Source organism: Chenopodium quinoa, unplaced genomic scaffold (genome assembly GCF_001683475.1).
Source record: "Chenopodium quinoa cultivar QQ74 unplaced genomic scaffold, ASM168347v1, whole genome shotgun sequence".
Taxonomy (NCBI): domain Eukaryota; kingdom Viridiplantae; phylum Streptophyta; class Magnoliopsida; order Caryophyllales; family Amaranthaceae; genus Chenopodium; species Chenopodium quinoa.
In genome coordinates this window covers 353,770-497,948 of record NW_018743331.1, presented here as the reverse complement: position 1 = coordinate 497,948, position 144,179 = coordinate 353,770, and the positions used below count along the sequence as shown (strand labels likewise).

The following is a 144,179-nucleotide window of genomic DNA, read 5'->3' as shown; positions in this document are numbered from 1 at the left end:
TAATCCAACGATGTCAAAATGCCATCCTTTTGTAATTTCTGGATGCGTTTTAAGTTGATGTGTCCTAAATGACAGTGCCATAAGTAAGTAGGGTTTGAATCACTTGATTTTTTTTCTTGCAATCTATGTTATAAACGTGTTTATCAAAATCTAACACATACAAACCATTTATTAATTTAACACTGGCATAAAACATCTCTTTAAAATAAACTAGACAATTGTTGTTCTTTATTTCAAACTTTAAACCTTCGCCGTCTAACACCGATACAAAAATGATGTTTTTAGTAATAGCAAGAACGTAATAACAATCAATCAATTCTAAAACTAAACCAGAAGGTTAAGGTAGACTATATGTTCCAACTACTAAAGCGGCAACTCTTGCTCCATTTCCGACGCGCAGTTCTACCTCTCCCTTAGCTAGCTTTCTACTTCTTTTTAGTCTCTGCACATTCGAAACAACGTGAGTACCACAATCGGTATCAAATACACAAGAAGTAGAAGTTGATAAATTTACTTCTATAACATAGATACTTGAAGAAGAAAAGTTTTTCTTCTTATCCTCCAAGTACTTTGTGCAGTTTCTCTTCCAATGGCATATGCCATCACAATAGAAACACTTAGCTTTGGCTTTTACATCACCTTTGGGTTTTTCAGGGGCTTTGGATTGAGAAACTTTATTACCCTTACCTTTTCCCTTTTGTTTACCCTTTCCATTCTTCTTGAACCCTTTTCCTTTATAAACCATAAGAACTTCTTTCTTTGGTTTTGGAAAGTGTAGCTCAACAGTGACAAGCACTCCATGTAGTCTTCTAAGGTATTCACTTTATCTTGCATGTTAAAGTTTTGTCTGTATTGTTGGAACCCATCATGCAGAGATATCATGATAATGTCAGTAGCCATCTCTTGGCTATAGGTAAGACCTAATCTAGACATTCTTTATAATAAATCCATCATCTTAAGAACATGGTCTCCAACTGGTTCATGGACCTTTTTACGACATTCGAGAAGCTCTGTATGAATCTCGTATCTCTCTATCCTATCTTGTTTCTGAAACAACTTTTTCAGTTGCTGGATAATGTTATAAGCATCCATACCATCAAACTTCTTTTGAAGGTTTGGTTCCACGAAAGCTAGCATGAGACATGTGACAAAAGCTGACTTATCTTGAATAACCTTTTAAGCAGCCTTTTCAACATTTGATGTTGTTGCTGCCAAAATTTGGATAAGGGTGTCAAGGACATCCTCTCTTCCTTCGGCCCCAAGAACAATTCTCATATTCCTTTCCCAATTAAGGAAGTTTGTGTTGTTCAATTTGTCCTTCTCAAGGTATGAACGTAAGTTGTGATTATTGTTGTTGTTACCAGACATGATATCTACAATAGAAATATAGCAAAGTTCAAATTACATTTATCATAGTAGCATACAAATATTTTAACATATAAGCTACTAATCACGTCATTTAATTTATGTTGTCCCTTTTAAACAATGTGAAATCCAAGACCCTTAAACACAAGATTCTAAGCGAACTTGGCCCTATCATCATTAAATCTAGTCTCTATGGTAAGTAACAACCTTTACTAATTATATCTCATATAACTCTTGGTCTATAGGTGACAACTCTTGTTCCTATCTCAATGTTTAAAAACCAAAAACTTTATCTTTTGATAGTTTTAATTTGTTGAGCAAAACCAAACTTTAACATGTAAACTTCATAAGTTCACCCTAATATCCTACGATTACATGCAACACCCCGCTTTGGCGGAACCTATTACTTATGTAGTTCAGAAAAACATTTACCTCAATATCACTTTTAGGGACCTAAGTTTACTATGCTGGTTTATTTATTAGGGAACTCATAACATAAATAAAAACAACATGCGTAAACTTAAAATAAAGCATAATATAATGCAAAAATAAAATTGTGATCCTAGTATGGCCCCTTATCCTATGGAAAATCTAGTCTTCATAGGCTCCATCCTTGATTCGTCGTGGATCTCCATCCTCGATTCACCTTTGGATCATCTTTTGATAGTCTTTTGCTTGCATTTGTATTTTAAATTTAAATAAACAATAAATAAATTACAAAAATACAAACGGTACGCAGACCGTATTTAATTACAAAAATACATTAACGATACGCATATCGTATTTACTATCCTAATTTGGGCCATATTAGTCACCTTAGGTAACAATAATAAAATCATATATTCAAAATTGCCATCCAAAATATTAATCATGTTTAGTCAATTATTCTCTTTAATTTAGTCAACTAATAATCCTAGAAAAAACATTTTTAATCCTAGTATTTTGATGGTCTAATCAATTAAAAAACATTTTTAATCATGCAAATTAATCCATATAAAATCCCTCCATTAATTGAATCAAAATAATAAATATTGCATCAAAGTTAATTGTATTAACAAGATCATATTAACATATGCAAGAGGCTAAATGAAACCACTGTAGGAACTTATTAGATGCGATAGCGGAATTTTAGGAACGCTTCCTAAATACCTAAACGAGATCTCATGCATATAATCAATATGAATCTCACAATTGGAGTTAGATATACCTTTGATGCGTGTACTCCCTTTTAGCCTTTGATAGCCCTCCTTCGGAGATCAAGAACCCCAATTGTGATTCCTCTATGTTGTCCATAAACTCGAGAAAGATCCCCACGTATGCTTGTACGGAAGAAGGAGGAAGAAACTCTTACTCTCTCTTACTTTTATGGGAAGCCTTGATAGTAGTGGTCTTAGGAATTCTTCTTATGAATTATATTGCATGTCATAACACTAGTCAATCCTTGTTTATCATATAAATAAGATCATAATAAAATGATTCCCAAAACCCTAATACTACTACATAAGCCGGCCACCATGCCCTATTTTAGGCCTAGTGTATATATGACCCAACCCGAGTTTATATGTGTGACATTATAGGATTCGGTTATAATTAGTAGCAAGCCCGTTACGCAATAAGCTTACAGACCGTTGTTGGTTTCTAGCAAAAACTACGACCCCTAAAATAACCAAATTAATAATCTCCTTAATTAATCCTATTTTATATTTAGTAATTGCAATGCTTGATCGAGGACACTTCCTTCAGGTATATGCCATTAGGTGATCTTATGGGTTGTTGGTGCCATCATAGAAACCAACCAAGAGATTCTTAACCTTGGCCGGCTGTGCCACCTTGGTTATTTCCTTAGAGAACGCAAAAGGTTGTTCTCCAAGCTTGAGCAGACAGAGCTGCTAGTCCAAGGGTTGGACCTGATAGGTCGCCTGACCCCCGTAGAGAGCAGGCTGCTGGAATGGTTGTGTGTACGGGCCGTATGATTAATGGGGCACATATGGCGCCGAGCTTATCACATGAGGACTCGTTCGACCGGATGAGTCGACTGACAGATGTTGTCTGGCATAGTCGGCGTTGATGCCATATCAGAAAATTGTTGGCTTCTTCTATGCTCGATTAATTGCCAAGCATCAGTATAGATCTTTTTACTGCCATTTGGTTCATGGTGTCGGATGGGCTTCCTTTTGGACGTCTTTGGATTGGGAGACATACACTTGTCCTGTCAATGAGGGGTTTAGAACCAACCTTCTGCTTAGGATGGGGAATGGGTTCCCTATCCTTGACGGTCTTTGGCCTCTTAGAGTGAGGAGGCTTCTTGGCCGACTGACCCTTCCTAGGACCAGCCGTGTGAGTTTTGATGAGGTTTTTAATCTCTCCCTTGAAGTCAGTCATGAAGTTCAAGAATTCAGAACGGGAGATGTGAGCAGTCGGCTCTTCAGCTTGAGGCTTGCCGGCTGACTTGCTCGCACCAGCCTTGTTAGCATTACGCTCATTGTTGTTTCTAGAGTGGATGCGTTTTGTGTTGAGGGAACCATCTGCGACCGTATGTACTTTGACTTTTAATTTCGACTCAATATAGTGGTCTGAATAGACTTCTGCCCCATCCGGAAGTTTATCCTCTAGAGGCGGTTGTAACAACCTAGAAATTCCTTCCTTTTAAAATATCTGTTTTCACCCTTTTAAAATACGAAATGGAAAATTTTAAGACATTACCGCAACCGTGGTAACAGCCAAGGAAATTATCAAAGACACACAGCGGAAGTCTCACTTGAAAAAAAACCAATTAAAACAAACCAACTTTATAAGTCAAACCAAACGGAGGTAAAATCAAACCAAAGTCAAACGAAGTCAACCTACAACTTGGAACCATTGTGGGCCCTTTTCAACCCAAAACCAAATAATTAAAAATAATTGCGTTAGTCACAAAAGCATATATATAATAATTAAAGCAAATAAAACACATCATATTCTCATAGAAACTATACAAGAATCGCTCTTCACTCATGCCCATCATGAATATGCTTCATCACCTAAAAAACTTCTCTTTACTTTGTCCCCAATACTCGTCATTAAAAATGGGTCGTCGTAGAGCCAAGATAAAGACAAGGCCAAACAAACATTCAAACACATAATCAGCAATGCTGAGTACATAAGCATAAACAAATCACACTAACATGCTTACATCCGATCATCACATAACTTACCTTGTTGCACCTGTTTACAAGAATACAACATACAACACAATCAATATATAATTAAATTACTTATTTAATTTGATTACGCATCAAACAGGTTTCCCACCAAAATCCCGCCCCAAATAAATTGAGGTAAACTGCACCGGGAGCTAACCGATTAGGCAAAAATGTCACTTATGAGTGACAGACGACCTGCGCATAAAATAAAAAGGAAAATAAAGTGTTTTGTACTTCCAATAGAAGTTATGATCAAATATAAAGTCACATAACTTCCCCCATACGATCATACTCGAGTTATATACATTGCAAGAGTTTTGGTGCGCAATCTCTTTCACATAACGTTATTTACATAATTTAGACTTGGTGATTACTCTCAATCCACAACACAATCAATCAACATAAATCATTCAAGTAATCAAACATTCTAATTCAATTCTTGAATTATTAGTGATCATAAATGATTTAATGTTGAATCCTTTTAAATTACCTCGGCGTTAAATAACACCTTAAGCGCATAATGCACCGCAAATCCTATCCCTCGGTGTTTAAAACACCTTAAGTGCACTTAGGCGCCACATTTCTTTTTATTCCTGTGTACTAAGACACTTACTAGCTCAATTCCCATGCTTATAGCATCAATAGAAATTATATGAACCATAATAATATTCTCTTTTCATATTCTAAACCAAATTAAACATTTAGTTTAATCAAATAATCCTTTAAACATGCCAATAATAAAAGTATGGTTCAATCACAATATTCCAATATCGCCTATTCCAATAAATAACTTATTCCAACCAATCATACTTCACAGATAGTTCACCAAAACCATTTCAATCCAATCAATCCAATTCAAATCATCAATTCCAACAAGTTTCTAATACGATACTAATTTAGAATAGCCAAATAAATCGTAGCATGCTTCTACACCCTTAAATAATATCGAGTACGCGTACGTACCTCGAATATGATCTCAAAATCGGCACGACTACACGAAATCACTCACTTAGAAGTCTCCTACAACCCACAATTACAAAGAGACATTAATACCAATTCATATTAAATTTCCATCTTAATATACACTCTTTAAAAAACTTTTAAACCTTCTAAAACATGCTAAAAATTAATTAAAACCACATACTTTTATTCCCAATTAATGGGTAATTAAAATTCTTTCAAGAAAACTTTATTCTAGCCTCTACATTTAAATTCCAGCAATATAAAAACTATTAAACTTTCTATAATTTAGTTAAAAAATATAAATTTCAATAGTTTTAATCAACCACCATTAAATTCCATCAATAAACATCAATTTAGAAACCTAGGGTTTAACAATTTGGGACTTTTCCATATAAAAGCCAAATCTGAAAATTATATAAGTTAAACATCATCAAAAACCTCATAAAATCATCACACATATGCAAAACAATAATTAAACCAAGCTAGATTAAAATTGAAATAGGAAGAATAAGTTTAATTTTCTTGCTTGCGCACGCACACCCACACAAGGGTTGATGCCGCGCCGCCCGCCGATGTTGTTGCTTCCAACGCTCGCTGGTGGCCCCTAGCGGCCAATGGGTGGCTGTGGTGGTGGCCGGCCACGTGTGTGTGGTGTGTGTGTGTGTGGCGTGGAGGTGAGAAAACAAAAGGGAGAAGGGAAAATTAAGGAGAGAGAAAATAAGAGGTGAGAGAGAGAGTTTACCTTTGGGTATTTCCACATTGGGCAAAGTCTCAATTTGCTCATACATGGGTTTAACCCCCTCTAAAAACCCTCCTAACTTAACTTTCCCTTTTTACCCTTAATGATTCCCACTCTTATTCCAAACGGTATTTTGACTTCAATAAAAATCCTTTTGACTTTCTTTAAAATTCCATTGACTTTAAAATTCTCTTATAAATTAAATATGCCCCAAAGTTTCTAAATATTAAAATAGAATATTTCCAAAACCTAATAACTAAATAGAAATAGGTTTTTAACTAAAATAAACCTTTTAACTTTTTAAAATACCATAAATAATTCATTTTAAATTATTTAAATACATCATAAAATAATACTTTAAATTAATATGCATATAAAAATACGGGGTATTACAGCGATACGGGTTCTTGAGAAGCCATCTTAGAAGAACTAATCTCCCCACAGACGGCGCCAAATGTTTTGGGGTCTTATGAGGTGTCAAGCGGGAGAGCTATAACTCTAAGACTGGATCCTTGAATGCATGTACCTGCAGCAAACGGAAACTCCGGGTGTTCGAAATTCCTCCTCTGACGATCAAGTCAGTATGTGTCGAAGTTTAGTAATGCGGAAAGTAAAGTAGATCTTCTCAGATATCCTGAGATCAAGTGATTTCTCTGTTGTAAGAGAATAAGGTAATAATTGCAAGATGTAAAAAGTGTCCTCCCAAGGTAATAAATGTCCCTATATATAGGGTATGGGAGTGTGTGCCCTTACCTTAGGTCATTTAACCAAGGTAATTGGGTTGCGTCGTTTTTACGGCACCTCGAGATTTGAGCCCATTGATGGGCGTTAGAACGGTCGCACATTCCACACTCAATCAAATAAATTTATAAATCCTAAAACTAACCCCCAAACAAGTCTAGTGGTAAGTTCGGAGTCGAACCACAAGGAACGGTAATGCTAGATTGTTCTTAATCTAATGCCTAAGCTATGCTGAAGTCGATTTACGGATAAAGGACACTACAACTACACTAAAACACATATAAAGAACAGGGTATGATAAAGTCTACTAGGGGAAAAGATCCACTTTGAACAATTAACAAGTTAATAGGAATCGATTTGATAATCAATCATGCAAAGAAAGAATTAAAATGGGAATTAATTACCATCAAGAGCAATCTCTCAAATTCCTAGCCTAGATCCCTCATTGACTAGGTGCATAGAAGAAATTTACCCAAAATGAAATCAAATATATAAATTCTAATTCACAATCCCTTGTCAAACTAGAACTAACATGCAATTAAGTTTGCTATCTTGGGAGATCAATCCAATCTAAAACAAACAGCATGCCATCATCAATTCAATCAATTTAATCACACAATTATCATCAAATTTATCTCAAATAACTCAATTAACCATAACAAAGCTTCACTCAACACCTAGTAGAAGGAAATCTACTCAAACATGATTAACAAAGCAATTAATAAAGCATAAAGAGAGAAGAGAGTAAGAAATGCTCATTGATATAAAATGGAGATCTTCAAATCATCAAATTCCTCCTTTGATTATCCAAAATCCATGAAAACCATTGTGCTCCTCACTTTCTCTCTCCAAAATTTGAGAGTTTCTCTCTCTAAAAACCTAAAACTAACCTAAAAACTATTCTAAACTGAAAAAATCTCTTTTCTTTAATGAGCAAAAAAAAACTATTTATACCCCTTACAAAATTGCTTAGGAAGCTCCGCAAAAAGTCAGCTGAAACGGGAAAAGGTCCGACCGAACTCTGTGTAGGTTCGGTCGGACTCAGGGTAGGTTCGGCCGAACTCAGGGTAGGTTCGGCCGAACTCAGGGTAGGTTCGGTCGAACCTCCCTGATCCTTGTTTGGTCGAACTTTCCTGGTTCGACCCCTCCTGTAAACATGCTGAAAACTTGGTTGAAACTGCCTTGGAGGTTCGGTCGAACTTTTCAAAAGTTTGACCACACCTTGGTTCGACCGAACCTCTTAAAGGTTCGGCCACACCTCCTCTTGAACTTCCTCTTCTTGCTTCCTCTTCTTCCCTTTTGCTCCTCTAGTCTTTGTCCATGCCTCCATACTTGGCCAAGGGGCCTCCTACCGTGCTTAGGACCGTCATGGAACCTGCAAAAGATAGCAAAGATCACGAGAGCATGGGGATGATAAAATTATGCATAAAGATTATCAAAACAAGCGCAAATAAGCATACTTTTCATCCATAAAAGAAAAGGAAGCCATAAGAGGAGAAAAGAGGTAGAAAACCTAAGAAAAACAGGAGAAAAGAGACCAATACACTACCCCTAAGGGTAACATAAATGTCACTCATCAAACACCCCCAAGCTTAACTTTTGCTCATCCTCGAGCAAAACAAAACAAACACAACGGAAAACGATGTATATTTTTTTTTAAAAAAAAACAATAAAATAAAATAAAACTAGAAGAGAAAGAATATACACTAACTCACTTTCGTAGGAATCACGAATGCATTTAGCGCATGCATCAAGCACTTTAAACCCCATAGATCGCTCTAGAGGACGAGTAAGCTCTCGTAAGGGTGTCCTAAGAGTTTAACCCATAACTCTTGACAAAAATCAAGGCAAGGCAATAAATATATAAAATAAAATAAATCGAAGTAAGAGAAAAGTTACAAGCGTTCTAGAGTGGACTTTTATGATGGAACAAACACTAATGAATGTCAATATTTCTAAAATAATAAAGGTATGCACGTTCTAAGATGTCCAAGGTTGATTGAAACATAACATATGCTAAGCATAGAGAACTAAAGGAAACACATTCCACCTTTTGTTTCAACCAATCAAACCACGTTCTCTCTACTAGTTTCAAATCCACTTTCAAGTTAGCTTCTCATGATTCCACGAAGAAACCGGAAAATAAATAAGAAATTAAAAACATTGAGAAGGTTACCCGACATCTTGGCTATGCAAACTCGCTCTATAGGCTTGATTCCTATTTCCCGCCATCATTGAATGACTTAACCCTCTAGGATCAAAAGGACTTTCAAGGTATTAACATATAAGCTAGGAGAGTAAAGGTGTGGAGAACTCTTGAAATTGGTGGTAAACCTATGTGAAGCACGGGTGGAACTTCTTCCACAAGATCCAAACGATTCCAAAACAAAAGTGCCAAGTATGCTTATTAAATAACTTTCCCCCAAGCTTATTTAACACAAAATAACAAAAACAGGGAGAACAACAATAACAAAACCCCCCTTTTTTTTGTGCTTTACATTCTTCTTTACCTTTTTTTTTTTCAATAATTCCTTTTTCCAAGCTTTTTTTTTTTTTTTTTTTTAAATGTCCTTGCCTCTTTTAACTTTGGACGGCTTTTTTCTCAAAATGTATTTGGTTTTATGCAAAAAATTATATACAACACATACTTGCTTTGCAAATGAACTTATAATTCTAAACTTGCACCATAAACAATAAAACAAGCTCCAAAACAAAATTGCTTCACAAACTAAAGGTAGGATTTAAAGTGAAACCAAGGCTTCAAGGCTTGTATTGTGGCTAGAGAAAAGAAGGTATATGGCTCAAAAGGGCTAGCAAGAGGGGCAAATATAAACTAAACTCAAAAATAGAAAATCTATCCTATAAAAAGAGAAATTCCTTTGTCATCCCCTAAAGTGGCACGGTCGCGATCTTGGGAGCTAAAAGTCAAGTTCTAGATATGAGAATGCAATAGCCAAGGATCCAAATATGCCGCTCAACAAAGTATGATGAAGACTAGAACAATTATACATCACTAGGGATAGCAATAACTAACTCTTGATTTCATATTCACTATAGAGAGCAACTCCATCTTACCACAAGCAAGTGAACTAGAGCTTCATGGTCCCAAAGTTCTTAGCCAACTACCTTAGCATACCATATCCTAGAGTCAACCTAACACATTCTCAAACCGTGCACACCTCTAAAATTTAGGAAGAAAGGCTTTCAAGAATACAAGTCCAAAAGTATTATGTCCAAAGCAAGAACAAAAGAAAATACATTGCAAATTGCCTTGATAGAAACAAAAATCTTTTTGTGATTTTCAAGACATAGAAAATGGAAAAACATATACAAATGTGCATGGCATATATGAATCAAAATTACACCAAACATGATAGAATACCCTCCCCCAAGCTTGAATGAGGCAACATGCTCAAACTTTAAACCAAAGAATCCATGGGAGGAGAAAAGAAAGAAAGTCATCCAACCAACCAACATATGTCCAACAAGTCACAAATCATTAGAGGAAGAGCAAGGAAGGATATTACCAGATATTAGGTGGGTATAGTACTCGCAAATGACCCAATTAAACCTTCTTGAAGCCGACTACCTCTAAAATTGAATCTTGTTTTCCATGTGCTAGCAAAAGTGGAGTCAAACTTCCTTGATTCTTGATCCAAACCAATGCATAAGAGTATATTAAGTTATGTACCTAGCACCAAGCACACAAACATTTCCATGAGGCCAAAAACTATTCTAAAAAGAAAAGAAAATGAAAGCAATAAAACACGGGTTACTTCCCGAGAAAGGCTTGCTTAAGGTCCAAGCTTGACCGCTCTAGTAAATAATATTGCAACGATCGCAAGAGCTTGTCAAATGCACTACTACACATCTCATAAGATAACAAGTAAGCAAATGATATAAGAAGGGCATGCACCAAGATTAGTGCACGCAAAAGAAGGTGAAGAGGGAGTTTCCAAGAAGAAGAAGAATCAAAAGAAAATTCAAGAAAATAAGAAGAAGAATAGAAAGGCAAACTCTCTTCACAAAAATCTTTTTGGGTGGAAAAATCACCCTTTTCCTCAATTGAAGACGAATGAGGGACATAAAAATCTTCATAGGCAAGGGGGTCCCCAATAGGCTCATTAACAAAGGAAGGAAGGGATATAGGAGTGTAGGGGATATGGTTGAAATTCCTTGAAAAAGGGACATGAGAGAAGGGGATAGGAGCAATGGTCTTACAAATGGTCTCTTCTTCACCACCATTCCTCAAATCACCAATTTGAGCATGAAAATCAATCATAGAATCCTCAAAAGAAGAACACTCATGATCATGATCTCCCTCAAACATCCAACTTCCAAGAGGAACTACATAATCCCCTTCACTACAATCATGAACAACAACTCCCTTAACTTCCTTAAAGCCTAAAATCTCAAAGCCATGCATGAATGGATGCAAATTCATTTCAAAATGGTCTCTCTCCCATGAAGCATTCCTAATGAACTCACTCAAAAGGCTATGGGTTTTCATTTGACACTCAATAAACACATTAGACATAACCTTAAATGAATCCAAATACTCATGGATAAAAGGATCACAATCATGCACTTGAGACTCATCAAGATGGGAAAAAGGGTTAGGATTTTCAAAATCAACACTCTCTTCATTCTCAAATCCTTCACCATCACTCATATGCTCACCAATGGGATCCTCACACTCTCTTGGTTGCTCAAAATCATCATCATCATCCTCAACACACACATTAAATTGGGATTTTTCACAAACAAGCATCAAGGGTGACAATTGGCTTTCTAACTCTTCTTTTCTTCTCCTTCCCTCCTCAAGACGCTCCTGATTCTTTTTCATTATCTCTAATTGACCTCTCATAGAATTAAGAATCATTTCCTTACTAGGCCCAAGCTCATTATCAAGCTCAATGCACCTAATTTGAGATTCAAAAGTAGCAATAAGGGATTCAAAAGGTGTTGAAGGTTGAGGCTCAACAAGAGAAGAAGAAGTACAACCAAGATTGGAAAAATCAACATTAAGATCATGAGCATATACATCACATTGGGGAGTGGGGGCACAATCAAACACATGAGATTCATCATTAAGGGAACGAAGCACATCACAAGAAGGCATGGTAAATAATGAAGAATATTGAAACACACCATTAGCATCAACTTGAGCATGTACCTCATCATCATGAACAAAAGAGGAAATAGAGTTGAAATCATGTGTTTTAGGTTCACTTAATGGATCATGTAACAAATCATGGGAATTCATGCTAATATTAGAAGTATCAACACATTGCATATCAATAATAGAATCATGATTACCCTTATTATAGACATCCCAAGCAAACCAAACATAAAAATCCCAACCATCATCAATTGATAATGCTCTAAATTCACCATTATGCATGCATTCAACTTCATCCCTAGTTTTCTCATTCAAACCAAAATAACTAATCTCACAAGCCTCCCAAAGACTACAACAATCAAAATCCAAATATCCCACAAGTCTATTGAAATATTCACAAAAAGGCTCATTGTCATATTGAGGAAACGAGTTACTTGCCATTTTTTTTTTTACAAAAACAAGCAAAAATTAAAAAAAAATAAAATAAAAAGAAAAGTATACACAAAGACCTAGACTCAAGCAATCAAAAACAATCAAGCATTGACACCGCTCCCCGGCAACGGCGCCATTTTGATGGGCGTTAGAACGGTCGCACATTCCACACTCAATCAAATAAATTTATAAATCCTAAAACTAACCCCCAAACAAGTCTAGTGGTAAGTTCGGAGTCGAACCACAAGGAACGGTAATGCTAGATTGTTCTTAATCTAATGCCTAAGCTATGCTGAAGTCGATTTACGGATAAAGGACACTACAACTACACTAAAACACATATAAAGAACAGGGTATGATAAAGTCTACTAGGGGAAAAGATCCACTTTGAACAATTAACAAGTTAATGGGAATCGATTTGATAATCAATCATGCAAAGAAAGAATTAAAATGGGAATTAATTACCATCAAGAGCAATCTCTCAAATTCCTAGCCTAGATCCCTCATTGACTAGGTGCATAGAAGAAATTTACCCAAAATGAAATCAAATATATAAATTCTAATTCACAATCCCTTGTCAAACTAGAACTAACATGCAATTAAGTTTGCTATCTTGGGAGATCAATCCAATCTAAAACAAACAGCATGCCATCATCAATTCAATCAATTTAATCACACAATTATCATCAAATTTATCTCAAATAACTCAATTAACCATAACAAAGCTTCACTCAACACCTAGTAGAAGGAAATCTACTCAAACATGATTAACAAAGCAATTAATAAAGCATAAAGAGAGAAGAGAGTAAGAAATGCTCATTGATATAAAATGGAGATCTTCAAATCATCAAATTCCTCCTTTGATTATCCAAAATCCATGAAAACCATTGTGCTCCTCACTTTCTCTCTCCAAAATTTGAGAGTTTCTCTCTCTAAAAACCTAAAACTAACCTAAAAACTATTCTAAACTGAAAAATCTCTTTTCTTTAATGAGCAAAAAAAACTATTTATACCCCTTACAAAATTGCTTAGGAAGCTCCGCAAAAAGTCAGCTGAAACGGGAAAAGGTCCGACCGAACTCTGTGTAGGTTCGGTCGGACTCAGGGTAGGTTCGGCCGAACTCAGGGTAGGTTCGGCCGAACTCAGGGTAGGTTCGGTCGAACCTCCCTGATCCTTGTTTGGTCGAACTTTCCTGGTTCGACCCCTCCTGTAAACATGCTGAAAACTTGGTTGAAACTGCCTTGGAGGTTCGGTCGAACTTTTCAAAAGTTTGACCACACCTTGGTTCGACCGAACCTCTTAAAGGTTAGGCCACACCTCCTCTTGAACTTCCTCTTCTTGCTTCCTCTTCTTCCCTTTTGCTCCTCTAGTCTTTGTCCATGCCTCCATACTTGGCCAAGGGGCCTCCTACCGTGCTTAGGACCGTCATGGAACCTGCAAAAGATAGCAAAGATCACGAGAGCATGGGGATGATAAAATTATGCATAAAGATTATCAAAACAAGCGCAAATAAGCATACTTTTCATCCATAAAAGTAAAGGAAGCCATAAGAGGAGAAAAGAGGTAGAAAACCTAAGAAAAACAGGAGAAAAGAGACCAATACACTACCCCTAAGGGTAACATAAATGTCACTCATCACCCATGAAGGCCGCCATTTCCCTAATGATGGACATGACACGTGTCTTATCTTGGTTGGCCCATGTTGGGCGCCTCCTAAGGTGACACGTGTCACGACCTGATTGGTTCACATTTCTAGGGTATTTTTACCCTAAATATTGTGTGCAGTGTGTCACTTGTATATAGTATACATTTTAGTGTTAAAATATAGTATGTATTTGTTGTATGGTCAAAGGAGATAATTATTAGCTTCCTAAATTATAGGCTATAGTTCCATAGTATATTGCCGTATATATTGTTATATAATCAAAGGAGATAATTAGCTTGATAATTATTTATGCGGTTATTCTCTTAATGATAAGCAAGGAAAATTTTCCCTCAATCTTTCATTAAGAGCCAAATTATATTGACATAACAGTATAAGCTTGTCTATTATCAGTCTAAAATCAATTATAGCCATAGACGTAGTCTTTTTGGGTCTAATTCTAATAATAACTTAGAATATTATTTGCGCTCCTTTAATTTTCTCGACTAATTTCCTTAATTTTTTTCTAATCATTTTGACCTTGCTCGATTTGGAAGAGATAATAACTTGAGCAATAAATCAATTATACCCAATAATTAGGATTGAATCATTTTAACTAGCTAAATAATAATTTGAGCAAATAATAACTTAGGCTAATGCCTTGAAATTTATTGGCTTTGTGCACTTAAAAAATCTACAAGCCAATAACAATTTGATTAGTTAACCAGCTTCCAAGTGAATCCAACTATAATTCGGGCATACGAAGGATTAATTTGTAATTCAGTAACTGGGCATAGGAAGAATTAATTAGTAAATGTCCTTGTTTCGCATGTATTTTGTAGTAGATAGTTGTTACCATGAATAGCACTTATACGGTGTGCATAGTTACTGATTATTACCTAGATTAAACCAATATTTGAGAACCGAACCCGAACATGACCCGACTTGGAAATGACCCGACCTGATTATATCCCGCAAATTATTGATTTGAACCGAACCCGACTCAAACCCGAGAATGACCCTAACTCGTTTTAACCCATTAAAATCCGAATTAAACCCCACCAATTATTCACCCGACCCTGTAAGCGTCATTCGAAGCACGCCTACATTAAGCAAGTTGTGAATATGCTTGGCACTCTTAGGAAGTGGGAATTGACATACGATTGGGGACACGATTAGGGACAAAGAAAAGTAGGGAGCTGCCATCAAGTTTTTAAGGAACTTGTAAACCGTTCACAGATCATTATAAGGCAACCACAATAAGGGGCAACGAAAGGCAACAACGATTGACCTGTGAAGGTTACACCCCTTTCATAATCCATGAGATTACTAACTCCATATGGTTTGGAACCACGAAAGGAGGATTGGGGATGATGGTACGAAGTGAGTCATGGAGTCACATTCACCCGTATTGGCCTCTACTCGATTCTTATTGTGAAAAGTGATTCCTGCGATCTCAAAGACATAAAAACAAAGATTCAATTTGCTCCAAACTAGTATTAGGATTAATTGGTTGAATGTTAATGCAACATATAATTCTAAAATATTGTGATCACTTGATTAAACAACAAGATTAAAAAGGAACCTAAACCGGTTATCCAAATTATCTTATTAGTCGTTATACTCAGTTACATATTCCCTTTAAACATGCAATATGGTGATCAATACAATAATAAAATGATCATTAACATTAGAAGCAGTTTAGCCACAATAACGTTAGTCAAATTAAAGCATAATAACCCTAAACATGATACTATCAATATAAATTAAAATAAGTAATTAAGTTAATTAATTACTCACGTTCTACGCGCTTCTTTAAATTGCTACATCATCAATAAATTATTAGTAACTTCAAAGAATAATAAATTAAAATTGAAATTAAATTAAATAAAAGTAGAGTTGATTTGGTCCAAACCCTCAATCGATTCTACCTTTCACGCCTTGGTTTAAGTATGGAACTTTGGGTGTTGTATGGACTCCGGGGAGTTCTTAGGGGAGGAATGATGTAATTAGGAGAATAGGTTTAAGGCTTAGAATATTAGAGAGAGAGAGAGACAGAAGAGAATATGTGTTGGTGCATAAGAGAGGAAGAGAGAAAGATTTGGTGCCCCGAAACTAAGTTTGTTAGCCTCGTATTTATAGAGGAAATGAGCAGGGTGATGCACAAAACCCTAGAAAATGAAATGCACCGCGGAGGGAAACCTAGAAATTGCCGCATCACGGCAGGATTTGCCGCAACACGGCGCAGTTTGCCGTGACACGGCAAAAACTGCCGTTGCGCGGCATTTTTGTCGTGACATGGCAAATCTGCTTTCCAGATTTCCGTCCAAATTCATTTTAACCTTATTTCTTAATCATTAAGTACATGATATTTAGGTGTCGTTTCAGCTGTTCCAGGCTTATTTCAGGTTTAGGGATTTGTTATTTTATTAATCGGGCTCTATTAATAAACAACACGAAATGAATTAAAAAAGGTTTGGGCTAAAATGTAAGTTGGACTGAGTTTGCATAAACATTAGGACTGATCTATTGACTTTTTTGCAGGCTATGTTTGACTAAATGTGGGTTTTAAGCACTCTCAAGATCAAATACTTGACCCGACCAATAATGGCCGTGAAAGGTTGTTCATCATCGGGTTTGGTTTTGGGGAGACATTTTTAGGTGTCTACAGAAGCCCCCACTTTAACTAAGTTTGCAGAAACGTATGTTTCAAAAACGATAGTCAAAGTAGTCGATTGGGACAGAGAATGATTTAAGAAGTTCTGCGATCCTAAATCACTTTGTATACGCCGATACCTGCAGAAAAGCGTTAGTTCCATAAATAAAAGAATAAAGGGATAGAATGCGTATCTGACACCAATGGGCTAGCAGCAAATATGTTTGGTAGGTTTCTGCGCCTCGAGAAATCTACCGAATGAGAGTCTTCTGCGCCTTGGGAATTCTATTGTGAACCACTGCGCCTCGAGCGATCCACTAAATAAAAGGTGACCAGCTTCCACGCCTTGGGAAACATGTCGTAGACTCCTGCGCCTCGAGCAGCCTACTGAATGACGATCTTCCGCACCTCGGGATGATCACTGAGTGTTTGATGAATGATGATGGTTCGTTAGTCACCGAACGTGGGCTGTAGATGTTGATGGTTCGATTTTCCCCGAACGTGGGTTGTAGATGTTGATGGTTCAATTGTCCCCGAACGTGGGTTATAGATGTTGATGGTTCGATTGTTCTCGAACGTGGGTTGTAGATGGTTCAATTGTCCCCGAACGTGGGTTGTAGATAGTTCGATTGTCCCCGAACGTGGGTTGTAGATGGTTCAATTGTCCCCGAATGTGGGCTGAACCTGAGACCTGCAAAACGGGATTTGCCAAAGGACTCGTATGGACTGTGATTGACTTAACCAACTGACTTGACCAAGCTTGACCTGACACGACATGACATTTGTACGACATGTGACTGTGTGTATATGTATAGTTTGAGTGTGTGCACAGACACAAAGAACTGAAAAATGCAAAAAATTCCATCTTTTTTTGTCATGAGTGGAGGGTACCGACTTTCTCCCGAAAAAGAAAGAAGTGAAAAATGAAGTAAGAGTTTTTGAATTTCCCTCGATAAAAATTTTGAAAAAGTTTTTTAACTTCTTCAAAAGAAAAAAGATGAAAAAATAGAAGAAGTGTTATACTTCCTCGCCAAGAAAATTTTGAAAAAGTTTTTGAACTTCCCCAAAAGAAAAGACATGAAAAAAGGAAGAAATTTGAACTTCCTCGATGAGTAAAGCGAGATGAATCGCAAGGATTTTCTTCTTATCAAATTGAATTTCTCGTCTTTGAAAATAATGTATGCATGACAAATGTTCGTAGGACAGGAGGCTAAGTACAATTACATCATGTGACACGATCAATCAATGAACTTAGGTCATGAAGCTAAGCACTGTATAATCGTAGTATATTGTCGACGTATGTTGCTTAGGTTAGGGAGCTAAGCATCATATATAGTGTTTGAAAAAACAATCTTGAACGTCGCTTAGGTCTGGAAGCTAAGCACGTATCCCTAGTGGAGTCGCCAAATTGTAGGCGTCATTCGAAACGCGCCTACGTTAGCATGGTGTGAATATGCTTGGCACTCATAGAAAGTGGGAATTGACATACGATTAGGGACACGATTAGGGACAAAGCAAAGTAGGCAGCTACCAACAAGTTTTTAAGGAACTTGTAAACCGTTCGCGGATCATTTAAGGAAACCACGATAAGGGACAACGAAAGGCAACAACGATTGACCCATGAAGGTTACAACCCATTCATAATCCATGATATTACTAACTCCATATGGTTCGGAACCACGAAAGGAGGATCGTGGATGATGGTATGAAGTGATTCATGGAGTCACATTCACCCGTATTGGCCTCTACTTGAATCTTATTGTGAAAAGGATTCCTGCGATCTCAAAGATTCAATTTGCTCCAAACTAGTATTAGGCTTAATTGGTTGAATGTTAATGCAACATATAATTCTAAAATATTGTGATCACTTGATTAAACAATAAGATTAAAAAGGAACCTAAACAGGTCCTCCAAATTATCTTATTAGTCGTGATATTCAGTTACATATTCCCTTTAAATATGCAATATGGTGATCAATACAATAAAAAAATGATCATTAACATTGGAAGCAGTTTAGCCATAATAACGTTAGTCAAATCAAAGCATAATAACCCTAATCATGATACTAGCAATATAAAATTTATTAAGTAGTTAAGTTAATTAATTACTATCAATAGAGAGAGAGAAGAGAACGTGTGTTGGTGCAAAAGAGAGGAAGAGAGAATGATTGTGTGCCCCGAAACTGATAAATCAGCCTCGTATTTATAGAGGAAATGAGCAGGTTGATGCACGAAACCCTAGAAAATGAAATGCGCAGTGGAGGGAAACCTAGTAATTGTCGCGTCACGACAGGATTTACCGCAAAACGACGCAGTTTGCCGTAACATGGCAAGAATTGCCGTTGCGCGACATTTTTGTCGTGACACGACAAATCTGCTTTCCAGATTTTTGTCCAAATTCATTTGAACCCTATTTCTTAATCATTAAGTACGCAATATTTAGGCGTCGTTTCAGCTATTCTAGGCTTATTTCAGGTTTAGGGATTTGTTATTTTATTAATCGGGCTCAATTAATAAACAACACAAAATGAATTAAAAAGGGTTTGGGCTAAAATGTGAGTTGGACTGAGTTTGCATAAACATTAGGACTGGTCTGTTGACTGATTTGCAGGCTATGTTTGACTGAATGTGGGTTTTAAGCACTCCCAAGATTAAATACTTGACTCGACCAATAATGGCGGTGAAAGGTTGTTCATCATCGGGTTTGGTTTTGGGGAGACATTTTTAGGTGACTGCGGACCCGAATGTAACTTGACCCGTTATTGACCCGACCTTAAGCCAACCCAAACCCGATAAGATGTATTACCCGACGTGACCCGACTCAAGCATGACCCAACCCGAACTGTATAGGTTACAACATTTACCCGAATTAACCTGACCCGAGTTGACCTAACCCATACTTACCCGACCCAAACCCAACCCGTTTACCCGAATTGACATCTCTAGATAAATCAACATCTATAATATTATTAAAACACAAAGGGACAACATGATAACGCCATGTGTCACTAATGCATCAATATGATTTGGCGCCACATCATCGCTATGTGTCACCCTTACGTGTCACCTTATATATGTCATCACTCTAAAACTTTTCATATGTGTAACTTTCATATTTAATTTTTCTATAGAATGTAACTTCTAAGTAATTATTGTAAAATAATAAACTACAAATTAATTTGTAAGAATTTAATCACATATTAATAGTTGTTGATTCCATGATAGTACGAGCAATTTTCTACATTAAATACCAATTAAGCAATTGCACAGAATAATATTAAGCAATTGCACAAATTAACTTCCTTTTCAGCATCTGATGTTGTTATTGCCAAAACTGGGATAAGGGTGTCAAGGACATCCTCTCTTCCTTCGGCCCTAAGAACAATTCTCAGGTTCCTTTCCCAATCAAGGAAGTTTGTGTTGTTCAATTTGTCCTTCTCAAGGTATGAACGTAAGTTATGATTGCTGTTGTTATTACCAGACAAGATATCTACAATAGAAATATAGCAAAGTTCAAATTACGTTTATCATAGTAGCATACAAATATTTTAACATAAAAGCTACTAATCATGTCATTTAATTTATGTTGTCCCTTTTAAACAATGTGAAATCCAAGATTCTAAGCGGACTTGGCCCTATCATTAAAATCTAGTCTCTATGGTAAGTAACAACCTTTACTAATTATATCTCATATAACTCTTGGTCGATAGGTGACAACTCTTGTTCCTATCTCAATGTTTCAAAACCCAAAACTTTATCTTTTGATAGTTTTGTTGAGCAAAACCAAACTTTAACATGTAAACTTCATAAGTTCACCCTAACATCCCACGATAACATGCAACACCCCGCTTTGGTGGAACCTATTACTTATGATCGAGAGCTTTATAGGTGTGTTTAGAAAAACATTTATCTCAATATTACTTTTAGGGACCTAAGTTTAGTATGTAGGTTTATATATTTATTAAGGAACTCATACCATAAATAAAAGCAACATGCATAAAGTTAAAGTAAAGCAAAATATAATGCAAAAATAAAATTGTGATCCTAGTATGGCCCCTAATCCTATGGAAAAACTAGTCTTCATAGACTCCATCCTTGATTCGTCGTGCATCTCCATCCCTCGTTTCACCTTTGGATCATCTTTTGATAGTCTTTTGCTTGCATTTATATTTTAAATTTAAATAAACAATAAATAAATTACAAAAATACACGGTACGCATATCGTATTTAATTACAAAAATACATTAATGATATGCAGATCGTATTTAATTTCCTAATTTGGGTCATACTAGTCACCTTGGGTAATAATAATAATATCATATATTCAAAATTGTCATCCAAAATATATGCCATATAAATAAATATCACATAAAATATTTAAGGCAAATATTAAACATGTTTAGTCAATTGTTCTCTTTAATTTAGTTAACTAATAATCCTAGAAAAAGGAGTAAAGCTTACTAAAATAGCCACCTTCCATTATAATGATTCAATTAGAATTAAATGGATTAAGTATAATTAAATACTAATTTGCAAATTTGGAATATAGTGAATCAAATCATCCATCTAATAACGCTTGCCATAATTGACAAACGATAACGACAACCACATAAGCTTCATTACTCACGTGCAGCTACCTCCCATGATCGTACTCCCTGCCTGCAACATTGCCCTCCTTAACCAGCCGCATCTCAGTACCACCGACGTGGCCCGCCAATTGATGGTAAAGCCACCCAGCCATGGTGGTTTCCTCCCCTTAAAGTTTTTTTTTTTTTTTTTTTGTTGAGTTAATTAAAACAACTCTTGTTCTTATTTGTAGGAGATTATGATTAGCATGATGAAATTTAGCACAACTCTCTTATGCTTAACCATCAAATTTAGGCAGGAACAACTATAATCTTGCAAAACAGTTTTACTCATATAGTTGTGAGGTTTTACGTAGTACCTAGAATTACTTAAGATCTTATCTTAAGAATAAATCAAAGTTATCTTTTAATTTTATATACTTATTTACCTTTGGGAGAAATAATTAGAATGTTTATTTATCATATAAAATCTGAAAAATTTTAACCAAATTTGGACGTGAATTCGGAATATTTATAAACAGTTTATATACCCATACAAAAAATCTAATTATCTGTATTATCCGAAATTCATGATATTAAGCATAAAATCATAATTTAAAGCTTAAACAAAAAAAAAGGAAAACAAACAGACCTTCTAGATGGAGGGCATGTTATGTGCTAGTATTTTGATGGTCCAACCAATCAAAAGACATTTTTAATCATGCAAATTAATCCATATAAAATCCCTCCCTTAATTGAATGAAAATAATCAATACTGCATCAAAGTTTATCATATTAACAAGATCATATTAACATATGCAAGAGGCTAACTGATACCACTATAGGAAATTAATGATGCGATAGCGGAATTTCAGGAACGCTTCCTAAATATCTAAACGGGATTTCATGCATATAATCAATATGAATCACATAATAGGAGTTAGATGTACCTTTGATGCGTGTACTCCATGTTAGCCTTTGATAGCCCTCCTTCGGAGATCAAGAACCCTAATTATGATTCCTCTATGTGGTCCACAAACCCGAGAAAAATCCCGACGTATGCTAGTACGGAAGAAGGAGGAAGAAACTCTTACTCTTTCTTACTTTTATGAGAATCCTTGATAGTATTGGTCTTAGGAATTCTTCTTATGAATTATATTGCATGTCATAACACTAGTCAATCTTTGTTTATCATATAAATAAGGTCATAAGAAGATGGTTCCCAACCCTAATACTACTACATAAGCTGGCACCATGCCCCATTTTGGGCCTAGTGTATATATGACCCAACCCAAGTTTATATGTGTGACCTTATAGGATTCGGTTATAATTAGTAGCGCCCATTACACAATAAGCTTACAGACCGTTGTTGGTTTCTATCAAAACACTACGACCCCTAAAATAACCAAATTAATAATCTCCTTAATTGATCTAATTTATATTTAGTAATTGCAATGCTAGATCGAGGACACTTCCTTCAGGTATATGCCATTAGGTGATCTTATGGGTTGGTGGTGCCATCATAGGCACCAACCAAGACATTCTTAACCTTGGTCGGCTGTGCCGCCTCGGTTATTTCCTTAGAGAACGCAGAAGGTTGTTCTCCAAGCTTGAGCAGACGGAGCTGCTAGTCCAAGGGTTGGACCTGATAGGCCGTCTGACCCCCGTAGAGAGCAGGCTACTGGAATGGTTGTGTGTACGGGTCCTATGATTAATGGGGCACATACGGAACTGAGCTTATCACATGAGGACTCGTTTGACCGGATGGGTCGACTGACTGATGTTGTCTGGCATAGTCGGCGTTGATTCCGTGTTAGACAATTATTGACTCTTTCTATGCTCGATTAACTTCCGAGCATCAGTATAGGTCTTTTTGTTGTCATCCGGTTCATGGTACCGGATGGTCTTCCTCTTGGACGTCTTTGGGAGACGTATCCTTGTCCAGTCAATAAGGGGTTTAGAACCCACCTAATGCTTAGGAAGGGGAGTGGGTTCCCTATCCTTAACGATCTTTGGCCTCTCAAAGTGAGGAAGCTTCTTGGCAACTGACCCTTGCTAGAACCAGCCATATGAGTTTTGATGAGGTTTTTCAGCTCTCCCTTGAAGTCAGTCATGAACTTCAAGAATTCTGAACAGGAGATGTGAGTAGTCAGCTCTTCAGCCTGAGGCTTGCCGGCTGACTTGCTCGCACCAGCCTTGTTAGCGTTCTGCTCCTTTTTGTCTCTGTAGTGGATGCGTTTTGTGATGAGGGAACCATCTACGGTTGCATGCACTTCGACCTCTGATTTCGACTCAGTATCGTGGTCCGAATGGACCTCTTCCCCATCCGGACGTTTATCCTCTGGAGGCGGTTGTAACACCCCAGAAATTCCTTCCTTTTAAAATACCTGTTTTGACCCTTTTAAAATACGAAATAGAAAATTCTAAGACATTACCGCCACCGTGATAACGGCCAAGGCAATTATCAAAGACACACGGCGGATGTCTCACTTAAAAAAAAAAAGAACCAATTAAAACAAACAAACTTTATAAGTCAAACCAAACGGAAGTAAAATCAAACCAATGTCAAACGAAGTCAACCTACAACTTGGAACCATTGTAGGCCCTTTCCAACCCAAAACCAAATATTTAAAAATGATTATGTCAGTCACACAAGCAAATATGTAATAATTAAAGCAAATAAAACACATCATATTCTCATAGAAACTAAACAAGAATCGCTCTTCACTCATGCCCATCATGAATATGCTTCATCACCTGAAAAGCTTCTCTTTACTTTGTCCCCACTACTCGCCATTAAAAATGGGTCGTCGCAGGGCCAAGATAAAGACAAGGCCAAATAAAGATGCAAACACACAATCGGCAATGTTGAGTACATAAGCATAAACGAATCACGCTAACATGCTTACATCCTATCATAACATAACCTACCTTGTTGCACCTGTTTACAAGCATACAAACATACAACACAATAAATAAATAATTAAATTACTTATTTAATTTGATTACGCACCGAACGGGTTTTCCACCAAATTCCTGCCCCAAATAAATTGAGGTAAAATACACCGGGAGCTAACCGAGTAGGCAAAAATGTCACTTATGAGTCACGGACGTCCTAGCACATAAAATAAAAAGGAAAATACAGCGTCATGTACTTCAAGTAGAAGTTATGATCAAATATAAAGTCACATAACTTCCCCCATATGTTCATACTCGAGGTATATACGTTCCAAGAGTTTTGGTGCGCAATCTATTTCACTTTACGTTATTTACATATTTTGGACTTGGTGATGACTCTCAATCCACAACATAATTAATCAACATAAATCATTCAAGTAATCAAATATTCCAATTTAATTCTTGAATTATTAGTGATCATAAATGATTTAATGTTGAATCATTTTAAACTACTTCGACGTTAAATAACGTCTTAAGCGCACAATGTACCGCAAATCCTATCCCTCGGTGTTTAAAACACCTTAAGTGCACTTAGGCACCGCATTTCCTTTTATTCTTGTGTACTAAGACACTTACTAGCTAAATTCCCATGCTTATAGCATCAATAAAAATTATATGAACTATAATAAAATTCCTTTTTCATATTCCAAACCAAATTAAACATTTAGTTTAATCAAATAAGCCTTTAAACATGCCAATAATAAAAGTATGGTTCAATCACAATATTCCAATATCACCAATTCCAATAAACAATTTATTCCAACCAATCATACTTCACAAATAGTTCACCAAAACCATTTCAATCCAATCAATCCAATTCAAATCACCAATTCCAACAAGTTCCTAATATGATACTAATTTAGAATCACCAAAATAAATCGTAGCATGCTTTTACACGCTTAAATAATATCGAGTACGCGTACGTACCTCAAATATGATCTCAAAATCGTCACGATTACACGAAATCACTCACTTGGAAATCTCCTACAACCCACAATTACAAAGAGACATTAATACCAATTCATATTAAATTTCCAGCAATATATACATTCTTTAAAAAACTTTTAAACCTTCTAAAACATGCGATAAATTATTTAAAATCACATACTTTTATTCCCAATTAATGGGTAATTAAAATTCTTTCAAGAAAACTTTATTCTAGCCTCTACATAAAAATTCCAGCAATATTAAAACTCTTAAACTTTTTGTAATTTATTTTAAAAATATAAATTTCAATAGTTTTAATCAACCACCATTAAATTCCATCAATAAACATCAATTTAGAATTCTAGGGTTTACTAATTTGGGGCTTTTTCATATAAAAGCCAAATCTGAAAATTATATAAGTTAAACATCATCAAAAACCTCATAAAATCATCACACATACCCAAAACAATAATTAAACCAAGCTAGATTAAAATTGAAATAGGAAGAATAAGTTTTTTTTCTTGCTTGCGCATGCACACCCACACACGGGCTGCTGCTGCACCGCCCGCCGGTGCTGCTGCTGCAAGAGCTCACTGGTGGCCTCGGGGCGGCCAATGGGTGGTTGTGGTGGTGGCCGGCCACGTGTGTGTGGTGTGTGTGTGTGTGTGTGGCGTGGAGGTGAGAAAACAAAAGTGAGAGGGGAAAATTAAGGAGAGAGAAAATAAGAGGTGAGAGAGAGAGAGTTTACCTTTGGGTATTTCCACCTTGGGCAAAGTCTCAATTTGCTCATACATGGGTATAACCCCCTCTCAAAGCCCTCCTAACTTAACTTTTCCTTTTTACCCTTAATGATTCCCACTCCTATTCCAAATGGTATTTTTACTTTAATAAAAATCCTTTTTTGACTTTCTTTAAAATTCTCTTATAAATTAAATATGCCCCAAACTTTCTAAATAATAAAATAGAATATTTCCATAACCAAATAAATAATAGAAATAGGTTTTTAACTTAAATAAACCTTTTAAATTATTAAAATACCATAAATAATTCATTTCAAATTATTTAAATACATCATAAAATAATACTATAAATTAATATACATATAAAAATACGGGGTATTACAGTGGTACAGGTTCTTGAGAAGCCATCTTAGAAGAAGTACTTTCCCCAAAGACGGCGCCAAATGTTTCGGGATCTTATGAGGTGTCATACGGGAGAGTTACAACTCTAAGGCCCTGTTCTTTTGAGCTGCTCTGCTCTTACCCTGCTCTGCTTTACTCTGCCCTGCTCTGCTAAAATCTGCTATGCTCTGCTGAAATCTGCTCTGCTCTGCTCTACTCTGCTTTACCGAGAAGCTCAAAAGAACAGGGCCTAAGACTAGATCCTTGAATGTCTGTACCTATAACAAACGAAAGCTCCGGATGTTCGGAGTTCCGCCTCCGACGATCAAGTCAGTATGTGTCGAAGTTGAATAATACGGAAAGTAAAGTAGATCTTCTCGGATCCCGAGATCAAGTGATTTCTCTGTCGTAAGAGAATAAGGTAATAATTGTAAGATGTAAAAAGTGTCCTCCCAAGGTAATAAATGTCCCTATATATAGGGTATGGGAGTGCGTGCCCTTACCTTAGGTCATTTAACCAAGGTAATTGGGATGTGTCGTTTTTACGGCACCTCGAGATTTGAGCCCATGAAGGCTGCCATTTCCCTAATGATGGATGTGACACGTGTCTTATCCTGGTTGGCCCATGTTGGGCGCCTCCTAAGGTGACATGTGTCACGACCTGATTGGTCCACGTGTCTAGGGTGTTTTTACCCTAAATATTGTGTGTGTCACTTGTATATAGTATATATTTAAGTGTTAAAATATAGTATATATTTGTTGTATGGTCAAAGGAGATAATTATTCGCTTCCTAAATTATAGGCTATAGTTCCATAGTATATTGTTGTACATATTGTTATATAATCAAAGGAGATAATTAGCTTGATAATTATATATGCGGTTATTCTCTTAATGATAAGCAAGGAAAATTTTCCCTCAATCTTTCATTAAGAGCCAGATTATATTGGCATAACAGTATAAGCTTGTCTATTATCAGTCTAAAATCAATTATAGCCATAGATGTAGTCTTTTTGGGTCTAATTCTAATAATAACTTAGAATATTATTTGCTCTCCCTTAATTTGCTCGACTATTTCTTTAATTTTTTTCTAATCATTTTGACCTTGCTCGATTTGGATGAGATAATAACTTGAGCAATAAATCAATTATACCCAAGAATCAGGATCGAATCATTTTTACTAGCTAAATAATAATTTGAGCAAATAATAACTTAGGCTAATGCCTTACATTTTATTGGCTTTGTGCATTAAAAAATCTACAAGCCAGTAGCAATTTGAATAGTTAACCAACTTCCAAGTGAATCCAACTATAATTCGAGCATACGAAGAATTAATTTGTAATTAAATAACTGGGCATACAAAGGATTAATTAGTAAACGTCCTCGTTTCACATGTATTTTGTAGTAGATAGTTGTTACCATGAATAGCACTTATACGGCGTGCATAGTTACTGATTATTACCTAGATTAACCCAATATTTGAGAACCGAACCCAAATATGACCCGACATGAAAATGACCCGATCTGATTATAATCCGCAAATTATTGATTTGAACCGAACCCGACTCGAACCCGAGAACGACCATAACTCGTTTTATCCCGTTAAAACCCGAATTAAACCCGAACTATTATTCACCCGACCTGAATGTAACCCGACCTAAACCCGACCCAAACCCGATAAGATGTATGACCCGATGTGGCCCGACTTAATCATGACCCAACCCGAACCGTGTAAGTTACAGCATTACTTGAATTGACCTGACCCACACTAACCCAACCCAAACCCAACCCATTTACCCGAATTGACAACTCTAGATAAATCAACATCTATAATATTATTAAAACACAAAGGGACAACATGACAACGCCAATGTGTCACTGCTGCATCAATATGATTTGGCGCCACATCATCGGTATGTGTCACCTTATATGTGTCATCACTCTAAAACTTTTCATATGTGTAACTTTCATATTTAATTTTTCTCTAAAATGTAATTTTTAAGTAATTATTGTAAAATAATAAACTACAAATTAATTTGTAAGAAATTAATCACATGCTAATGGTTGTTGATTCCATGATGGTACGAGTAATTTTCTAGATTAAATATCAATTAAGCAATTGCACAGAATAATATTTACATGTATACTACTACATCTCTCTTTCAATTCCCATATATATTTTTCCATTTTTTGAATTAATTTTAAACTTAAGATAATGTTTTCAATTATTCAAAGTTAAGATAATTTTTTCATTTTTGTATTTAAACAAAACTCGGGGCATTGCCCGAGCCACAAACTAGTTACGGTTTAAAAAATCTCCCTTGAAAGAAATACAAGTTTCATATTTTTCCTTTTTTTTTTCTTTTCCTACGAGTTCCTCCCAAGTCCCAACTAAAAAGTACCGTAGCGACGGGCGAACTACTGCAGTGTTCTAGGCATGGTGGCAAAATCATCATCTCTCAGTCAACATCTCACATTTTTGCGACCAATTGATTTGATTACTAGCTTAAATTCTTTGTTATTTGATCAAATTTTGTTGAGATTGCTGATGGGTTTTTGTCACTTTGGCATTGAATTTTGAGTACTACAAATTATTCTATAATCTGCCAAACTTAATTGAGATTGAATTTGGAAATTTTCATTGGAACTGGTATATATTTGTAAAATTCTTCATATGCCTTTCAATTTTTACTAGAATTATTACTCATTATTATTATTGAATTGAAAGTTTATTTTTTTATTTTTTTTTTAATTGTCACTTGATTGTATTGCTTTAGGAATTGTAGTTTGAACATAGAGCTATGATTTGCAAAACATAATTAGAAGAGACTCATCTTTAATAGAGTGACTAATTTGGGTTGTGAAAGAATTGTAGGTTTTATGAGATTGTTTGATTTTATATCTTTATCGATGTTGAGTTGAATGTATATGAATATTACTTATTCAAAATGGGTTAATGTTAAATTTTTTCTTAGATATTTTAAATGTTTAGGCCTAATTTAGTTCGACTAATTTCGAGAAAAATAAGTTTAGATAAGGACAGAGCCGTTTTTGACGTTTTGGAAGCCCAGGGCAAAATGATAGTTAAAATAATCATTTATTTATATAATTTTTAAATAGTTCTGTAATTTGTTAATTCGTAAATAACTTTATATAATTTGTTAAATACTTTCTCCCTTTCTTTTATTGCACCATTTGGACATTTTCATTCACACTTCTCTTTTAACCTTCTTTTGTGATTTATTCGTTAGAAAAAAAATATAATTAAATATCATATTTTTATATTTACTTAAATAAATAACTAGTAATCATCAATAAATAATAACCAATCAATTATCCATAAATATATATTTCAATAACTATATAACTAATGACACACTAAAAAAATTTGTGTTGATTCTTGGTGTGATAATGCACCATTCTTTTTTTTCTTTTTTTGTCATTCTCGTATGGAAAATATTTGTGTAAAATAGAAATGCATATACAAATGATTAGTAAAAGGAAAGTCTAATATAATAAAATATTGAAAAAAATAACCACAATAAGTCAAACTTTAGGTGATCTTCCAATATTAAGTCAACTTTAATAAATTAAAAAATAAGTCTAACATTGATGTCTATATTCCATAAATAATTTAAGTACTAGATCTGACTTGTGACCGGTCAAACAAGTCATCAATTGACTTATACTATAATTAACTCTCAATTAAATAAGAATTGACTTAATTAAAAACAAAATATAGCTTAATATTAATTTAAATAGAAAAAAATATTTTTAATTTTAATTATAATAAATAATTTTTTTAAAAGATTGGGGTGTCGGGTTTGGTTTGGAGGGTTGGGTGGTCATAGGTTTGTGCCGGCTAGGGTGGGTGGGAGTTGTGTGGGTTCGATCGATCGGGTAGGTTGAGGCTAGGTGGGAGTTCACCGCATAAGTGTGGTTTGAGAGTAAGGGTTGGGGTTTGGGTGGGAGTTCGCTAAATAAGTGGGGTTCGAGAGTTAGAGTTAGGGCTTGGGTGGGTGTTCGCTAAACTGGTTCGGACACTAGGGTGTAAAGTCAAAATGTATCTAATAAAAGGAACAGATGGAGTATTAGAACAACTCCAATGGTAAGCTAATTAGCAAATTAGCTTTTTAGGCTACATAAGAATTTAAAGCTAATTTTTTTGTAGCTAGTTTGTGCCTAGCTACTAGCTTGTGGTGTTTTCCATAGAGAAGAAGAATCTTTCATGCATGCGTTAAAAGATTGCAGTTTAGCCCGAGCAATTTGGAGTAAGTGCAATTATTCTATGGTTTTGTCTCACTCTCTTTGTAGTATGGGTGACTAGTGGTAGCACTGTTTTGGTAATTTTGGAGAGGATATGGTAAGTTTAATTACTATGTGTTGGGCTATGTGGGGCGCAAGGAACAAATGAATGAGTGAGGGTGAAAATCCGAATGTTGAGCAAATTGTTACCTATGCTTTGAAGATTAATACGAAGGGGCATGAGGTGGGAAAGTTGAATAACATGGGGCATGGAGGGGTGGAAAGAGTGTCTCTGTAGGCGGGTCTCCTCTAGCATTTGGTGTGGTTAAAATTATTGTTGATGCTGGTGTTTTGGGGAAGGTGGGGACGGGGTAAAGTGCAGTCTGCAGGAATAGTGAGAGGGTGGTGCTTTGGAGAGCTACGGTGTAGTCGAGTGAAAAATGAGAGACTAAGATTGCAGAGGTGAAAGCGATATTTTGGGGCATGGATATTGTGAGACACAAGGGTATTGAGTTGCATTGGGATCGAGAGTGATAATTTGGTGGTGATTGAGGCAATGAGGAAGCGTTTGTATGGCTCCAGTTCCTTTCATCTGATTATAAAGGATATTCTAGATTTTTTTTTCTTCTAATTTTACTAGTGATTCATGATCTTTTGTAAAGCGAGGGGGTAATAATGTAGCTCACAAATTGATTTACTTTCAACCATGGGAGTTTGGCCAATGGGTGTGGAGTGATGTAATCCCTCCTCACATTTTGGAAATTTCTTCGGTTGATCTAGATGGGTTTTTTTTCCAAAAAAAAAGTATTAAAGTTGTCACTTCTAAAGTTATTCACTAATAATTTTCTGTTTTACACAGATCACTAACCAACTCATACAATTAACTAACTCATACAATTCTACACTTGCTAGTATGCAACTGCATTTAGAATAAAATGTAGGTGATCGTCAGCTGATGTTAAAACTGCAAAGGTAATACTACCTATACAATTGCATAGTTCACACTTCACATGACAATTAATTTAAGACATATTTTTTTGAGGAAAACTCATCCTAACCACATTTAAGACATGATAACTTGTTGACTTATGTTACCCTACTTTCCTTTCGTTTGTTGTAAACTCAGTTTAATTAATATAATTTCAGCCGTTTTCAAGATTTAAAAAAAAAAGTTAAAAAAACTTACAAACAAATTATACAAGCTTTGGTATGTGAAGATAATATTTGAGAAATGGAAGTCTAAAGATAAACTAATACTCCGTACTTATTAAAACAGGTTTACACTAAACCCTTAAAAGGTCTGTTCCACCCTATAATTGGACGATCGTATAAAGACTCAGTCCATTTATTTATTAGACGGATCTAACCCATTAATAACTGTGGCAGTCATGGTTCACGGCTTTTAATAGGGATCAAAGGCATCCGACCCATTGAATTGCTCTATTGAAGCGCATTCAACGTTCTCCATTGAAGCGAAGTTGCCGTTCTCCGTTGAATCTAGTTCTTGTATCCCCCATTGAAGCAGCTTCTGAGGTAAGTTGTTTGTATTTGTTATCATCATATCAAATATCCCAAAAATTATGAGATAATTGAATCAAATATCCCTAAAATTATGAGATAATTGAATCAAATATCCCTAAAATTATGAGATAATTGAATCAAATTTGGTTGCTAATGTATTGCACAATACTTTAATGTTAGGATTCAACTATGAAATCAGAGCTCTTTTCCCTGGGCCCAGGGCTGCCGCCCCTCCTGCCCTTCCTCAGGGACGGGCCTGGATAAGGATTAATAAGTTTAGAAGTTGAGATAAGCTTTGGTAAGATTTTTGTAAGGGTTACTCAAGTTCAATGAATAACTAAAATAAGTTATAATAAGGTCAAAAAAAGTTCAGAGAAATTCAAATAAGTTTAAGTGAAATGAGGCAAATATATTATTGTAATTTGAAGATGGATACCATTTTTGTGTCTTGCATAGTATGTAACTATGAATACCGTAGTTGAAAATTGTGAACAACATATGGTTTGTACTTCTAATTTCAAATTCAAATGTTTTGTGGTACAACAATAACGATACCAAAGCCTTATTCTGTAAAGGATGGGGTCGACTGCTGAGAAACTAGAAACCAATGTGGTAAATTAGGAAGTTTGTCTCTACACGTCGTACTTGATTACTCATAGATGCCAACTGCTAGCTACTATTATGCCTTCAGTTGTTGGCTTTGATGGGTTTAGTACTGATATGGAGTTTCATTATTCATTTCCTTCCCTTTTATTATATTTTGGAGTGCATCTATATGTAATTGTCTATTTGTTTGCGTTGATATTTTAATACTGATATGTAGACAATGGTTAATTCTTATAATTGAGAAAGTGAATGCTTATGTTTTCTCATGCAGAATTAAAAGCTTTACAAGCTTCTCATGATCGGCAAGATGTCAATAGCTAATCCTGTTAAGAAAACAGTTTCTTCTGTGATCCTTGATTTGGATGGCACACTTCTTAATACAGGTGTGCTTTCCATAGGTGTTTAGTGTCTGTTTGTTATTTGAGGGTTTGCTAGCTTTGATCTTTTTTATGAATTTGTATGAACATTTTGAGTGAGATTAATATGCTTTTGTGCTCATGCAACTAATAGTATGTGATTAACATGGGAGTTCTTTAGGAGGAAAAAATATTTTATGATCCCCCAAAAATGTCATATTCGGATATAGAAGGGGAAAATTAAGTTTCATGATATATTTGAGTGGTATAAATTATGTTATGCTTTTGAAGCTTGGTGCTGAAGCATACATTTGTTTACTACCATAGACTAATGGAATATTATGTGCTCTTTTTGGATTTGCTTTTGTAACAATGTAGGGAAACACGGGTGATTGCTCATGCATTATAGGGTGGTGAGGATAACCCATTTTAAAGTTGCTTTCTTGCTGCTGCTATTGTAGTGTTTAGGAGATTGTTGGCTAAAGCTCACATTTAAGCAATTTGGAGAAGATTTGCATTAAACAAGATACTAGGAGACTCTTGGCTTCATATCCATGAAAATTGTGGACCTCTCCCCCGCGGGTGGTGTTGTAGTTAAAGATTCATGGAAGAGTATTTCTTCTATGTTTTTCTAACAATTTGCAAGTTGCAAGACTTGAATTAAAGCCTCTTTATCTTGAGTGTGCTTAGGTTCTTCAAATAACAGTGACCACAAAAAAGTAGGAGAAATATCTGAAACCAATATAGAGATTTGCATTGTTGGGCTATTAGTTTATTTATTTTTATTGTTTTGACTTAGGGAGTATCACGAGGAGAGAGAATGGAAAAGAAAGATTGGAGAGCTGAATTGGAGATACTTTGCATTGCTATTGGTGGGAATGTGGGATTGTTTTGGTTGTTCATCAATTAAATTACGTGGAATAAGAGAAATACTATTCAGTATCAGTTGCTCTTGAAAAATCAGCTTAAGCCTTTTTCATTAACGAAGACATCTTATGCCTGGGCTCTAGGACCTCTATTGTATTAATATCCATCATGCCTTTTGAAAACTGCTAGGTGCTAATGATAATTTATCAATTCTATGGCAGATCAATTAGTAACTGATGTCCTGAAGAGTTTCTTGGTTAAGTATGGAAAGCAGTGGGATGGGAGAGAGGCTCATAGGATAGTTGGAAAAACCCCTTCGGAAGCATCTTCTGCTGTTGTTGAAGCTTATGAACTACCTTGCACTGCAGAGGAATTCGTAAAAGCATTCACCCCAATGTTCTCTGATCAGTAATGAAACTTTTACTTGGTTCTCTTCTTCAATATATACAAGGATCAATATTCAAGATTTTGATGTTTCCAATTTTCCATACTTTTGTGTTTATTTGTTCTTTGTGTGTTATCATTGCAAGTATTAAGTTATATCTAAAGCATGTACATTTCTTATTTTGTTAGCTTCTTGGTATTTATTCACGAGTTCTTAAGTTTAATTTTTGTGTTTTCTACCATTCAAATGATTATTGATCTCATGTCAATGACTGAGTTTTTTTAGATAATTTTTGGCTCCACTTTGTCATTTTTCATATTTATGTATGGAGTTCATGATCTAACTTTTGTTTATGTTCTTGTTGAATGGTTTTTCCTCTTCTGTCTGAATGTTTGTTTCTTTTTTTCAACCACCCTGATGACGGTTGGCATATTAGGCAATTTCGATTTAGGATGAGGCCAAACATGGTAAAATTTGTTCAATTCAGAGCTGAAACCTGTTCTATTTCAACCTTCACATTCTTCAGAAATTGGGATTTTGATTGTTCTGTGGTCGTGTACTTAATTGTTTACTCAGTTATTTCGTTCCTTTTTACATGGAGCAGAGTGTGTGCACTTGCCACTTGAATACATTTGAAAAAGCAAAGTCGTTGATTTTTTGGGTAGATTAAGCATATCCGTCTGAAACTCTGCAATCCCTAAATAAGTTTACATTTGTGAGTGCTTGAACATGTTATTGCAATTTGACTGTAGTTTGAGCAACATCAAACCTCTTCCAGGCGCCAACCGGTTAATTAATCATTTGCATGGCCATGGAATACCGATGGCCTTGGCTTCAAACTCTCCCAGACCTTTCATAGAGAAGAAACTATCTTATAATCAGGGTACGTATTAGAGCTTTTCTCTTTCCTTGAACTTTGATATTTTTACTTCTCCATTCATCACCATATTCTTACTCATATGTCATTTGGTAGGCTGGAAAGAATCATTTTCCGTAGTAATTGGTGGAGATGAAGTAAAGTCTGGGAAGCCATCTCCTGATTTGTGAGTAAGGATTGTATAGATAGATTATTTATTACATGTAAATATATAATATTATTTCTCTTCTTTTTCCTCTTGCATCATAAATGAAGGGAGTAATTCTTTTGCATTCATGTTAGGATTGTTGTGGTTTTGGTAAAAGAAGAGGAACTAGACAGTATCTTGTGTTTGATCTAGTTAAGCAATGCATTTGTCTAATGTGCTTGCTGCATATTTTCATGTGAAAAGGTTCCTCGAAGCAGCCAATAGGCTCAACGTCCAACTTTCCAGTTGCCTTGTAATTGAAGATTCTTTGTAAGTATCCTATGACTCCTTCAAAAGTATCTAGTAAAGGTTGTCTGAGATGCTCAACTTAAAGTTTATTTTAGCAAATAGCGCTTCAAAAGTCCGAAATTACTTTTGGACTTAAGAGACAAAAAGGTTGAGGTAGTGTTATAATTATCAGGGAACATCTCGAGATGTAGAGTTGTAGACTATAATGATTTAATGATCTGTGTTTAATTTCTAAAATAATGTAGCTTGTTGTGACTTTGGGTGTCTGGATGTTTAAGAGTGGCTGTCTATTGCATTCTTTGCAAGTTAATTTACAATTTAGTTCTGTAGATATAAGTGGATGTTTCATTCTCAAAAGCATCAGCAACTTGTAAATAGATATTTGACATATTTTGCTAGTTACTACATGGATATTTCAATCCTCATTTTGATTTCAACTTCTTTATATGGTGATCTTTGACATATTTTGCTATTTAGTACATTGATATTTCAATCCTTATCTTGATTTTCTCAGTAGATATCTCTGAATTTTTAATTATTACTCATGTGGAACACTCTATAACCTTGCTACTAGTGTACACAGTTATCACAAGTTTCCCCTTCTTTCTCTGCATGCTTTCTTTTTCTAAGTCTGGCATTAGCCTTGAGTCTTACAGACACCCAAATTGGTTCTGCAAAGAGGTTCATGATTTTTGCAAAAAGGTGTGTGAAACCTAATTTTAACCTTCGTAAACCAACTTGAACATTTTTTTTCAGCATTGATATTCAATGGGATTCCCCTATTTTCTTGGGTGATTGTTTTTACTTGGCTTTGTATTCAATGTTGTATGTATCATACTTGACACTTGGAATAATCGGTTTTTTTTTTTTTTTTTTTTTCCTGGCTGATTTAGGCCTGGTGTTACTGCGGGCAAGGCTGCTGGAATGGAAGTGATTGCTGTACCATCACTGCCTAAACAATCACATCTCTACACAATGGCGGACAAAGTCATTAATTCTCTTTTTGATTTACGTCCTGAGCAATGGAGCTTACCTCCATTTGAAGATTGTAAATTTCCATGAATTAAAATTCTATGACTATATGAGAGATGGAACCCTACTTTGCATCATATGTCTGAAATTTTCACTGAATTTGTCCAGGGATTGAAGAAACCCTTCCTATAGAACCTTGGCACATTGGTGGTCCTGTTATTAAGGGTTTTGGCCGTGGGTCAAAGGTTCTTGGAATCCCCACAGGTGTGTTTTTAATATATTTGTATTTTCCTTGTTAGATAAAATTTTTGCAATATATATATATATATATATATATATATATATATATATATATATATATATATCTCTATTGTAACCATTATAGGTCCATCATAATGTATTTGGCATCCTAGCTCGACTCTTGTATAATATGTTAGATAAATCCGCAATTTTTATCAGAGTAACAAGGGATTGGATAATTCATGTGATTTTTAACCTGAAACTAGTAAAGGGAGGCCAAGGAGGATATTGAAACAATTAATTTGGGGATTTGTGAGCCATATTTATGATTTCACGTCATTTATCTTAATTTATGTGGTTACTTTCTTTTAGCAGCTCTGATTAACTGTTTCATCATATGACTGTATGAACAAAAAGTAATGTGTGAGAAGAATTAATTAATTAATTATAATTAAACATGAGAATTATTTAACTAAAATAGATTTGTTATTCTGGCATGTCATGCCCTGTGTTCATATTCCTTTGAAAATATCAGATCATATGTTCTGATCATTTCTTCTATCTTCTGTAGCTAATTTGTCCACAGAGAGCTTTTTAAATCTTCTCTCTGAATATCCATCTGGTGTATACTTTGGTTGGGCGGGAGTTTCCAAACGAGGAATTTACAAGATGGTAATGAGCATTGGCTGGAATCCGTACTTCAACAATCCAGAGAAGACAATAGTAAGTTGAACATGAAAATTTTGCTTTATTTCTACTACATAAGATTTATCTTTAACAACTTTTTTCATTTTTTTGAAGGAACCTTGGCTGCTTCATGAGTTTGAGGACGACTTTTATGGAGAAGAATTACGCCTTGTTGTTGTTGGTTATATTCGACCCGAGGTATTCTGTTATTTGTAAACTTCCAATATCCTCTTTCCATCCTATAATGTATACCATGATCTGGATGTTTTTTGACTTCGAATTTTACAGGCCAATTTTCCTTCTTTGGAAAGTCTTGTAGCAAAGATTTACGAGGACCGGAGAATAGCAGAGAGCGCACTTGAGCTTCCCATTTACTCAAAATACAAAGATGACCCTTATCTTAAAAGCTTATTGGAGACCACTCATAAGTCACAATTTATTGCAGACTAATTGCATATGAAGAGACATTTCACTTGGAAACTCTATTGCAATGGACCTCTGGAAACAGAAATTTATGCGAATCCTGTTGTTATGGAATATGTACTCGTTTTTATCAAATTACAATAATGATAATTCACGTTCTTTAGGTTCAAGCTTTGGACTGGTTATAAGCTGGTTTGGCTTCTCCTTTCAATTTCCATAACATGTTCGATTCTTGTACATCTATATACAGTGTGGATCTAGATTCAAGTCGGCAAAATACTATATACAGTGTGCACCAATGGTGTGTAAAATCGTTGAGTTATTTCCGAGAAGTTTTGGAGCATTTCAAGAAGATTAGTCTTTCTTTCTACATGGAAAAAGCTTAGTCTCAAATGTTGTGTTAAATAGCCTGTTTGGATGAGTTATTTCCTAATAACCTAGTGAGATCATATCACAAGAAAAAAATGCTCTTCAGAAAATACTAGGGATTTCAACGCGCGCGATGCGTGCGATGCGTGCGGTATAGCACAGCTCTTTGAGAAGAATTATTACCAATGTTCTTTATGCCTTATGCTTGTTTGTGTAATATTTTATTAAAGCTATTTGCATATAGGCTATAAATGTGTTAGATATTGTGTAGTTGTGTAATGTTTTGAATTTTAGTTGAGCTACTTTGATTTAGTGATTAAACGGTAAAAAGATATTGAATTCGATGTAGAAATATAAATGTCTAATAAAACAAAAAAAAAAAAAAAAGAAAAAAAAGAGAAGAGTAAAAGATGGATTTAAATTAGGCCCGTATAAAACTATCCGAAAATCCGATTCGCAACTGATTCGAATTTTTGGATATCCGATCCGAGTTTTCATTTCGGATCTAATATTCGATCCGAAAAAAACGGATATCGGATGCGGATTTGGATATTGATTTTCAAAATTTCGGATATCCGATATCTGAAATATAAAGGCTGAAATAGTGAAATATATATAAAATCTTTAAATTGTTCATATAAAACTGATCCTGTTTTATTAACTGATTATAATATTCTTAATATATTTGATGATAATTTTTATTGTAAAAACTCTACTATTTTGTTAAAATATGTTGTACAACTTAACTATAAAAAAACGATAAAATTAGTGAAATTTAAAAAGTAATCATAATCAATTTTACTTAATATTGGATAATGGATACCCGAAGCATCCGATTCGAAAATTTTGGATATTCGAATATCGAATATCCGAAATTTTCGGATCGGATTAGGATATCAGTTTAATTTGACTCCACACCTGCTTAGAAAATTTCTGATATCCGATCCGAAATCACATTTCGAATCGGATATCCGATATGTGAACAGGCCCAATTTAAATATAGAAATAAACATAACTTTTCAAATCAATTTAGGGAATTCAAGAGACAATTATAACTTTAAAAAGGCTTTTGAAATCAAATGGGGGTAAATATCTAAAAGAATATTTTTAGGGATATAAATGTCCATGCACTATTCATAAGAGTTTTAGGGATATAAATGTCCATGCAATATTCATAAGAGTTTTAAACTTTTTATAAGGTAGGGATAAATGCACACATTGAAAAATATCTTGCATATTATTCTATTTATCCCTACCTTTTTAAAAGTATGAGTAAACTCTTATAAATAGTGTTGAGACTATTATGCCCCTAAAAATGTTTATTTACGTATTTACCCCTTTTAAAAGTATGACCACACTTTATAAATAGAATTGAAATGATTATGTCCCTAAAATGTTTATTTACATATTTTCCTTCATTAATATTAATTATTTTTTTAATACTTAAAAATAGCATGTGGACATTTATACCCTTAAAAATATTTGTTCACATTTCCTAATTAACACTACTAACAACGCCAAACCAAAAGAAATTCTTGACATGACTAGCTTGAGCGATAGCCGCCCTAGTATGAATAGAAGCATAATGGTTTCTCAAGATATTATACGTATAATAATTCATCTCCTAAATATCACAAACGCAATCTCTTAGCCATCGAATATGTTCTTTAATAATAATAAAACATAAGGAAGTTATTAACATTTCTTTGTACTCCTAAAATTTTGAGATCTCTATAACCTTTTCTCTCTTCTCTCTCTTGCCCCAACAACCAGTAACCCTAGGAACTCACTGAAGTTCCGGCGCCGCAATCGTACTCCGGCGAGTCTCCTCTTTCATTTCTTCTCTGTTTTTCTCCTTTATTTTTGCTTCTTCTCTCACAAACAAATCTTTGGCCTCTAGCCTTCCATTTCTAAGAGTTTAATTTCTTCTTAGATTTGTTTTAAAGGTGTGTTTGTAGGTTTTTATTCCGATTAAGAAGAAGGGGGAGTGCTTTTGATCCACAAGTTCGTGTCAAAGAAAGGTTTCCACCGGCGAAACAAAGACAAAGGGCTAGGCCTAACGCCGCTGTTAGTGGTCATTGGTGGTTTTGATCGTGACAGAAACGGTGAAGTTAGGGTAAGGGTTAGGGTTTTGGGTTCCTTACGTTGGATGGCTAGGCCTAACGCCGCCGTTAAGAGTGTTTTGTGACGGAATCGGTGGAGTTAAGGTTAGGGTTTTGGGGGTCTTTGCTTTGGGTAATGGTCGTTGGGCTGCTCCTCTAGTTCGTTTATCTTAACTTTCTCTTTGGTTTAAGCTTTGTAACTACTCCTCTTGTGATGTGGGAGTTTCTTTTCTAGGTTTTGTTGTTCTTCTTTGCTAGTTGTATTTTCCTTGTTAGTAATACTTTATTTGGAAGTTTGGTGTCTTTATGGGTTGGTTGAAGTAGACCCGTTGTGCTTTTCTCACTTTAAGGTGGAATGGTCATGCCTTGTTTGGAGGTTTCTTTTGGTAGTTGGTTTTCTAAAGGATAAAGGAGTATTGTTGTGGGAGCTATGGTTTGTGTTAGTCTTCGCCAAAAGGATTATAAGGTATTTTAATGCCTTTGTTGGTTCTAGGTTGTTGGTTGTAGTTTTCGGTAAAGAGGTGGTTGAGGTTTTGTGGTCTTTGTTCGTGTTCACTTCCGATTTCATTGGTCAGAAGTTATTTGGAGAATTGACTTTGTCTAATTCTCATTTAAAATTTGCAATGATTTCTCTGATCATTGCCTTGAAGGCGGCTCCCCAGATACAAAGTTTGGGGGTTCATAGCATGTCATTTGTTGTCCCTCTTCTTGAGAAGGGACAAAAAGTAGTACCTAGTTATGGTACTAAGTCACAAGTTGTGACTATTCTCACCTAGTGTGACCTTGACACTTTCTTTTTACCAAGTATTTTGCCTATAGGTGGTTTGCTCTTCAACAACAAAAATTACTCCGTCCTTATCTCAACTGCTGTGCTAGTTCTTGTGACGACTATTAAGAAGTGCGATCCAAGAACCGTGGTTATGATTTCAAGCAACCGAGTTCCTACAAACAAGATGTTTTTAAGTATTTGCTATTGTTTATGTTGGTTTGTAAGAGCTAGTTTAGCTCATTTTAGTGTTTTGTTGATCGTTTGTAGTCTGTAATAGATAGGATTTTGCTGTTGTAAAAAAAAATATATTAATAATAATAATAATAATAATAATAATAATAATATCCTTTGATTTTGGAGAACCAAATGTCCACCATCTAATGAGACACGTTCGACTTAGCACACTTTTTGTTGTGCCTATTGATCCGGTAGTGTTTTGAACATCAGCTAGTCCTGATCACTGGCCGGTATAGCATCTTAGAAATTCCTTTCCTTTAAAATCCCCCACTTTACGATTAATTAATGGAAAATTTGACTTTTGAACAAAAAAAAAAAAAAAAAATCACGAAATTGTTTTTAACCACCAAAACTTCTCAAAATTTTATTTTACTACCAAAAAAGATTCTAAAAATTGTTTTTCACCACCTACCATAAAAAAAATGATTATTTATTCATATTAAAATATTAAAAAAAAATCATCTTCAATATTAACAAAAAAAAAAAAACTACATACAATAGGTCCTCGATTTATTCTTTCGTCCTTGGGTCTCCGAAATCTCATAAACGATCCTGATCACAGGGCCAAAGCTTACAAACACAAACAAAGCACACATCAGCAAAGCCGAGTACATAAACGCTTAAGAAAACACTAACATGATTCATCCTATTTAATGCAACATTCTTACATGTGGTCAAACCAATCCATAAATCAATCAAGTAGGGAGAAAGGCAGATGGGAGGCAAACCGACAAATCCTGCCAGTCGGCCACCGTTGTTGTTGCCAGGTGTAGTGGTGGTGGTGCTTGGCATGGTGGTAGTTGCCGGCCACCATGATATAAGGGGAGGGGGAATTGAAAAAATATGAGGAAAAGAGAGAGAGAGAGAAGGAAATTTACCTCTTTGGAAAAACACCTTTGGGCAATTAAAAATTTGCTCATGAAAAAGTATTTATAAAGAGCTTAAAACCATATTAAAAGTGATTTGCAAGACTACCCTTAATGACTTATTAATGCACAGATAAAGTACCTACTTCTTTCTTGACCTTTATATAGTGGGATGACACTTCAATAATCAGAATGACTTAATAATGCACAGATAAACAACTAAATAGAACACATCAATCAATTTAGATTCTTGTCATCACTTCAAAACCTTAGGAACCTAGCACCATATACATTTACACCCTACACGCACTAAGAAAGGCTAGACTTAATTATTTGGTAAGAGCCTTATCTTAGTTACTAAATCTTACAGAGTGGGGGTACTTGGAGGTGAATTTCTTCTTACCTCTCCCCATACTTCAAAGTATTTGACCTACATCGGACCAAAAAACCACAAGGGTTCAGATTTGATTCAGAATCTTCTCCTAACCTTTAAAAAAATGTACATGTACATAGACAATGTATATGCTTTTTGTTGGATAATAATACATACATTCCCCATTTAATTTTCATGTTTGTCTCATTTAAATTTTTAAGATTCTCATGCATGACAAATGAAATCAAACAATTTAATAATTTCTCATACTTCAAAAATTGGCCATGTGGGATGTTGTTAAATTCATCTTGATTGTTAGTTTTCAAATATGTAATTTTCATACTTCCCTTGTTCTCCTAATATTACAACTTGGGTAGGGGACACGGATTTTAAGAACGGGAGAGAGATAATGAGGAATAAATATATGGACCCATGTGATCGATGAGGAGAGAGAAGGAGGGAAAACATGTGCAAATAAGGAAATATTGTAATATTTGTGAAACTTTCTAAAAATGGTAATTATTGCAATATTTGTGAAATGGAGAAAGTGTATATGTTTATTTTATTTACAATATTGTGGGCGTCAATTGAAATGCGCCTACCTTAACACGTGTGAATATGCTTGGCAATAATCATAGGAAGTTGGATTTGTCATTATATATAATGATATATTAGGGATGAAAAAGTAGTGAGCTGAGCCGACAAGTAATTAAGGAACGTGCAAATCGTTCATGGATCATTTAAGGTAACCACGAAAAAGGACAAACCGAAAGATAACAACAATTTGATCCATGAAGGTTACACCCCATTCATAATCCATGAGATTACTAACTCTATATTGTTCCTAAACCATAACTGGATATTCGAGAATGATAGTACAAAATTGAGTTAGTAAATCAATTCCACCCATATTGGTCTCTAGTCCATTCTTATAACGACATGTATTAATTTGCAACCCAAAAAACATATAAATAATATTCAATTCGCTCCAAATAATCTAAGTTGAATTGGTTGAACATTACTGCACACATAAATCTAATTATTGTGATCACTTGAAAATAGCAACAAGATTACTACGAACCTAAACCGGTTGTCCAAATTATCTTATAAAGCATGACTTTTAATTATAGGTCTTAATTAAAACAAGCAATATTGTGTTCAAAATAAATAGAATAAACATGCATAAAATATTGGAAGTTATTACTTGATAATAATTAAAGAATGAATTAACACATCCTATGATGATACTAATTTAAGCAATTATAATACATCCTAGGCATGATACTAACATAATTAATATAACACCTAAACATGATACTAATAATTGAAATCAATCCTAAACATGATGCTAATAGAAATAAATATTGTAGAATTAATTAAGCTAAACGAATAATTAAAATCTGCTTATGTTGATTGCGGACCTTTCCAACTACATCATAATAGAACGTTAGTAAACTTCAATAAAATAATTAATCAAAGCAAATGAATTAAAAAAAATGTTTAGATTATAAACCCTCATTTTTTTACCTTTCACATCATGGACTGTCAACAGAGTTTCGAGTAAAGTTTGAATGTTTAGGAACACTTAGAGGAGTAACTGTAGAAGATTATATTAGAAAAGATGAAAGCTTAGGAGAAAGAGAATGCGAGAGCATAAAACGGTGTCCGTAACCTTGAAAAGGCCACCATAATTATAGAGTTAAGTGTTGCAAAAAAGATAAGTGCGTCATGTACGACAACAGTGGCATGTTGCGCTGCAACGTGGCGTACATTGGCGCGATGCACCAGACTTTAGGAATTTGAGAATATTCCTTTTTTATGCTTTACACGTTTTTCGATGAAATTATCTGTTTGCTTGTTTTTTTTTTTTTTTTTTGTGCTTTAAACATCCTCAAACTTCCTAATGAGGTTGGATTAATTTGTAGGCTAAATAATTATGAATCGGGCTTGAAAAATAAAAGAAAAGGATAACTGTTATAAAATATCTAAATGTGGATGACTATTATCCCATGTATTATCTAGAACATTCTAGGGTTGGGTATTTGATTTTATCCGATGATGGAACCCTAGATAATATACATGTATATATATCCCCACTCTATGGAATAATAAACTGATCTATTCTCTCTCCATCTCTCATATTTTTCTCCTTATTTTTATAACACGTTATCAGCACCATTGCTCTAGATTGATTTCAATATCAATTGAAGCATCTCAAACGACAATCAAAGTAACTCCCAACATACTCTCAAATTTTCCCCAATACTGCTACCTCTTGATTTCACGAACACCAACCAGAAAAGTAATTTCCCAAACCCCTCTGCCGAAACCACCGTTGCTCTACCGATACCACCGATTCTTGTTCGTTGGGCTTGTTTGTACTCGTGCTTGCACTCTAATTTTAAGGTAACTAGTGCTATCCCTTAGATTAGATTTCACCTAGTTTAGAATGCATGATTTAGGCTTAGAACAATTAAGAAAGTCGTATAAAAAAAATAAAATTTAGTAAAATCGTTAAAATCGGTTTTTAATTTGACGAAATTATGGACTGTTTCCCCCTACCGATTTTACGCGACTTGTGTGCATCATGAGCCTGCTATCTTCTAGTTTCTTCTCTAATTTTCAAGAATCAAAATCCATGTATAAATTATGATCATTGTAGTAGATAGTTATTTGTGCATTTCGGTTTCGTGGTGTATTTCTCCATAGGTTTGGTGCGTTATATCACTTGGATTTGATGATTTCATGGGGTTTATGTGAAACATGGAGTTGACTTTCATAGCTTATAATGATTAAATTAGTTGCTTGAATCTTAGTTTAATTGGGTCATGGTTTTAATTGATATAATTGGTGTTTTGTGAAGTATAGAACGGTTTCGAGGAGTAATATAGAGTGAGTTGTTGCCTGCAATTTACACTACAAGAAAACAGCTAAATTCCGACGGAAAAATTCCGTCAAAAACATAGGAAATTATGTCGGAATCAGGCTTTCCGACGGAATTCCGTCGGAGACAATCTGTCGTAACAGCCCTTGTCGGAAATTCGACCTTTTCCGGCGGAAATTCCGTCGGAAGGCGTTATTCCGATGGAATTTCCGACGGATCTAATTCTGTCGGCGCTGTTTTTGACTTTATTTGGAATTCCGTCGCAAATTTCCGACGGAAATTTCCGTCGGATGTGGGTAGGTTTCCGACGGAATTTTCCGTCGGAAGTGGTATATTCCGATGGAAAATTCCGTCGGAAAAGTCAATAAAAAAAAAATGCAGACCCACCCCCACCCACACCCACACCCATCGCCACCCCCTACAACCCCATCCCCTGCCCCCTTCCCCCTGCCCACGCCACCACCAGCCCACCCCCTCCCCCATCCCCTGCCCCCTACCCCTTACCCCCACCCCACCCACAACCCATCGCCACCCCCTACAACCCCATCCCCTGCCCCCTACCCAGCCCAACCCACCCCCTTCCCCCCTAGACCACCCACCAACCCACACCACCCCACAACCCGAAACCTTCCAAAAATACCACCACCACCGCACCTCACCTAGACCCATTTAACCCACACCCACCAAACCCTAACCCCTAACCCGAAACCACCCATCATACCCACCAAAAAACCACCCACAATCGCCCAAAAACTACCCACAACTGCCCAAAACCACAACCTCAATCGCAACGAACAATGTTTAAAATAAATAAAAAAAAAAAAACATACCTTTAAATCGAGTTTGGCTTGAATGTCACCTCAAATTTGGTTTAATATGGCCAAATTCGACCATGAAACCTCTAGATCTAGAGGTTTCATGGTCGAATTTGACCACAAAAACCATGAAAAACCAAAAAATCTAAAAGAATGAAGGAGGAAAGAAGAGAAAAACCAAAAAAAAACCATGAAAAGGGAAGAAGAGAAGAAGAAAGAGAGAGGAAGGAGAAGAAGGAGGATGGAAAAAGGGAAGAGAAGAAGAAGAAACAATGAGGAAGGAGAAGAGGACGAAGAGGAGAAGAGGAAGGAGAGAGAAGGGGAAAGAGGAGAGGAGAGAGAAAGAGAGGCGTCGAAATGATCAAAAATCCGATTTAGGGTTTTTTTTTTTAAATATCAAAAATCCGTCGGAAAATTTCCGACGGAAAAAATTCCGTCGAAACTATAGTTAGGGTTTGGTTTTTTGTTTATTTTTTTATTTATTCCGACGGAATTTTTCCCTCGGAATTTACGGCTTCCAACGAGATATTCCGTCGGAAGCTGTTTTTTTTCGAGGGAAAAACATCCGTCGGAATATTTCCGAGGGATTTTCCGTCGTAACTTACCTTTTACGACGGAATTTTCTGACAAACCCAAATTCCGTCGGAAATCTTGAAATTTCTGACGGAATTTAAGTCCGTCGGAACGTTTCCATCGGAATCCGGCCTATTTCTTGTAGTGTTATGTGAAAATAGCATGGGATTATTACTCTGATTATCACTTTTAAAATCATGCTAGGAGTTCATGTCATGTAATGTATTTTCAAGTATTTATTTTGAACTATGAGTAGTGATTAAAATATATAAAAAAATAAATAAATAAATAAAATAAATAAATAAATTTAATGGAGAATGGAGTAATTAAGTTTTGTAAATGGAGTAATTTTAAAGTAGTGTGTATAGACTGACACACCGAGCAAGGCAACAACTAGTGTTGCTTGATTCTTTCTCTTTTTTGTTTTTAATAATATGGACTGCCAATATTTATATATATGTTATAATTTCATCTTAGTTCCTAATTTATAATATTGTTTTATATATCAGTGAATCATGTCAAACCTTGCAAAACTCGAATTTGTTGCTCTTGACATTACTGGAAACAATTATATGTCTTGGGTGTTAGATGCTGAAATACACTTAGATGCAAAGGGACTTGGTGATACTATTAAAGAAAACAATACTGCAACAAGCCAAGATAAGGCTAAAGTTATGATATTCCTTCGCCATCACCTTCATGAAGGCCTTAAGACTGAGTACTTGACTGTTAAAGACCCACAAGTCCTTTGGAGTAATCTAAAGGAAAGGTATGACCACCAGAAAACTGTGATATTACCAAAGGCTCGTTATGACTGGTTACATTTAAGATTACAAGACTTTAAGTCTGTGAGTGAATATAACTCAGCCATGTTTAGAATTACATCACAATTGAAATTATGTGGAGAGAAAATCACGGATGCAGAAATGTTAGAAAAAACATATTCTACTTTTCATGCAAACAATGTTGTCCTGCAGACACATTACCGTGAAAAGGAATTTACAAAATATTCTGATTTGATATCTTGTCTCCTTGTGGCTGAGCAAAATAATGAGATATTAATGAAAAATCATGAATCACGCCCAATTGGCTCTACTCCATTCCCTGAAGCGAATGCGACATCCCATAGTGGGAAAGGGCAAAAGGCTAGAGATCACGCCAGCAGTCGTGGTCGAGGTGGTCATTTTAGGAACTCATACTCTCACCAGAATTGGGACAATAAAGATGGAAATAAGAATGAGAAGGATAAATATGAAAATATATGCTACCGTTATGGAGGAAAAGGCCATTGGTCTCGTGTGTGTCGTACACCAAAACATCTAGTAGACCTTTATCAACAATCAATCAATCAAACAGAAAGGAAAGAAAGTGGAAACAAATTTGGTGTACGAGGATGGAGAATGTGATTTTGATTACGGTGATACAACTCACCTGGAAGCGGCTGATTTCTTTCCTAATCCTGAAGAAAATAATTGAATAAATTATGTCCCATTGGCGAATAAACTCTGGTAATTAGTTTGCATTTATTATAGAATTTTATCGTAGTACTATGACTTTATGCTTTATGGAACATTTGTTTTTAGACAATTTTATGTTTTTGGACATTTTATGTTTCGCATATTTCATTATTTAATTTAAGTTATTTGATTTAGTGAATCTTATTTTAGTTCCTTTAATTCTATTAGAATATGAATCCCTTTGGAGCTCAATCATCGACCAATGGTGAAGATTTATGTCTAGTTGATAGTGCTACCACTCACACCATACTTAAAGATAAGAAATATTTTTCACAATTGGTGATGAAAGAGATTAGTGTGAGTACTATATCAGGTAGTACAAGAATTATAGAAGGCTCCGGAAGAGAAAATGTATTATTTCCAGGGGGAACAAAATTGGAAATTATTGATGCATTATACTCCCCTAAGTCTCAAAGATTTTTACTAAGTTTTAAAGATATTCGAAAAAATGGATATCATATTGAGACAATTAGTGAAGGAAATAATGAATTCCTTCAAATCACAACTATAACTCAAGGCAATAAACTTATTATGGAGTAATTACCTAAATTCTCCACTGGTTTGTACTATACAAAAATTGATACAATTGAATCACATGCTACAGTAAACCAGAAGTTTACTGATGACTTCAAAGTTTAGCATGACCGGTTAGGCCATCCCGGTTCAATAATGATGCGAAAAATAATCAAAAATTCATGTGGATACTCATTGAAGAGCAAGCAGATTCTTCATAATAATTTTTCATGTGCTTCTTGCTCAATAGGCAAGTTAATACTCCGGCCATCACCAGCTAAAATAAATTCCGAATCAATTACTTTTCTAGAACGTATACAAGGGGATATATGTGGACCAATTCATCCCCCATGTGGGCCATTTAGATATTTCTTGGTTTTAATAGATGCATCAACTAGATGGTCACACGTATCATTGTTATCAACTCGCAACATGGCGTTTGCGAGACTACTTGCTCAGTTGATCAGATTACGAGCACATTTTCCAGACTTTCCTATTAAAGCTATTCGTCTTGATAACGTTGGTGAATTCACATCCCAGACCTTTGATGAATATTGCATGTCAATCAGGATTAGTGTTGAACATCCTGTATCACATGTTCACACACAAAATGGTCTTGCGGAATCGTTAATTAAGCGTTTACAATTGATTGCTAGACCATTACTTATGAAATCTAAGCTCCCAATTTCTGCTTGGGGGCATGCTATATTACATGCAGCAGCACTAATTCGCATCAGGTCGACAAGTCATCATAAGTTCTCCCCATCACAATTGGTTTTTGGTCAGGAACCAAATGTATCCCATTTGAGAATATTTGGATGTGCAGTATATGTTCCAATTGCTCCACCACAACGCACTAAAATGGGCCCTCAAAGAAGACTAGGGATATATGTTGGATATGAATCTCCATCGATAATTAAGTACCTAGAGCCAACGACAGGAGATTTATTTACGGCTCGTTTTGCAGATCGTCGTTTTGATGAATCAGTTTTACCAACATTAGGGGGAGAAAATAAACAGCTGCAAAAGGAAATTAGTTGGAATGAATTATCATTATCTCATCTAGATCCTCGTACTAAACAATGTGAATTGGAAGTCCAAAAGATAATTCATTTACAAAACTTAGCAAATCAATTGCCAGACTCATTTACTGACCCAAAGAAAGTGACAAAGTCACGTATACCAGCTAAAAATGCTCCGATTAAAATTGATGTCCCAAAAGGACAAGCCCAAGTTGCAAATGATTTTAAAACACGCCTGAAGTGTGGTAGACCCATCGGTTCCAAAGATAAAAACCCTCGGAAGAGAAAAGGACGGAGCAACCATTGACAATGGCCAGACCGAGGAAGCTATAAATTTTGAAGGATCTCCAGAAGAGACCTTAGACATGATGGAAAAGGATATTCAGGTACTTGAAAATGAAGAAATTTCAACAACTTTTCTCATGTCTGGAATTACATGGAACCAAAACCAAATCGACGTCGATGACGTTTTTGCATGCAATGTAGCATTAGATGTCATAAATGATGATGAGGATCATGATCCAAAATCCATTGATGAATGTAGACAAAGAAGTGATTGACAAAAATGGAAAGAAGCAATTGAAACTGAATTGAAATCTCTCGAAAAAATAGTAGTATTCGGACCTGTAGTCCGTACACCTGAAGGTGTAATACCAGTGGGATATAAATGGGTCTTTGTACGAAAAAGAAATGAAAATGGTGATATTGTAAGATACAAGGCCCGATTAGTTGCACAAGGATTCTCACAAAGACTCGGTATTGATTATGAGGAGACATACTCTCCCGTGGTGGATGCAACTACTTTTAGATTTCTAATCAGTCTGGTAATAAGAGAAGGACTTGATTTACGCTTGATGGATGTAGTCACAGCTTACTTATATGGCCACTGGATAATGACATATACATGAAACTCCCAGAAGGATTTAAAATGCCAGAAGCAGCAAATGGAAGTTCTCGAGAACAGTACTCAATAAAATTGAATAGATCTCTATATGGATTGAAACAATCAGGGCGCATGTGGTATAATCGACTAAGTGAGTACTTGTTGAAAGAAGGGTATAAGAATGACCCTATATGCCCATGCATTTTTATAAAGAGATTTGTATCAGGATATGTCATAATTGCAGTATATGTTGATGATTTAAATATAATTGGAACTCCTGAAGAGATTTCAATAACAATGGAGTGCTTAAAGAAAGAATTTGAAATGAAAGATCTTGGAAAAACTAAATTTTGCTTAGGGTTACAAATTGAACATCTAAAGAATGGAATCCTTGTGCACCAGTCAACATACATAGAAAAGGTTTTTAAAAGATTTTCTATGGATACAGCACATCCACTGAGTAGCCCTATGGTTGTTAGAGCACTTGATGTAGAAAAAGATCCCTTCCGATCTCGAGAGAATGATGAAGAAATTCTTGATCCTGAAGTACCATATTTAAGTGCAATAGGGGCATTAATGTATCTTGCTAGTCATACACGACTCGACATATCATTTTCAGTAAATTTGTTAGCAAGATTTAGCTCATGCCCCACCCGAAGGCATTGGAATGGGGTTAAGCATGTATTTCGTTACCTTCAAGGTACGAAAGATATGGGTTTATTTTTCTCTATCCTATCCAAAGAAGGTTTGATTGGTTTTGCTGTTGCAGGGTATATGTCTGATCCTCATAATGCTAGATCACAAACTGGATATGTGTTTATGTGTGGAGGTACTTCTATTTCTTGGCGTTTGATGAAACAAACAATTGCAGCTACTTCTTCTAACCATGCAGAAATTTTGGCAATCCATGAGGCTAGTCGTGAATGTGTATGGTTAAGGTATGTAATTCAACATATACAAACAGATTGTGTCATAAACTCCGATAAAGAAGTTCCAACAACTTTATATGAGGATAATGCAGCATGCATCGCCCAGCTTAAGGAAGGGTATATCAAAGGTGATCGAACAAAGCACATTTTACCAAAATTCTTCTACACTCATGATCTATAGAAGAATGGTGATATAAAAGTCCTTAAGATTCGCTCGAGTGAAAACTTGGCAGATTTGTTTACTAAGGCGCTCCCAACCGCCACATTCAAAAAGTTAGCTTACGGCATTGGATTGCGTCGTCTTAAAGATCTCAAGTGATGTAGTCATGAGGGGGAGTTAATGCGCGCTGCACTCTTTTTTCCTTAACCATGGTTTTTTCCACTAGGTTTTCCTGGTAAGGTTTTTAGCGAGGCAGCACCTTATGCGCATTACAAATTATTTTGTACGGGTTTTCTAGTAAATTTTAGTTATCGTTTTATAGTCATCCAAGGGGGAGTGTTATAAAATATCTAAATGTGGATGACTATTATCCCATGCATTATCTAGAACATTCTAGAGTTGGGTATTTGATTTTATTTGATGATGGAACCCTAGATAATATACATGTATATATATCCCCACTCTATGGAATAATAAATTGGTCTATTCTCTCTCCATCTCTCATATTTTTCTCCTTATTTTTATAACAGTAACATAAAAGTTTTGGGCTAATGAAAAGGATAATGAATGAATTTGGGTTTCTAAAAAAAAAACTCAAGTATTTCTTTAGTCCAATACGCTATGCCGCTATGGTAGTCAAGGGTTTTTACTCATAATTGGGTTTTGGTCAAAGAGACATTTCTATGTGTCTACAAATATTGCGTTGAAAACTGTGCAAAAAAGCAAATGCGACCCTAAGAAAGAACATATAAATAAATAAATTAATTAATTAATTAAAAAGAGGGAGTAACTTCTTCTAAAGGTCTTAAATGAGTGTCCAACTTATTTTCCATTTGTTATGAAAAGAAAGGATTTTATACCTTATCAAGAAATGATTTTATGGTACAAAATAAATAGTTTTCACACTTCTCTAATGGTCTAAAATGTGAAACAAATCAAGGTTTATTTTGTTCCTTATTAGAAGATAACAATAATTTTGAATACATGCATAAATGAAGTGGTAGAAGTTTATATATCATCATAAAACATATACAAGTTGGGATTTTTCTCTCCTCACCTTTTTTATATTTTGATCAATGGAGAGCAATTCGAGTAAAGATGAAGAGAACCCATCCAAAAAACAGCTTAAAATCATGTGTGATGTTATAGATCAAGGTCAAAACACTAATCCATCGGCCACCCTCGCCGATGATGTTGTTGAATACATCATATCTTTTTTACCCATCAAAGAAGCAAGCCAAACATCAATCCTCGCTAAGAGGTTTGAGAAGTCATGGCAACATTCCAAGCACTTGTGTTTTGATTTTTTATTATCAAGAAATTATTATCAATTTCAACTTGTTAACATTGTTCATCGTGTCATCATGCATCACTGTAGTAAGAAAATTGAAACATTTAAGCTATGTCTTAATTCAAACAATATTGAGTATTTGATTAATTTATGGCTTGTTACAGTTTTGCATAAAGAGCCTAAAGAAGTAGACTTGGATTTTTTAATGGGAAAGCCTTATGCAAGTCCTTTACAAATTCCTTTTGAAATTCTTGATATTAAATCTATACAAATACTAAGAATTTCATATTGTGTGGTAAATTTACCGTCCAAGTTTAAGGGTTTACATTTTTTGCACTCTCTTATCCTAAGGCATATCAACCTAAAACGGTCTTTTTATCAAGACTATAATTGATAATTGTTCTCTCTTAGAACATTTAGAAATTGTACAATGTCATGAAATCCGTCAAATAAAGGTTGATGCAAGTGCCTTAAAATTTTTTAAGGTACTAAAAATACTCGATTGTTATCAACTTGGTTCAGTCTTTGTAGATGCTCGGACTATGAGCAATTTCCACATCGATGGAAACCCTCGACATGTGACTTTTGGAGAAAAAATAATGTTTGAACTAAGAGATGTAATGCTCAATTGCGGACGTGCGTCGCTTGCTCTCAATGTGCCAAAATTGAAGAAACATATGATAGACATCGCACATGTTAGAGTTCTGACTATCACTAGCACATTAATTGAGGTACGCATCATTTAACCTGCTTTTTTTTTAATTGTACCGTTTTAGTTTCACGCTTGCAATGTATATTTTATGTCTTAAATAACTTAAATTATACTTTAGTAAAAATTATAAAAATTTAATATTTTGAAAATTTAAATCGGGACTAATCTTAAAATACAACACATGAGTTTAAAGTTGTCAATTTGGGTATTCGGATCAGGTTTGAGTCGGACCACTATGGGTCGGGTCAAGTCGGGTTGGGTTATTTCCTATCGAGTTTGAGTCGGGTTCAGGTTAGGTCAATAACATGTCAGGTTAAATTTGGGTCGGATTAATAACATGTCGAGTTAAATTCGGGTTTCAATAGGTTATAACGGGTTAAGGGCATTCTTAGGTTGTCGGGTTAAATTCGGGTTTCAATAGGTTATAACGGAGTATGTAATTATACATGAATAAGGTGGTCATAAATAAATTTAATGTGATTTGAAATCGGGTTAAATTAGGTCAAAAACAGGTCAGGTTGAGTTTAAGATGGGTCGTGAAAAGGTAGGGTTGAATTTAGGTCGAGTCAATAACAAGTCGAGTTGAATTTGGGTTGGGTTAGTTACAAGCCAGGTTGAATTCGGGTCGGGTTAGTAACATGTCGGGTTAAATTTGGGTTTCAATGGGTTAAAATAGGTTTGGGTCAATCTCGATTCAGGTTAATAATTTACTGGTTATATCGAGTCAGGTCATCTCAATTTCTGGTTCGGGTCGTGTTCGGGTTTGGGTCTCAAATACTCAGGCTAACTCGGATCTAGGTTTGGTTTTAGATTCGGGTCACCATTTTCTCGTGTTCAAATAGGTCGGGTCATAATCGGATTCGGGTAAAATTTTCAATTCGAGTCATCTTTTGACAGCTCAACACGTGACTATGCTTTTCTAACTTATAAATCACAAAAGACGCTTGAATGAAGGATTGTATGTGAATAATGTATATCTTAAACATTGAGATGATAAAAAAAAATGGAAGAAGTACTTGTTAGATCATAAATAAAAAAAATAAATAATAATTTAAAAAAAAATAAATAAATAAAATAAAAAATTGCAAAGTGGTCGAGATCTTAATTCATAGAACTTTTACACCGATGAGTCTAAGAAATCATTTGTACGGTAACAGAATTGGAATTTAACCCCGATTGGAAACTTAACAACAATTAAGGGTGGTGCTAGAGCTAGGCAAGAATCCAGACGACCGCTATAAGTATATGCTTTGGAAACTTATTAATTAAGGGTCATGTCATGCTTATAATATGGTTGTGACATATTGGAAAAGTTTGTATTGGCCTGACCATACCCAGGCCAGTACTAAGTAGGTTCAATGGAATCAACCCATCCTTTACCTTATTAACTCGTTACATCTTATTTATATTAATGATGGAGTTGTTTGTCATGCTAGGATCTTTGTGCGGCCTTTGAAATTGGAAAGATGAAGGAACTAAAACATGGTCTCTGGCATGTAAAGGAACTCCAAGTGCTTATGAAGGCCACAAGCATTTGCAATCCATATGACATTATTGATTTTGTTCATAGATGCCCAATTCTTGAGAGACTTTTCATTGATGTGAGTATCTCTTAAACTTTGCTTTATATATACATATATGGTGATAGTAAGCTAGTTGTTGAATTGATGTATTCTTTATCACAAACGAAAAAAATTGTACACCTTATTCATCTCCGAGACCGGCAATTAGGTTGTGCAAACAACAGTACACAGCATCACACGGCCTCTTGGTTCTTAAGCCCCCAAATTCTAGAAAATTCAATTGAGTATAAAAATTATATATTGAGTAGTTACAGCAATTGACGTGCTGGTTGAGTTGGATATATTTAGAATTTTTTGTGAATATAACTCTACTATTCACTGTAAGTTCAATTCCCATCCCCCCTTAATTAATTAGGGGGGAGGGGTTCAATTTATTTCAAAATGTTCAAGACGGCCTTATTTATCTCTTATCTTTAGGGTCTGATATAGAGGTAGAAAAATAGATTAGAATTGTGCAAATACCAATTCTTTGTAACCATAGGTCCATATCCACCTAATAGTTTTAATATCAATCATATATGGTAAATATATATTCGTTTATCTATCCCCGTTCAAGTAGGTATCAACATATACGTAGTATAAATTTACACCAACATTACCACTTAAGCGAAAATTCACTACCCACCTATACCAACCTTGCCACAGATTACCATCTATTACTTGCATATACCCAGTTGGTATTATAATATTCAATAAAAGTTTCTACATTTATATATATATATTTATTTACCATCTTTAATTTTATTTGTTTTATTTTTTCACATTTTACTATTTTTTTTTTTAGTATTCCACCTATTGCTTTCCATATATTTCATGCTTACTATCAAATAAAGAATTTTCATTCAAATTCTCGACTATGCCTACCAACAAATTATTTTTCTGCCTTCAATTCTCATGTTCAATTGCATGTTAGGTAACAAAAAATAAATTAGGATGAAGAAAAGAATTTAGAAATAGGTTCGATAATTGCAGCTAGCTCACACAAAGAAAATCAATTCACTAAACATGAATCTATTATAACATGTTCTTTTCTAAGGGTTTATCCCAAATTTGGGGAAATTTTAAATTGATTATATTTTCAAATTTAGCGTTAATTACATTGATTAACATCAAGTTAATCTAATATATATGCTCAATTATAACTCGTAAGTTATAAAGAACAATCTAATTTAAGAAAACTCAAAACTACATATAAACCTTAATTCTACAATTCATAATAATAATAATAATGATAATGACAATAATAATAATGATAATAAAACGATAAACAATAACTAATAACGATAATGATATTTGATCATTATTATCCTTTACAATATATAAGAAGTATAGTCAAATTGTTCTCTTTTGTTAATGTGTACATTCTTGACGATTTGGTTTAAAGCCATTTCATTTTGTATAGTTTATCTATTCGCGAGGTTATGAACTTATGGTTATGACTTGTGAGAGTCATGTTAACCTTTTTCATTTTGTTGTTGAAGAATAAAAGTTACTTCAGACTGCATCCTACATTACATTTAGGCGTTTTAAAGTTTAAACATTGTTTCCTTTTCTTTGTTAATCGACCTATTTCGCTAGGTTATGAACTTGTGGTCATGACTTGTGAGAGTCATGTAAACCTTTTTCATTTTGTTGACTGCAGTTACTGCATACTGTATCCTACATTGCATGTAGGCATTTTCAAGTTTGAACATTGTATCTTTTTCGTTGTTAGACAAAACAAGTTTGTTTTCGATATTAGACCATTTGTTGCTTTGTCGTATGATATGATTTTTTCTTTGTTTTGGTTTGAAAATTTTTCAGGTCTAGTTCAATTGATAAGATATGTTTTCAACAAAGAATGTCTTATAGGCTACAGTTGATTGATATAACTAGTTTGACTAGCTGGTTATATTAAATGTTTTGACTAACTCTTTAAAATCATTTATTTTACCAAACACCAAAAGAACTTATTGCAAGTATTTCCAAAACAATTGTTTCAAAAAGCTGAGTTGAATAGCTTTTTCAAAATCAATTTATTGAACTCCTACAAGCAAACACATCTATTTACAAAACGCAAAAAATAGCTGATTTTGTGGTCAACCCATCTAATTACTCCCAAAAATCTTAAGTATCTTCAATATCTCTTTGACAAATAAGTAATTTAAAATTAGAGGTAACTCTGCACATAAAATTTTCCATTAAATAGTGCTTCGCGAAAAAGATCAAATTTTGAAGTGGTTCTAGCTAAAGTTTTCCTATCTAATTGATCCAGAATTATGAAAGTTATACAAATTTCTCAAGGGAAAATACTCATTCTATACAAGAGCAAATCACTGAAATCTTACAGGCAGTAAATCACCCAGGGGACAGCCACAAAGCAGTGGCATTGAAACTTTACTAATAGCACAACAAATATTACAGTTGATTTCCAATTAACAATAGCAACAGCAACATCAACCTGATTTTTGTTGGAAATGCAACAGCTGCTTTTAAGAGCAATACCGGAACTTTTTACAAGTGCAAAATGTAGCTCGATCAGAGTGTCCTAGCAACACTCTTAAACTCATTCAAGCAAGATTGAAGAACCTTTTGTCGTTTCTGAAGAGATTGCCTTTCATTTTGAAGGATATCAATTGCCCCGGGTGCAACAAACATCTCCATGAATTTCTCATCATTTACAGCAAACAAATCCATCCCAAGTGATACCATAAGCCTTTCTTGACTGCATTAATTAGAAACCAAGCAAGATTATAGTATATTCCATCAAACATCTATCACGAGTATGCCATTTACGTAGTATAAGAAAGCTATTTACGTAGTATAAGAAAGCCACTTCCTGTCAAAAAATCAAAAAAAAAAAAAAAAAAAAAAAAAGGAAAAGCCACTTACCATGGAGTTAAAAATCCAGAATTTAGTGCAGTTGTCACACTTTTCTCAACTAGAATCTCACGTATCCGAGCAAAATGCTGAGCAGCTGATGAGCATATGTCAGCATATGCAGAACCTGATCTAAAACCATTATCTCCATTTCCAAAATAAAGACTGGCATTATTTCTATTGCCCAAAATTCTAGGATGCCTTTTCCTCGCTCCAACTTCCATATAATTTCCTGCCTCTTTCTTCACCAAACCATAAACTAACTCACATGGCTGATCAGGTGATGGGGTCTCAGGCACCGTCATCTGATTATCACGAAGAGCTTCTCTATCTTCTGGACCTTTGCCTGGCGTGGTTTCCCGTACATTTTTCTCAGGTGGTATATTCTCTTGGTTTGTGGTTGCTTCATTTTGCAAACCTCGAGCACCATCTGACAAATCTAGGTAAAGTGATGCAGGAGAAACTTGTCTGTAACCGGAAGTTATAAGGCTACCTTGGACATCACTTTCATAACAGGCAAGAGAATATGGACTTGTCACTGAATCAAGGTGGTGTCGAACTAGCTGTTTACACTGTTTAGCAAGATCTTTAATGAACCTATTGAATGAGTGCCTCAAAGCAGCATGGAAACCAACGTAGCCATCCATGTCTCCTATTTTCTTCCCATCTAAAAAGACAACAAAATCCCTGCTCAGTTAATGCCTCATCATCATGTCAAATACCCTTCTAAAAACACATTAGTGTCCTAATCATAATAGGCTGAATTTGGCTATCTCATTATGATAGATTAAGTTCTATACATAGAAAGTTGTATTTTTCCCCATTAACTTAAATAAAACAATTAACTAGTAATTCCACATATTGATGTAGTGTAGAGATATAAAGTTGTATAGTGAAGGAAAGTTATCTTTTTTTTCATTAAAATGACTTCGAACCAATTTAACCTACAGTAGTAATGGATACAACAAAAAACACAAGTCAAGATGTTTAAAAAACAGAATTGTACAAGAAAAGAAGACCCATCATCAAATCCATGAAACAAATTTCCAGGAAAATTACAAAAAGATCCCAAAAAAAATTCATAGTTTGGTCTCTTACATTCTGAGTTCTGGCATTGATTTTGCTCATTGGCAAGTTCAAACAGATTCGTTAAAACAAATGCAAGTCGATCACATGCAGTGTCAAGCAGAGGTGCTAGCCATGACCTGGCAGCAGTACGTGCAATCTCAGCAGCTGCCTCAGTTATACCTCTATTCCCACCACGGCCAGCATGAGCAAGCAAAATATTGGCCACCTGTTGGAGGATACATGTGATATTCATACATCAGAAGACGCCAGATTGCCAGACCAGCCAAACTAAATTACTGTAATAATACAACTACCTTTTCTCTGGATACTTGAGGACAATCAATGGAATATGCAGCACAGCGAAACTCATGCATGACTCGTTCAAAAGCAGCCCCTCCGTAAAGCCGCAGGGTAGAATTTGGGGGTTTAATGTCGGCAGTTACACCAGGCCAGCCCCCAGTACCACTGTGCAAACGCTCCTCCTCAGTTGTTTTCCCCCATTGCTCTGGAGGTGGATCAGCTGCTCCACCAATCAATGATACCTTTAAAAATCAACGGGAAAAAAAAGGTCCATTCAAGTTAAGTTTGGATGGGGAAAAGATTCATGCCCTAAATCTTCAATTATAATATGGCTGAAAGGAAAACTTGAAACACTATAAAATATTCAGTTTTCAGAAACCAAACTCAAACTAGAACTCGATTAATAGGATTTTCCAAGAAAGGGATATAAAGAATATAATAAAGCAAGTTAAATGTATGCTAGATACACACCACATGACTGCTTATGGAAGCTGTGTGTAACATTGCTGATCTTCGGAGATGAGAAACATCAGAAGTTGCCTGTATCTTTGATTCCATATTAGCCAGCTCAGAGGTAACCTCACCACAACGCTGCTCAAGCAATGCTAGTGTTGCTGGGGCAGCTTCCTTGTAACGTTTCTGAAGCTCAGACTCCAGAAACTCCCTAACAGAGCTAAAACCAATGAAGGGGCGAAACTTTTCTTCATCAAAACCTCCCTTAACACCTTCACGCAGATGACGCAGAACTTCTGTGTCAACTTGAGATATTTGACGTCGAAACTCATCATTAGAAATTGTATTCCTCTCCTTGGGAAGGGCCACATAAAAAGGCCGAATATTCTCTCCTAGGTAACCACTTGCACTCAAATACCGATCAACCTCCCAGCGGTCACCAAATTCCTAAAGACATGAGGCCTGTTAGTCAAACTATTTCATCATTGAGAAGATATCTTAGTTAAGGATGAAACGTTGATCACTCTCCACTTCTCTCACATTTCACCATAGTGACTAACTAGCAATTTTTTTCATTCAAGCCAATACAAAAGCGAAATTACTATTATATCAACAGGTCTAACACTATGCAGCTGATATAGTGATATGTTTTCCAATCTTTTATGAAGGACATGCAAGCACATTATAATTCAGAAACATACCTTAAGGCGGTTATCAAATTTCGAAACAACGATTATTGTCCGTCTAAAAGTTGGATCAATATCACGAATAGCATCCAGCCACAATGATGAGCACCATTCGACACTACTCTGTTGAAGAAACAAGAGAATTCGATGGGGTGGACTTGCTAATGACTTCACCATTGATAAAATTTCATCAGGTGTACTGTCTGGCTCTCCCTTTTTAGCCTGTCAACCAAAATTCCAATCTGTCATCTCCATCTCACAACAACAACATACAAAAAAAATATTTTGGCATTGGCATCATATCACTGCAAACTAAGAATCTACCTTTAGAACGAAACCCGGGGTATCAATGATAGTCAAATTTGGACAATAAGCATATTCAGCCCTCATAACAATTGGCTTGGAAGAAACTGCTGTATTAGTCTTCTTCAAAAGCACCTCAGTACGCGATTTTATTGTATCGGCAATAGTAGATGCCAGCGAAATCGAACTACCATATTCTTCAGAATCCTCATCCTGTCATAGCAATAGCAAGCCACAGTTCAATTAACAAAAATGACTACCAATGTCATGAATAACTTAATTACTTATACCAAATAATCTAACCTATGTTTTTTTATTTTCTCCAACAACATTAAGCTATAGTTTTAATAAATGATTGCAATTAAAATTATTATTACTAAAATGGGAAAAAAATTAATCATTTCAAATGCTACAAAAATAACCCACCCCAAAAAAAAATCAAATATTTCATCATGCATATCCCTTTCTAATTAGGGGATCGAGACGATATTGTTCCCAAATTTACAACTTAATGAATAAAAAAGGGTAAAATCTGAGCAAAAATCCAGGAAAAATTGCTAAATTTGATTCATTTAATCATACAAAACCCAGAAGCAAAATCAAAGGAACAAAAATGTTGAAAATGTGAAATTAAAGAAGAAGAATACGAACTTGAAATCGGCATCGGGGCTCCAAAGCGGTAGAATCATGAACCATTTGAAGAATCAAAGGTCTACGAGTACCCATTTCAACTTCACGAACATTAAATCGAAACCCAAGAAGTGCTTCAAGGAGAGAACTCTTGCCATCAGATTGTCCACCAATTGCAACAATTTCAGGTATTGGAAGCTTTTCGCCGAAAGCAACAGCAGCAGCTTGTAATCGATTGTATGCTTCGAATCTTGATTTGAATTCACTGGAAGATGACATTGAGGAATTAGGGTTAGGGTTAGGGTTTTGGGTTTGGGCGATTTGGTGGTGGTGTCTTTTAGAGGATGAAGTTTTTGATGGGGTTTTAGTGGGGGTGTTGAGGAATGTACTTGGAGTCGCCATTGTTGAAGAGGAGAGAGAAATTGGGGGGAAGAGTGGATTTGAATTTGAATATGGAAAGGAAGCCGTTGGAGCGGAGGAGGGAAGAAGAGAGAGATTGATTTATGTGGGCTTTTCGTTTGGTAGTAATCTTGGCTCACTTGTTTCGATAATACACAACGTAAATTCATTTGGATTACTAGACACAGAGAGTTATGGATTCGAGTGTGTGGTTCGGGTTTGAATTGGTTATGGACGTATCGGTCGTATCAAATTCGAGTACTCTGTAATGAGCTATTATCAAGCCTCTGCGCTATTTAAATTTGAATTGAATTAGTTCTGGTCGCTTTAATTCTAGAAGAAGATCATGGGTTGATTTCAGTTCGAGTCATGTTTGGTTTTGGTAAATCGGAGGTTTGATTTGAGTCGTTTCATGTTATGGGCATATTTGTATTGATTTATTTCGTGTTTAAGTCAGTCATAAATCATGTGAGTATAGATTGGGGTAGCTTCTAACCAGAATGCTAAGAGTTGAAATCAAATTCAAATTAGATAAGCCTTCGAGTATGGTTTAAGGTTGGATCATATGATATTCTGGTGAGGCAAATTCAGATTGGATGAGCCTCGTGTTTGAGTCAAGTTGGATCGAACCAACCTCAGTGTAAATTAGTATAGTCTTAAATTCAAGTATAGTTTGGTTTGAGTGGGTTCCGAATTTAGGTCAAGTTCAAATCATGGTATTTAAGACTTAAGGAGACTATAACTTGATTAGATTATCAACAATTTTAGTTTTTTTTTTTTTTTCTTTCCAATAATTTTAACTATTATAGTCCTCCTTTTTATGACATTCCCTCGTAGCAATGTATCATTGATTTAATAACTCTCTGTATATTGTAAATACATACCACTTCACTATATAGGTAAACAACACGAATAAAACAATACATTTTAGTTCACTTAAACTTCATTAAGCTTAGTTCAATTTAGTTTCATATGGTTCGGTTTCATTCAGTTAATCATTTTTACAAATATACTTTTATGACAATTTTACCTTTTGGCTATAACCAGAGACACTACAACCCTATTCACTTAGCTAAGTTATCTTGAATTATTGAAAGACGATTCAATTATTTCAAATTGAAAAATCGAGTATGAATCAATCTTGTCTCGCTTTACTTTGTCTTGGTCTATGCCATTGACTTCCTGTTGATCGGGGTTGATGCCCCCAAACGTACACGTTCCATCCTCCCAAGTATATATGGGCCTTGTGTAATTGTGTTAGCTTAGTCAACTGTTGAAATGCAACAATTAGAATGATGATATGAGGGGTGCATCGGATCATGCGCGGTTTAGGGGGCGTGCGGATCCACCCATTATATCAAAAGGACATTAACGTGCTTATCAGATGCTACATACCACATACCTACTCTAGCTCTGTAGCTATAGTATCCAAGGACATTAATTTTTTATTTTTTTATGAGCATTTATTTTCTCCATTTTTATTTACTTGCAACACAGTCTTATGACATGCACTTTGAAGTCGAGATTGTCAAACGTAAACGGAAAAATATCTTTTACACATAATAATTAACCCTACTCTAATCCTCGTGTTAATTTTTTTTTTCAATAGAATTGCTCGTTTACATTCATTAATCATCTCCAAAATTGTATGCCTAAATGATGTGTTACAAATAAAAAACGGAGGAAATATTTATTATGTCTGTTTTTTTAATTATTCATTTTTTATACTCCGTAGTTATTTGATCATTAACTCTAAGATTGAATCACTTGCTATCAGCCTATTGGATATTCTTACAAAACTAACATGATCAATTATATTTTTCTTTTATTATACTCTTTATGTATTAAGAATAATTTTAATTAAAATAATTGTCAAAGTACTTTATCTTAATTCAAATCAAATATTCTAAATGGGACAAATAAATATGGTTGAAGAAAAATACAATGATTTTTAAACTCTTTGAGGAAAAAAAAAAAAAAAACATAAAACAAAAAACTTATGGAGTATTTTAGGAATTAATTTATGTTATTCTTATTCTTTTTCTTTTTTTTTTTTCTTTTTCTTTTTTTTTTTTCTTTTTCTTTTTTTTGAATAAATTATCCAAGGGTTGATGTAATATTGTTTTTAAGTTCATGGAATAATACATCGACACTTTGGATAGGCGATCCTAACAATATAATTCAATTGATTTTGACTAACAAAACATCTAACATTCACAATATAACTTTTGACAACAATTGCATTTATTTTTGTCTGGTGTATTATAGATTATTGTATTTATTACATTTTATCATGATATTTTTCATGAGAGTTATGTAGTAATATTATTATTAACACTAACAAAGACAAACCAAACATTTTTTTTATTTTTTTTTATTTTTAAGCGTTATAAATTAAATTTATACAATAATAATAATAATAGCTACGACCATAACAAAAAAGAAAGTGTTCAAATTATTACAAGAGTGATGAAAATAAAAACTGCTTACACTCTTAAACGGAGTAAGAGGGATTTAATAACTTACTTGTATTATTTAATAAAGTAGTAGGGTAAGATAAAAGTACAACTAATAGAGTAAATAGTGGGCAAAAAGTGATGAAAACTTTAACATTTTGGAAATGAAAAATTGGACTATGATATTGAATGTCGATGGATCACTTCAATAATTATAACTCAATAACAATTCAAATCTAACGGACGAACACCATGAGCATGTCTTAAAAGTAAGAATAAATTATACAAAGGCAAATTGCTCATTTGTTTTTGTTATTTTCCTTATTAGTGAGTACCATGGTTTGATCTTATGATGATTGATGAGTACCAAAACTAAAGAAATTGGTAATAGCTTGCTCCCAACATAAACGTTCAAATTTTTTTTAAAGCAAACTGTTAGTACGGGTTTGGGCCGCACCAGCAATTAAGAGAGAGACGCTTCTTCACAAGTTCAAGGAGATTCCATTCCAAAATCATACTTCGTAAGACAATAGCCAATAGGAGGAGTAACCACACACTTACCATTATAAAGTGTTAACTTTCTCTTCTTTTCTTAATGTAGGATCCTTGTGTGATTTGAAAAGTTTACACTTCAACATAAACTGAGCTTGATAAGCTTTTATATAAACTTGTTATTCTTTAATATCTGAATGAACTTATTGTTACTTTTGTAAAATAAGTGGAATACAGTATAAGTGAACTGAATAACACTTTAGGCTTGTTTGGCAATTGGTTGTTGGCTGCTAGTTGTTCCCCTTGGTTGGTCTGACCAACTACTTGTATTGCTTTTTATGTTGATTGTTTAACTGTTGGCTCTTACATACTTCCTCCATTTCTTTATAGTTGCAAGACTTCCCTAATATGGAAATGTCACACCAATTGCAACATACTATAAAAGGAAGTTTTAATTTTATGGTGAAAATTGCACTATTACCTTTATTTATAGCTCATATGGCCCACTTTCTTTCACAAAAAAAAAAAAAAAAAAAAAAAAGCCCATGGCCCACTTGATTATACACCTAACAACCTCTTAACCCCATTTTAAGTCTATTATATCATGTGAGGTCCACTTTTCTTAAATACTGTGAAAAAGGGTGTGTTGCAACTATAAAGAAATGGAGGAAGTATAAATGTTTGGTAAACTTGGTTGTTGGGATAGAAATGAAAGTGTAATATAAAAAGGCCAATAGCCAACACAAAAAAGCTAACATTACTAGCTTTTGACAAAAAAGCTGGATTTAAGCAACAAAAAAAGCCAAACAATCATATATATATTTTGGCTGTTTAACCACATATAAAAGCCAAAATTTATAGAAATAACCAATTATCAAACAAATCCCTTATTTTAACGCATTATGATGTATGGTTTTAAAGTTTAACTGTAGATAGGATTGAGGAAGTATCAACTTGAGTGAGCAAGTGATGAGGTAAATAGTGATGAGTTATATAGTTTGTCTAGAAATTAAAGAGACATGATAGCTTAGCATAGGGGAGCATTTTATAAGTTTCACCACGACACGCCAAAACGTAACTACAATAGCAGCAACTAATTAAAAGGTTGCTTGTTAATGCAAGGCATGCAATAGAAGAGCTGAGCATATATATAGCTTAAGGTTAAGGTCGGGGCTCAATGTCATAGGTCGCTGTTTCATCCACTGTGATTAGTGGGGTGACTATGCCATTATTGCATTAGTAGCTTAGTAGCAGCATTAATTAGGGTTTGCACCAAAAAAAAATAGTATTCCCTATATCCTAAATCAATTGCTACTCTAGGATTGAAGGGAGTTTTATGCGATAATTTTTTTTAAAGCGATCCAATTGATATAAGTAACAACGAATGGATGATTTAATACATAAGTTGAAATCATCATAAATCTCATAATATTTCAAGAGAGTAAGTTTTGGAAGTATAACTAGCTAGTATTTCACCTATGCATGCAGCATGCTACAAAGCTTGCTATGAGTGGTTGGTTAAAGTAAGGCAAGACGATGTCGTTCTCCGCATTAGAAGCCTACTTATTAGTAATGATCATTTTTTAGGGTTCATTGATCTAGCTAAGAATAAACCAATTTAGACTAGGATCAAAGACTAGATTGGTTAATTTTCGATCTTGGACCAGACATGAATTGGACTAGACTAGAAGGCAGCAATTATTATAATTATTTTTACTTCTTTACAATAAAAGTTACCCTTCTTCGATTTTTCTTGTTTCATAGTAGTCCATATTTGATTTGCTAGTAATTTGACATTAGTAATATAATAAGCTTAAGCACCTCTTAATCAATCAAAATTAGTTCTTTACGCGAAGGTGATATGATAGTCTTCTCAATGTATTATACTCGTAGTTAGGGTAAGACTAGTTAATACGAAGTAAATGATACATAATCAATACACATCCTTTTTTTAAAAAAAAAACAATCTTGAAGAAGTTCTAACCAAATGAGATAAACAATGCAAAAAAGCACCAAAATATTACTCCGTACTCCATAATACATAGCCACAAATCCAATTATTGTCGAATTTTCCTAAGCAAAAAAGTCCAAATTCTATATCATCATTCTTCCTCCTTGATATCTTGTTACCAGATTGCACTCCATCTCCAACAATGCAATCCATATCACCATATATTTTTGTTCAAATACAAACTAACTTCAATAAATTTGACTTTTTAGATCATCATGTTTGTCAACAACAATAAATTAACATATACTTCTTCCGTCTCTTATTTTTTGCCCCATTGTAAAAATATGGGTCAAACTTTTAAAACTTTGACCATGAATTTTCGTTAATTTATACGTGATAATATACATATTAATGTGAGATCTTGTTAGAATCGTCTCATTATATAGTTTATTAATATCAAATTTTAATAATTTCTACGCGTATAGAAATGAAGATATATCCGTTTAAAGATACATCTTGAAGACCGTGAAAAGTCAAATGGGGCAAAAAATAAGGGACATTGGGAGTAAAGTAGTAAGAACTATGCACACACTTTTAACCCAAACATTCTTTATTGATATCAAGTAACACCCTTTATCTCTTAATTAGTCTCATGCTCTCATAATCTCAATTTAAGTTAATCTTACTTAATCCAAACTCGAACTCGTAAACGTGATCTTAACTTTATTGTTTACCCTCAAAACGTTCTCTCAATTCCATATATATGTACATGATTGAAAATTAGGATTTGTAGTTTGACAAATTTCAAAGGGTTCACTTGTGAAGCTTAAGCTTATATAATTCATATAATATAATTATGTTCAAACATGCTTAACAACATCTTAAACTAGAATTGTTCATCATGTAATGTCAGGTCCACTTAATCAATTTTATTTTATGAACAAGAAACATACGATTATCAATACAATCTAATGAAGCTCCGAGCACGAAATATATACAAGATCACCATTAACTAATTAATCCATAACATAACACCATATTAGTCCATGAAAAATACTGTACAGAAATATCAAATGTATACTATGCAAAGATTTCATTTATGAAATTAATCTTGCATAAAAAGGAACTTAATGACGAAACAAGTCTAAGAAAACTCATCTTATATTATGATTAGGCTAAATAACAAAAAGTAAACATTTTCTTTCAAATACATTTGAATACCACTTGATTTTACAAAATTCTAATTTCAATTGCATCACCATATATATTATTCTATGGTACTCTTTTTCATTAAAAATAAATAAAATTTTCTACTTTAGAAATATTAGCATCAAGGGGATAAGTGAGCTGTTAATGCCTATGCATGCTACTATGGAAATTTCTTAAAGCTAAAACAGACCTTAAACATGGGATATACAATCCCTATCGATTCTGCTGCATTTATAGAATTGAAACTCGACACCTCTAATTAAACTGGAACAACTTTCTTACGACCTTACCAGTTGATCTAAACATATACATGCTCGTTTAGACAAATCGAACCGCCATCTGACAAGTTTTATAATTTCTGAAATAAAAAAAACCTTCCAGTAACCTTGGTTTTCACTAGAAGAATAGAATAGAATGTGTTCAAGGGTTTCTGCCATAAAGCAAAAAGAGGAAAACCATAGAAGAAGGAAAAAGAACAAAAAAGGAAAGCTCATATGATATGAGTAGAAGGGGCCATAATTTTTTTTTTTTTTAAAATTGTGCATTATTAATTTATTATTATTATTATTATTTTGTAAAACAAATATAGAAAGTGGACAGCACAGGTACTACTCGTAGTTTTGATTGTTCTTAAAAGCAGTGCGTGGAAAAAGAATGCCAAAAAGGCATTACATGAGACAATGGTCCATGCTGCTCAACATCACTACTAATCTACATTAACCCCCCCCCCCCTCCCCACCTTTTTTTTTTTTTTTTCATGTTCTGCCTCAATTTAATTTTATATTTGTACATTACTACTTCATCTGTTTGTTTATAGTTACAACACTTTTTTAAAATGAAAATGTCATAATAGTTACAATACATTATAAAAGAAGGGTTTTATGGTGAAAATTGTTCTATTACCTTTATTTGAACCTCATGGCCCACTTGATTATACTCATAACAACCTCTTAACTTCATTTTAAGTGTATTACATCATGTGAGGTCCACTTTTCTTAAATACCGTGATAAAGTGTGTGTTGCAATTATAAGGAAACGAAAGAAATACATTCACAGTTATTTTCGAGTACACTTAAATCTATATGAAAAAGGCTATTATGTCACTCATCATCTGATCATCTGGATGAGACATATTAATCCATTTGAATAACTTAAACTCATACTTGTATAACTTTATACACCCAACTCTAGGTATACTTGAATACAAGATGGAGATTCTCTAAAGATTTACTCTCTCTATCCTAAACTGTAAAATCATTGACACAAACATTAAGAAAATATATTAAAATGTTGATATTAAACTTTAAATTATATCTACTTAACCACATATTTCAAGATAAAATATGTTTTAATATGTCAAAGAAAAACTATGATCAAGTTAGTACGTGAATAGTTAAAAAAAAGTCCAGCATGTCAACTTTTTTGGGACAGATGGAGTACCATACTTCGGAATACAATTTTTCTCGCTTCTATTAATCAGAGAGATGAAAACATTTGTGGCAACTAAATTAAGATAGGGAAAGTCAAATATTTTTTTTTTTTTAATTTTTTTTTTTTAATCTTACACACCCAAACATGGGTAAGTTTTTATTTTCTTTTTATGAGGGGCAGCCAAGTAGGGTAAATAATAGCAGAGCATGCAGTATAGAAATTGATTATACTTTCATTCCTTCACTCAATTTCCATGACAACAATAATACCTGCAGACCTCATCACTCTCACTTAACGTAAAGCTAACGCCATTCTCTCTCTTTACTTTTCCCTCTTAAAGCTCATTCTTTCATTCTACTATCACTTTCATATTTCCTTTTTTTTTCCACCTCAAAATACACCCCCAAATTCCCTACTTTTTTTCAAAATTTTGCCAAAATCTCATCAACCCACTTCAATTTCTTCCTTAAATACCTCAATTCTGCAATTATTTCACAACCCCAGAAGTTAAATCACAAGAATTTCACCCCCCAAAAGTCATGAGAGATAGAGGAAAAAGAGAGGTTGAAGCATATAATAATAATGGAGGAGATTATAATTTTGTTGGTGATAATTATTTCCCTGAATTTCCCTGCAAAAAACACCCAAATTCAGCTTCTTCTTCAGGTGGGATTTGTGCTTACTGTCTTACTGATAGACTTGCTCAGTTAGTCTGCCCTCAGTGTGGTGAACAGAGGCTTTCTTCTTATTGTTCTTGCACTTTTAACACTAATAATAAGTTCTATTCTAGCTATGATACCTCCTCCTCCTCCAACACCACCGCGGCCGATGTCGGAAGAATCTCATTCTTACTAGAGAATGACAAGAACGGTGATGAGATCTCGAGTTCAAGGTCGAGAATCGAACGAAGATCAGCTAGTAACCATGATGATTTCTCCCATTTTAGAAGAAGCAATAGCATTTCTACTACTGCAGTCAATAATAATAATCATAATAATCATCATGGGTCAAGATCAGAAACTGGTAAGTTTTGGAAGATTGGAAGATTGTTCAGAAAAAAGAGAGATAAAAACAGTCAGATTATCAGCAACAACAATCAGAATAGTCATAATAATGAAGAAAATTATGAGTGTAATGGAGTTTCAAGATCAAGATCACTTTGCAGTTTCAGGGGATTTTATGATACTGATCAAGAAAATGGAGGTTTTGCAGTTTCATCATCTGCTGCAAGAGCTTCAAGTGTAAGTACAGGAAATTTTGTTCTAGATTCAGCTAAAAGAAGCTGTTTTAGTGAATCTGAAGCAAGAATTAGCAACTTCGATTATTGTGATGCTTCTAATTTTGTTGGTACAAACAAGAGTAATATTTTCTCACTGAAAGAGAGTGAGTTTGTTAATAGTGAAGATCATGCTTTCATTGATTTGAAACTGCATGACATGTCATCGGAAAGCTCGAAAATGCCACCTGATCTTGCTGCTCTGAGGAGGAGTGGGCTTGGGTTATCAACTAAGGAGTTCGGATTTCGAGGCGGTGGTGGTGGTGGTGATGGTTTGGGGCATGAGATGTTCAGAAATGGTGAAGGGTCATGTAGAATTAGTAGTGTTAGTGAAAGAGAATTGAGGAAATGCAGAAAGAGTTACAAAGTTTGGAAATGGTTTTTCAGGCATCAGACTGATAATTCTGGCAAATTTGATGATCATGGTCCTTTCAATTCATAAGAATAATCAATGTGTTCTTGATACATCCTTTAATCATATTCCTATTTTTTTTTATATCTTTCTTTAGTTTTGTTCCTATTTTAAGTTGATTTGGAAGAAATTGAGGTCTTGTTGCTTTATATTAGGTGAAGAAAATGCTAATTTTACACCAACAATCAAAGGGGATATGTGTTATTAAATCCTCCTTTTTTCTTTCTAGCTTGTGAATAGGACTCTTCGCTTTCCGTCTTATATTCTTTATTCTATAGAGAGGCAAGAGAGTCGCAAAGGATAATGATATAGACAATATCTGATAGATGCGAGGCCTTGATTACATATTCGCACATTCGTATAATTATTGTAAGTGATTATTGTGTTGCATAACTGAAAATAACACTCAACTCGGTCAAACTTTTGCTACTAGCATGCTAGAAATTATTTGCGCAAAAGTAGTGGGCTTACTAGTTAGGATGTGTCAATATTTTGTTTGGTTTGGTTGTTCTCTTTTTGCTCATGTATCATGTCAAACATGAGAAATCATTGCATTTTGCATCATACATTTGTGGTTGCTGGATTCTATTAAATTGTTGATATAATTATATCTATTGACTTTAAGAGAAATATTTAATAGGACATTAAAAAATTTAAGCAAACTCAATGCGGAAATTTAATAGCCACACTATCCAAACACCTTGTATCAAAGTATAAACAACATAATTTTACTCGAATTCATGTATAGTGATTGGATCGTTTCCATATTCTCTCCATCACTAAATATATTATAACCGATAACAAAGCATCACAATTTCAGGAATATTGATAGTTATTTCCGAACATTATACAATAAGACTCGGTAAACGTGACTATCAAATTCATACGACAGTAGGTAAATGACTAAACGCGAAAGCATGTACTGTATGATGTTTTGTCACAGTCCACAGAAAAAGAGTCAAATGTGCCAAAGCAATGCTCTTTAGGCAAAAGAATAAAATTTCGGTGAGAACAAAGATATGGTTACCATACACATTGATAGTGTTTGCAGGACAACATTATAGTATAATTAGCACTTAATTATGAAAATAAACATAATTAAGAAAAGCTAAGTTTATGTCTGAACATCTGCTAAGTTAAAAAAAGGCATGTCAGGAAACCTTTTTTGTGCAAAAAAAGTGTTGCGGCTGAAGGTTGAAGGTCTAAGGAAACGGTTTTGTCTTTCTGAAATAATGTGTAAAAGATTGGTCTTATGCTGTCTGTTGTACTAATGACAAGTAAATTGAAGTAGAAAAACCCAAGACATAGAGATAGTTGAAATCGGGAAAAGAATAATGTTGGAGTGTTTTTTACATACCTTTTTTTCTATGTATGTGAAGCACAAAAAAATGTGCTCGTATACAGGGTAAAGTGCCAGAATAAATGATTGGGGGTGCGAAAATCACTAATTTTTATCATTGCAGTTGGGTCATGTTTTTGCAATCTAGTATGAGAGAAAGTAATTAAAAAAGCGTGATATTTACCCAATTTTTACTTATCAAAACTTATTTTGACAAAAATTGTCCGTACTAAACTAACATAAACTTTTATGAATTTATTTTTTTTAGTTGAATTTGATTAGTCCTTATCAACCATTATACGAAATACAAACTTATTTTTTCAAAACTAATCTTATACAAAGTATGAACTTTTAAAAAAATAAAAAAATAAAAAAAAATAAAAAAAATAAAAATTAGTGGAAATAAAGTGAACAAAACAAAAACCAGGAGAAATTACAAGGTTACTATATACTGTAGTTCTCTTCAAAATTTTGAAGAATAAAAATAGTTGGCTGCATTTGAGCATGCAGACAAGTAGGTCTACTCACATAATAAGAGTAATTATCATCCAAGATTAACTATAAGCATCCTTTCAAGAAAATGATCAGGAGAAAAAAAAAAAAAAAATATATATATATATATATATATATATATATATATATATATATATATATATATAAACTAAGATTAAATAATTATCATAGATTAGTTGAAATGGTCAAGACTAAGAGAGAATGTTTTGAACCAAAAAATGCCAGCCTTGAGCATGCCATTATTATCCTATAATCATTTTGTGTTTCTTCATAGCAAGTACCGTTTGCATTATTAATATACTGTAGTAGATTTTAAAATGCAAGTAGCTATGCCAACTCACAAATAGAGAAGTTGTCAACATGCAATGCATTACACCAATTCATTTGTCAACAGATTTGGGATCAGAGGAAGAGAGTAATTCTTTAATGAAATATTGTACTCGTATTTTATTACTCGTTCAGTCTCTTTTATTTTTCCGACTATGATTTTCTTTGTTACTCAAAAAGATTCTAAATAGAAAGAATAAAAAGAAACGGAAAGAGTATTACACATTCAGTTGAAATGGTCAAGCCTAAGAAAAGACATGTTACCAGCCAAATAGCTAGCCTATTACTATTAAATTATATTTGATGCCTTAGCACATCTACAGATTATGTATTATATATAACATGATGCCAATGAATCTGTTATCAATCCTAGCGACTTGAGTATAATTATCACTTATAGTCTTGTCCAAGCTAATTGCAACCGTGGTTCTTCCTCTTGAATTTCTCATTTGAAATGGCAGGAGCTACGGCGGTCCTGTTGGTACTACTAGCGGCAATTGCTACTGGGGCCTTTGCCAATGATCCTGACATGCTTCAAGATGTCTGTGTTGCAGATCATACACCAGGTAAATCTACTCATCAAAACAACTAATTCAGACTTCATGTATAATCTAAAAACAAGAGGTGTGGGGGGAGCTCCGGAGCAAGCCATCCCCCTTGATCTCCAAGGTCAACAGATTGAATCTGCATTCCCTCTTCTCTCAAGGCAAGAGAGAAGATCCCAGTGGGTGTCACACCATGTCACCATGTCTCATCTTAGAAGAAAATAAATTATAGTCTTGACGCAAAACTCTTAGACTAAAATTAATTATTGCTAATCGTATGACATTGGTAAACAAATGTATAACAAACCTCTAAAGATAATCCACCCTCAGACCCTCACTAATACTAAAGTTTTAAGGAAACAAGTAAAATTACACCATTTTGCACATTTTTAAATGGTACTACTACATTCTTAGAGTGTTGTTTTTTCATTAGTCCACATATATTGTTCCTTCTATAAGCCCTAGTTATTTGTTTTTCAGATTTCACTTTATTGTTTTTTTTTTTTAACAAAATTGAAATCTGTCAGCTGATCAATGTCTCAGGAATACTTGTGAATGGGTTCGCCTGCAAAAATATTAGCACAATATCCCCACTAGACTTCTTCTTCAAAGGGATTTCACAACCAGGCCAGATCACAAACACTATCCTCGGTTCAAAAGTCACCTCAGCAAACGTCCAAGACATTCCAGGTCTCAACACATTGGGAATCTCCATGGCTAGGGCCGACTTTGCTCCCTATGGTCTAAACCCACCTCACATTCACCCACGTGCCACTGAGATGCTCTTTGTTCTCGAGGGTGAGCTATATGTTGGCTTCATAACCACCAGCAATAAGCTCATTTCCAAGGTTGTTAAGGCCGGTGAAGTATTTGTTTTCCCAAGAGGTTTGGCTCACTTTCAGAAAAACATGTCCAAACACCCAGCTGCTGTTTTAGCTGCCTTCAACAGCCAACTCCCAGGCACTCAACAGTTTGCTGCTGCTCTCTTTACTTCTGACCCGCCTGTGCCTAATGATGTGCTAGCTAAGGCTTTTAACATTGACCAACACAATGTTGAGAAGATCAGGGCTGGCCTTACTCCTAAAATGTAGGCTTTATCCATGGTAACATAACATAAATCCTTAAATTCAGATGTTAGTTTGTAACATTAAGCTATTAGCAATAAGGATTGTTCATAATCGATTAGATTATTATCTTTTTCCATTATTGAATTCCTTTTTTTTTTTTTTTAATTATGTTTTCCATGTTGAAACTATTGTTCTTTATTGGTATGTATTACTAAATGTAAGTTGATCAAATTTGTATCATTATACCAACATATTATTTGCCATAATTTTGATTTGAAATTCATTGGAATTAGACAAAGCATGTTGTTTCTTGTGCGTCCTCCTACTAAAGGTTAAATGGTCACAAATATGTTCCCAATTTCTGGGACTGCCTTTTCCAAAAAAAAAAAAAAAAAGGAGAGGCAACAATGTGTCTAGCAACCATTATGATTTGGTCACAAAACAAATTTGGACACCAATGTACTAACTTTGCGACCACTGTTAACGATAGCTATTTCCTATATCTTGTAGTGTGTGATCCTCCTTCAACTCCTTAAATTATTCTTCTTGTTCAAGAAAGTATACTGTTTGAGTATCAAGGGTTAACAATGAAGTTGTTTTAAATATGACAAAAATGCATAGTGACATCAGAGTTGTGATCCAAACTAATTGAATATTTACTTCGATTATTAGTTGATTTGGTTTATTCCTGGTTCCAAGTAGTAGAACTATTATTGGACTACTTATCCCATACAAGTAACCTTTGATTACACTACGCCTCTAGAAGTTGTTCAAAAGCCGACTTTAGCTTGTTCACACTTCACAATTACAAGCAAATGAATAAACAAATAACTATCAGATCTAACCCCTGCCCCCCTCTCCTCCTCAATATTACACCCAAAAAGGTACTGTTCAAAAAGGGGTTGTTTCGAAACACTGGCAATGCATAGATGAGGCCATATCATGCCATCACTCCCCCCCCCCCCCCAAAAAAAAAAAAAAAAGCCCAAGCCACTTGCCATAATCATTGATCCCCCTCAACAATCAAGTATGGCTTTGTCCCTAGTTCAAACATCAAACCTCTCTTTCATCATTGATTCATTGCATGTAAATTTATTGTATTGCCCCATGTGTATAATGTAATATCTATCGTCGAAATATTCAAAGACACGGAAAAAGAAGAACCACTAATTGTATAAGTCAATGCATGATGAATATGAAAGCATTGGCAAGTTACTAAAAGAAGTTATATACACTAGAGTTCACCACAGAGTTAACAAATAGACAAGATGGATTTGAATGGAAAGTAAACCCAGCAGAACAATATACAAATTATTTGAAATAATTGTGTAACAATTTAAAGTACCTCTGAATATGGTCATATAAAAGTCAGTTCACTACAGATATCGTATAAGTTCAATTGCATATTTTCCCTTCTTTGTTGTAACTATCTCGCCGATCTGCAAAGCGATTGAGAATTTTTAGTTTTATTAATAACTGGCATAATAATAAATGGAACAAAAAAATGAAATTCTTGCATAAAAAACAAACCTTTAATCTCCCACTGCCACTGACTGAGACGATGTCACCAGTCTTAAGTGTAGCTCCGTTTTTCGTCACAGTACTCCAGTTAATGCGGACATCTCCTTTGCTATAAAAATGATTAGTATAGTGCATTAAATCCTATTTCTAGCTCATATGTCATACATTTAGCATATTAACTACTCCATTCCCAAATAACAGGCCTATGCCCCTATGGGCTGTCTCAACATAGTAATCTATCACTTTCTAGATTTAGCATATTGGAATCTGAACCTTGCTAATACACCTTTAAATATTTGATGATATATTAGTTAAGAACTTAAGACATTCAAAGAAAATCTACAATAGCATGATGGACATTTAAGACTTCAAGTAGTGAAAAAATAGGGAATTTTGACTCAATCCCCTGAAAAAAAAAAATCTCAGTCAAATGTGGGCATATAACAATAGGAGCTTTGCCGGAACGTCAGCCACAAACGAAGGATGCCCAGGCCCCGGTTCCCAGGGTTAGATTGTTACACCAAAGGATATGCTAAAGTAGTGTGTGTTGGAAGACTAATCCCTAAACAAAAATAAAGATATATGCGACCAAAAGTTGAATGCAAATCCACTTGTGCAGTTGGCAACAAACGTCAAACATTGATAATAACTACATGAAACGACCAAAGGTAAATCACACCAAGTTGCAGAAATATTCTTCTTTTGCTACTGTTTGACTGTTTCTACAATGAATGTTATGTGTCATATGTTATATTGCAAAGGCCATAAAATCTAAATGTAATGGATCATACTATTAACAGTCTATGACTCTATAAAAATTAGAAGAAATTGAGCAATTTGCATCCATGAGAATGACATAATGGAAACTTTAGGAAATTTAAGCTTGCAACAACTATGCTAAGGACAATTCACAGCCAGAAACAATGGCTTATAGGCTACAATTTGTAGATTGAATGATGACACACCTCATATACCACACATCTACAAATGAAAAACAAGTGCAGTCTGGGATTCCCAACAAACTAAAGAAAGAGCTGGCAGATAAAATGATATCCATATTTAAACATTATTTTACCACCATCCATTATGAAAAACAGAATACAATGAATGAGAAATGAAAGGCAAAGCTCAAATCTACCTTATCAAATCAGCAAACTTTGAGCGTGAAATTTTAAATCCAGCACTAGCTAAAGCATCAACTCTCAATGACGACTCTACTGTCTTTAGTGTCTTGATCCTGCATTGAACAAACAATGATGCTTATGGTGTAGATTCCCTAAAATTTGTGAATGTATAACAACCAACAGCTTCCCTTACCTTGGTGGTTCATATTCGAGTTCTTCCAATGGAATCAATGTACAAGAGACAGGAACCTTACCAACCTGCCACAGAAAAGCTGCTCACAAAAAGATTTTGGTAATATTTTACTTAGTAATACTTTTTACATGTTCACAATTCATCTTAAAGCTTCAATACTACAATGCTACAAAATTACAAATAAAACAACTGAATCACTCTTCTGAGCTCAAGTGCAAAAAAGGGATCCAACAGAAAGTTCTTTACCTTGTCTAATGATGACATCATATAGTCAACAAGCTCAGGAACAATAAGAACTTGAGCCCCCTTTTCTCCCTGTAAATCCAAAAATATATAATCAAGATATATTTAAAGTCATAACTCATAACCATATATCTAGGCTAGACAATACACGTAATAACTTTTTGCGATTTTTTTTTTTCATTTTCCAAAAAATCCCCCTCTCAAATCCAGGGCATCCTTTCAAGAAACCAACTTGCTTGTTCATCCTCAAGAATGAGCAACAGGCATTTTCAAAAGGGCATGATTGATAGTGCAATATACTTATGTTAGTTGTATTTGAGGAGAAATTTAAGGGAGTTTGTTGGAGGATAAATGTTATAAATCACATCAGGAGAGAGGGCATCACCATATTAATTTGGACTAATCAGTGCTGCTTCAAATAGTTCTATAAAATACTCTCTACACTCCAACTTAAGATTAAATCAGAAGTCTAAACTCAGCTTAATCATATAAGTAGTCCTCACTCTAGCTGCGAGAAAGAGGGGGAGAGAGAGAGGCATTGAACCATGAAATATGATTAGCTTGACTTATTCAAAATTTACCATACCTACATCTTTCTATAATCTAGCAATTATCAAATGAAAGTTAAACATAAAAGTCGAATGGACTACATAACATGCCTGAAGGAGAATATCTCCAAGCTTTTCTCTGGCAATCCCTGTGCCTAGAATTGAGCCAAGGAAGTCCCCATGGGTAGGTGGTTGAAATCCGAAGTTCCCTGTAATGCTAGAGACAATAATCATTAAGCAATATACGTACTCAATAGTTATGCTTAAACACATAGCTAGCAAAAGAAGTCAGAACATAAGAGAAATGACCTACCTCAATGCTACAACTGTATCAGAAATAGATCTAAGAACTTCTGGGTGTCCCACAGAAAGTCGACACCGCTCTGCCTACATAATTTAGAGAAACTCAAACTAAGTCAGTAGAAGACTTACAATAATACAAGAATTAGACAGCTAGCTTCAGAATAAAATTTTGACCTCCAAATATCCGCCATTAGGAATAGCATTCACATCAGCTAACTTTTTCAAGGCCACCATAGCCTCATTTAATACAGGCGGGGTAAGAAAATCTGTATGCAGGACTTCTCTTCTCAATGATGCCCGATTTGCCTAGAAACCAAAGAATATCCTATTAGACTAGTACAATATATAAAGCTACAGCCATGACTCCAGTTTATAAGATGAGAGAAGGAAATGCAAGTACCATATCAATAATATGCTTTATCTGTTCAACAAGGTTTCTGTCACTAACTCCTTTAAGTAATACATCCACTTCATTCTTTGTAGCTTGAGTTACTTGGCATATTTCTGCATGATTGGCCCATAGACTGTTAAACTGAGATGTATGCAGACTTGATTCCAGAATAATTTTTCAGTGCTAGTGGATTTTCTAAGGGTTAACAACTACCATGAATTTGCAAAAGCCTTATATACAGTAAGCACATTTGCTCACTAGATTTCAAAAAATGGAAACATGCACACGAAAACGAACTTTGTGTAGTCAATTAGTTGCTCACTTGTTGGCAAAGGTGATAAGTCTGTGACTCATATAACCATGCTGCATAAAAGGAAGAATAGTAAAAGCTTACCCATCCTACCGAAAATTTATCCCTTCCTCAACACTCTCCTTTTCCTTCATCCTCTTTCCTTGTCCTCTGCTCCTTAATTTCCTTTCCCCCCCCCCCATCCAATTTTGAGGTCCAAAGTCTTTAAACTCAGAAACACCATCATTTGATGAAGATCTAACCAGCTGTGCGAAGCAAGATACGTGTGTGGCCTTACCATTGCAGCATTGCCTTACAAGAGGCAGTTTGAAAGACTAAAACAACCTAATTATACCTATTACGCTGAATAACTACAAACTTAGATCTCCCACAAGTCCACAACCTCTGCATAAAAGAGTCAAACAACCAAAGTTTTTCTCCAGCTGTCTTACACTGTACAATCTTTCTCACAATATCCTCTACTCAGTGCTATCTCTTCACATTCTCATACTTTGATATCTCTAAGGCTCCAGGATACTAAACCAAGATTTAGGTTTCGAGCTTTGGACAACCAACAATAACAACCCCAACAAGGTAAAGCTACCCATGATCTCCAAAGTCCATCATTCAAGAGCTGAAAATTTTCTTCTAATTCCTTATTAAAGGCACTAACTTAAAAACACTTCCATCCTTTGTATATCCCTTTCACCACAAACACCAAGATTAATCATATTCATATGCTCATACAATATCCCGTCAAATTGAAAACAATTTCAGAATTCAAGCTATAGCTATACAGTCTACATTAAATAAGCATGCATTACTGCTTGAAATTCTAGTAACCCACATTGGCATTTCATCAAACACCTTAAGTACAATATAAAAAAAATAAAATAAATAAAAAATAAATAAAAAAAAAAACCCAAAAAAACTCCAGAAATAGGGTGTTTTTCACAAATGGGACTTTATTATCCAACCCTATGCAGCAAAGCATAAAACCCACAAAATACCAATCCTTTTTTTTTTACTTTATTTGAACCTGCAACTTCTGGGTGGGAAAATTTCATAATAATCAACAGAAAATTTGAAGAACCCATATTGCTAAATCTAAAAATAAAAAAGGAAATGAATCGATTACCTGGAGAAATTGGTGATGAGGAGAGAGAAAATGAACGGAATGTTGGAGAGTGAAGAAAGAGATTGTTGCGATAAGGAAGATGAAGTGCATTTATTAGTAATCCTCCTTTTGGAGTGATGAGAATAGTGGAAGCCATGAATTGAACTCGAGATAGTAAGCTCATTGTATTGTTTAATTTAGATGGATAGACTGAGTCACTTGGATACAGTTTGTTATAGATTTTTGCAAATTCTGAGATTTCTCCTCCCCTGCTAAATAGTGTCGATTAGATTAGGTCCCGTGTCATGCATGTGAATTAATTTCATTATTGTTTATGATTCAACACAAAATTTAAAAAAAAACAAAAATAATATTTTGTATAATATATAACTATAGTATTTTTTATTTTATGTACTAAGTATATAATAAGATGAAACATGAAATATAATGACGACAGAGTAATTAGGCAAATAAGTTTAAAATTTTAATGATAAATTGATATCGTTTTTCTTTTTATCAACTAAATAATTAAGTATTTTAAAATTGTATATTAAACAATGGGATTGTAACATAAATAATTACTACAATGTATTTGATACAATTTAGGATAGTGGAAAACATATCTAATTTGTCGTGCTTTTGATATACATAAATAACTAAAAATTAAAAATAAATCAAATAAGATTGATATTGTAAAAAAAATAATTATGATATTAAGAAGTCGTTTCCTAATAAGAAATTAAAACATTTTGAAATTTCTAAATAGAGAGTATATGAATAACAAAAGAAGGCTTAGGGAAGGAAGAATAATATTGCTTCGGCTCTTGGTGTTAGAGTGGTGGTGTGCATGATAGGTACTTGGGTCTTCCAACGGTTGTGGGTTGATCTAAGAAAGTGTTGACTAGGGGTGTGAAAGAGCGGCTTTGGAAATAGCTTCAAGGGTGGAAGAGGATGAGTTTATCTAAAGCGAATAGGGAGGTCTTGATTAAGGCGGTGGCCCAATCTATCCCTACCTACGTGATGAGTGTGTTTCGACTCCCATCTTCTTTTTGTGATGAGTTTTGTTCCTTAGTTTCTCACTTTTGGTGGGGGCAAAAGGATGGTGAACGCAAAATTCATTGGGTGGCTTGAAAAAAGCTTTATAGACGAAAGCTCAAGGAGGACTTGGTTTCCGTGATATTAAATTTTTTAATAGGGCTATTCTTGGTAAACAAGCTTGGAGGTTGGTTACCCAACCCAACTCGCTGCTTTTTCGGGTTTTGAAGGCGAAGTATTTCCCAAATTGTTCTTTCTTGGAGGCTTTGGCGGGGTCCAATCCAAGCTATGCTTGGAGAGGTATAAATGAGGCTACATGGGTGATGAAAAGGGGGGCTAGATGGATGCTTGGAGAGGTATTAATGAGGCTAAATGGGTGGTGAAAAAGGGGGCTAGATGGAGGATTAGAAATGGTGAGAATGTCAAGGTTTGGGGTGATTGCTGACTGCCAGGTACTCAATCAAAGAAGGTGATTTCTCTGTGTCATTTGGGTCGTGAAGATATGAAGGTGAGTGACTTGATCCTTGCTGATGGTAGTGGGTGGAATTTTGATTTGCTGAAGGAGTTGTTCCTTCCTTTTGAGTGTGACCGGATCTTAGCTATACCTCTTAGTGATCGTTTACCAGAAGATAGCTTGTGTTAGGATCATGAGGTGGATGGCATTTACTCTGTTAGATCGACTTATAAGCTGATTTTTGGAGGAGATGATGAAGAAGTGAGATGTTCCAATGATCACGTCATGCGCAAGACGTGGAATCAAATTTGGGGGGAACCAGTGCTTCCTAGGATCAAGTTATTTTTTCTGGAAGGCTTGTCATGAAGCCCTTCCCACTTGTAAGGGTCTTCACATTCGAGTTAGCAGCATTGATGGGGGTTGTGGTGTGTGTGGGGAGAGGGAGGAGAGTGTGATTCACGCCTTGCTTACCTGCCCGAGAGCATTAAAAATCTGGGAAGAGAGTGGTCTGCTGTGGGCTGTGGAGGGATGCTGGAGGTCCTTTTTTAACTAGGTTGTGCACAAATTTTGCAGCTATGATGATGAAACCCGCAGGCAGCTTATGACTTTATGCTAGGCTATTTGGGGGGCTAGAAACCGAGGCATTTTTTAGAACGATTGGAAAGATGCCTGGGAAGTGGGGGATTATGCTAGAAAGACTATGCGAGATATGGAGAAATCATGTAAGAAGGAAGCGAAGGTGTGTGTCCCCAAGCCTCGTGGCAGGTGGCTACCCTCTTCAGGAAGCTGTATAAAGATAAACGTGGATGCTGGCTTGCTAGGCGAGGTGGGGCTTGGTGTGGGGGTGGTTGCGAGGGATTGCACTGGGGATGCTTTGTGGTGTGCTAGTGTTAAGGTGCAGGGACGGTGGGAACCAAAATTGGCTGAAGCAAAAGCAATTTTGGTGGGTTTGAAGTTGCTGAGCTCGGTTGTGCTGAGATAGTGCTGGAGAACGACTGCGAGGTGGTTGTGAACGCCATCAAGAAGGGTGATAGAGGTTTCAGTGCCTTTCATCTTCTCTTGGATGACATCTTGCTGGCTGCAAATTCTTTTTCTATTTGCTCCTGGTCTTGGGTCCAAAGGGAAGGTAATAAAGTGGCGTATGATCTTGCTCATGCTCCACCTTGGGTAATTGGTAGGAGTATTTGGTTTAATAACTTTCCGAATTATGTTTGTAATCTTCTGAACTCTGATTTGCAACCTAGTAATGAGTAATTTTCCTCTTTGAAGGTTTCTTTCAAAAAAAAAAAAAAAAAAAAAAAAAAAAAAAAAAAAAAAAAGGCTTAGGGAATAATAGTAATAGTAATTAGTAATAATCAAGTATGAACCAATTATTTCTAAAACACATAATTTTATTTTGATTTTTATTTTTTTTATTACAAAATCACTGCATATATAATATATTGAAGATTTAAGGGATTAAAATGCTGCATAAGGATTAGGAAATAGTATATACTCCATATATATGCAAAGTAATAGACGTTAGAATAGTATTTATGGAAAATATGTGAATCACAAATATATATTTTGTGTAAGTAAGTGAATGATTTGGTGAATATTTTTAGTATATTTTACAATAAGTAGTTGATGTCACCGTGGAAAAAAACTTAGAGGAAAAAATAGTATCAAATTGTGACACGTGTTATTTCTAGAGTCGATTTCTTCCTAGTGTCCGTTTTAATATTAGGTCATAAATTGAATAGTATCGATATATAATAATAATAATAATAATAATAATAATAATAATAATAATAATAATAATAATAATAATAATAATAATAATAATAATAATAATAATAATAATAATAATAATAAAAGATATGGAAAATATGTGAATCACAAGTATATATATTTTTATTAGGAAAGTGAATCACAGTCAAATGATTTGATGAATATATATGTTTAGGGTAAAAATACCCCTAAGACACGTGGCCCTATAATGGCTTTCCACGTGTCAAGATCGCAACGGTCAGCAAAGGCCCAATCCCTTTGCGACACGTGTCATTGTACCCTAATTGAGGTACAGCTCTCCCCTACTATAAATAGTAAGGGCAGACCTCATTAATGGGGATCGAATCATTTTCCAACAACCAACCAAACACAAATCCCCTTGCAAACGCTCTCAAATCGAGAAGCATTTATCGTCTTATTTCCTCATTAAGAAAGAGACTAACTTAATCTTCGGAGGTGGAACACCCCAGCCCCAGCCGGAGTATTCCGTTATTTGTGCAGGTACAGGCAAAGGAAGGAGCATACTAGGAAATTGTAACTCTCCCGTAGGACAGATAAAAAACCCCCAAACATCTGGCGCCGTCTGTGGGGAGAGTACTTTCTAGATGACTTCAGAACCGGTACTACCGGGTAAAGGCAGTCAACCTGCTGGTGAGGCTGAGGTCCATTCGGACCAAGATACAGCCGACAACTATGAGGTTGAAACTTACACAGCTGCCGATGGTTCTTTTAGAACCAAGCATACTCGTTCCAAAGACAAAAGGGAACGGGCAGAGCAGCAGGCAGGCCCAAATCATCCCATCAGGGGACCGCTTGGGTTAACTCCTGCTTCAGAAGGGGTCACCCCAGTCTCCAGGTATGAACTCATGAACATTATGATGAGTTTCAAAGGGGAAATCAAAGGCCTTCTGGATAACACAGCCGGCCCCCGTAAGGGTCAGGCAGAAGAAAAACGTCTTGGAAAGAAGACGGCCAAAATAATAAAGGGTAGAGCATCTACGCTGCATCCGAAGTCAAATGTGCCGGCTAGGCCCATTGATTTCTCAAAGATACACACTCCCATGGATGGAGCCAGAAAACCCGTCCGACACATGCAGTCGGATGGAACAAAAAAAGTCTATTCTGATGCTCGGAAGCTCATTTAGGATAAAAAGACTCAGCGTTCCGAGTCGGCATCAACGTCGACCTTTCGAGACAGCTTCAATGTTACGTCAGGGAGGCACTCGAGAACAAACAATGACAGCCGGACGAGCGAGATTTCCGCTCGATCCGGCCCTCATGTCATCCAACCGGCATTGCATGGGACACCATACACGCCTTTTGGATCTCCATATTCACAACCGGGTCTTTTCGGGAAGCAGTAGCAACCGCCTGTCCAGTCTACGGACTGGCAGCTCTGGCTGCTCAACCTTGGGGAACAGCCAACGGCGTTTTCCAGGGAAATCACCGAGATGGCCCAGCCGTCGAAAATTAAAAACGTGTTGGTGGGCGCCTATGATGGTACCACCAACCCGGAAGATCACCTCATGGCATATACCAACCTGATGTATTTGCAGGGTTTGGATGACGCCTCATGGTGTAGGTGCTTCCCGGCAACGTTGAAAGGGATTGCTCAACGTTGGTTTGGCAACCTCCCAGCCGGATGCATCAATAATTTCAGGACATTGGCCTACTGGTTTACATCCAATTTTTTTATGAATATTTCTGCCAAGAAAACAAGCCTTGATCTTGGGGCAATTCAGCAGGGAGATAAGGAAGGGCTCCGGTCATATGTCAGGCGGTTTAACCTGATGAGGATCCAAATCCATGGATTGTCTGATGACGTTGCCTACACTGATTTCTTTAAAGGCCTAAAAGACGGGTCAACTTTTAAGTTTGACTTGGTTAGGAAGAGGGTCTTTACTCTTCACGAGGCGCTTATGAAGGCGGAGGCCTACATTCAAGCAATAGAACTCTGTGCTGTGAAACTTCCAACGGATTACAACAGATCCGGCAAAAAAAAGAGTCGGCCTACCCAGCCGGCCAAAAAGGAAGAAAATAAGAGAAAGGGGGTATGGGTAGCAGACCCATCCGGCCAACCTTTCCAGAAAAGAAAGAGGTCGGATCCATATGTACCAAAGTATGAATTCAACAAGGATTGTGCTTCCATTCTCAAAGAAGTAAAGGACCGGTTGAATCTTGACAAACCGGCTCCCATGAAGAGTCTTGTAAGCGCCCGGGATAAGAGCAAATATTGCCTTTTTCATGAAGAGATTGGCCATGACACTGAGGGTTGCTTTAGCCTCAGGCGGCTCTTTGACCGGCTAGCTGACGAAGGGGCTCTCAAGTCCTATCTATCCAAGTCAAAGGGTGCTCCCAAACAAGTAAAAGGACCACCCCCAAAGACACCGGCTAATCAATCGGATACGGATGAGGATACCATCCTGACCATAACCGGTGGATTTGCGGGAGGTGGGCCTACCATCCGGGGCACAAAGGATAACATTCGGAAACTGGTCAACTCAGTGGATGAGGGCCAGTCGTCTGAATATTCATTTCCGGAAGTTAACATCTCCGAGAAAGATAGAGGAGAGGTCAGGCGGCCTCATGATGACCCCATAGTCATCGAATGCAAAATCGCCAATCAACGAGTTGGCCGGATCTTAATTGATACCGGGAGCTCATCTGACCTCATAAGCTACCGGTGCTTGGAAAAACTCAAGTACAAGCCCAGTAGCATGCATCCGGCCTCATACCCTCTTGTTGGTTTTGGCGGAGGAGTAGTGCATCCGGTGGGCATGATTGATCTACCCATCCGGTTCGGAGAAAAGGGAAAGGGCCGGCACATGGTTGTCAAGTTTCCTGTTGTAGGAGAACTGACTGCCTACAACTTGATTATTGGCCGCCCAACCCTTAACATCTCAAAAGCAGTCATCATCCCATCTCTAATGTTGATCAAGTTTGAAAGGGATGATGGCACAGTCGGTTCCTTAAGTGGGGACCAAAAGATGGCGAGAGAGTGTTACCTCTCGGACATCAAACCAACGCTTGACATAGACAGTCAAGAGAAAGAAATAGTCGAACTCGACGACTGTGATCAAAGCTCACCGGCTATGAAGCCAGTCGGTAAAAAGAGAAAGGCGGACCAAATGGCGCCTGTAAATGGGAAACAATAGAAATCACTGTCAGGGGAGAGGCCAGACGGTCTTCGCCCCCAGCCGGCTGGAGAAATAATTGACATTGTCCTTGAAGACAGCCGGCCAGACCGAACCGTCAAGGTTGGGACGGTTGCTTTTGATAGCTTGGGACCTGACTTGCTCCTTTTGCTGAAGGAGTTCAAAGACGTGTTTGCCTTTGAAGTAGAAGAGATGCCGGGGATAAGCCCGGATCTTGCTGTTCATAAACTCGCTGTGGATCCTAAGAAGAAGCCGGTCAAACAAAAGAAAAGGAACCATGGCGAGTAAAGGTCCCAAGCGGCAGCAGCTGAGGTCAAGAAGCTCTTGGATGCTGGGTTCATCCGGCAATGCTACTACCCGGATTGGGTAGCCAATGTTGTCCTTGTGAAAAAGCCGAATGGAACCTGGCGGATGTGCGTAGATTACACGGACTTAAATAGAGCTTGTCCAAAAGATAGCTACCCGCTTCCAAAGATAGATCATTTGGAAGACTCTACAGCTGGCTATGCCCTGATGAGTTTTATGGATGCCTACTCCGGCTTCCATCAGATACCCTTGTGGAAGAAAGACCAAGAAAAGACGACTTTCGTCACAGATCAAGGGCTATACTGCTACACGGTGATGCCGTTTGGGTTGAAGAATGCGCCTGCCACTTTCCAACGAATGATGAACTCGGTCTTTTATGATCAGATTGGAAGGAATGTGGAGGCGTACATCGATGACATGATAGTTAAGTCAAAACTACAGGCGGATCATCTAGCTGACCTCCGAGAAACCTTCACCACCCTCAGGCGGCATAAAGTCATGTTAAAACCGAAAAAATGCGTCTTTGGAGTTGAGTCTGGGAAGTTCCTCGGATTTTTTATTGATCAGAGAGGCATAGAGGCCAATCCGGACAAAGTACAGGCGGTGATTGACATGCAGTCGCCTCGTACCGTCAGGGAGGCCCAAAAACTTACCGGTTGCCTGGCAGCATTGGGGAGATTCCTCAGCCGGTCAGGTGACAAGTGCCTGTATTTCTTTCAAGCAATCAAAAAGAGGTCAAGGTTTGAATGGGGTGAAGAGGCTGAGGCGGCATTTCAAAGGCTGAAGCAACACTTGCATTCTTTGCCAAGATTAGTGAGTCCCCTACCCCAGGAGGCTCTCTATATGTACTTAGTCGTCTCAGTCATTCCTTGAGTGCCGTTCTCCTTGCCGAGAGGGACGGCAACCAGCTCCCAGTCTACTTTATAAGCCACGTCCTCCGCAATACTGAACTTCGGTATCCCATGATCGAAAAATTTGGTCTGGCTTTGTTCAAAGAAGTCAAGCGGTTGAAACCCTATTTCCTGGCTCATCCGGTCACCGTCTATATTGATCAACCGCTCAAAAGGCCTATGACCACTTTAGAGTCATCCGGAAGAATGATTAAATGGGCTGTGGAAATTCAAAGTCTAGAAATCACTTTTGAACCTAGGCGGGCAGTGAAGGGTCAGGCGTTTGCCGATTTCATTGTTGAAATGACAAGACCAATACAGCCGGATAATACTGATCAAGTTTGGAAAGTATATGTAGACGGGAGCTCTACTGTGAATGGTTGTGGGTCAGGCGTAATTTGTCATTCTCCAGAGGGGGACAAATACGAATATGCTCTACGATTCAAATTTCAAGCTTCAAATAATGAAGCTGAATACGAGGCCCTGCTAGCCGGTATCCGCATGTGTAAGGCAGCCGGGGCAAGAAAGGTTGACGCCTGTTCTGATTCTCAACTCATCGTTAGCCAATACAACGGTGATTATGAGGCCACCCATCCGGTGATGATTAAGTATCTTCAGGCGGTCAAGGAGGAGGCTGGGGCATTTGATGAATTCAGTCTAAGTCAAGTACCCAGGTCCGAGAATAATCAGGCGGATGCACTATCAAAATTGGCATCATCCGCCACATGTGACACGCCTAGGTCAGTCTTCTAGGAAGTCATGGAAAAGAAAAGCATTGAACATGATCCCATTGGAGTTCTAGATCGAAGCTCCACTTGGATGGACCCCATCCGGGATTACTTGTTAGACGGCACTCTACCGGATGTCTCATCAGAAGCAGCTGCTCTTAAAAGACGAGCTCTAAGCTTCGTAATACACAAAGGTGAACTCTTCCGGAAGGGTTACCTACAGCCTCTATTCAAATGTGTTACCCCAGAAAGGGGAAGGGAAATTTTGGAAGATCTGCATTCCGGCTTCTGTGGATCGCACATTGGCGGAAAGACTCTTGCCAAAAGAGCCAGGCGGTAGGGATACTTTTGGCCCACACTCGAGGCAGACGCATTAGATCTGGTAAAAAGATGTGACAAGTGCCAGAAGTTTAGCCGGCTGATCAGACAGCCGGCCACTAATTTAACGGCTATTCACAGCCCTATTCCCTTCGCCAAATGGGGCATGGATATTTTGGGGCCATACACTCCTGCCCCAGGCGGCAAAAGATACATTTTAGTGGCTGTTGATTACTTCACAAAGTGGGTTGAGGCCGAGGCGGTAAAGGGCATCAAAACTAAGGATGTCATCTCCTTCATCTGAGAAATGTCATCACCCGGTTCGGTGTACCCATGTCAATGGTCTTTGACAATGGCCCCCAGTTCGAAACGCCTGTCCTAAAGACTTGGTTGCAAGATCAAGGGATTTCCCATTACTTTGCATCCGTTGGCCGTCCTCAAGCAAACGGACAAGTTGAAGCTTTTAACAAGCTCATCTCAGGCGGCATAAAGAAGAAGATTGAAAAAGCAGGCGGTCTTTGGGCAGAGGAATTGACTCATGTTCTTTGGTCTATCGGAACCATTGAGAAGGGGTCAACCGGTGAAACTCCATTTCTTATGGCATATGGCACAGAGGCGGTGCTTCCCATTGAATTATATGAGCCAACACTTCGAATCATGTTATATGATGAAGAGGCGAATTGGGAAGCCATGTGCCTGGCTTTGGATACTCTTCCTGAAAGAAGGGGCAATGTCGCCTTACGTCATGAAATCTACCGGCTGCGAATGACGAGGGCCTACAACAAAAGGGTGCGCAAACGCCCCCTCAAAGTTGGAGATTTTGTTTTACGAAAGCTTGAGGCAACCGGTAGGGAGAACGAACAGGGGAAACTGACCCCAAACTGGGAAGGACCCTACCGGATTTTTGAAGAAGTTAGAAACGACACATACCGCCTGGAAACCCCAGACGGAATGCGGCTGCCTCGTACCTGGAATGTAGATAACTTGAAAAAGTACTACTTCCAAGGAAATTGTAATTTTTTGTAAATAGTAATGAAATGTGAAAGCCTATATTTTCCATTCATACAAATTGTATTAGCACCTGTCTAGTGCAAAAACACAGACGGAAGAACACTTATTAAAATCACTGCTCCAAAAAGAGCAGTCATCCGGCGACACCCATCCGGGTGAAATCGTTGAAGAGAACAACTCCATTCCGGGTGGTACATTGTTCTAGCGATCAAATGACTCAAATGGCATTTTCATCAAAGAAACTTGCAGCCGTTAGAAATGATCCTTCGCATCTAGGATTCATCCGGCAAAGACCCAAAAGTGGTCCATTCGGCAAAGTGAAAATCCTAGTGGGTTAATGCAACCGGGTTTTATCTAAAAAGCCACCTAAACGGTTTTACAACCCAGCCGGGGCAGGAGTAGATCAACCATTGATCACCCATCCGGCTGCCAATGAAACGGCTGCCTGTTTACCGTTGGAGTAAACATTGGGCCATTTCAGGGGCATTTTATTGTACCAGCCGGGGCAGGAGCGTAAAATAGAACGGCTGCCTGTTTACCGTTGGAATAAATAAACAGTCATTCTACTTTGGAAAAATATTAACCGGATGAGTAGTAAAAGTTTTGTAATATTTGTAGGAATTGCATAAATAATAAAAAAAATGCAATAGAGAGAATATAAAATAGCAAAACCGATTACGTCGGCCAGTAGATTAGGATTTTAAATGTTAATCGGACCCTTGTCCGGGAAAAGTACATTGATACACACGGCACGCAGGCCGGTAAAAGAAGTTATATAAAAAAAAAGAGAAAAATTCATTGCTGCTCCTGTTGCTGTTGCTGCTCCTGCACCTACACCTGCTCCTGAGCCGGCTCTTGAGTCTGCGCCTGCTGCTCACCCTCTTGTTGCTCTTCTTCGACCAAACCTGCCCATTCCTCGAAAGGAGCAGGCGGGTCCAGTCCAAGGACCTTGGCATCATATACCTCTGAGGCATACTTGTACCTAAGGTCGAAGAACTCGTAGTCATAATCCGGGTGTATGAGCCCCCAGGCGAGATTCATGCGCTCCTCATTATCGTTCTCATTCTCAGCAATCAGGCGGCGTTGTTCTTTTTGAAGCTCTTCTTTATGAGCCGCCTGACTAGAAGCAAGTTCATTTTTGAGCCGGTTGACGTCGGCGCGAAGGTCGGCGTTTTCCTTGTCAGCTCCTTCTAAAGCCTTGAGATCGGCTTGAAGATTGTTGACCTTTAGAGCTAGCCCATCCGCCCTCGCCTTCTCCGCCTCAGCAGCCTCAATAGTTTGCTTCAGCAATTCCTCTTGTTCCAACTCTCGCCGTTTAGTTTCCAGGTCATATCTAATGGCATTGTATTGGGAAACATCAATGAGCTCAGATGCCCGTCTCTGGGCATCCCTTACCTCCTCTTGCTCTTGCGCAAGGGGACCTGAAGCCTGTCAACTTTCAGCATCACCTGTGATATCAGCCGGTAGAGGAATGTTAGAATTATTTTCAAACAACTAAAGCGGCAAACAAATAAATTACAAGAAGGTGATGCATCTGGTAAAATTACTTCAGCCAGGAGAGAAGTGATCCGGTCAATGTTGACTGTATGCACAGCCGGCACATCCTCTTTCTCGGTCCGGGTTAGGGTCTGGATCATCCTCTTGGCATACTGTTGATAGTTGGGCCGGCTGGAGGTAGCATCTGCAATTAGAGATTTATCTGTCAGGTGTTGGGCATACGCCGCGCCAATATTCTGACGGCTTCCAGAAGAATCTCCGGATTGGCAAGCTTGGGTCTTTACTCGCATAGGCCCAAGCGGCCAGGGGGGATCAAAGGCAAAAGTCATACCTTTGTCGGACTGTGGGGTAGTATCACCCCTAGCCGCGTTTGAGCCAGTGCCCGTTTGAGTCTGACCAGCCGGAGTCACCGGCTCCTTTACACCCTCATCCACTACTTCAATGGTGGGAACAATTCCACTAAGGCTTTTGCCTCCAGTGGTGGGCCTGCCTCCTGCAGGCGGTTTTGGAATAGACTTAGCCGGCGGGGGAACCGGCATCTTCAGTGCCTTAGCAGCAGGCAGAGGAATGTCCCCCGCCGGTCTTGTGACCATCTTAGACAGAGGGCGAGGAACAACTTTGTTCCCAGCCTGCAAATATACAAAACCAACCGGTTAATGTCAACACAGCATACAGATGCTACAACCAATGAAGTAGAGGAAATAAATGTCACCCCGTCGTCTTTGGCCGCCAGCTGCGACTTCTTCTTCTCAATTTGCTCCTTCCGGAGCAGAGCGGTTGAGGTAGCCGGTGTCTTTTCTTTCGGTATCTTCTCCATCGTAACTTCTGCAAAAACAAAAGAAGAATGGTTAATATGCAGTACAAAGTACCAATATCAGGCGGCTAGGGCTGGTGATTAATAAAAACCTACTCTTAGGAAACATGGTGCTAAGGTTGCAGGCGGAGAGAAACGCCTCATCCTTGAACCAGTCCGGGTGGGGCACCCAGAACTGAGGAACTATTATCTCGCTCCCATCATCCAGGCGGGAGGTTGTCTTTTTGAAGAGGCCCTTCTGCATGATTTGATCCCATGCCTCGCTTGGCACTCTAGGTAGAGCACACTTCCTACCAAGGAAAGCTGGGTATTTATTGTATCTACGCAGCCGGCGATTAAGTTGAGGAGATGGAGAAGAGACGACATAAAATTTGCTCTTCCAGCTACTCCATTTGGACGGTTTGTCCAACGTCATCATATATTCCTGGTGCGTGGTTAGAGTATACCATGCATTCCACCCACCCGGCGCCCTGCTGAGATAATGCATGTGTGCAAAGGCTTCCTAGCTTGGTTTGACCTCCTGCATCTCACAGGCGGCGATGTATCCAAGTATGTTGACCCATGAGTTGGGGGTCAACTGCCATACGCCCAAGTCATACCCCCTTAGTATGGCTTTAATACAGTGGTGAAGGGGGAAACGGAGGTCGGTTGTGAACGCCACCTCATAGCAGCCGAAGTAGTTGTCGGCATTGTCCACATCATCGGTCCAAACGACGCTTGCCTCTACAGGCGGGACAACGACTTCCCAGTCCTTCCCTTCCGGCTTCTTCTCCAAGAAAGCAGGTAATGTTGCATTTAGAGTAACCACATCCCTGGCGGACATGGTCATGTCGGTAGGGTCGCCAGTAGCCGGCCACTTATAGGCTTTTTCGTCAATAGGGGCAGTCGTTCCAGGAGACTCCTCATCAGAGCGGACTCCTCATTACCGGCTGATCCCTCTCCGGATTCTTCACCAGATCCCTCCCCGAATTCCTCAGCGTTGGAACCAGAGCTATCCAAGATACTGTCACCCGGTGTGCTAGGTGTATTCGGGGAATTTTGCGGAACCTCTTAATTAGGACCCATCTCAGCCGGTTCCTCGACTTGTTCTTGATTTATAGTGTCAGCCGGATCAACGGCTGCATTGTCGGACTGGTAGTCAGGGTCGACTGCCGTCACTCTGATCCGAGCCATCCTGTCCTACACATGAACAGAGACGGTCGGATTCGATGTAGGTGAAGGTTGTTCCAAGCACCCCCAGACGGCAATCCCAGTCCTAGACTCAGCCGTTCCTGGTGACCGGCTGACCACAGTCGTAGGCTGTGCCGTGTGTGCATTGGTGGAGTCCATATCCTAATACTATGTAACCGGAAATAAAAGAAAGTGACAAGTATGGGATGCAGGCGGTACCTTTGAAATGAGAAAGCTGAGAGAGTTGGCTTGAAGTCACCTCAGGCGGGGAACTCCGCAAAAGTGTTTAAAGCTGAAAAAGACAAAGTACTTAGCCAGTTATTCACTAACTCGCCCAAAAACACCCAGACGGTGTTCAATGAGGTGGGTCAGAAGTACCCCAGACGGTGTAAGGCTGGATGGGGGTTCTTTACAAACATTTGTAAATGGCTAGCTAGATTATTGTACAGCTCTCTATGATACCCCAGGCGGTATTTAGTGAGCTAGATCAGAAGTACCCCAGACGGTATAAGACCGGATGGGGGGTTTTGACTTGTATTTTTGTAAAACTTAGCTAGATAAATTGTAAAGCTCACTGAATAATACCCCATACGGTATTCAGTGAGCTAAGTTAGAAGTACCCCCAAACGGTATAAAACCAGATGGGGGGGGTGTGATAAGCTTGGGTAAAAATAGTAAAAAGAAATGTAAGGCTCACTCCATGATACCCCAGACAGTATCACAGAAGTTGGGTCAAAAGTACCCCATCCGGTAAAAATACCTGATGTAGGTGCTGCAAGCAACATTTAGTCAACCCTACTCCAAACGGTAAACTACCAGATGAGGGTATAGTAAGATCTGTTTCAAAAAGGCATGTTCAAACAATACCCAGATGGTGAGTCACCGGATGGGGGTGCATTGAATGCACCTTAAAATTTGAAAAGGTCATGGAGAGACAAGAGGATGATGACCCAACCGGCTTTAAAACCGGCTGGGGTTTTGGAAATCATCAATTAACAAAACAAATACCCAGACGGTGAAATACCGGATGGGGGTGCAATGAACGCATCTTAAAATTTGAAAGGTCATGAAAAAGACAAGGATGATGACCCAACCGGCTTTAAAACCGGTTGGGATTTTTGAAGTCATTTCTTGGTAAAAGCTCAGAAGTACCCCAGGCGGAGTGTCTCCGAATGGGTACTTTTGAATGCCTGGTTATTTAAAGGATAAATCTATTTGGGAATGGATCAGAGACCCCCCAGGCGGTGTTAAACCGGATGGGGGTGTTTAGAATGCATAGTTCTTAAAGGCTGAAGATCCCTCAAACGGAGCTATGCCGGCTGAGGGAGAGAATTCAGCACTGAGATATGGGTTAAAGACCCCCCAGGCGGCATGCAACCCGGATGGGGTAAAACGTTCAAAGTCCTCAAAAACGGAAGTTAAAAGTAGAAAGAAAAGAACAGCCGGTACCTTAGAGATTGGAGAAAGAATACTCAACCGGTCGCCGGATGTGTTTGATTTGAAAATGTCGGATGCAAGGAAGCTTAGGAAATTATGCAGCCGGTATCAGAGCGCTCTCAGAAATTTTTTGAAAAATTATGCAAAGTGTGGAGGAGAGAGAGAGTGTCTCTCATTTATAGAGAAGGAGCAGAAGGCGAAACGATGCCTTCTGCCCTAAAAACTTGAAATTTGAAAAAAAGGAGGGAAGAAGACGAGCCGTCTCCTCCCATGCGCCTGACACATGTCACAGGTGACACGTGGACATGTCCACGTCACACCTGTGAGGGGCAGATGTTTAGGGTAAAAATACCCCTAAGACACGTGGCCTTATAATGGCTTGCCACGTGTTAAGATCGCAACAGTCAAAAAAGGCCCAATCCCTTTGCGACACGTGTCATTGTACCCTAATTGAGATACAGCTCTCCCCTATTATAAATAGTAAGGGCAGACCTCATTAATGGGGATCGAATCATTTTCCAACAACCAACCAAACACAAATCCCCTTGCAAACGCTCTCAAATCGAGAAGCATTTATTGTCTTATTTCCTCATTAAGAAAAAGACTAACTTAATCTTCGGAGGCGGAACACCCCAGCCCCAGCCGGAGTATTCCGTTATTTGTGCAGGTACAGGAAAAGGAAGGAGCATACTAGGAAATTGTAACTCTCCCGTAGGACACATAAAAAACCCCCAAACAATATATAAAGTATATTTACAATAAAAAGTCAAAAAAAAAAGTTTTGGAGGGAAAATACGACACCAGGAAGTGACACGTGTCATTCCTGGTGTCTGTTTTAGTATTATGTTATTGATTGCAACAACGAACCAAAAGTTTTCGTAAACCTTTTCATCTAAAAATAATTAACAAAGTTAAATTTTGACACTTGTCAAATTCTCAATGCAATACTTTGACCTTAACGGCTTAACACAACTAGCTTAAGTTTTGTTCAATATCCCTATCTTTTTATAAGCATGAGTAAACTCTTATGAATAGTATTGAGATGATTATGCCCCTAAAAATATTTATTTATGTATTTACTCCTTTTAAAAGTATGGTCACACTTTTATGAATAGTGTTGAGATAATTATGTTACTAAAATGTTTATTTACATACTTGCCCTCATTAATGTCAATTGTTTTTTTTGGAAACTCTTAAGAAATAGTGTGTGGATATTTATACCCCTAAAAATATTTGTTTACATATTTTCCCTTATTAACGCTACTAACAACTAAAGTTATAACATAATGTCAAACCGAAAGAACTTCCCAGATATGGCTAGCTATGACGCGCGCATCGTGCGCATTAGCCGCCCTAATTTTAACAAAACTAGCTTTTGGGCCCATTCTACGCACGGGCTATGCATAAGTTATCATTTATAACATTTATACATAAAACTCAAAAATTACTTGAATAACTTTATTTCCTCGTCTTTTTACATTTTAAAAAAAATGGCTTAGAAAATTGTAGAATCAAATTATCTAATTGTATGATAGTTAATCGATAATTCGTATAAAAAAAACTAAATATCAAACTTTTGTTATAATTTCATACTTTTACATCAATTATAAAATTCTTCTTCACTAAATTTATTTCTCTTAGAGCGCTTAATATCTTAAAAATAATGGTCAATGACATGCAAGCAATATATACTTTAAAATTCCCATAATATTCTTACGCGAATCCCTTTATTTTTCTTGACATATTCAAGTCTCCTTTCTTTGATGCCTCAATTATTTTTTTCCTTTTCAATCATCAGCTTCGAAGCTAGAATTTTGAAAATTTATTACAGTAAAAAATTTACATAGAATTTTGAGAAATATTTTCTCTATTTTTTTTTTTTTGGAACTTAGGTAGTGATGTGAAAAAAGCTTGCTTTAATAAAAATTTGTATTTATATTAGAGATTGGGGGAAGATAAGGGGTCAATGGATTAAATGATGATGAATGTGATTAAATTAAATTGAAAGATGGAGGGATAAGAGAAGGTTAAGAAAATTCAATTTGTTAAATTAAATTGGAGGTTGTAGAATGTAAAGAATTATTGAGAAATAAAGGGGGCAGTTAGAAAAATTCTATTTTAAATATAAGGAGAGTGATTATAAAGAAAGAAGAAAGGGGAGAAGGACACATGATAGATTGATAGCACTGATTTGTGTTTTTAAATACTAAGTATAGATTTGCCAATTACAGCCATTTAAAGTATATATTTTGTCAATTGCAAGTTTGCAACCATTTATTTATTTATTATTTATTTATTTATTTATTTTATTATTTTTTTATTTTTTTTTTTGGCAAATTGCAGCCAAAAGTACTACTAACTTGTTAATTGCCACCCAATCCTATTTTGACATCCAAACTAATCCCAAAATTACGTCAGTTGTTATCTCTTTTAACCATAGTTAAGTTAAATTTAGGTTAATTTAACTTTTACTACCACTAAAAGCATCACTTTGACTTTTGATACCTATCTAAAATTTTGTTTTATTAGACTACCACCAAAAACACACACACACGCACAAAAAAACAAAAAAAAAAAAGATTTTGCTTCTACTTAATGGATCCAGTTGGGTTCCATTAGTGGTCAGCCATTAAATTTTTATCTTCGATTTAGGTGCCGAAAAATGTTCTATTAAGGTTTTAGGGGGTCATTTTGTTCCTAAGGTTCCTAATTGAGCTTAAAATTGGCAAAAAAATTAACGTAAGTGCCTCATTATGCGTATCAAAAAAATGTATCAATTTGCATACAACTATTCTTTTTGCCGCGAATTTTTCTCGAGTAAGTTTTATGGGTCAATTGAGTTATTAACAAAAAAATAACGTAAATGCAAATTTTGCTTAATCGTAATTGGTGTATTGTTTATTGGGTCTTTTATTTTTATTTTTTTTGAACGATTGGATACTTTGTATTAAATGTGTATTAATTAAAAATGCTATTTTGAGAGATGGGTTTTTATTGGGAATTCATAATGATGGTAAGTACCTATCAACAATTTGATTAAAAAAGAAAAAGTACCTATCAACAATTGTTGAGTGGTGTATGATAGAATAGCGCAGCCAAGGTGCTAGTTACGGCGGTGGTTGTTGTTAAGAGTGTAGGTCTGGGTCTACTGGCCGTGTAGGAGTGGTTTGGAAGATGAAGTTAAATGGAAGAGGGTAAGTGAAGTGAGAAAAGTAATGGTGAATTAAGGTTGTTATGAAGGTTTTTTTTTCCCAACAAAATGGTAGATCAATAATGGGAAAACGAAAGTTTTAGTGTGTTCACTTATTGCAGGGTTCCACGTAAGGTATACGTAGCTTTAAAAAACATTGTGAGGAATGGAGATGCACCCGTATGTATGTAACAAATCTCTCTGGCGAAAGCCATTGCACACTGAAATAATAGATTGAACATTGTAAAAAGCACAACTGTGTTGCATTGAATCATTGTAGTATAACCCTAACCCAAAAGCAATTGTCAGATTCAACTACGAAATACGAGAAAAACATAGGAAATTATCTAACTATTAATATATTAGAGGGTCGAAAGAACTTCAGTTCCAAAAGTCTTAAGTTCAAAGGGGAAAGGGGAAAAAAAAAAGAAACAAAACTTGAGAATACAGACAAAAGAAGCTAAAAGAGTATTCTAGTCTCGTCCCTGTACTGCGAACTGCCTGCCTGAGCTACAGAAAACTTCTTATGGATTGATAGTCTATCTCCACATTGAGATGTAAAAAACATAGAATCGGTGTTTCCTACTACTACACTACCCCAGCTTAAACAACATACATTAGGGCGGCCAAGCATCTGTCTTTTTACCTCTCAAGAGCGCTAAACTTTGATTCAGAGAAGGTACTTGTAACCAAGAACAAGCAACAGAATCGTCACAACAGCAGCAGCAGCAACAGAGCCCCAAAGCCAATACTTGTCTGATTTTTTCTTTTTAAGTATAGCTTTTGGGAGAGAACCTCGAGTTCTTATAGGTTTCCGGTGCCTGAGAACATTCTCCTGCTGAGACTTAGCTTTAGACGGGACTGAAGTTTCAACAACTGCTTCCACATCCTCAGATTTCTCAGCTTCATCAGTCTCAGGATTTTCAGTTGGCTCTTCTTCATCGGTTGGCTGAACAGTAGATGCTCCTTTCTTCCTCAATTTTTTTTCACGCTCCTATAATGGGATTAGATATAATTAAAGGGTCACAAAGAATAACTCAAAAGCACCCTTTTTCTTCATGTAAAAAAATACAACCACTTTATCAAAAGCACATGTTCAACAAATAAATAAACTAATTATCCCATATTTTACTAAATTCAACGTTTATACTCTTACACTTACCAATGCATAATTTCATCTAGTAATATCTTTAACTATTGATAACAAAATTTTTTTAAAAGTTGACAATCGAAAACTTTACATTGAGAATATTCTAACAAGAGACTAAAAACTTAACAAAAAAAAAAAAAGTGAATTACAAGTACTTTGTATGTGGTAGTTAGTCAAACAATGAGACATGAATAGAAGAGCTTCAAATTGACATAATAGAATGGTTTCTTAATCTAAATACTCAAGACAATGGAACAAATCGATCAAATCAATACTACAAAATCAAAAAATGAAACAGAGACCTCTACGCTCCTTTTGTCCAATTCAAAATAAAGAATTGAGCAAGAGTAGGAAGAAGGAAGTGGGGGGTAGTTGAGGGAACAAGAATTTACCTTTTGCTTCTTTTCAGCTTCTTTCTGGATTCTAAGAGCTGCTTTAGCGGCAGCTTTGTCCTGCATCTTCTTCTTTCTCTCAAAGGCTTGTCTTTGTTTTTCCTTCTCCTCTTCCTTCTTCATTTCCTTCAATTTCTCTGCATCAATTGCAGTAACATTTGAGACATCCTTCTTCGGTTTTTCTACCACAAAGACATCTTCTTCCAGGGCTCGTTCAGTTTTTAGATCTTTGCTTCCCTTTTTTAAATCCTTCTGAGCCTTCTCCTCGGGCAATTTTTCTTCTTTTAAAGTAGCCTTTGGAACTTCTTTCTGCGGCTTTGATGAGGGTTTAGACACCACAGCCTCAGAAGGTTTTGGGGACTCCGCCCTCACCAGTGGCTTCTCATCAAAATTCCTAATTCGTCCATCTCTGCTCAGCTGTCGACGGTCCAGTGATGTCAAGATTCTCTTCTCATAATCAGCCCTAAAAGCCTTGCTGCTGTTCCATTGGGACATAAATTTCTCAACCTGGAAAATGGGAGATGAATACCATCACATTAGAATGCCATGTGAAACACTTCATATTAAGAGGAAATACAAGTCCAAGAAAAACCTCAGCATTATAGAGTTCCTCAACGGCCTTCACATCCCTCCTGTTCATAGCAATGTCACTTGCTGTGCTTATAATTTTTCGGTTATCAAAGAAATCTTTATTCTGGAGAAAAAAACAAAGGAAAGAAAAAATAAAATGAGATATTTACTTGTCAGCAAAATGCCCAACCACAAATCCACATATTATGCCCATATATGACACAATCAGCTCAACAAAGATTGATAATTGATCACAACGTAGCCACAATATTAAGGCAAACCCTGATGGTTTAAGCATCATGTATGAATTTCTTTTGAAGCACCCAACCCCCCCCCCCCCCCCCCCACCCCAAAAAAAAAAAAGGAAAAGAAAAGAATGTGTGCATGTTCCCCAGTTTTACTACTGCCTCTCATTGTAGTAAATCTCAATACTCTTTCCCCCGCCATATGTTTCCTCCCTCACATAGGCAAACCCTCCATCCTCCTCTCACTGAATTGTCCCGTCTACTTTCTCCATTTGTAGTCACCGTCTTCTGGTAAATTACTGTCAAATCATTGACCAACACAATCCTACCCACTCTCCAAGCCTTCCGTGGACATAATTGAAGAAATTATTAGGCACACTTTAACACAAAAGGGCAAGAGGATAGGAAACAAGGGCAGTGACAAAAAAGTCAAGTTAACCACGGAGAAAGATTCAACATTCAGGCAAGCCACCTAGTGTGCCCAGTGGCTCATGCCACCTATTTGTTCAGGGAGGGTGGCTTGAACGAAATCTTCAATCTGCAAGTTAAGTTAGCTACCATTCTAGGTGAGAATTAATGTATTAATTCTTCTCCATACAAGAGCCACTGAGGAATCAAATTTAGGGTCAATTATATAGTTTCAATGCATTTCAAACTAGAAAGCATTCAAGATAGGAAAGAAGAGCTGAAAACAACTTCTGTTTTCAAAAAAGTAAAGTTAAAAGAATTCATTGCAAGAGATCTTATTCAGGTAAATGAATTAGGACCAGCACTTCAAATTCCTTTATCACGATGCAAACATGAAAAAAAGAGTGTAGAAACTGATACCAAGTGATACATGACAGCGGCTCATCAAAACAATAAGATTACTCCCATTTTGACAAAGCAAAAAATGTTAGTAATTGAAAAAGGTGTTGGTATCATGAACCTACTACACCACCAAATCAACTGCCACATTCTAGCTGATCGCATATGGAACAATGAAATTCAATGAAAAGATGCAATTGAGAAGAAGACTGCATAGCTTAAACTTAAAGTAAAATGTGGAGACAACCCCAGAACATTGACAAGCAGTAAATCATTAAATCATATATCAAAGAAGACGAGAACATACCGCTTCGTTTTGTGAAGCCTTTATTTCCTTTACAGTTAAGAGGGCTTTATTTTTCTGATCCTTAACTTTATCCAGCTCAGTTTTAATGGCCTCAATCTGCTTCTTTACTGTACTCAGTTGTGGACTCAAACGATCCTTTTTTGCTTTTATTTCCGCCTGCTGCTTCCGTACTCCATCCAGATCAGTACCTAAAAGCTGTAGAAAAATTTTACCAAATAATTAAAGTAGAAAATCATAGATACGGCAAGGGTTTGATGATATCTGATCAAGTAATATACCTTGACCTGGTCCTGGAGTGCTTCCTTTTGCCCCATGGATTCCTGAATCTTTGCCCTCATAGCACTATTGGCAATAACCTTCGGTCTTGTTGCCTCCAAATCTTTGATTTCCTTCATAAGCTGTTTCTCCTCTTTTAATGACATAGTTTCATGTTGCATCCGATACTCAAAACTTCGTATCTGCATACATTTATACCAAGGTCAAATACATATCAGCTATTATACTAAAGCTGCCTTCCAAGAATTTGTTACTTCGACTCACACGCTGATTAAGCTCCTCCTCAGACGAACATATGCCATATCCCTTCTTTCCACCACCACCACGTAAGGAACCCAACGCGCTCTGCAAGGGCTTCATTTCCTCTCTTTTTTCATTTATAAATGCCCGGTATTGTGACCCCTCATCCTTAAAAGCATTCAACTCATCATACAGCTCAGATTTCTCAACCTGCAAAACAGTAATTAAGTGCAAATCCTCAAAATCATCATAAAAATGGATAAAGATAACTATCTTTTACGAGATAGCAACCCAGATCTTGCAATTTCTAGAATATTAAACAATTTCTAAGCAAAAGCCTTAGAACTATAACTTATACAGGTAAGTACACCCAAGATATTTGTGAACAATTACCAATACAAACGTTCATGCACTCAGATTATGCACTAACAACAGTATCGCTAGTAAGCCATTTCAGCTAATGCATTGAGAAAGTTAACAGACAGACATGCATTCACAACTCAGAATTCAAGCCTATGAAAAAGATCAGATGAAGACAAGCACAAAGCTCAGAGGACAAGATATTTGACATGGAAATACCAGATAATATAGTAATGAGGAAGAGAAAGCATCCAGTAGCTCGACATAAAGATAACAGACGATGTTAGAAACAACGTGCTAACGCTTTATACAGGAATTTATGGTACTAATATAGCTCTTGCGCATATTGAACTAATTGGAAACATTAAGGTACAGCATATAGCAGTACAGGGTACATCACAATACATAGTAGTGGCATTAATACAGCATATGATTCAGACAGACATGATTTCACAATGCTCAAAAGTTAACAGATAATCAAAACATGAACTCAGATAAAATACTTATAAGAATTTAAGCCATCCCAAAGCAATGATCTATAGTGAGTATAAAATACAGTAATTAACTTTTGACATTACTATAGCAATTGTTTTATCAATTAATTATAAAAAAACTCAAAGACCTTGATATTTACAAGGAGTTGTTTGTTTGATTTATTTTACGGTCGGGAAAACCACATAGTTCCAAGGGAAGACCTTACTGAGTTAATAAAGTAATTTCACAGGATAAACCAAATTGCATTCATTTGTTTTATAAAAATTGCAGCATGGAAGATCAACCATTTTAAACTGTAGAGCTTCTTAAAAGAAGAAAACAACAAAATAGCTTCTTACTGACATTTTTAACTTTCAAATCTTCAAATAGCTGATTGAGTTTTTCGTTTTTCTTCCGAATTTCTTTCTCAATCTGCTCCAATTCAGCCTTCACTTTCGGGTCTTCATAGAGCCGATGCTTGGGAAAATAAAAGCAATGGGTTTGCCTCTCCTGAGGCCATTCATCAACTGCGTCCTTGGGAAAACCGGCATTTGAGACTTCATTTGCCTCTCCGGTAGATTGTACTTCATCGACACCGTGTGAACCAAACGTGATCACCTCAGAAAAATCGATTTTCCCATTTTCCTTGTCAAACAATTTACCTTTCACTTCATCATTCACCTTTGGTAACTCAGATCCTGCAACTTCTACACCCATTTCTTATTCCCTACACCAATAACAGATTCTTATTACCACCATGAAATTCAATCTCTTCTAATTCTAAACCAATTAAATTGCTCGCAATTATACTAATTAATATAAAATTAATACGATAATTAACAAGAAAAGTCAAATTCATAAACCCCATCACAATTCTCCCAAATTCATATTAATTTAAATAAAAAATAAAACTTCTACAACCCAAATTTTACAGTAATACCAATTATGTTACAAACACTCTTATTTCATCTCAAATACCCATGTTAGATCCTTGACACTCCGACATGGTTACAAACAGTTCAACACTTACCCAAAATCAGGGGATTTTCACACAAATAGCCAATTCAGACACTTAACATATACATATCAAAGATTAACATACCAAAGATCATAACTTTAATAGATCTCAAAAAATTAAATAAAATCAAATCAATTAGACAACAAACATGAATAATTAAGCTCTAAAATATTGATCTAAAATCAAAAATCAACAACACCCAATTCGAATTACACCAAGAAATGAACAAAGAATCAAAGAAACCAATGAATAAACATGCATGCATCAAAAAAAATATAACAGTAAACCCAAAAATCAAAAAATCCCACAAAATAAAATTAAAAAAAATAAATAAAAGGTGATCGATGACAGATCGAATAGATTGGATCAAACAAGAAATGAAAGTTGTTAAAAAAGAGGGAAAATTACCGAAAGAGGAAATCTGAAGTGAAGAAGAGTCGTAAAAGAGTTAACAGATCTCAGACTATTAGAGATAGAAAGAAGAGAGAGAAAGATAGAGAAAGGGAGACAAGACCAAAGTACGATTTATAGGGTGTGTTCTCCTGAATGGAGAAGATTGATGGTGGATTTAGATTATTTCAGTTTTAAGTAATTTTTCTCCTTTTAAGTAAATTTTCTCCTCCTACGACTTGAATAAATTTGCGGTTTTTATTATATATATACTCGGATGTACTTATCTCTATAAGTAAAATTTTCTGTCCTTAATTACTTTGTTTTGTCATGTATGGACTTGTATAACTTTGCGATGTACTTAAGTCTTTGTGAATAATTTTCTACTCGTATTTAATTATTATGTATGGTTGCTAATTTGAGCTAGGTTAACCTGTGAGGGATTTCGGCTTACTAGGCTCCTTCTTCCTATCTATAAAAAGCATATACTGATGTCAATGCACATGATATACACCGTATCACGTATCTATAAGGAAAACTATGTAATTGGGTCGAACTTTGACTTTGGTTTACCTAATAGGCTACTCCGTATGATTATGTAATCAAGACTTTACCTTAGTATGTGTATTGTATATGTACTGAACTAAATTAATACTACAAATTTTACCTCGTGTGTTGAAATTTTTAATTTATCTATGTGTTTATTGTTCCGTAAAGTGTGTTTACTCCGTAAATCCGTAATACATAAAATGTGTGTATTGTTCCTTAAAAAATAAAGCCAGGGTTACTTATTCAGAGGTGGTATTCGGTCAGTCATGGGTTACTCGGTTAAGGGTTACTCAGTCGGTGAAGGGTTACTCGGGCATGGGTTACTCGATCGGTCACGAATTACGATCAATGTTTTGATGTGTGCCAGCTGGTGTGACTTGTAAGGTCAAGTTTATCATACCAATACTCTTTAAGTCTATATTATTTATCAACTATTGTTAGTCTAGTACGGTAAATATATTAGGGTCGAATAAATCGTCTATGGACAATGAAGCAATCAACAAAAATGGAGGGTAGCTTTTATGTTATTTTGGTGGGTTACTTAAATCTTCGATAACATCGATTTTGTTTCGGTAAAATTTGGAAACGTTTCCACATTTGTTGACACCGTTTACAAACAAATCATACATTATGAAGTGATGGTGACCTAAAGGTCAAATTAAATTTAAATTTTTATTTTTGAAAAAACATTTTAACTTTATAGTTACTTTTTTTTTCCCCTTATGAAATTCGTTTTCTGTGTGGATATATTTATTGCAAAAGATAAGCTTAGTTGGCGTAATGTTGTTGCTTCGCTCAAGCTTGAGTAGTGATAGATCACTATCAGGTATGGGCTCGTTGGGTCCATATCAGGGACAAAAATGTAATTTTGCGTATTACTTATCATGCTATAAAAAAGTAGTTTATCTCCTCTTAATAACAATATTCAACATTATAATAACAGTATACAAATTAAAAATAACAGTATACAAATCAATAATAACAATATACAAATTAATAATAACTAAGCACCGGCAAACAATTAACGTCGTCAATTTCGACCGAACTCAGACAATTTCCAGCATAGAACTCACCGTTTTTAATGCCTAGAGCCATAAGTTTGTGTCTCCAACACGGAACTTGTCTATGTTTAAATACCATGAAAATAAGCCGGAAGTACTCCATAACATTGCTCACTCTTCTGTTTTGGGGTTATGTTTTTTGGGTGGTTTCCAGTGATTTCTAACAAAGGTGGTTGCGTGTTTCTAGGTTTCGACCAAGATGGTGGCTGGTTGGGTGGGTTCCTTGCTGTCGGAGGTGGAGGTGTGGTGGGCGGAGGTTTGGCGAGCAATGGGAGCTATCCATGGAGGTGGGGAAAGGGTTTAAGGGAGGAAGAAGATGAAGAGGAAAAGAAAAAAAAGGAAAAAAAATAAATTATATTGTGGTATGGACAACTATGAGCCCATACCTGGTAGTGGGCTATAGTTACTCGCTCAAGCTTAGGGGCTTACTCGAATTTTTTTTTTTTTTTTTTTTTTTTTTTGGTCAAACAATAAATATCCGCTAATCCACCTTTGAAATATGTATCAATCTCAAAGAATGTAAGTTTTAGGGGTGTCCATAATTCCAATAAATTGAAATAATCCAATTTTAGTTGCATAACGCAGTATCAATTTGGATCGGATTCATGCTTTAAATTGAATCAAACTGGGTTGAGATTTTTATTTTTATAATTCGATTAGATCGGATTGACCCTAATCAGATCCGAATAAACCAAACCGAATTGAAACTAAGTTCATATGAATATGGAACTTTTTTGAACGCTTGGGCTTTTGAAGTTCAACCCAAGTTATTATTTATTTCAATCATTAATATTTTGAAGACTTGTATTTATATTGGTAAGACAAATCATATTTTTATAATTGCATTTTTATAATCGTATTAGTTGCAAATATTGCAAATAACCGAATTGGATCGGATTGGTTTGGGAGAGAAATTCGGATAGGATAGGATTGAAAAATTAATAACCAAATTATATTTCTGATCAAATCAAATTTGGTCTAAATCCAAATCGAAAACTAAATGGATAACCCTTAGTAATTGTTCTTTTATGGCGTACAACTGACTACTGTGCAAAGGTTGTTATATACGCTTGGGTTCACGATGCACTGCACCCAAGCTATTTTTTGCTTATTCTAATGATTAATTGAGGATGGTTATTGCTCATTTAATCACCAAATGAGCAAAAAAAAAGAACCTTGGTGCATCTTACACCCTGGTGTATATAAAAATTTTCACCTCCCTCCTCCTCTTTTTCCCTCATTGTCATTATATAGGCTAAACTTTAAAAACTTAATATAAATCTTCGTTAATCTATAAGTAATATAATTATGTGAAATCTTGTTGAATTTGTCTTATTTTTTAAAATAATTTTTACGCATATGAATATAGAGTTACACTTATATATAATTTAAGACGGGTCTTGATGCCGTAAAAAGTACGTCAAATGATAAATGAAAAAAAGGACGAAGGGAGTATATTTTACGAATATTACTGTACTCAAATACTCCATAGATCAATATAATCTTGAAAAAAAATCTAAATTAGTTTCATGTGTTTTAAATGAAGTAATCCAATATTAAAAAAAAATGAAGTAATTCCAAAATGATAAAATTTTCTACTTATAAATAACGATATCAATTACTTAATTGAAATTTTGTAGAAAAAAATTCATATGTTAATGACAAACAAATAAATTCATGATTCATACTTTGATAAAAATCCTTTGGAAAAAACTTGTAAAAAGTTACAACTTAGTACTTTCTCAATTCCTTTTTAACTGCAATGTTAAAGATTTCATATATGCTTGTTAATGTACATTTTATAACATTTATATCTTAATTTATTTTAGTAAAAATTATTCACTAATTTGATTTCCACGTGTAGAATAAGTAACATATTAACTAAACTATAGATTGAGGGTCATTGAAGCTTAATTCTCGATCGAAAATAAGACCTTTAATTAATTCATATTTGTTTGTATATTATTATTAAAAATAAATATCAAACCGAAGTGTAATTAATTAAGGGAATTAATAAACTTTAGGTTTTTTTTTTTTGGTGAAAAAGAGGGGCAAAGCCCCATTAATAAACTTTAGTAGTTGTATTTTAGTTCTATATATCAATTTTGAATTCTATGTCTATTGCACGTATTATTATTGCTTGCATATAGAGCTAAATACAAGTAGCCATTAGTATATACTACCTCCATTCATATTTTTTGCAAATTTGAAATATTTTATATCTCATAAATAACTCTAAAGTTGCAAAAAATATGAAACAAATGTAGTATAATATATTTGAACAATAGTAATAGAGTGTATATTAAAGCATGTATGGTGCATCTATGTGTTAATTAAAAAAAAAAGTAAATAAACAAAATTATGGGGTTAAATAGAGTTAAAATCTTAGATATTTTGCAGTTGGTACCTCTATACTGACACAATGACAACACTACTAATACAATAGTACGCCTTACCTCATGCCCTTGTGGGCATCGTGCAAGTTACTCCGAGTACATGCTTTGAAGAAATGTCCCCAATAACTTCTGAAATTATTTTCATACTCCTATGCTAGTCCTCTAAATGTTACACTATTGAAAAAGTTCAATTTCTAGTGGTAACATTTAGCATATAGGACTATAGGAGTAGCGACTAGAGAATAAGGGCTAATGAAACTACGACTCTACGAGCATTAATTTTCTACGTAGTAACTTATAAGTTATTAATTTTCTCTGTATTACAGTATACTTCGTATATGTTTCGTTCCAAATGATTTAAATGCCTTTTTCATTAGTTTGTTCTGTGTTTACATTTTCAATTTATTTTTATTTCATTCTTAACAAACGTTACTTACAAGTTTGAGATTACATTTTTTCAGTCTATCATGATTTTGGCGGGTTTTTAATTGGCTGTTTGAAAATGGAGCCATTTTTAATTCGATCATATTCTGAATATGTTGTTATATAAAGTGAAATTTAGTTATTCAAAGACAATAAATATATAATTAATTGATAAGTAATGAGTGATTTAGTTGGTTAGTATATAATTTTGAATATTATTACATGCATCACACGTATATAGAGCTGGTTAATATATACTCCATCCTCATAATCCATTTTTATCAGATAGTTACAATAATGAAATACATTTCGTGGTGACAAAGATAAATACTACCTCCGTTAATTTTTAATTGCAGCAAATGGGTATTTTTGTGAGATATAAAAAATTCCTTTGCTGCAACTAAAAAGTATGAAGGTAGTACTTTGTAGAGCTAATCAAGTATGGCCTGGCCCGATTTTGGGCGGGTTTTGGGCAGAATTTTCCGGCCTGACTCGAAATTTTTATTTTTTTGGGCGGGTTTGGGAATGCGTTTTATGTATATTTAGTTGATTTTTTAGGCCCGGCCTGAAAAGCCTGCACGGCCCGACCATTTTGGGCGGGTTTGGGCACAAAAAATCCGGCTCGAAGCTTGGCCTGGTCCGGCCCGAGAAATGGGTATACTTTTTTAGCTTCACCCCAGCCCGCCTAATGATCACCTCTAATACTTTGTACCCCTGTACCCCAAGTCTTAGACTCTTAGGTCGGTTCCCTAAAAAAAAATATAGGATACTTTGCAGTATTTTAGGAAATTCATCGGTTACTTGGTTGATACTTGATAGGATATAATTAGCCATATTAGAAGATCTTCACTTCCCCTAAAAAAATATTTGCCAAAAATATGAAATTTGCTAAAATTTAGAATTTAGGTTATTAATTACTTTGTGAACAAGGAATAATATCACATAATCCAATTTTGATGGTAGGCGTGTAAATAGAGTCGGTGAATGCATAATTCAATTTTCTAGAAAACCCTAGAAAATCCAATCGGAGCAAATTCCCCAATCGGAGCAAAACCTAGAAATCAAAATTAAAAATAGGCGCAAAACAAGAAGATGTTTTCAACTCTTCTGAATTTAACTCGAGTTTCTCACGAAGAAGTACAGAGATTAGAGTACCTCATTGTTAAGGAGCTTCCAAATGAAGGTGCTTCTTCCAGAGATCGTCTCTTGTAGAGTCATCATAGTTTCGGGTATGGAGTTTGGGTTTGGTGTCACGAGGGTGGAGGAGAGGGGTGGGGGTCGCTGGTGGAGGTGGGGAGCTGGGCGCCGCCGACGGATGGAGGGGTTCAGGTGGTGGTTGTGTCGGTGTGGGAGGATTTTTTTTTTTTTGAAAAAATTATTTCTGAAATCATTTTATTACTATACAATGTTATCAATAAGAGAATTTTTCACATGTTATTATATCTTCTTTATTTTAATGTAGACTCGTCAAATATCTTTATTATTTCTTCATTATTTTAATGTAAATTCGTCAAATATCTTTAGGTGTTTTTATTTTGTTTTAGTAACTTTATTTGAAATATAAACATATGCCACAGCATAAGAATAGTTGGATTTACGAAAATCATATTGGAGCATATATAAGACATTACAATCTAAATATTTTAAATTGGCTAAGTTATCAATTAAATTTATGATATAAATAATTTTTTGATAAATTTAATAAATGTCCTCTAAAGCCCCATAAAACATCACATGTGAGTCATATAAAAAAAAATACAAAAAGAGGACTTGCATGCAGGTAAGTGTATTAATATAAAAGACATAATGAAAAAGAACTGGCATGAGAGAACAATTGAAACCTTTTTGAGACTGGAATAATTGCTAAAGGTTTTGAAAAAATTTACACGACCTATTTGTTTACACTTTCATTAATTAAGGAATTGCAGTGGAGATGAGTTGTGGGAACAAGAATAACTTTGTGTTTAATTGGTTGAATTGCTCTCTTCAATTGTGTTATGATTATAATTGAAGCTCTTACTGCATATTTATAGGATCACATATTTCTACACACATCTAATCTTAAACTTATGGCTTGAACAATGCCACTTAATCAAATTATTGAGATTATTATTCTAGAAAAAAAAAATATATTGATGTGCTAAGCTAGAAATTGCCACTAACTAGATTATTGATATTATTCTTGCTTAGAAAATAAATATTGCCACTCATGGCTTGAACAATGCCACTTAATATTGAAAAAGATTTTTCCAAGGCTCTCCAAAGAAGCATAGAGTTTTCTCCAATTTAGTGTTTTAACCCTTAACAAGTCGTCTTTACATTTAAGCCCCATTTGGTAACCTCGTTTGATTTGGTGTAAAATGTTTTCAATAGAAAATAATTTTTTCATTATCTCCCATTTTATTTTGTTTGGTTTGTGAAGAGGTGAAAAATAATTTTCCTAATAGTGAAAAATTGCAGCCATAATGGTGGAAAACATTTTCCTTTCCAAAATAAGGGAAGACACATTTTCTTCCCTTCTCCTTACCTGCTTTTTACTTTCCTCTCATCCGTCCAATCCCCACATTTCCAATCTGATTTTTAATTTCTCTTTAACTTTTCTTGTAAGAACCAAACAAATGAACTATCTTACAAGTGTGGTTTTACTTGAAAATATTTTTTCATTGAAAATACTTTACATTAAACCAAACAGGGCCAATATAATGTAAGACATTTTCAACAAAAAAAATAGTTTTCATGGAAAAAAATATTTTCAGGAAAAAGCACAATTGTAAATTATTTTTACTTTGTTTGGTTACTTACAAGAAAAGGTACAAAGAAATAAAAAATAGGAGTAGAAAGGTGACAGTGGATGAGTGGAATGTAAGAAGAAGGTAAGGAAGAAGAGGAAAATGTAGCTTCTCTTACTTTACAAAGGAAATTGTTTTCCACCATAAAGGGTGTAATTTACCACAATTGGGAAAATTGTTTTTCAACCTTTCACAAACCAAAAAAAGAATAATAGGAGAATATGGGAAAATCATATTATCCATGAAAACATTTTACACCAAACCAAATGGGGCCTTAATTTAAGAGATTTCCAAAGATTCTTATCATGGACTTGAATCATAATACTATAAGGAAAGAATAGACAATTAAATTAAAATGTCATTTGGAATCAACGCATTGGTGAAGGAGAAGTCAGACCAATTTACCAATGGTTAATTGATCAAGCAGTAAAATAAGATTAGAAACAATTGATTTGTGACTTGAAATCTAGTAGGCTTGACTTTGAATGCAGATTTCTTCAAACTATAATTTATTTTGAGGTGATTCAAGTTGTAGGTGGTGGCTTGTTTCAATAGATTTTCAATGGTAGGTAATATGCCCGATTCCGATAAGAAATGAGAAAGTTATGATCGTTTTACGAAGAACTAACAATGTTGGAAATTTGCTGATAAAAGACTAGACCAGGCACGAGTATGTAGTTTCAGTTTTTTGGTCCTATAGATTTAAGCTAATTGTTTTATGGAATATATCTTAATACTATTTTTTTATGACGACTATCTGAGTTATTGAGTATATTTGGGGAACAATTTAGGTTTTTATTAGGGTTCATAATTGTTTTGCTTCGTTCACCTTCATTAGAAAAGCTTTTAAGGTGTTTCTTTTTTGAATATGGGTGTTTTTAGTTTTCACATACAAAATTTCAGAATTTTTCGAAAACGTTTGCTATTAAACTGGATTAGTTTGTCTATTATGTGATTGCTTGCTATTGGACGTGTTCTTTGTAACTGCAATTTGTTGTTCAATATGGATGACAAAATTGATCTTATAACACATATGGAGAGTATGTTAGAAATGAATCAATAATTGCAACAAGTAACACAAAAATTACTAGAAATTTTGGTTGATATGTGTTAGGAAATACTAAACTTACCAAATATCGATGAGATTTGTTTTGGGAAAAGATATAGAGTATCTTTTATTTTATTTCTTTCTTGTGTGCTTTTCTAGTTAGATGAAGTTTTTAATTAGGAAGCTAGATAGATTTTATGAATGTATAATCAATCTAATTGATTATTAATTGATTATTTAGGCTTGGGGAGAAAGAAAAATATCCTAATTGATGTGGGTTTCTAGCTTAGCCTATATAAGAGGGTTTAGGCTTACTAGAAACCATGATGGTTAATTAATTGATGATTTATTGAGGAGGAAAATCATCAATAGGGTGAAAATAATGGTGGTTTATTGAGGAGGAAAATCATCAAAAGGGTTATTATCTTATTTTGTAGGAATTTAATAAAACAATATTTTTGTTTGAGGGGAAGAAATCTAAAGTTCCTCACAAACATTGTCTCTTTTATTATCGTGTTTTGCTATATATTTTATTTTGTATTTTGAGGGTGAGTTCCTAAATCGTTCCATTGCACACATTTGTTATAACAAGATGCAAGGGTACGAAAGAACAAAAGTACATAAGATAGAGTTAGTTGACTCTAATTCTATGAACAGGGTCAATTTGGGTTATGCAAGATGAAGATGAAAATCGAGGTGCTAGATGATGAATTAGATTTAATTTGGCTTTGTCTTATCCATTAATTGATGCAACTCAAGCAACTTATCGAGATGAACAGAAGATCCGAGCTATACAACATATTTATGTGAGAAAGTTAGACTTGGTTGGTCATGATATATCTTTTCCTAATTATTTTAATTGTTTGCATATGGAAGCAACTACACTAAAAAGTGGAATTGGTGGTAAAATTAGGAGAGGTAGAAACAATGACCTTCAAAGAGAATATATTTTCATGTTATGTTCGTTTGATTTGGATGATTTCGTAGTCATTTGCAAGAAAATTTAAGGCTAAGTTTGTTTATTTTATTTTTTATAAGAGGGAGAGAATGATGCAGATTAAGAATTAAGAGTTTAAGAGTTTAGATTTATTTTATTTTGGATTTATTTTTTGTATTTGTACGATTTACTTAGAATAATATTTTTTTTTTTTAGAGATATTAGAGTTTGTTATGATTTAGTTTTATCTTTTAGGTTTGTTTATTCTATCGGTATGGGATTGTTTGCCTATAAATATTTGTTTTCATTGATGAGAAAGTAGAATGTTATTGAGTTTATAAAAATTGTGAGTTAGTTTGAGTGAATCGAATTGATTTCTAATCGTTGCTTTTCTTCTTGTTTAAGTCGAAAAGATCAAAACTTTATTGAATTAGCTTTACCCCAATTGCTAGTATCCCTATTATGGTTTAATCCACGTCACTTTATTGCTTTTCTCGATCTTATTTTTCAATGACTAGTTCCGTATTAATCAAACATAATTACCCCCTTATTTCCTAACAAATTGGTATCTAGTGCCAGATTTTAGGCTTTAGGTGATAGGTGTTTATAGACTATTTTGATTATATTATGTCAATGAAATTCGACATTGAGAAATTCAATAGGTTAGGGAATTTTGGCCTATGACAATTGAAGCTAAGATGAAAGTCATCTTGGTTCTAAGTAGTTGTCACAAGGCTCATGAAGAAGTATAAAAAAAGCCTTCGAGCTCTTTTGGCTATTCGATCAATTTTGTCTCTCTAATGAAGTTTTGAGAGACGTTGCCAAGGAGACGACTACTGCGGGTTTATGGTTGATGTTGCAGTCACTTTATATGACAAAGAGTGTGACCAAATGTCTACTACTCAAATCTAGACTTCGTGATCTTCATCTAGAAGAATGTTAACCGCTCAAGTCTTATTTAGATGAATTCTTCTCTATTATTATTGATTTGAAAAACATTGATGTTAAGATCCATGATGAGGATATGACTATCTGATGAGTTTATTTTATATATATTTTTATTCCCCGTTCCACGATCATATTTGTACTTATTTGAGCTCTACGGAGCTATTTTTATTACTAATATACGTTTTCTAGTGTTTTTGTAGAGTTGGTATTATTTTGTAGGAATTTGCAGAATTATGATAATTTCCGAGCTTATTGAGTCACTACAAAGCATTCCGATCATATTTTATGACCGTATATTTAAAGCCCAAAACCGAGTTAAAGAAATTTGGTTTGGTGATTAAGGGCTCGATTAAGTGGACAAGGTGCAAAATTCCCACAATAAATACGGACCAACAAGTGAAGGAATGTGGGCTAAGAAACTCTAAAGCCCAAGTGTAAATATGGCTTCCAGCTGACGGGCCCGGTTGGGCAGTTGCTGGACCGATCAGGCGGACATCTTTAGCATTGGGCTTTCTGATTGATTTTGGGCCTGCAATTTTATTGGGCTACTTCGTTATGTTGGTTTCCGGCTTTTGCTGATTGCTCCAATTTCACGCATTTGCTTATAATCATGAGTTTCAATAGGCTTAGGTTTTTTAACTTTAGATAAACTTTTTTTTTTCTAGTCCATTATAAAACTGAACTGCTATTCGTCGTTCGCAAATTACTGGGTGACGTTCACATTTTTAATTGAAATGACATTTTTGCCCTTGTGGGTATTTTATCTATTTAAGGGTCCACCATGGGTAAATTTAGTTACCGACAACATTAAAAACATTACCGAGCCCACCACTTGTGTTAAAAAAATCCCGAGCATTAAAAAATCCCGGTTCCACCAGTGTACGGTAATCCCGAGGAATTTAAAAATCCCGGGCCAGAAAAGGAAAGTGTACGGAGTGATGTTTTACGATGGACGACGACAACGTTCACACGCCGGAGGGTTCGACGGAAGAATCTGTAAGTATTTCGGAATTTTTTTTTTTTTTTGTAAATAGGACATCCGCCCAAAATTTCCGGATGTCCCCAATAACATCCGGAAATTTCAGGCGGATGTACACATCCGGATGAAATTTCCGGATGTAATTGGGGACATCCGGAAATTTTGGGCGGATCTCCCCCAGATTTCCGGAAAAAACAAGCGGATGTCCTTTTTTTTTTGTTTTTTTGTTTTGTTTTTTTTTTTTACGTAATTGTTATTGTTATTATTATTATTATTATTATTATTATTATTATTATGGTTATTAATATTAGTTTTGTTAATTTTGTAAATTTCTGTTATGATTATGATTATGATTATTATTAATATTATTACTACTATTATTATTACTACTATTATTATTACTATTATATTAGTTATTATTTGTTAATGTTACATAGTTATTGTTGTTATTATTATTAGTATTATTATTGTTATTGTTATTATTATTATCATTAGTATTATTATTGTTATTATTATTATCATTAGTATTATTATTGTTATTGTTATTATTATTATTATTACTGTTAATACTATTAATATTATTATTGTTATTATTGTTATTTTTATTATTATTATTATTATTATTATTATTTGTATTATTATTGTTATTATTATTGTTAAATTTAAAATAGTAATCCTTGCGTGTTTTATTTGTTTGTATTGTTATTTTGATAGGATTCGGAGGTTGAAGACGACGGTGACGTTGTGAATTACAGTGCACATTTTGTGACAGACACGGTTTTTCTAACGTTTGACGATGCAGTTACATGGGCGGATGCTGTTGCAATAAATCTGGGATTTATTTTGGTGAAATCGTCTTTCAACAAACAGAGGGATGGTCGACCAGTTCGATATTTAAGATGTGACCGGGGACGCAGGAGTAAGCCGAGAGATCTTGAGAACGCAATTCGGAAGGACACCAAAACCAAGGGTATTGGTTGTCTTTTCTACATCAAGATATGTTACGAGTTCGTCACCAATACTTGGTTTATCCGGGTGAAAGATGATGTAACTGGGACCCACAACCATCCAATGATTGCGCATCCAGAGGGTCATCGTAAAATTAGTGGGTTGAGCCCGAATGCGAAGCAGGTTGTGCGTGACATGACGAAGTCTAAGGTTGCACCGCGTAACATCATGGGGACTATTGCGGAGCAATTTCCTGATGATCATCCAAGCATCAGACACATCTACAACTGCCGAAATGACTTCAGAGAGGAGATGTCTGATGGGAGAGGAGTTGTTCAGCAATTTCTACATTTGGCGAGACAGAGTCAGTATGTTTACTGGGTCATGTCCGATGATGAAGGCGTTTTACAACACGCCTTTATGGCGCATCCAGTCATGGTAGACATCCTACGGACGTACCCCTATGTGATCGGTATGGATTCCACTTACAAGACTAACCGATACGGGATGCCGTTCTTTGAGATAGTTAGCGTGACACCAACAAATCAGAATTTTCTCGTCGCTTACGTGTTCATGCGCAACGAGAGCACGGCAAGATATCGATGGGTTTTGCAGAGGTTGAGAGACGTGATTGGGTATAATAAGGAGCCATCGGTTTTCTTGACAGACCGTGAGCTTGGGCTATGTGCTGCATTGAGGGAAGTGTTTCCAGGAACCTCGCACTTACTTTGTCGATGGCACATTAACAAAGATGTGGAGGCTCGGGTCACTGCTATGTTCAAAAGCAAAAAAATCGGTGCGTCTTTCAAAAACGGAAAATGGAAACGTATCATGGACGCTGCAACCGAGGAAGATTATGAGGCCGCTGTAGAAAACATGAAAGATAAGTGGGCAAGTTTTCCAGCAGTGATACAATATGTAGAGAACACATGGCTTTTTCATAAAACGAAGTTCGTGACATTTTGGACAAACCAAGTTCTACATTATGGCAACACCAGCACTTGCAGAGTTGAGAGCCAACATTCGGCCGTGAAGATCCAACCTAGCCCGAAAAGCGAGAAGGCGCTCCATGCTCTTGTTAGGGCACCCCGATCCAACATCCCAGGCGGACGCACGAGGAATAGCAAGCTCTCTGGTCAAGGTCCCATGCTGAGGCCGGAAACACGGAAAGTACTCGTAGATCCACGCCTGCAGAAGCGTAAGGCAGCCAGCGATAGAATCAGCATCTCTTCGTGATGCTGTACCCAATTGCCGGTACATGTATGCTAGCACAGCAGAACCCCAGGAGTACTCACTAATATGAACATCCTCAACAAACAGCTCGTTGAGGAAGGAAGGATGAGTACGGTTTCCACCCTTGTCCAAAAACAAACAACCGCCGAGTACTAACCACAGGTACGCCCTGTAATGGAAACTGAAGGGCCTCTGCGCCTCCAAGGTCGACTCCACTATCCTCTCAGTCAGGACCCCACTACCCTGCCATACGGTTTTGGTACCGCACTTCTCATTCAGCTCTTCCTCAGTCATATCCAAGGTAACCGAGCACGCGTCCCGTAAAACGTCCGTGCTAGGAGTAGTGGAAACCATGGAACCGTCGACACGAAGCCCTAGAATATGATACACATCATGCAGCATGATCGTGATCTCCCCAAAAGGCATGTGAAACGTGTTCGTGTCTGGCTGCCATCTCTCAACAAAAGCAGAAATTAAGGGCCAGTCAAATCGCCGGAACATGATCCCGGGTAAATGAGATAGACCAGTGCCATCAATCAGTTCCAGGTGCTCCGGAGGAAGACGAGCGCGTCAGTTACCCAATTCAGAACACAACTGTGTCCTGCTCAAACACCGCAGCACGTTTCGCTCCTGCCCACCCCATATGTAGGCAGACACGTGACCCCCAAAACTCGGAATAACGGTACCATCCTCAGACCCACCTGGCATCGGCTCCTGCACCACCCATGACTCTGACGAGCTGGTAGAAGCTTGACCTGGTTCACTACTGCTAACATATCTCCCATGGTCACCCCTATACACAGTACGGTAATCCTGAGGGTCGTATTGTGCATCTCCAGCAGATTGACTTCCTCGATCTTCATCCTCATCCTCATCTGATGAAGGCACTCCAGTAGACGAATACATGGGGGCGCTCCCCTGTGACTGGTGCTCCCCCGACCAAGCACCAGCAGTCCCATACTGCTGCTCATGCTGAAACGGTGCATGTGAAGGTCCTGCACCACCTAACTCCCTCCTAACAGACGCATTCAAACGTCTTGATCTTGCATGACGAGGACCAGAACCCTCAATCTGCATTAAAAAAATAAGTACAGAATCATATTTCAATAATAATTCATAGTCAAAAAAATCAAATCAAAACTATAATAAATCAAATCAAATAAACAATAATAACAGCATAACAAATAATAACAATAATATTATTCTTACAATACTAATACACTACTAACAATAACAACACACTAACACACTACAAATAATTTTTTCAACACAATAACAGACCAAATCAAAACTATAATTAACCACAAAACTGCCAAAATTTAAATGCAACAACGACAACCCAATAAAAAAAACAATTACAATAACAATAACAACAATTTAAATAAACAACCATAATACATAACAACAACAGCAGCAAAAACCAATACAAACCAAACCAAATTTACATAACAATAACAATACATAGCAACAACAAACTTACTTTAATGCTAAACTATAATTATTGTAAAACTATAATTATTGTAAAACTAAATCAACAAAAATTACATATCAATAACTATTGCAAAACTAAATCAAGAAAAAAATTATTTTAATGCCACAAATGAAGGACACAAATTACTTCAAAAAAAAAATGAAGGACACAAATATTTTCAAATTAAAACATGCACCAAATCAACAAAATCGAGGACAAAAAAAAATTAAGAAAAACATAAATTAAAAAACAAAGGAAAAACAGAAAACAAAAAAAAAAGGTGGAAAAACAGAAAAACACAAAATTCAAAAAAAAAAAAGGGAAAAACAGAAAAAAAAAGGGGGAATAATAGAAAAATAAAAAAAAATAAAAAATTCTGGACAAGGGGACTTCCGCCCAGAAATTCCGGAAGTCCAGGGGAACTTCCGGAAATTTCAGGCGGAAACCCCACTTCCGCCTGAAATTTTCGGAAGTTCCCCTGGATTTCCGGAATTTCTGGGCGGAAGTCCCCTTGTCCAGAATTTTTTTTTTCAAAATTCAAAAATTTAAAACAAAAAAAAAAACTCACCGGCTCGCCGCCGCTAACGCTGCCACCACGACCACCAAACGTCAGCCTAATTCTCCGTCGGTCTGCCATTGTCGGATTCAACGTTTGATTGCAAGATTTGCTTGTGTTTGTGTAGCCTTCAACTATTTTGGTTTTTTTTTAAAAAAAAAAAATTTCTGATTTTTTTTTTCAAAATTTCAGATTTTTTGGAAGGTTTTAGAGAGAGAAAGTGTCAAAGAGTGATTTTGTGAGATGGGAAATGTCTCGTAAAGCCCTTACTTACTTTATCGAGTATTTATATACGGAGGGCAATTTAGGAAATTCATGTAAAAAATGTGAACGTCACCTAGTAAAATGCGAACGACGTTTAACAACACCCTTATAAAAGGGGGAGCAGGACGTAAGTTGGGGGGAATAGGAGTAGTATTAGTTTCTTAGGCTTAGTTTCTTATGCTTTATTATTTTAATACTATTGTTTTCTTTATTTTGTTATTATTTTTATTGTGCTTAATTTAATTGCTTTGCTTAGTTTAGTTTTAATTATGTACAAGTAGTTTTATTTCTAGGGTTGTGGGGATCCATGAATAATACGAACGAATAATTTATTGTTAATTATTGATGATTGATTAATTTCCTATTGATTGATTTAATACTATGCAATTAGATTTGGCCAGGTTTAATTGTATGAGTTTTGCAATATTGATTCGAGATTCGAGAGATGATAATTGATGTTTAGGCTTAGTTTCAATAGGCATATTAATCTATTAATGGTTAGGTCGAGATTCGAGAGATGAGATTTAATACCAGTAGATTAATTATGTGATTATAATACGTAGCGACAACCCTTTATAATCTGATTAATTTATGCATTGATAATTGATTGTTATTTCTACCCTGGAGTATTATTTATTGGTGAACCTATACCCTAGATATTTTAGTATTGATTATTCCATTATTTTATTTGCTTAGTTTGATTATTAGATTAATTCCTACAAATACAAATTGGTTACTTGATAATTTAGATTATAATAACTTATTAGGAAAAAAAGAACATTGTTTCCTTGTGGATTCGACCCTACTTCCCTATCTACTTTAGTTAGAGGACTTAGGAATTATTTTTGATTAGGTGATACGACTAGATCCTGTCACTATCGAGATACTTTATCGCCTTTAAATAAGCACTTTTGAGATACTTTATTGTATGAAGAGATGATTTGGGCTTGCGGATGTTAAGGATGTCTTAACTCAAAGAGATTTAAATAATAATAATAAATTGGTTAATAATCCAATAATCTTGCTCAAGCTAATGCTTTGGTCGCTCATGGTAGTAAGAACTTTGGTAAAGAAAAAGTTTGTAACTATTGTCACGTGAAGGGTCATATCAAAGACAAGTGTTGGAAATTAAAGAAGAAGAATGAGGAGAAGTCCAATGAGGACAATCCGAAAAAATTGCCAACACCAACCTTGATGGCAATTTGCGCTTTAGGGTTGTTACAAGTTTCTTGATAGTGGTTTTTACGATCTCTTCATGATAAGTGCCCTTTTTGAGATCTCTTGGTGAAACGAGAAACCATGTGGATTTTAGTATTGAGTCTATGGTAGGCTGTTTTTTTTTTATTTTTCGTTTGTAATAAAGTAGCAATCTTGATTATGCATTATATTTTGTTCTAGTTATGCTATTTCTCATCCTAATTAGGTACTTTGTGATTTGTTATGTACAATTGCAATTTTGAAATTCTTGATATAATTTATTATTTTCTAGAACTACTTAAATTTTTGATTTGGTTTTGAGATCAAGAAGTGTTTGAAGAAAGTTTGGTTATTTTGATAAGCATGCTTGGTGTTGGGGCATTATACTCTCAATATAGGTCATGTGATGGTTTCTTGTACGGAATTATGTGTTCAAAGACGCACCATTACAAGTTATGGAAGATGGTATGTCTGTTTTGTCAATTGCCTAAAGTGAGTAGGCTTATGGAATTTTTCTAAAAGTGGAGGTTATATATTTTCTTTTCTCATAAGCATTACTTCTTGGTTTTTGGTTTAAGGTGAAGTTACCTTGTTTGATCGATTTCAAGTCAAGGTGGAAATTAGTTACTTTGTGACTAATAATCTAGTAGGCTTGACTTTGCACGCAGATATCTATAAAACTATAATTGATTTGAGGTGATTCAAGTTGGAGGTGATAGTTGATTTCAATGTCTTTCTAATGAAAGGTCATATGCCTATTTTTGATAAGAAACGAAAAAGTCATTACCAATTTATGAAGAACTGACGATGCTGAAAATTTACTGACGAAGTACTGAACGAGACACATCCATGCCAAAAAGAGGCATGTCCGTGCCTAGTCGGAAATTTCAGGTTTTTGGTCTGCGTGCTTTAAGCGAAATTGATTTATGAAATTCTATATTTCACTATCTATAGAACTATACTAAAATGAAACTTTTTTTCCCTCCAAAGTATTATAATCCCGACCAGTAATTATATCATCCAAAATATAATTATATCATCTAACAAAATTGTTTAAAATACGACTATATTATTTAAAATATGACTCACAACAAGATAATTATATCATCTAAAAAATGTGATTATATTATCTAAAATGTGACTATATTATTTTAGAGTGTCAAACATTGGGTTTACAATAATTTATGTAGACCGGGTCCATACAAGACCTGCTGCCTATTTTGGAGGTGTTACAGTTGGGGCTACCGAGGAGGGGCGGAGGATTTTTAGTTAATTAATTAATTTAAGCAAATTTTGACTTTTGGTACCACCAAAAAACCCTACTTTGATTTTTGATGGTACCCATCTAAAATTAATTTTTATTTTACTACCTATCAAACTCTAAACTTATAGCTATTGGTACTACTAAACGTTTCCTTTAATGGTTAGTTAATTAAAATTTTCTCGTTTTTCGTGTCGAAAATGGTTTCGGTAAGGTTTTTGGGGTAATTTTAGTCCTTAATGGTCTAAATTGAGCTCAAAATTTGAGAAAAAATTACTTGAGTGCCTCGTTTTGCGTGTCATAAAATGTATCTATTTCCATGACATTAATATTATTGTCGCGAAATTTGTTCGGGTAAGGTTTTAGGATCAGTTTTGCCCTTAAGGCTCCAAATTAAGCTCTTGAAAAAAACATAACATAAGTACCTCGTTTGCGTGTCCTATAATGTCGATTTTAACAAGCAAAACGAGAAATTTACATTTTTTTTTTTTGCAAATTCGGAGCTTAATTTATTTGGTTCCTTAAAGAATAAACCGACCCCTAAAACCCAACCCGAACAATTTTATTTCGCGGCTAAAAAAAAAATAATGACAAGCGAATTAATACAAGTATATATTGTATAACACGTAAATCGAGGTATTTATGTTTTTTTTGCCAATTTCGAGATCAATTTGGATCTTAAGGACTAAAATGCCCCCTAAAACCGTAAGGAGATATTTCCCGGCACGTAAATCAAGAAAAAATTAATTAGTTAACCACTACTAACGGAATCCGTTAAGTGGTACCAAAAGCTCTTTTTTTTTTTTTTTTTTTTTTTTTTTTTGACAAGAAGAAAAAGGGATTTCATTAATAAAATATAGTCAAATGACACTTATATATATAATTCTTATGAAATCAAGAATGTCAACACAAGTACACACCTTAAAACTAAATAAATCGTAGATTTGATTAACAATCGCCTTAATAAAAAATTTCATTTGAAGCAATATAATATGTGAGTTCGCACTAATTCGGCTTGAAATCCACTTATGAGTAGTAGTTTGAGTGAAAATACTCATGTGTTCCTCCGGATTCTAGCTTGTAAAGATTATGAAACCCTAGATCTTCAATTTTTTCCATACAAATATAAAAAGAAAATAAATTCAAGAGAAAAATCATCATTTGCAATTAAAAGGTTTTTTGGGGCTTACCACCGGTAAGAACACTAGTGGAAGCCCCTACGTACAAAGATTCACAACTAAGACCAAGGGGAAAGAGATGGTAGAGATGGAGATAAAATGGAGAAGAGAGAAATAAAACCTTCAAAAAAAAATTGAAAAAAACTTAGCAATGGAGGCTAGGAAAATCCTCCCAAGGAAAAAACCCTAGAGGGAACAAAATAAACCTTCCCCAAAAGCTATTATATTAGAATTTGATAGGCAGTACAATAAAAATTATTTTAGATGTGTACCAAAATCAAAGTAGAATCAAATTATCCTTAATTTATTTTTTTTAATTTTTTATATTTTTTTTTTAAAAAAATTTAAATAATTTTGTTTTACCAATTACATCCTTACCCTAATTACGTCTTGACATGTGTTAAATAACTTGTTATAACAAGTTGGATGACCGGTTGGGATCATTGGAATCTAATTCATTCATATTTAAGTTCGGATTATTCTAGTCATTTTAAAAAATAATTGAAAGTTTGAATTATCCATATTTTAAAAAAATAATCGAAAATTGGGATTATTTTGGGCGAATGAGGGAAAATTGGGATCATTCTAGTCAATTCAAAATTGCCCGGAATATGAACTTTAATTTGCCTCATCCGCCTTAATGGTCTCAACCGGTCATCTAATTTGTTATTACAAGTTACTAGACACGTGTTAGCCTATGATTGGTCTCAGCCACTTTAATTGATCTCAACCGGTTATCTAACATTGAAATAATGACATTGGATCTGTCAAAAAATAAATAATACAATGGAGATTATTATCAAAGTATGTTAGTAGAAGTAGTTATTTCTCCTTCAAGATACTAGTATCTAATGTGGAGAAATAATCATACCATATTTCGAAATAATTTCTTATGAATTATAATGATTTATTCACTTCAATTTTTACTCATTTAAATTTATTTAATCTTATATGATCTTATTAAAATTTATTTCGCATTTTAGTGGTATATTGAACTTTAATAGCTATTATTAACCCTTATCAAAACTAGTCTAACTTTAGATTCCTGAACTTATATCAGACAAAGTATAACATATATTTATATTGATCCAAATATTTTTTTTTTTTTTAGTATCATATTATTTAGAAACATATGGATCATAACTCGTGAGCCATTAGGCATTTAGGCCTAAATAAATTGTAGTGTATATTAATTTGAATTTTGGATTGTATTCAAATTAAAACTTGATTGATCACAATTCATACAAATTTGAATAGGATTAAACTTAATATTTCAAAACCAAAAGTTAACAATTGTGATTGAATTATATTTTAACCAAACACCAAATTTTACACTCAAGTTTGATTGTGGAGTGATAGGTTATTTGATATATCTATTTTCAATTGGATTACTGGGATATTGTTTAATTAATCATAATAATAAGTTTGGATCGAACCAATTTTGAATACTTTTTTTTTTGCATACGCGCGATTTGGATTCGGGTTAGTTAGAATTGGGTTTGTGGGGGAATTTATCCGTGAAAAGGATTCTAAATTTCTACCTTGGAGTAGAAAGGTAGTGTTCCGGATGCCAGATATAAACTCTTAACTTTTTTTTTTCATCACTTCTTTTCTAAATGGTTGTTAGTTAATCCTATCATTATATCTAAATTGTTACAAACCAGTTAACTTTGAACTGTTGGAAGAAAAAAGGATAATGAATCCATAATTTATAGGAAAAGTTGCTTTTAATAATACGACCTTTAACCCGTCCGCTAAAAACAAGTCGACCTTTTGATTATCCCAGAATAATACCACCTTTGGGGGGTGTCCGTTTTAAATAGATTATTTTACCTACAACCTGAATGACCGGTTAACAATTTTATTTCATTTTTTATAAATTCGTTTAACACTTTAATTATCTCTTAAATAAATATTTAATTATGATTAAATATTAAAATAATTTTTTTTTTAAAAAAACCCACCATCTCCCTCACTAGCCACCAGCTGCCCAAACCCCTCCTTTTTGCACTAAACCACCATTCTACCACCCTCTTCCCAGCCACCATCCTTCCCTCCTCCCCGCACCTATCCACCACCACCTAGCCACCTCCTCTCCCCTCCCCCAAACGTACGACCACCTCCTCTCCCTCCTCCCCCACGCGCAGCGACTCCTAGCGACGGTACGACCGACGCCTAGCTTCCCCACCACAACCATCCAGCCAGCCTTCATCGCAGCAACTCTCGTATCCCAATTCCGGTTGTCGGGGTTGAGTGAGGGAGATGCGGTGCTGCTGGTTGCGAGGGAGAGTCGGGGTTTGTGAGTGTTGTTGCTGTTGTGGTTAGTGGGTCTAGTGTTGAGGGTTTGTGGTGGTTGGTGTTTTGGGTGGTGGCGAGGGTTTCGTGGTGTTCAGGGAGTTTAAAGGTGGCACTGGGGTACGAATTGCTGTGATTTGTGGGGCTGTGTGGGTGGCGACTGGTGGTGGTGGAGAGTTGCGATGTTTGGTGATTTCGGAGGAGCGAATGGAAAGAGGGGCTGAATTCTAGACGATTGAAGCGAGCGGCTTCTCTGCTTTGGTGGTTGCTGAGGAGCGACAATTGGTGGCGAACAAGGGAGGTGATGGTTGTTTGAGGGAGCAGTACTGCTGTGTTGCGTGGTGGTTTTGGTGTTGTTGATGCCGCTGCTGTTATTGTTGTTGTTGTGGAAATGGGCTGGTGGCAGTGGGTGGGGCTGGTTACATCAAAGGCGGCAGTGGGTGGGGCTATGGTGGTAGGTAGCCATGGAAGGGGTGGCCATGGTGGGAGAAAAGAGATTTTTTTTTAAAATATAAAATAAAACAAAATAATCTTTTAAAAATTAAAAACATTAAATTAATTTTAAAAAAAAAATTATATTTTCTGACCAATAAAATGATGACACGTGTCCATATAACCTATTAATCAGGTTATATTCCTTACGAACAGGTAATAACCTGTTTAAAGCGGACACCCCCCGAAGGTGGTATTATTCTGGAATAATAAAAAAGTGGACTATGTTTTTAGCGGACGGACTAAAGGTCGTATTATTTAAAGCAATTTTTCCTAATTTATATACTTTTCACTTTATTCATTATTGCTTTGGTACCATCAATTCATATAATGTACTCCATACTTCATATATAGTAATACTTATTTTTATTTTCATATAGTCAAATGGTAAAAACTTTAACCAAAATTCTCATTATTATACACCAAAAGCATAGTGTAAGATATTACTAGATATGTCTCAATGTGTGGTTTTATAATAGTCAAATTACAAAGATAAAAAGATTGGTTGATCATTCCTTTTCGCGAATTCTAAGCTACTGTTTGACAATGCTTATGTTTGCTTAATAATAGCAATAACAAGGGAGAATTTGACATTAATATTGCATACTTTATTGTAATATAAATATGACCAGTACTTTTTACATGCTGTATGCTCATATATTTAATCAGTTTTATCAATTGGAGGATTTTTATGAAGGCCGTTCTTGATCGGAGCGGATTGGTCGCTTGATGGTGTACGTGATTGCCATACATAGTGAATTCATCATTCAACCTCGACTTGATGTTGCGTCCTTGTTAAATGAATTCAAGTATGCCACATTTCTCTTCACCCCGTAAGTTGATTGGGTTATCAAGTGACATACTACATACCCTCTTTGGGTTCATACGACGAGTACATGCATATGAAATTTTGTTCCAAGGTAGAGATTGTTGGGTTAGTGTGGCCCAAGCCCAACTTATTACATATCAGGTTTCTAGAAAATTCTCGTATATTGAGAAAGTGATGAAGAATTGTGGAAGAATCTAGAATTGTTGAATGGTTATAAATATTCTAGATTTATGTGGCAACTTAAAGAGTGTATAGAAGATTTCATACACTTCTTCCACCCCCATACATCACCTATATAGATAAGGTGTTAGGCAACATTTAAGAGCATGTATCCACCTACATATCCTCCAATACTTCAATACTATACACTCTTCCCTTCCATACATATCATGATCGGATAAAATTTTATTTATTTTTTACATTAGGAATTCCCCTCGTAAGGAGAGCTTCCGTATGTTTAATTTTTCTTACCCTTTTTTTTAAAAAAAATATCATGATCGGATATTCTACCTACAAACAATATCCATAATCTAATATTCCTATTTTGTACTACTTTTTTTTTTTGATAAATTGTTCCCACGCTAAATATTGTGTGTCCATTTCTTTACTACTTATATTGCCTTTATCTTTCGCCTACTTATTTCCTCAATCTCTACCTTTTTAATTTGCTTCCGTTGTGCACTCACCAACCATAACACCACGACTATTCTGGGAATGACAACAATGCATGAAAAGATGAAAGATCTCCATAAAAATAAAAGTTGGATCTTATTCCACTATCAGAATGAAGCTGATAACCAAGTGGACCTATATCGTGTTAGATTGGTTAAAGAATTTGCTCAAAGAGATTAGTTATCTAATTGTTAGACTTGCAATAGTTCAAGTGGTATTGGCAACGTTTGCTACTGATGAAATGTATATGCTCTAAAAAAAATAAATAAATAAAAATAAAAATAAAAAATAAAAAACCTTAATTTGCAAGTTATACAAATCTTTATATGGTGTCAAAGAGACAATTTTTGGTATAAGACATTTGATCATAAGCCTTATAGATACATTAAACAATTACAAATAAATTAATAATTCTGTCTAAATTAGACAGAAATTTCAGTTCAACAAAGTAAAAAATCATAATTGCTTAGCAAAGAGCTTTAATGAGATCACTCAAATCGATGATGGCAAGGAGTAGTACATCATTTAATATTTTTATTTTAAAATAAATTGTGTTTCATTTAATTTGTTATACTATATTTAGATATAATTCTTAATCTCAAAACATAATATTTTATATTTTATTAATTTAAACTTTAAAATCTTATTCGCCGATTTTGCTTATGTGCCATTTGAATTATTTAATTGTAAATTTTTTTACAAATTTCTTATTTGATTGACTATAACTAAAATTTATAATCCTACATGGCGCATTTAGAAAATTTAATCCCACGTGGCGCTCTCGTACTCGGTAAAAATTTCCCCTTTATATGTATACTGGTTTTATGCCTTTGCGATGCCCGAGTTTTTATTGAATTTAAGATAAATTTTTAATCTATTTGCCAAATTTTAAATATATCATTGATACAAAATTAGTTAAGAATTGATGTGCTTTTGTGACAATTTAAACTATGTAGTAGGCATGTAATGACTAATAATAATATTGGTAAAAATGTTTAAATACATTAAAAATAATAGCAAAGTCATGAAATATTAGAAATTTCTAAAAATTAGCAAAAATAAAGTAAATTAAATTTTTTTTCTATACCCATTGGGTTGACCCGAACCCAAAACTTTGAGGTAAGGTTGAACATTTCTTGACTTGTGAAGTGACCCAATTCGAAATGACTCGTGACCTAACTCGATTGACAGTTCTACATACATTAATAAAGTCATATTACATTGTGAAGTATATTATTTTAATCAATAAGAATATATTATAAATGGATGTGGTACGTTTTGAAGTACTTCCTTCGATCCAAAAAATATTATGATATAAAAAATGAATTTATTTAATAATTATTGAGAGTTGTAACTAATATTTTTTGAAATAAATAAAATTGTAATTCAATTTGTACATATGAAATATTGGTATTTTATCGAAAATAAACTCTAAACTAACAATTTTATCTTAAAATTATATACAAATTTATTTAAAAATAGAATTCTAAAATAACTTTTCTTATCTTATGAAGTTTATCTAAATCTATTTAACGTGGCACAACACTTGACATAAAGTTGAAACGCCAAGTGTTATTGTGTTGTGGCCTAACTAATAAAAGTTTATTATTATTTGATATTTTATCGAAAATAAAACTCTAAATTAACAATTTTATCCTAAAATTCTATCCAAATTTGATTGAAAATAGAATTATAAACTGACTTTTTTTATCCTACGAATTCTATCTAAATATATCCAACATGACGCGGCACTTGGCAAAAACTTGAAATGCCAAGTGTCGTTGTCTCGTGGCCTGGCTAAAAATTTAGCTTTATATATTAGTTATATGATATTAGATTTTAACTACATAAAACACGCTACCTCACCGCTTTCAGTTTCTGTAACTCGGAGCATACTCTCAATCCTACAACCACTGGTTGTATAAGAGGATGCCGCATAATTAATTTCTTCATATCAGACGCTCTGATTATCCCGAAACTGACTTTCAAGATTTTCCAATTCTAAAAAAATAAACGTCTGGGTTAGATTTTTTATGACATAATTAATGTGATGACCAAGTCTTAATGCAATACACATGCTATATTTTGGTTGATATGGCTAAAAAATTTCAAGGTAGTCACTAGCTAAACATAGTCCTATCTCAAATATCTAGACCTGGCAATCTTGACCCGACTCGAATGATCCGACCTGTGACCCAAAAGTTGACCCAAAATCATTGACCCGAAAATGACCCGAAACCAAACTAACCCGACCCGACCAGTTGACCCGATGCCCGAAATGCCCCGACCCGATTGACCTGATCCAAAGTGACCCGAAAGACGAAGTGACCCGAACCGATTTAAACCCGAATTAATTGACCCGAATTGACCCGACCCTAAGCTAAGTGACCCGACCCGAAATGACTCGACCTGAATTGATCCAACCCGAAGCGACCCGATTCCTATAGTGAATAGGGTAAAATAGTGAATTACTGATTTTTGGGCTTCTATTTTTCCTAAGTAATAGGTATTAACGATATTTTTTTTATCTTGTTAATGATTTTACTTTATTTTTCCAACAATTTTTTGTAAGTGAATTTATTTTGGTGACCCCAGTCAAACCTGACTCGACCTGAACTGACCCGACCTGAAATTGACCTGAAAATTAGTCATAAAAATTGATCTGACCCGACCCGAACTGAACCGGCCCAAAATGACCCGACAGGAACTTAACCCGAAGTGCTTACTTGAATTTGACCTAACACCCAAATTGACCCGAACCCGACCCGAATATTTACTGACCCAAAATTGACCTGACTCGAATTGACCAGACCCGAATGACCCGTTTGCCAAGTCTACCGATATCCACCTCAAAGTGTTCTCTTTGATGTGTACTTGACACCTGTCAATGAGTTCTTTAATAGAGAGTTGTATCCACGTCTTATACTTCAAGGCGAATAGTGTAATCCCCCATATTTTTAAATATTTTATAAATGAAATTTTATTTTATTTATAATATTTATTTGTATTTTCCAGAATTTAATTTTAAAAGTTTCAAATTATTAATTTGGGTCAAATTTTTATTTTAGGCTAAATTATTTTATGAACCTATACCGTACAATCCATTATCATAAAAACAAAGCCTAACTCATTTGTTTATTTAATTGGCCCATTATTTTCATGAGGCCCAATTCTACCCTATAATTCTCTCCTATAAATACCCCATGAATTCCAAATTTTCCCCACAAAAAAAGGTTAGTCTTATTTTCTTCCTCCTTTATTTCTTATTATTTTCATAAAGCTTATGTAACTGATTTTTGGGTTTTGGTTTTTATTGCTTGAAATTAGTTTACTTAGTATCAAAATCATGTTTTTGATGTTTTAAACTAATAATTTCATATTATAATTGTTGTTTTTATTTTCAGATTTTATAATCTTAAACCTAGGGTTTTAATTTAGTTAAATTTGTATTTTAGGGCTCTAATGATCAATTAATTTGGGGATTTTGTTCCTATTGAATTTCTAATGATTAATTAAGCATAAAAAAAATTCAGTTTTCCATAATCAACTTATGATCTCCGTTCTTAATTTTTTTTAATCACGTTTAGATTCTAACTGGTCCGATTTTTGCAAAAAAAATAGTGTTTTTCGTGTGTAAACGACGTTTTAATCAAAACTCACTAGCTAAGGTAGTGAGCACCACCTTCTCGTGGACAAATTCAGCCCTTATATATGATTTTTGGGCAGTTTTAGATTTTTAATAAAGGTTTGATGTTATAAATTTTTTTTCAGATTATTAAAAATAGAGATTTGGGGATTTAAAGCATTCTAAATTATGTTTCTTAGAGTTTTGAATACACTACATAACCATTATGGTTAATTTATGTTAATGGTTTTTTTTAAGTATCAAGTTTGAAGTTTAAATTAAATTCCCAGATTTTTGTAATCTGAATTTTATTGTTTTGGTATAAAAAATAATAGGTTTTAATGTTTCTACATGTATATTTAAGCTATTATTCCATTATTACAAGTATGGGTTGTTAAATTTGCAAAGGATGCGTATATAAACTAAATTTTCAGATTTGGTTAGTAGCAAAAACATGCTTTTATCGTAATATTTTTTGGATCAAAGGAAGTACTTCAAAACGTACCACATCCATTTATAATATATTCTTATTGATTAAAATAATATACTTCACAATCTAATATGATTTTATTACTGTATGTAGAACTGTCAATCGAGTTGGGTCACGAATCATTTCGAATCGGGTCACTTCACGAGTCAAGAAATGTTCAACCTTACCTCAATGTTTTGGGTTTGGGTCAACCCAATTGGTTTAGAATAATTTTTTAATTTACTTTATTTTTGCTAATTTTTAGAAATTTCTAATATTTCATAACTTTGCTATTATTTTTAATGTATTTAAACACTTTTACCAATATTATTATTAGTCATTACATGCCTACTACATAGTTTAAATTGTCACAAAAGCACATCAATTCTTAACTAATTTTGTATCAATGATATATTTAAAATTTGACACATAAATTAAAATTTTATCTTAAATTCAATAAAAACTCAGGCATCGCACGAGGCACAAAGCCAGTATATATATAAAGGGGAGTTTTTTATCGAGTACGAGAGAGCCACGTGGGATTAAATTTTCTAAATGCGCCATGTAGGATTATAAATTTTAGTTATAGCCAATCAAATAAGAGATTTGTAAATTTTTTTTACAATTAAATAATTCAAATGACACATAAGCAAAATCGGCGAATGAGATTCTAAAGTTTAAATTAATAAAATATAAAATATTATCTTTTAAGATTAAGAATTATATCTAAATATAGTATAACGAATGAAACACAATTTATTTTAAAATAAAAATATTAAATGATGTACTACTCCTTGGCATCATCGATTCGAGTGATCTCATAAAAGCTCTTTGCTAAGCAATTATGATTTTTTACTTTGTTGAACTGAAATTTCTGTCTTATTTAGACATAATTATTGATTTATTTTTAATTGTTTAATGTATCTATAAGGCTTATGATCAAATGTCTTATACCAAAAATTGTCTCTTTGACACCATATAAAGATTTGTATAACTTGCAAATTAAGGTTTTTTTATTTTATTTATTATTTTTTTTAGGGCATATACATTTCTTCAGTAGCAAACGTTGCCAATACCACTTGAACTATTGCAAGTCTAACAATTAGAGAACTAATCTCTTTGAGCAAATTCTTTAACCAATCTAACACGATATAGGTCCACTTGGTTATCAGCTTCATTCTGATAGTGGGATAAGATCCAACTTTTATTTTAATGGAGATCTTTTATCTTTTCATGCATTGTTGTCATTCCCAGAAAAGTCATGGTGTTATGGTTGGTGAGTGCACAAAGGAAGCAAATTAAAACGGTGGAGATTGAGGAAATAAGTAGGCGAAAGATAAAGGCAATATAAGTAGTAAAGAAATGGACATACAATATTTAACGTGGGAACAATTTATCAAAAAAAAATTAGTACAAAAATAGGAATATTAGATTATGGATATTGTTTGTAGGTAGATTATCCGATAATGATATGTTTTTTTTTTAAAAAAGGGTAAGAAAAATTAAACATTAGGAAGCCCTCCTTACGAAAGGAATTCCTAATGTAATAAATAAAATTTTATCCGATCATGATATGTATGGAAGGGAAGATTGTATAGTATTGAAGTATTGGAGGATATGTAGGTGGATACATGCTCTTAAATGTTGCCCAACACCTTATATATATATAGGTGATGTATGGGGGTGGAAGAAGTGTATGGAATCTTCTATACACTCTTTAAGTTGCCACATAAATCTAGAATGTTTATAACCATTCAACAATTCTAGATTCTTCCACAATTCTTCATCACTTTCTCAATATACGAGAATTTTCTAGAAACCTGATATGTAATAAGTTGGGATTGGGCCACACTAACCCAACAATCTCTACCTTGGAACAAATTTCATATGCATGTACTCGTCGTATGAACCCAAAGAGGGTATGTAGTATGTCACTTGATAACCCAATCAACTTACGGGGTGAAGAGAAATGTGGCATACTTGAATTCATTTAACAAGGACGCAACGTCAAGTCGAGGTTGAATGATGAATTCACTATGTATGGCAATCACGTACACCATCAAGCGACTAATCCGCTCCAATCAAGAATGACCTTCATAAAAATCCTCCAAATGATAAAACTGATTAAATATATGAGCATACAGCATGTAAAAAGTACTGGTCATATTTATATTACAATAAAGTATGCAATATTAATGTCAAATTCTCCCTTGTTATTGCTATTATTAAGCAAACATAAGCATTGTCAAACAGTAGCTTAGAATTCGCGAAAAGGAATGATCAACCAATCTTTTTATCTTTGTAATCTGACTATTATAAAACACACATTGAGACATATCTAGTAATATCTTACACTGTGCTTTTGGTGTATATGAATGAAAATTTTGGTTAAAGTTTTTACCATTTGACTATATGAAAATAAAAATAAGTATATTACTATATATGAAGTATGGAGTACATTATATGAATTGATGGTACCAAAGCAATAATGAATAAAGTGAAAAGTATATAAAGTATGGATTCAATATCCTTTTTTCTTCCAACGGTTGAAAGTTAACTGGTTTGTAACAATTTAGATATAATGAAAGGATTAACTAACAACCATTTAGAAAAGAAGTGATGAAAAAAAAAAAAGTTAAGAGTTTACATTTGGCGTCCGAAACACTACCTTTCTACTCAAAGGTAGAAATTTAGAATCCTTTTCACGGATAAATTCCCCCACAAACCCAATTCTAACTAACCCAAATCCAAATCGCGTGTATGCAAAAAAAAGTATTCGAAATTGGTTCGATCCAAACTTATTAATATGACTAATTAATCAATATCCCAGTAATCCAATTGAAAATAGATATATCAAATAACCTATTACTCTACAATCAAACTTGAGTGTAAAATTTGGTTTTTGGTTGAACTAAGGTCTAATATAATTCAATCATAATTGTTAACTTTTGGTTTTGAAATATTAAGTTTAATTGTCCTATTCAAATTTGTATGAATTGTGATCAATCAAGTTTTAATTTGAATACAATCCAAAATTCAGATTAAAATACACCACAATTTATTTAGGCCTAAATGCCTAATGGCTCACGATTTATGATCCATATGTTTCTAAATAATATGATAATAAAAAAATAATATTTTTTTTATTTGGATCATTATAAATATACGTTATACTTTGTCTGATATAAGCTCAGGAAAATTAAAGTTAGACTAGTTTTGATAAGGGTTAATAATAGCTATTAAAGTTCAATTTACCACTAAAATGCGAAATAAATTTTAATAAGATCAGATAAGAATAAATAAATTTAAATGAGTAAAACTTAAGTGAATAACTCATTATAATTTATAAGAAATTATTTCGAAATATGGTATGATTATTTCTGCACATTAGATACTAGTATCTTGAAGGAGAAATAACTACTTCTACTAACATACTTCGATAATAATCTCCATTGTCATTATTTATTTTTTGACAGATCCAATAATGTCATTATTTCATTGTTCGATAACCGGTTGAGATCAATTAAAGTGGTTGAGACCAATCATAGGCTAACATGTGTCTAGTAACTTGTAATAACAAATTAGATGACCGGCTGAGACCATTAAGGCGGAAGAGGTATAAAGGTCGGATTATTAAAAAATAATCGAAATGTGGGATTAATTTGGGCGGATAAGGCAAATTAAAGTTCATATTCCAGGCAATTTTGAATTGACTAGAATGATCCCAATTTTCCCTCATTCGCCCAAAATAATCCCAATTTTCGATTATTTTTTTTAAATATGGATAATCCAAACTTTCAATTATTTTTTTAAAATGACTAGAATAATCCGAACTTAAATATGAATGAATTAGCTTCCAATGATCCCAACCGGTCATCCAACTTGTTATAACAAGTTACTTGACACGTGTCAGGACGTAATTAGGGTCAAGACGTAATTGGTAAAAAAAAAGAATTATTTAATATTTTTTTTACAAAAAATTAAAAAAAAAATTAAGGATAATTTAATTCTACTTTGATTTTTGGTACCTATCTAAAATCATTTTTATTGTACTACCTATCAAATTCTAATATAATAGCTTTTGGCCTGGGGAGGGTTTATTTTGTTCCCTCTAGGGTGTTTCCCTTGGGAGGATTTTCCTAGGCTCCATTGCTAGGTTATTTACGATTTTTTTTGAAGGTTTTCTTTCTCTCTTCTCCCTTTCACTCCATGTCTTCCATCTCTTTCCCCTTGGTCTCAGTTGTGAATCTTTGTAGGGGCTTCCACTGGTGTTCTTACCGGTGGTAAGCCCCCAAAAACCTTTTAATTGCTTTCAATAAATAAATCTCATCCTTGAAATGATGATTTTTCTCTTGAGTTTATTTTCTTTTAATGTTTGTATGGCAAAAATTGAAGATCTAGGGTTTCATAATCTCTACAAGCTAGAATCTAGAGGAACACATGAGTATTTTCACTCAAACGACTACGCATAATTGGATTTTAAACCGAATTAGTGCGAACTCACATATTGTATTGCTTCAAAGAAAGTTTTTTATTAAGGCGATTGTTAATCAAATCTACGATTTATTTAGTTTTAAGGTGTGTACTTGTGTTGACATTCTTGATTGCATAAGAATTATATGTAAGTGTCATTTGACTATATTTTATTAATAAAATCCCTTTTTCTTCTTGTTAAAAAAAAATAGCTTTTGGTACCACTTAACGTATTTCGTTCTAATTAATATTTTCTTGATTTACGAGCTGGGAAATATTTCCTTAAGGTTTTAGGGGGCATTTTAGTCCTTTTGATCCAAATTAATCTCGAAATTGGCAAAAAAAAACATAAATGCCTCGACTTACGTGTTATACAGTATGTACTTGTATTAATTTGCGTGTCGTTAATTTTTTTTTAGCCGCGAAATAAAAATTTTCGGGTTGGGTTTTAGGGGTCACTTTATTCCTTAAGGATCCAAATAAATTATGCTCTGAATTTGCAAAAAAAAAATGTAAATTTCTCGTTTTGCTTGTTAAAATCGACATTATAGGACACGCAAAACGAGGTACTTATGTTATATTTTTTTTCAAGAGCTTAATTTGAAGCTTTAAGGACAAAAATGATCCTAAAACCTTATCCGAACAAATTTTGCGACAATAATATTAATGTCATGGAAATAGATACATTTTATGACACGCAAAACAAGGCACTCAAGTTTTTTTTCCCAAATTTTGAGCTGAATTTAGACCATTAAGGGCGAAAATTACCCCAAAAACCTTACCAAAACCTTTTTTGACACGAAAAACGAGAAAATTTTAATTAACTAACCATTAAAGGAAACGTTTAGTAGTACCAAAAGCTATAAGTTTAGAGTTTTATAGGTAGTAAAATAAAAATTAATTTTAGATGGGTACCATCAAAAATCAAAGTAGGGTTTTTTGGTGGTACCAAAAGTCAAAATTTCCTTAAATTAATTAATTAACTAAAAATCCATCGTCCCTCCCCGGCAGCCCCAACCGTAACACCTCCAAATCTCCCACTATGGAAATACCAATATAATACGTATAATTATACCGTAGAGATGGATTTAGGCGTATTACCGCCGCGTGATTACGCAAGACTACCAAAACTACTTACTCAAACCAAACTTTGCAGCGGAAAATCAAACTCTTTCTTTATTAATACTTAGTATAAATAGAAACCATTGTCATGAGTACTAAAAATAGAAACAAAGACCAACATTCCTAGATCTAGGTTAAGAACATCTCGGGACTCTCATATGCTCAGTTATTAACTTCACCTGAAAATAGTCAACACTGCTTGTTAATAAGTACATCACTGGATAATGGTTGCAGTTCCAAATCGTAGATGACAAACCGATTATGGAACAAGTGCATGAATATGAAAATCTGGTTGCTGACATTCTAGCTGAGGAGATGAAAATGTGTAAAGTGCTACTAGCTAATGTGCTGATTGAGAAGCTGCCAAAATCTTGGACAAAAACATGCCCCTTCCAAACAGATATTCCTATAAATTAAGAGTCATTTTGCAATACTTCACCACAACCCTCCAAAACCCCAACTCTCAATTCTCATTCACTCTTTTTATTTTTTATTTTTTTGGCACTATCTTCGAAATAACTTTCGCCACCCTATATATATATATATATATAAAAATAACCTCTAATTAACTCCCACTTCTACTATTTTAATTATTTTGTAAATAGCACATACTACAAAATAATTATTTTTCTTGATATTACACCTAAAAAAAAAATACTAACTATTTTATTATATTATCAAATAATATTTTTTTTAGAAACCCCAATATTTAAAGGAATCGATATTATAATTAAACATTTTATTTCCTAACTTTTCAGCACAACACTTGAAAACATCTTTTCTAATCAAGTGTTCTACAACTTTTGCGTTACATTATTTGCTAAGATGCAATAATATTAGGTAATTAAAGGCGCAACCTATGATTTTAGAAGAAAAGAACTTGATTCAAAGATGTCAATTGATTGGAAATCTTGTAACATAAGAACAAGACTGAATACATGCAAATATAAGTAGATAAATTCGGATTCAAGCTAGGTAATTAATCTACTACAAGAATTAAAATAGTGAGGGTAATTGATCTAAACTTGAATTATACCCTGCCTAACAAGATCATTGTAGGTCTTCTTGTTGTAAACGTTACCCTCTGCATCCTCGTATTCCTCGAGTACATCAGGCTGCCACAATGACAGCCCTTTCCTCAGCTGAATCTGCTGCCACAGTTCCTTGGCATCGTCAATTCGAGCGATGTCATGAAAGCTCTTGGTGTTGGGTATACCCAAGCAACTCATCCCGTGCTGATGACGCGCTCCATGGAAGTGCTTTTCATAATCCCTTCGGCCCTTGTAGGTGAAGTTCCCACAAATTTCACACTTAAATTCTTGGTTAAGGCCGTAAAGCTTGTAGAGCCAGTAAGGTATAGGCTTCCCATCCCAACCCAGTGGCAATTTAAGTGGATTACAATCTCTTTTCTCGTCTGCATTATCACTTCCTATGTCATGTACAAGTATCTCATGATCAGCATCACGATCACGAACTAACTCATCGAAAGTCATCCCCTGCCTGTTCCTAACGCGTTCTCTAGTCCGCTCAAGAACGTCTTTCAGAAGCTCACACAACTTGTTTACTTTGGCTTCAATTAGTGCAGTTTCCTTACAGCAGTAGTCTTTTTCCTTCTTAAAGTGCTTTCGGCCAAGCTTCTCTAGAGGCGTATTCTTCACAAGTAGAAGTCTCTCCGCTCTTTGGTAGACAGTACCACCAGATTTAAGCCCCAAAGTGTTCAATGCCTCGTTAAGCTTCATCGGTCCTAACTCAATTAGACTCTCAACCGTGCTACATCCATCAAACTGCTCGATAACATCATCGACAGTAGTCGTTGTCCTAGGCCGCTTTTTTCCTCTTTCAACTGTCCAACGCTCCTCAAATTCAGATTCCACGCTCTTAAAAACCCTGTCTAAGAACATCAGGGGCTTCGTACGATCCAAGAAAGACATCAAGTAAGCGAGCACACCCTCCCTATACTCCTTGTATTGTGCAGTTGCCTTGTATTTGGAAGGAATCGTATCAATTGCAGGAAAATTATCAAGATAAACCACATAATTGATAGGGTGACCAAATTTAGAATTGATATACCTGTTATAACACTCGTGTAAATCGACATATTGTCCGAAACATTCTTCACCACTGAAGGGTATCTTCATGTTTTGTAAATTAGCCAACATCTGCTCGTACTGTTCCCCATCACGGACCACCGCCTTGGGGTTTTCTCGTATCATCACGTCTCTCAAATTTGATTGATTTTTTTTTGTTTCAAATCAAACAAGTTTCTCTCGTAAACTAATAAACCTATTTTTATTATAGGGAAAGTGAAGGTCGGCTAATCAAATCCTATCTAGTCATAGTTTTTAGATAATATAAAAATTATCCTAATAATATGCTAGCACGTGTACATAACATGAAAATTATCTCCAAATATTAAATTCGGAGTACTAAGTATATTTAAATCATTAGTGTAACAACTTTGATTGGATAAACTTGAATAGCAAACTAAAAAACCAAATGGCAGCAAAAAAAAAATAGGCCGCAGGTCTTGTATGGACTCGGTCTACATAAAATATTTGACACTCTAAAATAATATAGTCACATTTTAGATAATATAATCACTTTTTTAGATGACATAATTATCTTGTTGTGAGCCATATTCTGAATAATATAGTCGTATTTTAAACAATTTAGGCCTTGTTCACTTCACCTTAAAAAAATAATATTAAGTAAAAATAATTTCAGTTCAGTAAAAATCAGTTTTAATCAGTAAAAATAAGTTCAATAAAAATAATTTCAGTTCATTAAAAATAATTACACTTCAGCAAAAATAATTTCAATTCAGTAAAAATAATTTAAGCTCAGCAATAATAATTTCAGAAAAATTAATTTAAGTTCATGTATTTTGATGTTTTTTTTACTAGGCTTTTTTATGTAATTTAACTACCTCGGTGTATAAATACTTTAAGTGCATAAGGCACCTCAAATCCTCAACCCTCGTCTTATAAGACTTTAATTATCCCTTTACTCATCCATTCCAATAATAATGAATGAATAATAAAATAATTCATTCCACATATTCATGTACCTTTTCCTCTAAGCTCATCTTGCAAGTTATGGCATATATAATACTTACAAGAAAAACCAATACGTATTTCTCATACATGAATCAAACCAAACATCACAATCAATCAAACTCACTACCAAACAATTTCAACCAATCCACAAGTTTCCAAACATGATTCTAAGTCTTCCAAGTCCTTAAACATGCACCTAAAGTCAAGGTTTTCGTATCCTTGTACGTACCCTGAGTTAACGAGTTGGTTGGCCACTTTAGGAACTAAAAATCGCCTTCTAAAATTATCCTAATAATATGTGAGCATGTGTACATTACATGAAAATTATCTCCAAATATTAAATACGGAGTAATACAATTCTAGAGAGAAAGTATTTTTAACAACTCTTGTATAGCACTTTTCTTCTTAGTATTTTTCTTGAAAAGCTGCACGCTATTTATAGAGTTGAGACGCTGGATTTCTGATTTCGAACTTTGAAGCACCATTGAACTGTCCATTGAAAGTTCAACGTTATTTGAATTAATCAACCTTCGCTATTCTTGGGGCTTCAAGACCAACATTCATTAAATCCAAAAGATAAACTCTAATATCTCTAAAAAAGATAAATATTATTCTAAGTAAATCATACAAATAAAAAAAAAATCCAAAAGAAAATAAATCTAAACACTTAAGCTCTTAATTCTTGATCTGCATCATTTCTCCCCCTCTTACAAAAAAAAAGAAAAAAAGAAAGAAAAACTTAGCCTCAAATTTTCGTGCAAATGACCATGAAATCATCCAAGTCAAACAAACATAACATGAAAATATATTCTCTTTGAAGGTCATTGTTTCTACCTCTCCTAATTTTACCACCAATTCCACTTTTTAGTGTAGTTGCTTCCATATGCAAACAATTAAAATAATTAGGAAAAGATATATCATGACCAACCAAGTATAACTTTCTCACATAAATATGTTGTATAGCTCGGATCTTCTGTTCATCTTGATAAGTTGCTTGAGTTGCATCAATTAATGGATATGACAAAGCTAAATTAAATCTAATTCATCATCTAGCACCTCGGTTTCTTCTTCATCTTGCATAACCAAATTTGAAATATTATCAACCCTATTCATAGAATTAGAGTCAACTAACTCTATCTTATGTATTTTTGTTCTTTTGTCCCTTTGCATCTTGTTATAACGGATGTTTACAATGGAATGATTTAGGAACTCACCCTCAAAATACAAAATAAAATATATAGCAAAACACGATAATAAAAGAGACAATGTTTATGAGGAACTTTAGATTCTTCCTCTCAAACAAAAATATTGTTCTATTAAATTCCTACAAAATAAGACAATAACCCTTTTGATGATTTTCCTCCTCAATAAATCACCATTATTTTCACCCTCTTGATGATTTTCCTCCTCAATAAATCATCAATTAATTAACCATCATGGTTTCTAATAAGCCTAAACCCTCTTATATAGGCTAAGCTAGAAATCCACATCAATTAGGATATTTTACTTGCTCCCCAAGCCTAAATAATCAATTAATAATCAATTAGATTGATAACATTCCTAAAATCTATCTAGTTTCCTAATTACATACTTCATCTAACTAGAAAAGCACACAAGAAAGAAAGAAATAAAAGATACTCTATATCTTTTCCCAAAATAAATCTCGTCGGTATTTGGTAAGTTTAGTTTATTTCCTAACCCATATCAACCAAAATTTCTAGTCATTTTTGTGTTACTTGTTGCAATTTTTGATTCATTTCCAACATACTTTCCATATGTGTTATAAGCTCAATTTTGTCGTCCATATTGAACAACAAATTGCAGTTACAACTTACAAAGAACACGTCCAATAGCAAGAATCACATAATAGACAAACTAATTCAGTTTAATAGCAAACGTTTTCGAAAAATTCTAAAATTTTGTATGTGAAAACTAAAAACACCTAGTGTTTCGGGGTTTTCTGATGTCCTGCGGGAGAGTTACAATTTCGAGACTGGAACCGGACGCCTGTACCTGCAAAACAAACGGATGCTCCGGATGATTGGAGATCCGCCTCCAACGGTCAAGTTAGTACTTGATTAAGGAGTAATTAATGCGGAAATGTAATTTAGTCTCTCTAGGTGAGAGTGTTAAATGTGCGTAATCCCCCCTTAATGAGGATTAATGAGCATATTTATATGCCTTGGGATGCGTGCCAATACTAGGTTCAGGTTAAACCTAAGGCTGACTGGGCTTCCCAAAAATTGGGCCTTGTTGGCTGATTTTCCCATTTGGCATGGGTGGACACGTGTCGCGTCGCAATTGGTCCATGGAGGACGTATCTTTGATTGACACGTGGCAGGCTCCGATTGGCCTACATGAAGGACATGTGGCGAAACCTGGTTGGTCCACGTATCAGATGGTGATTGGTGGATAAAAATCCCCTAATCATTTGCCCCTCACAGGTGGCACGTGACTGGTCACGTGTTACCTGTGACAGGTGTCGCACCGTAACAGGCGACGGCCTGCTACTGGTGTCACTTGATGAAAGGCCGAGAGGTTTCCCGCTCAAATTTCGAATTTGGGAGTGACCCTTCGCCTTCTCATTTTTCCTATATAAGAGTGTGTTGACTTCAGTCATTTTCACACTTGAGAACTTTTTAAGAGAACATTCGGACCCCTGAACCTGCTCTGACATTCCGGATACTTTCTACCTACCGCCTGCTCTGACAAGTCGGCCGTTTTCTCAGAATTTTCAGAACTTCGTCAACTTCTCACTCGTTCAGGTAACCGTCGGTTCTCTCACTCTTTTAATTTTTCTTTATTTTTTCCTTTTTGAAATGGCACCACGGAAGCA

General features: G+C 35.2%; 10 protein-coding genes across 15 annotated transcripts; 5 read left to right on the top strand and 5 right to left on the bottom strand.

The window, feature by feature from the left end:
- Positions 1-32,039: 32,039 nt before the first annotated feature.
- LOC110737661 (bifunctional riboflavin kinase/FMN phosphatase-like) lies at positions 32,040-38,377 on the top strand. 3 transcript variants are annotated; one of them, XM_021917996.1, is made up of 12 exons: positions 32,040-32,188; positions 32,357-32,474; positions 33,054-33,165; positions 34,227-34,413; positions 35,143-35,273; positions 35,364-35,433; positions 35,659-35,724; positions 36,597-36,751; positions 36,844-36,939; positions 37,487-37,638; positions 37,717-37,800; positions 37,891-38,377. In XM_021917996.1, the coding sequence occupies exons 3-12, from the start codon at positions 33,078-33,080 to the stop codon at positions 38,050-38,052; spliced, it is 1,191 nt and encodes a 396-aa protein (XP_021773688.1). In that variant the 5' UTR covers positions 32,040-32,188; positions 32,357-32,474; positions 33,054-33,077; the 3' UTR covers positions 38,053-38,377. The 3 variants fall into 3 exon arrangements, with proteins under 3 accessions (XP_021773688.1, XP_021773689.1, XP_021773690.1); XM_021917997.1 differs by lacking the exon at positions 32,357-32,474; XM_021917998.1 differs by lacking the exon at positions 34,227-34,413 and having other exon boundaries at positions 35,169-35,273.
- Positions 38,378-47,528: 9,151 nt separating this feature from the next.
- Positions 47,529-48,419, top strand: LOC110737937. The gene has a single exon (XM_021918286.1). It carries the CDS (start codon positions 47,529-47,531, stop codon positions 48,417-48,419), a length of 891 nt encoding a protein of 296 aa, XP_021773978.1.
- Positions 48,420-57,753: 9,334 nt separating this feature from the next.
- On the bottom strand, positions 57,754-62,653 carry LOC110737660 (dynamin-related protein 5A-like). Its single transcript, XM_021917995.1, has 8 exons — positions 61,944-62,653; positions 61,314-61,505; positions 61,005-61,211; positions 60,322-60,750; positions 59,865-60,092; positions 59,581-59,776; positions 58,495-59,149; positions 57,754-58,327 (listed from the first exon to the last, which is right to left on the bottom strand). Exons 1-8 carry the CDS (start codon positions 62,322-62,324, stop codon positions 58,141-58,143), a joined length of 2,475 nt encoding a protein of 824 aa, XP_021773687.1. The 5' UTR covers positions 62,325-62,653; the 3' UTR covers positions 57,754-58,140.
- A 7,205-nt stretch (positions 62,654-69,858) lies between these two features.
- LOC110737659 (putative uncharacterized protein DDB_G0282133) lies at positions 69,859-71,632 on the top strand. The gene has a single exon (XM_021917994.1). The coding sequence runs from the start codon at positions 70,400-70,402 to the stop codon at positions 71,576-71,578; it is 1,179 nt and encodes a 392-aa protein (XP_021773686.1). The 5' UTR covers positions 69,859-70,399; the 3' UTR covers positions 71,579-71,632.
- A 2,524-nt stretch (positions 71,633-74,156) lies between these two features.
- Positions 74,157-75,622, top strand: LOC110737658 (germin-like protein 5-1). Of its 2 annotated transcripts, none has more exons than XM_021917991.1 (2): positions 74,157-74,293; positions 74,816-75,622. In XM_021917991.1, the coding sequence occupies exons 1-2, from the start codon at positions 74,182-74,184 to the stop codon at positions 75,361-75,363; spliced, it is 660 nt and encodes a 219-aa protein (XP_021773683.1). In that variant the 5' UTR covers positions 74,157-74,181; the 3' UTR covers positions 75,364-75,622. The 2 variants fall into 2 exon arrangements, with proteins under 2 accessions (XP_021773683.1, XP_021773684.1); XM_021917992.1 differs by having other exon boundaries at positions 74,167-74,293; positions 74,800-75,622.
- LOC110737657 (putative RNA-binding protein YlmH) lies at positions 74,175-81,366 on the bottom strand. 2 transcript variants are annotated; one of them, XM_021917990.1, is made up of 11 exons: positions 81,090-81,366; positions 79,672-79,775; positions 79,446-79,577; positions 79,282-79,355; positions 79,080-79,185; positions 78,424-78,492; positions 78,178-78,242; positions 77,999-78,097; positions 76,870-76,969; positions 76,685-76,778; positions 74,175-74,270 (listed from the first exon to the last, which is right to left on the bottom strand). In XM_021917990.1, exons 1-10 carry the CDS (start codon positions 81,250-81,252, stop codon positions 76,716-76,718), a joined length of 975 nt encoding a protein of 324 aa, XP_021773682.1. In that variant the 5' UTR covers positions 81,253-81,366; the 3' UTR covers positions 74,175-74,270; positions 76,685-76,715. The 2 variants fall into 2 exon arrangements, with proteins under 2 accessions (XP_021773682.1, XP_021773681.1); XM_021917989.1 differs by lacking the exon at positions 74,175-74,270 and having other exon boundaries at positions 76,532-76,778.
- Positions 81,367-99,166: 17,800 nt separating this feature from the next.
- On the bottom strand, positions 99,167-105,268 carry LOC110737655 (proton pump-interactor 1-like). Its single transcript, XM_021917988.1, has 8 exons — positions 105,091-105,268; positions 104,028-104,391; positions 102,855-103,040; positions 102,593-102,772; positions 102,315-102,509; positions 100,978-101,079; positions 100,386-100,892; positions 99,167-99,837 (listed from the first exon to the last, which is right to left on the bottom strand). The coding sequence occupies exons 2-8, from the start codon at positions 104,379-104,381 to the stop codon at positions 99,514-99,516; spliced, it is 1,848 nt and encodes a 615-aa protein (XP_021773680.1). The 5' UTR covers positions 104,382-104,391; positions 105,091-105,268; the 3' UTR covers positions 99,167-99,513.
- Positions 105,269-116,171: 10,903 nt separating this feature from the next.
- LOC110737936 (protein FAR1-RELATED SEQUENCE 5-like) lies at positions 116,172-118,108 on the top strand. The gene is made up of 3 exons (XM_021918284.1): positions 116,172-116,219; positions 116,917-118,017; positions 118,073-118,108. Exons 1-3 carry the CDS (start codon positions 116,172-116,174, stop codon positions 118,106-118,108), a joined length of 1,185 nt encoding a protein of 394 aa, XP_021773976.1.
- Positions 118,109-118,128: 20 nt separating this feature from the next.
- On the bottom strand, positions 118,129-118,884 carry LOC110737935 (protein MAIN-LIKE 1-like). Its single transcript, XM_021918283.1, has one exon. It carries the CDS (start codon positions 118,882-118,884, stop codon positions 118,129-118,131), a length of 756 nt encoding a protein of 251 aa, XP_021773975.1.
- A 20,275-nt stretch (positions 118,885-139,159) lies between these two features.
- Positions 139,160-140,583, bottom strand: LOC110737654 (splicing factor SF3a60 homolog). Of its 2 annotated transcripts, XM_021917987.1 has the most exons (2): positions 140,358-140,476; positions 139,160-140,266 (listed from the first exon to the last, which is right to left on the bottom strand). In XM_021917987.1, exon 2 carries the CDS (start codon positions 140,216-140,218, stop codon positions 139,307-139,309), a length of 912 nt encoding a protein of 303 aa, XP_021773679.1. In that variant the 5' UTR covers positions 140,219-140,266; positions 140,358-140,476; the 3' UTR covers positions 139,160-139,306. The 2 variants fall into 2 exon arrangements, with proteins under 2 accessions (XP_021773679.1, XP_021773678.1); XM_021917986.1 differs by having other exon boundaries at positions 139,160-140,583.
- Positions 140,584-144,179: the final 3,596 nt, after the last annotated feature.

Excerpts from the sequence above, each read along its gene's own strand:
- LOC110737654 (XM_021917986.1), bottom strand. The coding sequence starts at position 140,500 with ATGATACGAGAAAACCCCAAGGCGGTGGTCCGTGATGGGGAACAGTAC.
- LOC110737659 (XM_021917994.1), top strand. The coding sequence starts at position 70,400 with ATGAGAGATAGAGGAAAAAGAGAGGTTGAAGCATATAATAATAATGGA.
- LOC110737660 (XM_021917995.1), bottom strand. The coding sequence starts at position 62,324 with ATGGCGACTCCAAGTACATTCCTCAACACCCCCACTAAAACCCCATCA. Across the intron at positions 60,751-61,004 it reads AATTTGATAACCGCCTTAAG|GAATTTGGTGACCGCTGGGA; the intron begins GTATGTTTCTGA and ends TCATGTCTTTAG. Across the intron at positions 60,093-60,321 it reads CTTCCATAAGCAGTCATGTG|GTATCATTGATTGGTGGAGC; the intron begins GTGTGTATCTAG and ends TGATTTTTAAAG.
- LOC110737935 (XM_021918283.1), bottom strand. The coding sequence starts at position 118,884 with ATGTTCCGGCGATTTGACTGGCCCTTAATTTCTGCTTTTGTTGAGAGA.
- LOC110737658 (XM_021917991.1), top strand. The coding sequence starts at position 74,182 with ATGGCAGGAGCTACGGCGGTCCTGTTGGTACTACTAGCGGCAATTGCT. Across the intron at positions 74,294-74,815 it reads TGTTGCAGATCATACACCAG|GAATACTTGTGAATGGGTTC; the intron begins GTAAATCTACTC and ends TCAATGTCTCAG.
- LOC110737661 (XM_021917997.1), top strand. The coding sequence starts at position 33,078 with ATGATCGGCAAGATGTCAATAGCTAATCCTGTTAAGAAAACAGTTTCT. Across the intron at positions 33,166-34,226 it reads TGGCACACTTCTTAATACAG|ATCAATTAGTAACTGATGTC; the intron begins GTGTGCTTTCCA and ends ATTCTATGGCAG. Across the intron at positions 36,752-36,843 it reads CTTACCTCCATTTGAAGATT|GGATTGAAGAAACCCTTCCT; the intron begins GTAAATTTCCAT and ends GAATTTGTCCAG.
- LOC110737657 (XM_021917990.1), bottom strand. The coding sequence starts at position 81,252 with ATGAGCTTACTATCTCGAGTTCAATTCATGGCTTCCACTATTCTCATC. Across the intron at positions 79,578-79,671 it reads TAAAGCATATTATTGATATG|GCAAATCGGGCATCATTGAG; the intron begins GTACTTGCATTT and ends TTTGGTTTCTAG. Across the intron at positions 79,186-79,281 it reads GATACAGTTGTAGCATTGAG|CATTACAGGGAACTTCGGAT; the intron begins GTAGGTCATTTC and ends TATTGTCTCTAG.
- LOC110737937 (XM_021918286.1), top strand. The coding sequence starts at position 47,529 with ATGTCAAACCTTGCAAAACTCGAATTTGTTGCTCTTGACATTACTGGA.
- LOC110737936 (XM_021918284.1), top strand. The coding sequence starts at position 116,172 with ATGGACGACGACAACGTTCACACGCCGGAGGGTTCGACGGAAGAATCT. Across the intron at positions 116,220-116,916 it reads AGGGTTCGACGGAAGAATCT|GATTCGGAGGTTGAAGACGA; the intron begins GTAAGTATTTCG and ends TTATTTTGATAG. Across the intron at positions 118,018-118,072 it reads AGGAAGATTATGAGGCCGCT|AGAACACATGGCTTTTTCAT; the intron begins GTAGAAAACATG and ends TACAATATGTAG.
- LOC110737655 (XM_021917988.1), bottom strand. The coding sequence starts at position 104,381 with ATGGGTGTAGAAGTTGCAGGATCTGAGTTACCAAAGGTGAATGATGAA. Across the intron at positions 103,041-104,027 it reads AAGATTTGAAAGTTAAAAAT|GTTGAGAAATCTGAGCTGTA; the intron begins GTCAGTAAGAAG and ends ACTGTTTTGCAG. Across the intron at positions 102,510-102,592 it reads CACTCCAGGACCAGGTCAAG|CTTTTAGGTACTGATCTGGA; the intron begins GTATATTACTTG and ends ATTTTTCTACAG.